The 144179-nt window shown below is 37.6% G+C and overlaps 2 protein-coding genes and 1 pseudogene across 9 annotated transcripts; all 3 read left to right on the top strand.

The window, feature by feature from the left end:
• Nucleotides 1–40689: 40689 nt before the first annotated feature.
• Nucleotides 40690–83401, top strand: Cd5l (CD5 molecule like). 3 transcript variants are annotated; one of them, XM_023563708.2, is made up of 7 exons: nucleotides 40690–40723; nucleotides 71599–71736; nucleotides 74474–74500; nucleotides 77637–77960; nucleotides 79134–79520; nucleotides 80154–80468; nucleotides 81906–83401. In XM_023563708.2, exons 1-7 carry the CDS (start codon nucleotides 40705–40707, stop codon nucleotides 81908–81910), a joined length of 1215 nt encoding a protein of 404 aa, XP_023419476.1. In that variant the 5' UTR covers nucleotides 40690–40704; the 3' UTR covers nucleotides 81911–83401. The 3 variants fall into 3 exon arrangements, with proteins under 3 accessions (XP_023419476.1, XP_063109530.1, XP_063109531.1); XM_063253461.1 differs by lacking the exon at nucleotides 40690–40723 and adding an exon at nucleotides 50498–50657; XM_063253460.1 differs by lacking the exon at nucleotides 74474–74500.
• Nucleotides 83402–91306: 7905 nt separating this feature from the next.
• Fcrl1 (Fc receptor like 1) lies at nucleotides 91307–106454 on the top strand. 6 transcript variants are annotated; one of them, XM_063253454.1, is made up of 12 exons: nucleotides 91307–91457; nucleotides 95712–95732; nucleotides 97632–97916; nucleotides 98288–98333; nucleotides 98415–98575; nucleotides 100034–100312; nucleotides 101042–101161; nucleotides 102187–102214; nucleotides 103214–103296; nucleotides 103496–103567; nucleotides 104535–104566; nucleotides 105422–106454. In XM_063253454.1, exons 1-12 carry the CDS (start codon nucleotides 91388–91390, stop codon nucleotides 105491–105493), a joined length of 1269 nt encoding a protein of 422 aa, XP_063109524.1. In that variant the 5' UTR covers nucleotides 91307–91387; the 3' UTR covers nucleotides 105494–106454. The 6 variants fall into 6 exon arrangements, with proteins under 6 accessions (XP_063109524.1, XP_063109529.1, XP_063109528.1 ...); XM_063253459.1 differs by lacking the exon at nucleotides 97632–97916 and having other exon boundaries at nucleotides 91308–91457; XM_023563738.2 differs by having other exon boundaries at nucleotides 91309–91457; nucleotides 98288–98575.
• A 21527-nt stretch (nucleotides 106455–127981) lies between these two features.
• Nucleotides 127982–136868, top strand: LOC111755851 (Fc receptor-like protein 2; annotated as a pseudogene).
• Nucleotides 136869–144179: the final 7311 nt, after the last annotated feature.

Genomic DNA, 144179 nt, shown 5'->3' with positions numbered 1-144179 from the left:
ATTCAAATCACTTGCTTGATCTTTTTCAAGGACAAGTCTTTACTATTTGATATGATTTAGCTCTAGAGTGTCTCCCCAAAGACTCTTGGATTCAGAGGTGAGGCTTTCAAAAAGCAATTCGATCATGAGGGCACTAATCTCATCAATGGATCAACCCATTGATGAGTTCACACCTGACTGGGATTCCCTAATAGGAGGCAAGACCCAGTTGGAAGAAGGAGATCACCAGGTTTGCCTTTGAAAGGTACATCTTTCATCTGTCTCTCCTTCTCTGTTTTCTAGATGCTCTGAGGTTAGCAGTTTTCCTTTACCATGCCATTTGTTTACGACGTGTCTACCTTAGAACCTGCTGATCATGGAGTGAAATCTCTGAAATTGTGAAACAAAAAATCTTTTCCTCAAGTAGTATATGTCAGGTATTTTGCCCCAGCAATGCAAAACTGACTAATGCATGACTAAAGATGTGTTATTTGTCATGCAGTTCCCAACACCATATTAATGCTGCTCTGTAGCAATCCATCCAGACTTTAGGAAGAGAAAGACAGGAATTTTTTAGAAATGATGGTATTAGGATGATACTAGATGGTATTATATATGGGCCAGAAAAAACACAAATTCTCTCAGCTCAAGTAATATTTGAATACATCCAAGAAGGAAGAAGCAGTATGAATGTCCTATGGTATTTGAAGGTAAGTGTAGCACTGAATTACAGTACAGTGGTCTGAAAGATGTTAACACATACAGGAGATAAAGGAGGAACAATTGTTACAAAAGTTCAATGGGAACTGGAGTCACAGAGAGGAAGCTGCCAGGTGGGACTGGGATTGTGGAGGACACAGCTATTGCCTAAGATTATTTGATAAACTGAGAGGCAGGAGAAGAAATCCCCTGATTCTCTTACTGCTGGCTGAACCCTGTGGGTTCTTCTCATGAATGGAACCCAGCTGTGAGCCAGAGAGGTGGCTGATACAGTGTGGTGGATTGATAACTAGTGTGTCAACTTGAAATACTAGCTGAATTGAATCAATATGGTACTGAGTGTGGATGGCCACCTGAGGATTGTTGCCAACATAAAAAACAGAACTAGAAAGGAAGAAAGTGTTGGTTCTCATAGGTGTTGTTGGTTCTCCTTGTTGTTGTTATTTCTCCTGTTGCCATCAGCTCTGCTGGAGGAGCCTGTCGAGTTTCTTTCCTGATATGAGCTTGGCTGTTCTCATCATTGGGACCTTGTTAACTCTGAGAGTGGTTGCAGTTCACTTTGGGGAAGCTCTGGTCTTTACTGCTTTCTGACTCCAGAGGGGAAGGTGGTGTGCTGTTCAATTTCCAGGAGAAGCTTGGTCACACTGGCTTCCAGATATGAACTTCGCTATTCTCATCATTGGAGGAGCTTGGGACCTTATTGTCACTGAGGATGACTATGGTACTTTTTGGGGAGTCCTGCCCCTTACTTTGAGCATGCTTCCACTGTGGAACCCTCAGCTTTCTGGCACAGATCCTTCATCCTGCTAGCACAGACTTTCTGCTTCCATTGCTGACCTTTGGGCCTTCCCACTGAAGATCCATAAAACAAACTTGCATCAGTCATTGTTATGGGCTCTAGGCCTCCAGTTGGATTCATAAGGGGCACTGTAATGAGCTCTAGGTCTTCAGCGGGACCCATGCAAGACTATGCAAGACCCATGCAAGACCATGGTATCCAGGCTCTCAGTTGGATTCTTTGATTCTTAATGTGTGGACAGATTTCCTGCACTTCTTGTGTTTGACTCTTTGGATGACTTATAAAATAATTGTATAAACTATGTATCCTGGGTTAAATTGTTTTCCATGCAAACCCTGACAATAACACATAGGCTTAAGCATCAGACTCTCAGGGCACAGAGAAGCAGAGAAGATCAGAGAGCATTTGGAGAGGGGGTGGGATGTGATGTTCAGGCAGAGAATAACTAACACAGTCATTAATTGGGGAAAGGGGGATGTTCCTGGCAAAAGTCTTTTTTCCCTCATGCGAGCATCTGCCTGTCCTCAATGAGGTCATCCATGTGTGTAGTGCTGAGGTGAAGTTAAGTTGCTCAGGCCAAGCCAAGCCCAATGACTTGATCCTTAGTCAACTGCATGAAGGGCAAATACTGACCTAAGAGTAAATTCCAAATTCACACTTTTAATTAACGATTTCTGACTTAAGTGCTCTTTAGCTTCTTTTTAGTTGTATGATACAACAAGTCATTCTCCCTGAGTCATTCTATCCTGGAATAAAGACATGAGTGTAAAAGTTGAAACAAATCAGAGCTTGTTACGCTACCATGTATTGCTCTCTGCCACTGTGTTCACGTGTGAGGTCTGGGGAAGGTGAGGCTGTGGGTGCAGAATCCAGGCCAGCCTTGCTGCAGGTATGGAGAGAGTGGAAAGAATTCACACTGACACACGTTGGTATTGTAATACTTTTGGTGTTTTATGCTCAAGAACAGTGGAAAGCAGAGATGGAAGTGGTGTAAGTCAAAGCAATGTTTGGCAAAACAAGATGATGTGTGTGGCAGCAGGACAAGTAAAGTGATGTCATTGGATACAGCATTCCAAACCCTCAAAGGTCTTAGTTGTATGACATGACCCTGTCCTGCAATGGATGGGCTGTAAATTTAGAGACTTAAAAAAACGCTTCTTCATTATTACACAGTCCTTTGAGATCTTGCTATAATATAGGTACACTTTATACTCACAAATACATATACAAAGGTAATGGATTTTTAAAGATAACTTTCAGAAGTGATCCAGGGATATCAGATTAAGAGCTCCTACTGTGGTGCTGTGTAACAGCAAAGGTCAGGAAGAATAGAGATGGTTAATTATATTTTCAAAGGACAGACTCCTGCAAAACACAACTTATTAATGGATGATTAAAGCTGCCTCTTCAATTTAGGAGGTTGAGGAAAAAGGTAGGCAAATCTGAACCCAGTGTTGGTAACATAGTAACTTAAAAAAAATTTTTTTTTACATCCATTCCTCAGTCGATGGGCATTTAAGTTATTTCCAAGATCTGGCTATTATAAACTGTGCTGCTATAAACATGGTGCACATATATCACTGCGGTATGATGTTTTTAATTCTTTTGGAAAGATAACCAGAAGGGGAATAGCTGGGTTGAATGGTATCTCCAGTCCTAGTGGAACTTAGTTATTTAATAAGACCCTGTTTAAAAAAAAGGGGAGAGGGGGTGGGGGATGTAGCTCAGTGAGAAAGGTATATCCTTTCATGGGTTTAACTCCCAGCTTGGTAAAACCAAACCAAACCAAATCAAATCAAACCAAACCAAACCAAATCAAAGCCCTGGATTTTATCTACTAACTACACTAGGATTTTAAGCCATGGGGGAAAATGTGGTCTGTTTTTGCCAATTCTTTAATCGAACAAGAAAAAAATAGAATTTCAGACTTCAGTGCTGCCAGCCATGGTTCTTGCTCTCCAGAGTATCCACCATACCATCTGGAGATGACAATCAGCTTGGGACAAAAGAGAGGATTTTGGAACATCTGTTCTGTTGAAAATGGGTTTTTATCTTTCTCTAGCTCCTTATGTAGATGCAGATGTTTTGTCTTCCAATGATCTTTGGGCTTTCCCCAGTTGGATGAAATGTCACTTACCCAGGAGGATAAGCAAATGTCAGGGGTAGAGATTCATATGGCCTTTTAGCAGCCCTGATTTGGGAAAGCAGAAAAAGTCATCCTCACAGTCTTCAGTAGAAGGAAATGGGCAGGCAATGGCCACGCTACAGTTATTTGACAGCTTTCTGTCTTACGCAACTAAGTACCCAGTGCTTTAAGAGAACAAAGAAAAAGGAACTCATGTAATATATTTGAATGAAGAAATCTGCAACTAGCTGTTTCTTTTCCTTCCTTCCTTCCTTTTCTTTTCCCTTCCCTCTCCACTTTCTTTTTGCATTGGGGATTAAACCCAGGTTTTGTACATGCAAAACTTTGCTCTGTCATCACTGTGTTTCCCCCTAGTCACAGTGGAGCATTTAATCACGCTGGTCCAGATTCATGTGAAATAAAAACAAGGTCAACTCAAGCAGGACAAAAATCATCCATCTCTCTGGATCAGTAGGATCATGAGCAAATGTTGGAATCATGGCTTTAGAAAGCTAGGTAATGTAGCATAGCAAACTGGCTTACTAAGATTTTCACTGTTCTCTGGATTTAAAATCCACCACAAGACCCAAATTTAGGTTTTCTGGGAATTAAATAATGAAGTTTACTTGGACTCAGGCTCCATTCTGGAGTTTTTGGAATCCTGTGAAGACATTTTCAAAGGAAAGAAAGAGTCGTACAACATTCAAAATGCTGACTGACCCAAGAGACAGGGTCAACGAAAAGCCTCAGATTTCTGAGTAAAGAAAATAGGGCTTTCCCCAAGATGGAGCTAAATTTTGCTTTGGGATTGGCAGAAACTTGAGCTGACACATTACTAGAATTTGCATTGCCCAATTAAATATGAAGAACAATTATGTTCTGAGAAAATGATCTGGATATTAGGAGGAGAGAGAAGGAGGGAGATAAATTGGGGACCTTAGTACTCCAAAAATGACATAGTGGAAGTTTCCTGGGTTTTCTTTTGCCTTGTACACCCTAGACTTGGAGCTGGGTTTAGTTGCACATGCCTGTAATCCTGACTATTCAAGTATGCTAAGGCAGGAGGATCCTTAAAAGTCCTGTCTGGTCAACTTTATGAAATTCTGTCTCATGAATAAATAAATAAATAAATAAATAAATAAATAAATAAATACTGGGGATGTAGCTCAGTGGTAGAGTATCCCTGTCACACCAGACACAGACACACACACACACACACACACACACACACACACACACACACACACACACGGATGCAGAGCTGGCCTCAAGAAAAGCAGGGGCTAGGGATTTAGCTCAGTGGCATAAGTGCCTGCCTTGCAAGCATGCAGTCGTGAGTTCGATCCCTGGTACCGATAAAAAGGAAAAAGACAAAAAAAAAAAAAAAAAAAATTAAACAAAACAAAACAAAAACAAAACAAAACAACAACAACAACAAAAAAAAAAAAAAAAAAAAAAGAAAAGGGGTGCTCTCCAACTAAGGACAAAGAAGAAAGCAGCCTAGCAAGACAGAGAGCATACTAAACAGAAATAACCACTCTACTCCAGCCGAACACTACAGGGAAAAAGACCTTCCAAAACAAACAAAACAACAGCGACAAAAACAAACTGGCCCCGTTCCCCCCAGCCAGGAAAGGGTGGGAAGCTGAGGTAATGTGATGCAATCTCACCCTTTGTAGTGCAGTCAGAGGAGAGTGAGAGGGAGCAGGAACTTTCATCACTGCTGGCCCTAACAGGACCCTTAGCCCCAGTAGTGTCGGTGGAGACGTTGGAGGAGTCTGACTGCTACCCTGCTCAGCAGTAATGAAGTGACCTTGCCTTTCCTCTTGTTTGTTTGCCTTCCATTTACTGTGTAGTGACTTAATTCAGCTGCCCTTTATAAAAGCACTCTCATCAAATTGGCATAAAAATATATGCAACATAAAAATTACCGTTTTAACCTTTCATTTTATTCCGATAAAGAAGTTTCCAAGGTTTATTTTTCTGGGAGGAGAGACAGACAAAGATGTTGCTACAACGTTTATTAAACGTTGTAATGAAGGAGCAATATAACAAAAAAGGAAAAAAATGAAAGGCATAGCATCAACTTTTAAACAATAAAATTATCATTATTAACCATCCAAAGTGTGTGTTGCTATAACATTATGTACATTCACATTGTTGTACAATTATCATCACAATTCATCTCTAGATGTTTTCATCTTCTGCAAAAGAAATTATATGTTGATTAAATAATAATTCTTTTTCTTTCATCTTCCAGCTTCTGGAAACCACCGTTCTCCTTTTTGTCTCTATTTACTTGACTGCTCTATTCATACAAGTGGAGTCTTGTGAGGTTTATTTTCTGGGACTGGCTTATTGCACTTCACATAATGTTTTCAAAATGTATCCATCTTGGAGAAGGTATCAAAATTTCCTTTGTTTTTAAGCTTGTAATATTGTTGTGTGTGTGTGTATATACATCATATTTTGCTCATTTTGCTTGATGGGCATTTGGGTTTTTACTTTTGCTACTGTGAATAATGCTGTTATAAATGTTATTTTGATACAAAATTTTGAAGTCTGTTTTCTGGGAGTACAGGCAGACAAAAATGCTATTATTAATGTCTCTGTTAAACATTATACTGGAGGGACAGCACAGTAAGAAGATAAGAAATAAAAGATTCTGTATGAATGCATGTTGCCTTTTCTTTTGTGTATATAACTAAAGTGAAATTTTGAATTATACATAATTCTAGGTTTAGTTTTTGGAGTTATTGCATGTAATATTTCCAGTTGCACCATGTTCTATTCCCACCAACAGTGTGCAAGGACTCTAGTCTAGTCCCTTCATCAGCCTTCTGGTCCTCCTCCCCTTCCTTTCCCTCCTGCTCCTCCTCATGTTAATAATAACCACCATAATGAATGCAAGCTACAGTCATTGTGGTTTTCATTTGTATTTTCCTAGTAATTAAGGATGTTGATATCTCTTCTTACACTGATTGGCCATATGTATATCTTTGAAGAAATGTCTGTTCACATCTTTTGCCCAATTTAAAAACTGGATTTTTTTAGTTGTTAGATTGTAGGAGTTCTTCACACATTCTGAATATTGATTCCATATTGGGTATACGCATTGTGAATGTTTTCTTTTATCATTTGTCTTTTGACTCAGTTGTGTCCTTTAGTCCACAGAAAAATTGAAAATTTGACAGCTTAATTTATCTACTTTTTTCTTGTTGCTCATGCTTTTGGTGTCTCATCTGAGAAATCATCCTCAACCCCAATTTTATGGTGCTTTTTCCATACATATATGTAACATATGTTATACATATGTTTATTAGTGCATGTTTGCATTAAACTGGTTATATTCCTGTAGAGAATTAGTACTTGTAGAGAATGCATCATTTATTCATTCCTTTCTCTCTCCCTCTTCCCCTTTGTTCCATCTCTTGATCCTCTTTCCATGAATAAAATCTACCTCCCTGCAGAGAACAAACACCATTCACTTCTTCCTTTCTGAGTTGGAGGCATTTTGTATCTTTTCTTCACCTAATTACTCTGGCTAGTATTTACAAAACTATGTAGGTCAGAAGTGGTGGAAATGGTTGCCCTTTTTTTTGTTTGTTTGTTTTTTTCCTTTTTTTTATCGGTACTGCGGATCAAACTCACGACTGTCTGCTTGCAAGGCAGGCGCTTATGCCGCTGAACTAAATCCCCAGCCTCTGGTTGCTCTTTTTTTAGTTCTGAATTTAGTGAAAAAGTGTCAGGTTTGAAACAATATGAAACTTTCCCTCTAAGTAATGAGTTTTTCATGAATGACTTTAATTATGTTGATTTTCTTCTTTTTGTAGTTGTTCAGGTTTTTTTTATTTTTATTCATGAGAGGATACTGAATTTTGAGAAATGCTTTCGTTGTGTCCATTGAGACTGTCATGTGGGTTTTACTTCATTTTGTTAATGTCTTATTAACACTGATAAATTGCATATATTGAATCATCATTGCATCTCAGGCTTAAACTCCATTTGGTAATGCTGTAAAACTCTTTCAGCATGTGGTTTAATTTCAGTTTGCTAGTATTATTTATTTTTAAATTTTAATTAAATTTATTGGTACAATTTGATATTCCTGATGATCACATCTATCATAGGGATTTGTACCTGTTCATGATATGTCTTGATTCCTCTTTATTCCCCTTTCCTTTCCCTTCCTTCAACCTCTCTTTCCTTCCTTATTTACAAAGCTTTGCTTACATTTTATCCTTTTGTTCTCCTTATTTGTCATTTCCTCCCACGCCTCCTCTCCCTTTCTTTTCAGTGTTTTTTTTTCCTATCTCACAATATCATTATATGTTTTAGTTCTTATTTACACTTTTGGTTTCTTATACCAGACAAACTGTATGATACTTACACATGTGTGTCTGATGTATTTCACTTGGGAATATGATCTCAAGGTCCATCCATTTAGCTATGAATGTCTCAGGCTTATCCTTCTTTTTTTTTTAAATTTTAAAGAAAGACTAAAAAAATGGAAAATGGTAGAAGTAATACATACTTTCAAGGAAAAATAAACAGTAAGAAATCACTAGTTGATGATTGCATATCGTCTCTTACAAATAGTTGTTGAAGTTACAAAAGTGAAACAAAGTGGGAATTCAAACAGCAAGACTGTAAACAGTTCTGTTCAACTATCCAACAAAAATTTAGTAATATGGTTATCAATCCCATACAGTTAAATATACATGCAGTTAACCATAACTTCATTTATGTTAAGATTAAACAAACCAAAGCAGGCTAAAATCACTCTGAACTAAGAATAATAGTATTGCTGGATTGTTGAGATTAAAGATGGTGGATAGACAACAGCTAGCTACAGAGGCTCCCTGAGATAGTCAACTTAGAATTCAACATAATACAGAGTGGGGAGCCCTGAACAGAGGAAGATGAATTCTCTCATCCCAAGAAGAAACTAAGGTAAGAAGAGCCAATCAAACATACAGTCCCAGTGCTATTACTGGAACAGCTAAAACTCCCACTGCAGCAGGTGACTTGCTGAGCCATCTGAGGTCCGACCACTTCAACTCACTGGAGGTGCAGTCACACCGAGGTTGGAGGTTGGCCAGCCGAACGGAGAGCTGAGTTGGCAGGGAGCCTGCATCAACCTGTGGTGAGTGACGGGAGTGGAGCCCATTCTGGGACTGGGCAGGACTGGCAAGTGCAAGGGGCAGCAGTGACTTCAGTCAGTTGTTCCCTTCTTGAACAGGATTGGTGGAGTGAACTAGGCCTGGGTCATGAGACATGGCTGAGACCCAATAGGTTATCTGAAATCAATTCCCTACAGTGGTGGCACACACTAACACAGTGAAGCCTCAAAAATTTGACTAACCAGGAGGGGAGGTGGAGCATAGTAATACAGTGCAGGCCTCAGGAGCTTGACTGATCCGGAGGGGAGGGGCCAGCATATACTGCCCCTATCTGCAACTCATTAGCACACTGCAATGGGAAGGGTCACCTAGCCAGTGTGCTTCAGAATTGTAACTAAAAGAAAGAAACTGGGGCCTCCTGGAAGAAACAAAAATGATGGGAAGAGGAAGCAACAAGAAAAAGTTCCCAGGTCTCAACCCTGAGAACATTGACCCAGGACAGGTAAATACAAAGGAGAAGAAGAACAGCAAACAAGCAATATGAGACACAGCACCAGTGGACATAAAGAGATATTTTTGGGACCTCATAGACAAGTTCAAAAGTGAAATATTTAGACAAATAAAGCAACATATAAGAAGATTAATAAAAGAGATGCTAAACACCCCTCAAGCAGACACAGACGGAAGAAGGGAGGAACCAAAATAAAGGAGAGAACCATTTGATGAAGAATATAAACAAAATATAGAATACATGAAGCAGATTCAAAGAGATTACCAGGAAATTAGAAACTCTATGGAAAGATGGCAAATCTGCTTGAAAGAAACTAAGGATAGATTATCCAAATTGGAGGACAGTTTTGCAATGTGGGATTATGAAAGGAAAAACTTTTTAAAAATAACAAGGAAACAAGCAGTAAATACAAAGGCTAGAAGATGACAAGAGAATAAAGAATGTGAATGAAGAAGCAGGGATACAAACAAAGGAACTACAAAGGCTATCCACAGAAATAATTAAGGAAAACTTCCCAAACATAGGAAAAGGAAATGATATGCAGATGTATGAGGCATACAGAACTCCAGCCACCTACAACCAAAACAGAGCTACACCCAGGCATATAATAATCAAGATCCCAGAAATTCAATATAAGAACAGAATATTAAAAGCTGTTAGAGACAAGAAACAGATCACCTATAGAGGAAGACCCATCAGAATCATGGCAGGCTTCTTGACACAAACCATCAAGTCAAGAAGAGCCTGGAGCAAAATATTTCAAGGCCTGAAAGAAAATAATCTCAAACCCAGATTGATATGCGCTGAAAAACCGTCTCTAGAAATTAATGGAGAAACAAGATGCTTCCAAGACAAAGAGGAACTTGGGAAATTCACAACCATGAATCCAACTCTACAGAGAAGACTTCAGGGCATTCTAGAGAGAGAGAAAAGTACTAGGATTCCAGGAAAAGTGGCAGAGAAGCTCAAAGAATGGAGCAGAAAACAGTATGAAGAAGATAAGCAGACAACAGATGGCAAAAAAAGAGCACAACAGAAATGAGGCAGAGAAGGTCGGTTAGAATTTCTAACATAGACGGCCTTGATACACTAAATTAAAAAAAAAAAGGAACCACATGTGGAGTAGATCAGGAGGCTGGGTCCACCAAGATACTATTTATAGGAAATATAATTAACATGAAAAAGAGTAGCTGGACTGTAAATCAAATATGAAAAAACAATGCTCTATGTGACAGAGAACCAGAGAGTAATACAGGCAACTAGAACAGTATTTGTGGATATGTTGGAAAGAACAGGCTTTAATAGGTAAAGGAATACAATTAGAGATCAAATCCAGGAGAGAGAAGGTTTGGAACCACTTAGGTAAATAGCAGGTTGTCCCCGCATCTCAATTTAAATCCAAGGGTATTGTTGAGACACAAAAATCCACAGTGCACCCTGGGGAAGTGAAGGGAGGGAGAGTCTTAAAAAAGATGGCAGAAGACATTGTTAATAGTGTATCAGGGTTTAAACCCCACACTAATCACACCACTCTGCTTAGAGAGATTTTATTCTTTTGTTTAACTGATTTTATTCTGTCTCAGTTTGCCTACTTGCACTACATTTGAGGGCACAAATAGCTATTCCAAAAATATCAGGATATAGCACAATAATCATCTTTAATTTCCTATTATCTTAATCTGGAACCCTGTATGACTTATACTGTTTTATCATGACTGATCTTAGTTAAATCTGGTTTGTTTGATTGCTGTTTGGTATCGACAGAGTTTATTCAAGACTGATATGATTGATAATATCAAGTCTGAGAGAGTACACTGAGGATGACAAGACTCTATGATACATATTCTGGTTTGATAACTGCCTGCTTTTGAAGTTTTATACTATATACAAACCTGTGTTTTTATTAATACTGTTATGTACTGATATATTCAATTATACTATGTCTGATCATATAGCTAATTCTATTGAAGATAACAAAAGGTAACACAGGAATTACGGTAGAACTCCTTGTACAATGGTCTTATATGTCTTTTTCGTTTCATGTGTTTATAGGAATATGTTATATTTTTGTCTTGCTTTATTTTGCTTCTCCCTCTAATTTAGAAGGGATAGAAATACATGTTAAGACTCATGCGTGTGTAGAGTCTCTAAACAGTTATGAGAACTGATCTTATGACACATGATGAAATGAACAGATACTTTGAAGAAAAAAAAGACCCTAAAGCACCCAGTGCTGATCCTAGTGTGTCATAATGTGACATCCAGTGATAGTATTATTCTTTGTTCAGAGTGATATTAGACTGCTTGGGTTTGTTCAATCTCAATGTAATTGAAGACATGGATAACTGCATGTATGTTTAAGTGCACAGGATTGATAACCATATTTCTAAATTTTTGTTGGATAGTTGAACAGAACTATTTGCAGTGTCACTGTCTGAATCCCTACTTTATATGCTCCACTTTAGTATCTTGAATAACTATTTGTAGGAGGACAATCTGTAATCATCAACTAGTGATTTCTTACTGTTTATTTTTTTCTTTGAAAGTATGTATTATGTCTACCTGTTTTCTGTTATGTTTAGTCTTTCTTTAAATAAAATTAAAAAATTAGTATTGCTGAATGTCACATCTTGACACTATGGGATCAGCACTGGGTAGTGTAGTGTCTCTTTTTCTTCAAAGTAGTTGTTCATTGCATCATGTGTTATAAGATCAGTCCTGTAAACTGTTTATAGGTTCTACTCATGTATGAGTCTTAACATATATTTCTATCCTTTCTATATTAGAGGGAGATTCAAAACAAAGCCAGACAAAATAAAACATATTCCTATAAACACATGAAATAAAAAAGACATATAAAACCACTGTACAAGGAATTCTATAATGGTTACTATGTTATCTCTTGTTATCTTCAATAGAATTGTCTATATCATCAGACATAGTATAACTGAATATAGCAGTACACAACAATATTAATAAAAACAAAACTTTGTAGATAGTATAAAACTTCAAAAACAGGTAATAATCAAACTAGAATGGGTATCATAGTGAATCTTGTCATCTTCAGTGTAGTTGCCTATACTCTCAGACTTGATATTATCAATCATATCAGTTTTGAATAAATTCTGTCGATACCAAACAGCAATCAAACAAACCAGATTTAAGTAAGATCAGTCATGATAAAATAGTATAAGTTATACAGGACTCCAGATTAAGTTAATAGGAAATTAAAGATGATTACTGTACATATCATGTTATTTTTGGGATATCTGTCTGTGCCCTCAGATCTGGTGCAAATAGACAAACTGGGACAGAATAAAATCAATCTAAGCAGAGTGGTGCGAGTAACGTGGGTTTTAAATCCTGACACACTATTAACAATATCCTCTGCCTTCTTTTTTAAGACAATTCCTCCCCTTTCACTGCTCCAGGGTGCACTCTGGATTTTTGGGTCTCATCAACTCCCTCCATTTTTAGATTGGAGGAGCAACCTGCTATTTACCTAAGTGGTTCCAAACCTTCTCCCTCCTGGACTTGATCTCAAGTTGTATTCTTTTACCTATTAAAGCCTGTCTTTCCAACCTATCTACAAATACTGGTCTAGTTGCCCCTATTACTCTCTGGTTGCTTGTCACCTAGAGCATTGTTTTCTCATATTTGATTTTTGGTCCCCAAACCCTTTTCAGGTTAATTATATTTCCTATAAAGTCCATCTTGGTGGACCCTACCTCCTGATCTATTCTGCCTATGTTTCTCTTTTCTTTTCTTTTCTTTTGTGTATCAAGGACATCTATATTTGAAATTATAACCAATCTTCTCTGCCTCATTTCTGTTGTGCTGTTTTTCTGCCATTAGTTGTCTGCTTTTCTTCTTCATTCCACGTTCTACTCTATTCATTGAGGCCTCTCTGCCCCTGGTTCTGGAATCCTGCTACCTTTCTCTCTTTCTAGAATGTCCTTCATTATTCTCTGTAGAGTTGTATTGGTGGTCATGAATTTCCCCAGTTCCTCTTTGTCTTGGAAGCATTTGTTTCTCCATTAATTTCTTGATACAGTTTTTCAGGATACATCAATCGGGGGTGGAGGTTACTTTCTTTCAGGGCTTGGAATATTTCTCTCCAAGCTCTTCTTGATTTGATGGTCTGTTTCAAGAAGTCTGCCATGATTTTGATGGGTTTTCCTTTATAGTTGATCTGTTTCTTTTCTCTGATGGCTTTTTTTTTGTTTTTATTGGTACTGGGGATCAAACTCATGACCACATGCTTGGAAGGCAGGCACTTATGCTGCTGAGCTGAATCCCCAGCTCCTACTCTCTGATGCCTTTAATATTCTATTCTTATATTGTATTTCTGAGATCCTGATTATTGTATGTCTGGGTGTAGATCTGTTTTGATTGTTTTTGGTTGAAGTTCTGTATGCCTCATACATCTGAATATCATTTCCTTTTCCTGTGCTTGGGAAGTTTTACTTAATTATTTCTGTGAATAGCCTTTGTATTTCCTTTGTTTGTAGCCCTGCTTCTTTATTCACATACTTTATTTTTAAGTTGTAGGTCCTCTTGTGGTCTTCTAGCCTTTGTATTGTTATTGCCTGCTTCCTTGTTACTTTGAAGAAATTTTTCCTTTCATGATCACACATTGCAAACCTGACTTCCAGTTTGGATAATCTATCTTCAGTTTCTTTCAAGCAGTTTTGCCAGCTTTCAATGGAATTTTTTATTTCCTGGTAATCTTTTTGAACCTGCTTCATGTATTCTATGTTTTCTTTATAGTCTCCTTCAAATGTTTCTCTCCTTTTTTGTGTTCCTCCATTCTTTCATATGTGTCTTCTTGAGAGGTGCTTAGCATTTCTTTTATTAATCTACTTATGTCTTGTTTTACTTGGTTAAATATTTCTCTTTTGAGCTCGTCTATGAGTTCCCAAAGATATCTCTTTATGTTCACTGATGCTGTGTCTGGTATTGCATGTTTGCTGTCCTCAATCTCTTTTGTATTTACTTCTTCTGGATCAATGTTCTCAGGGTTGAGAGCTGGGGACTTTTTCTTGTTGTTTTCTCTTGTCATATTTTTGGTTTCTTTCATATAGGTGGATAGAGGAGGTTCCAGTCCCTTTCCTTGTTGGTTATGGTTCTTCTGAAGTGCATTGGCTAGGTATTCCTGCCTACTCCAGTGTGTTATGGAGGTGGAAATAGGGGTGGCATATGCAGGCTCCTCCCTTCTGGGGAGGAGTCAACCTGTGGGGGCCTTCACTGTTAGGGAATGGGTTTGGGAAAGCTTATTGGGTCTCAGCCAGGGGTGTGACCTAGGCCAATAATATCCCACCTTTGGGAAGGGGACAAATGACTGAAGTCCCTGCTGTTCCTTGTTCTTGCCAGTCCTGCCCGATTCCAAGATGTCATCCCGTTGGTGCCCCTTTCCCGTGAAAGGGTCTTATTCCTGGCATTCACTGCAGGTCAATGCAGGTCCCTTACCAGCTTTGTTCTCTGTTGGGCTCTCTGACCTCCGACTTCAGTGCGACTGCACTTCAGTGCAACTGCGGTTCCAGCGAGTTGAAGCAGTGGGAATTTGGGCATGTGAGAGCATGCAATCTTAGCTGCCTCAATAGTAGCCCCCAGACTGCATGATTGACTGATTCTTTTTGCTTTAGTTTCTTCCTGGGTCGAGAGGATCCATCTCCCTCTATCTGGACCTCCCCATGGTATTTTATTTTGGCACCTGAGTTGTCTGTCTCCGGGAGCTTCTGTATTCTGCTCTTATCTATCTTCCATCTTAAATTTTTTTTCTCTTTTTTTCCTTTTTATCGGTACCAGGGATGGAACTCACGACTGCCTGCTTGCAAAGCAGGTGCTTATGCCCCTGAGCTAAAACCCCAGCCCCTATCTGCCATCTTTACTGGAACCCAGCTTATCCTTCTTTATGACTGAATCATTGAAAAAATCCACACCTTTTAAAAATCTTTTCTTGATATCTTCATAAAAGAATGAAAAGCACCAGACCACTGTGATATTGCGCATACATGTTTATAGCTGCACAGCTTATAGCAACACTGTTTATAGCAGCACAACATAGATAAATCTTGGAAACAACTCAAATGTCCATTGACCAATGAATAGCTAAAAAATTTGCTAATATTCTTTTGAAGATGTTTATATACATGCTCATAAGAGATGTTGTTTCTGGTTTTCTTTCATGTAGTGCTTTTTATTGCCTTTAGTCTTAGAGTCGTAAGTTTAGATTTCCATTTCTTTGTCTAGCAGTTTAAATACTTTACAGTGTCATAGGACAAGTCCAAAAAATGAATAAATAAATACAGACTTTGTCATAATTAAGGGTTTTTTACTTTTGTTTATGTATGTCCAATTGCTGCAATATCTTTGTTTAAAATACTTTCTTCCTATTTGATTATTTTTACTTCTTTATCAAATATTGATTGGACAGATTTGTGTGGTTCTATTTTTGGGTTCTTAATTCCATTCCAATAATGTATACATTTTCTATTCTTTGAATACCACATAGACTTCTTCACTATAGCTGTGTAGTAACACTTTTAAGGAGTGATTCCTTCTATCTTATTCTTTATTCAAAACTATTTTCAAGTACTCATGAACCTTTATATATAAGGTTTCTTCTTTCTTTCTTTCTTTCTTTCTTTCTTTCTTTCCTTATATCTTTATTTATTTTCTTGGAGACAGTTTTATTATGTAGCCCATGCTGGCCTTGAACTGGTGACAATCCTCTTGCCTCAGCTCCCAAGTACTGGGACTACAGGCATGTACCACCATGACTGACTCCCTGTAAATTTTTGAATAAGCTTGGACTACAAAAAAAATTGCTTACAAGAGCTGATCTTAGCCAAAGGACAAGAAGCAACATTCAATAGGATCACTAAAGATGACAGTAGTGTACTGCATATTTTGAAAAGCTAGAAGGAAAGATTTTTAAAGGTTTACCATAAAGAACTGAAAAAATTGTGAGGAAATAGTTATTTAACCTGATTTAAATATTACACAATTATATATGCATCAAAACATCACATATTGCCATTGATTTATATCACTGATTTTCATGGTTTTATGCAGTAGATAAAAAATAAATTAAGAAGAAAAAATCTTGCTAAGGCAAAATGATCACGAGTTTAAACTAACCCGAGCTACATAGCAAGCTTAAGGCCAGCCTGGACTGTATAAAGAGCTTGTCTCTAAACCAAACCAAATCCCAAACAAACAAAAATGTTTCACCTCGCTGAGATTTTGTTCGCAACCTTGTTAAGCTAATAGACCAATGTAAAAAGTGAAAATTTTATTATGTTGAACCTTCCAATCTAAAAACATAGTGTATCTCACCAAGTACGTATTATTACATTTTAAAAGTGTTTGATTATTTTTTAGCATAAAATTGTATATATACTTATATTAATATCTAAATATTTCATTTTTAAGCTATTATGAATAGTATTTTCATTTTTATTCTACTTGATTATTGTTAGCATATGAAAATGGAATTGATTTTGTGTGCAGATCCCGTGTCCTGTGTCCTTTGACCTTACTATGTTTACATAAGTCCTAAGAAGTTTTTTTGGTAGACTCAGACTACTTCCTATGTAGACAGTTATGCTATATGCGGTACAGGCTGTTTGTTCCCACCTGTATGCTTTCTTTTGTTCATGTCTAATTGTAATGGCTAGAAGTGTAAGTTTTACTAAGTAAGACTGGTGAGATCTTCATATCATGGTTTTAAGTACACATTCACATATCATGGGATTTATGCACTTAATGCTTTTTTCAAATTTTCCAGCCCAAACTTACAGATTTATTTTCTCATATAAATTTTAGAAGGAACTTGTTTAATACAAAAAAATCAAAATTGTTTTCTTCATTTTTTATAAACTTTACATTAAATTAGACTTCATTAAATTTATAAGCAGAAATAATAAAATACCTACCTAGTGATGTAGCCCAGTGATAAAGCACTTGTCTGGAGATAATAAAATATACAGTGGTACCTCAGTTCATGAACTTAATTTGTTCTATAATTTTGCAAAAGTTGGCCACACTTGTGCTTGTGTGGGGAAAATGGCTGTGGTCATGTCTGTTACCTGATGCAGAGTTTGCAAACAAAAACAAAATTTTACCAAACACTTCTGTTTGTGAACCAAAGTTATTTGCAAACAAAAGTATTTGTGAACTAAAGTATCAGTGTAAGTATGTGAAAATGTACATGCTAATACGTACATAAATAATTTACAGTATTGTGACTGAGAATACAGCTGGCATTGTTATATAAATTTTATGTTATCCTACTTATTAGAGTTTGAAAATTTTTGTATAATTTCTACAATTTTCACTAGCCATATTCTTAATCAGACATTCATTATTTCTTTTCTATTTGCAAGTGGAATTTTTATCCTATTATATTTTATTAGTGGTTGACATTGGTCATTTTAAGGCTCTTGGTCTATTTTCATAGTTTAAAAGTAGAACACTGTATATTCTACTCTAACAGTACATTCAGGCAACTGAACATGGATTGAGAAAAATTATGTTAGTTCTCTTCAAAACTTTTCACAATGGTTCACAAAATCTTATCTACATCATCTGGGATTACCTGATGCACTTATGCAGATTTACAACCCCTTCTTCCATCTCTTTCCCCTTAAAAAGCAATTAATGGTACGTGAAGTACTGTGTAATTTATTCATTTATGTTTTCTCCCCACTAGAATGTACATAGACACATAGACAAAGACTTGCTCTTTCACTGATTGTTACATAATTCACACTTCATAGTGCTTGGTACATGTAAATATTTGATACTGATGGAAAGAATAAATACTAATTTCATGTGAAGAAACTACCTTATTGTACCTTCATATCATAGATTTGTGAGGGATTCACACCTCAGCTTTGGTCTGGATCCATGTGCTTCTGATCCCACTGGGAAGGCTCTGTGCTTAGAAAGGAGAAGAGGTGATATTACATATGAACTGTATGTAGAGATTAGTATAATATATGTGGAGACCAAAGTACATCTGCAGATGTCAGAGAGATCTGCCGAAATCATTTCCTTTTCTGTGTTCCTAGGAAGCAAATGTTTGGGCACAGAACCAATGTACAATTTCTGTGTTTCTGAATAAACCCTCTGTGCTTCCCCAGAAGGAACAGAAATATTTTTGAGCTGTGTAAGAGCCCCCACAAAGGGGAAGCCCAGGAGTGCCACGGCCTTTTATTTCCTCTTTCTTTACTGGGGCAGGAAATAGTCCTCATGACCTTAAAGGAGGATTGATCAATTTCCTTTCAAATTATCACCCAGGGGCAGAAACCACCATTTGGGAGTGGAGTTAGTATGGAGGTAGATGAGATTTCCAAAGAGTGATATCATTCCCCAGAGAGATATTTCTTAGGCAAAATTATCCCTGCTTTCTTTTCAGTGAAAAAAGTGATACAATGCTGGTAATTAATACAGTGTCTGTGGGTATAAGTTCTTAATTTAAAACTTTAAGTTATCTGTTTGTCTTCCCTTATATCGTAAGTCAAAAAGTCCAAAATGTATCATGTGAAAATGATTGTAAAAGAATGTTCATTGCTGGGGTACTCATTATATTGAAAACAATAAACCTGTTATTGTTAAGGAATTGAGTAGATTATTACCTATCCACAAAATGTTCCACACTTATAAAATTGTAAAACACATTTAGAAAATCACTTACAAACCCAAACATCAAATATTAAAAGTTTTACTATTGGATATATCTTTTAGAGTCTGGAGTATGTGATTAAACTATGGAAAAATGAGGTTATAAACTGGCATGATCTCATTATATGTCAGTAAAGAAATTACTATTTTTATTTTTTATCAGTATGTGTCAGTATATCTTGGGGATTGGTTACATATACAAATATAGTATCTTAACGGAAGTCACTCCTTAAACTCCAATTTTACCTTGCATCAATTAATCTAAAGATTACAAATAAACTTTATTACAGTAAGATTTCTCTTTTATTAGAGAAAAATGCATTATACATGTTAAGAAATGCACTGCTTCTCTCTCCACCACCTTCATATGTTGATAATGGATGGCAAGATGAAGAATAACTAATGTTGTCCTGAATAACAAATGAGGTAAACAACATGGAAACATGATTTTTGAAAGCACTACATATCACACTTTTCATTGTTGGACTGAAGATTACTCTCTTAGGCTGGAAGTACCTTGTTTGGTGGCTGTATCTTGGAATCATCCTCATGACTCCAGCACTTCACGGGTACATATCATTTGAAAGGTTGGAGATCCCAAAACCACCTGTAAGATAAGCAGAGGAAAAGCTGAGGGTGTAACTCAGTGGTAGATTGTTTGCTTAAAATGTATTAAGGCCCTGGATTCAGTCTATGGCACCAAAAAAGAAAAAATATTGGACAGAGAAAAACATTCAGTCTTACCATTTGGTAAATGAAAAGCTCAGGCAGTTTCAAATACATACTCCAAATCTCAGAGCTAGCAGTTGCTGCATACTATTTGCCTTTTTAAGATTTATAAACTCAATTTTATTAGTATCAGGGGCTTAAATATATTGCTGATTAATTCTCATTATCCAAATACACAGAAAAATCATTTACAAATCCGAAGATCAAATATTAAAAGTTTTACTATTGGATGTGTCTTTTTAAGTCTGGAATACTTGATTAAACTATATGTAATAGTCTTAGTAGCAAGGTGATGGAAAAATGAAATTAGTTCATTCATTCATATAGTCATTCAAAAATGTAGGTATTGATTGCCTATATTATTCAGGATTCTGCAGCAGGTGCTGACTGTACTGGTTATATTTTTATCACTGGGACAAAATTCCTGCCACCTGCATCTTAAAGGAGGAGGAGTTTATTTTGTTTCATGGGTTCTGAGGTTTTGGTTCATGGCCACGTGGCTCTAATGCAGAAATATCATGGTGAGCCACAACCTGTGTGGCTCTCAGACTTCCAAGGGTGAGAACTGTGAAGGTTGGTGAGAAGGTGAAGAAATAAAGACAAGACACAGAAAGCTGGAATCAGGTGGTGTCCTCTGTCTGGATGGGAGGAAAGGAACTGCGCCAACATGGCAGCATATTTATACACTGAGGAAGTTGATGTCAATTTCAACCCCTTTGATTTGCAACTTTGCATGTCTTTCTTGAGCACCCCATGTTCTCAGAGCTGAAATTATTTGCTAATTTGGAGCTGGAACAGCTTGTTTATTTAGCTTGCCTCATGCTTTCTGTGTTCTCAGGGCTGGCTTTGATTTATCTCTGCATGTATGGTCAACCTCCAACTTCAGCTGTTCCACCCAATTCCTCCTTTTCTATTTTGTAGTTGCAGGAGATTGGTGGTTAATTGAGGATGGAGGATCTGTGTTTGGAGCAGTCTGTCGAAGGCTTTGTCATTCTCAAACCCATTCCATTCTGAGTGAACTTATTTAGGCTAAAGATTTCCCAGTCCAAGGATTTTCAGTACCTACTTTCAGCAATTTAACACTGTACAGTCCATTAGCCCATAACAGTAGTTAGTTACCAATGTAGCTGGAAGTGGTTAGAAGATATTATTGATTTGAGTTTCTTTTATAGCTAACATATTGCTATGGCATTGTTTTATACTTCTTGCAGTTACACTTTTCCTCAGGATGTTCAAGATGAAGTTAAAGTGAGATCTATATTAATTACAACCAATCTCTTGCTATCTATCAAGGTCAACTAAGTATTCTTGGAACAATGCATAGTACATCTTAGCACTTCTGTCAGTGTCAACCATCTGCATGAGTCACAGCCACTGCTTGACCAAGTTGCTCTCAGTGAAAACTTCCTAGTGACTCTTATTAGGCACACTACACATCACTGACCACTTTCCTCTGTGGTCCTACAATCTCCTTGATCAGAAGATTGCAAACTTGTTGAGTTATAGGATGTCACAGAAGAAGCTTTTAATGCCCTAGGTCTTCATTGTCCTCAAAGGGCTGGGGCCAAGATATTGGCTGTCCTAACTTGTCTATCTTTCTAACTTTTGGTCTCCAAATCTTAGTTATTGACTATCCAGAATAGCATGTTAATGACATTGCATTGTAATGAAGGTAGTGAGTTTAACATTACTGTCTTATCTAAACAGTATCTTAAACCATAAAATAGAACCTAATTTTTAACAACCATGGATATTCTAACATTTGAATCCCTATAAAATATTGTTGCATATTTTAAACAGAAAATTAAAAATCAAAATCCTTAAATAATATTTTAGCATGACAATCATGATGTTATTTTGTAACACACTTAAATATACATTTTGACATAATGTACCCTTCTAGTCAATCATCTTTATCTAAAACATAAGAAACTATGACTTAACTTGGTGTCCTTTAATGGGATGTACATCACATAAGTTTTGTTAAAGGCAAATGTTTGAATCTGAAATGTTTGAATCTGAAAGTCTATCACTATAAACAATCCTGTTCCACAGCATCTGTGCAGGAACAAATACATTTGATACACTACAAAAATATTAATAATCAATTGTGTAGCACTATGAAAATCTTTGTACCAGAGTATCTTTAAACTAAAAACTTTATTGTGTAGAAAACTTAATCTTTCAATGAACAATCAATGAAAACATATAATAATAGTATATTTTAATAACATTTCTTGGGTTGTCTCCTGTAAAGGTATGGAGATCACTAGGGCTTCCCATTAATGAACAAGAACTGGTTAATGTTATTCAAGGCAGCTGCCTTCTTACTCATCAGTTGGAGTACTACCCAATAATTTGTTTCCACCTGAAGGTATTTTTGTTTACTTATCTTAATAATTTTTGATGACTTACAAAAATCCAATCCCAACATTTAATACATTATTTTGGAACAACAAGAGACTCCAATGTCATAATAAAGAACAATTTTTGCAGCCAAATTTAGCATCATTTTGACCAGTTGTCAACCAGCATGTTTTTAAATCTATAACTCAAATTAATTATGAACAAATGACCCAAAATGCAAAAGGAAAGAGGAAAAGAGAAAAAATTGTTGAGTTTAAATAAAAAACAAGTGTTAAGTTATTGGAAAAATGAACAAACAAACAAATACACAGCTTAACGGATTGGACAAATATACAAACAACTTATAAAATCAGAATGCATTCAATTTTATTTTTGACCAAATTGAATTATAATAATTCTTTTATAATTTTACAAGTTTGTAATTATGAATAAACTAGTCAGGATTATTTGTAGGTCAATTAGCAGAGAACTCTTATAAGAAGAATTTGGAAAGAATAAAATCTTTTATCTATAATATATAATTTTGTATTTTATTTAAATTTTTTATTTTAAAGAGAACAAAACAAAACAGGACAAAGAAAATCAGAATAGGACAATGCAAGCAACACAGGACTTCACAACAAGACAACAGGATATCAGTAGTGGCTACTATAATGTCTCTTGTTTTCTTCAAAATAGTTGATATTCCTTCACACACAATAATATCAAACATAACAAAATAGTATATTGCTCGCTTTGGCAGCACATATTACTAAAATTGGAAAAAATAGTATAAAACCAATCAAAAGAATGAAAGCATTACAGGACTTCAAAACTAGATAACAGAAAATGAATAACGGCTATTATGGTATTCTCATTTGCTTGACAAAAATTGCCCATATCATTCCGCATAATAAAATTAAATAAAATGAACAGAATGGAACCAATCGAAACAAAAGAATAAAAGCATAGTAGGACTTAAAAACAAGATGATAGGAAATTCAGCAATGGTTACCATAATGTCTTGTTTCCTTCAAAATAGTTGTTCATGCCATCATACATAATAAAATCAAGCAAAACCAAACAGAATAAAATCAATTAAATGAATAAAAGTACTGTAAGACTTCAAACAAGATAATAAGAAACCAATCATGATTAGCATAATATATTACATTTATGTTCAGAATAGCTGCCCATATCATCAGACAAAGTAACATCTAACAAAACAAGTGAGAACAAAGCCAAACCTAAGAAAACTGTGAAAACAATACAAGAGTTCAAGACAAGACAATAAGAAATCAACAGTACTTACCACCTTTCATTCCCAGGTGTTTCCCCCCTACGACTTGTACAATAACTGTTTTGCTTTTGGGATCCCATTAACTCCTTTTGTTTTGTTTAGGGTTCATCCATATGAGTTCAAACTGTTGGGCCTGTGAACATGATCTCCTGTTGCATTTATTTAACTAAAGTGCCTCCAGATTATCCTATTTTATAGCTGGGTAGCTTTCCATTGTATGAAAATATCATATCTTTCTTAATCATTCTGCAGTTGATGGGCAAGTTGCCTTTAATGTTTTTGATCTCTTGTCTCATGGAACAATTGTTTTGTCTCCTTTGATTTTCAGTCAAGAATTTCCTTTCAGATTAAATGTGTTTCATGTATATAGTATATTGATGGATCGTATTTCTTGATCCACTCTCCCTGTGTTTTTCATTTTACTGCTGAATTGAGGTCATCTACATTAACGGTTACAACCAGAATACATTGGCTTGTCTCTGCCCTGCTATCCTCCTGCTGTTGACCCTCCACTTTTCCCCTTCAGTCAATTGCCTGTCTTGTTTGGTGATCCTCTTCTTCTGCTGTTCCTGAAACTATGATGATCTTTATTTCTCTCTAGAATATCCTTTAGCATTTTCTATAGGGTTGCTTTTGTGGCCATGATTTCCTTCAGTTGTTCTTTATCATGGAAATATCTTATTATTCCATCAATTTTGAAAGATAGTTTTCGCAATGTACATCCATCTGGGTTGGAAGTTGTTTTCTTTCAGGATTTGAAACACTTCACTCCAAAATCTTCTTGACTTTATGATTTGTGTTGACAAGTCTGCTGTGATTCTGATTGGTTTTCCTTTATAGGTAATCAGTTTCTTTTCTCTAACAGCTTTTAATATTCTATTCTTGTGCTGAATTTTTGGCATCTTGATTATTATACGGCTGGGTATAAATTTATTTTGATTATGGCTAGTTACCTTACTTACCTGAATGCCAGAACCTTTGCCCATGTTTGGGAAGTTTTCTGCTATTACTTCTGTAAATAGCCTTTTAATTTCATTTGCGTTGACCCCTGCTTCTTCACTGATACCTATCACTCTTAGATTATACTTCTTTGCATCATCTTGCAGACATTGAATTGTTATTGCCTGGTTCCTTGTTAATTTTAAGAGATCTTTCTTTTCATGATTGCTAGCTGCAATCCTATTTTCAAGGTCTGAAAATCTGTCTTCAGTCTCTTTCAAGTGATTTTTCCAGCGATCAATTGACTTTTTAGTTTCCTTGATCTCTCTTTGAATCTGTTTCATGCATTGTAATTCCTTACTATATATATCGTTCATTCAAGGTTTCCATCATTTTCCTATGCTCCTCTTTTTTTAAACCTGTGTGTTCTTTAGATATGCTGAGCAATTCTCTCATTATGTTTATGATTTCTTCTTTTACCTGAGGCAGTATTTCTGATTTGATTGCTGTTACAATCTTATGAGGTTGTTTCTTTACTTCAGTTGCTATCTTCTCAGATATTTCAGTGTTTGACTTCGATTTTCTTTCATGACTATGTCTTCTAGACATGTTCTATGTGGGCTGGAGGCCTTCTTCAAAATTGCTTCTTCATCTTGATGTTCTCCTGGTTTCCTCCCAACAAGCTGATTGTGGGACCCCAGACACTTCCCAATTTGGCTGCGCTTCTGTGGTGTAGGAGAATGGGACAGGCACCTAGGGTCCTCTGACTCTAGGTTTACATGCACTTAATAGAGTGTGGAGTGGGCTTCTCCAGACCTGTGCAGCTACCTGGGGCTTCTCCAATGATCAGATGTGTGTTGAGGTCAGGTTACTTCTCTCATCCTTTGTGTCTACACTGGGATTCCTATGATAGTGGCCAGCACACAGGGATGTGTTTGTCTGATTCTTGCAGTGGGTGATTGCTGCCCAAAGGAATGAAGGGCCTCCAATTTTGACCTACAGGCACACAGATATTACCTGGCTGTGTGTGCCTTCTCCTGCTAACTGTCTACAGGAAAGAGCCTTCTGGTGTTAGTGACTGGCAGAAGTTGATCTACTGGCTGTTTATGCTCATGGGCTGCCCACAGGCAAGGGCTTTCAGGTGGCAGTGCCTGGAAGGTGGAGGTGAATCTTCTGGCTCTCTCTATCTGCCTTCAGGAAGGAATCTTCTGGGGGTGGTGGCCAGCAGGAGGAGACAGATTTGTCTGGTTCTCACTGTCTGTGCTGGCTGCCCCAGTATTTTATTTTGTCTTAACAATACTGGTAATATTTGTGTTTCCCTTTTCAAGTACCTTTCAGCTTGGCTATCTCCAAGCACTCTCCCACCTACTCAGACCTTTGATTCCAATTTTTGGAATCCTGGCATTCTGGTTCAATTTGTTCAATTGGCCTTAGGTAAGGTATAATCCCATTCTTGCCCATAGGCTGTAGAGCAGTCTCTGAGGCATCACTGTCATAGGACTGAACTTTAGTATCTTCAAAATTAGAATCAACTCCTTCTCCAGGCTTGGTTCCCAATACAGCTTGGTAGCATGCTCTGGTACCCAGATAGACCATTTAGCATTCTCTGGAATACACCAGTATACCTTTGACTCCAAATTAACACTGGGTTGGGTCCAAAGAAGCCTTGTTAACTCTTTTTCTTTTACCTGATTGAATTGTCTTTCTGCTCCTGTAGTACCATCCCTAGTTAATAGCTTATAGTTTCAAGTGAAGTCTATTGTGAGGTATAAATTTTATAGGGAAGGATCCCCCTTTTTGTTTTTAGTTAGCTTTTGAGTATATAGTGAGTATGTTTAACAGTTAATTGACCTTGAAGTTTATAAGGGGTTTCCATGGTAAGAGAAATATGAAAAATTTTACAAAATATTTGGAAGGCTGCACTTGTATAGGCTTGGTTACTGTCAATTTTAAGTGTCCTCAGGCAGCCAAGGACACTAAAGGTACCCAAACCATGTACAATGACATGTTTAGCTGCTTCACCAGTGCAGGCAGAAGCAAAAATAAATCCTGAGGAAGTGTCCATTAAAACACGGGCTCAGTGTAAAAAGCCAAATTCAGGAATGTGAATGACATTGATTTGCTAGAGATGATTAGTGTGTAATACTCAGGAATTAACCCCCATAGAGGGTAAGGGGAAATGTATTATGAATGAGAAATGCTATGTAACAATTTGTTAAGCCTGTTTCTAGGTAAAAGGAAAATGTTTGTCTAAGACAGAATCATTTTGATGGAAGGTGGCATGGGGAACAGGAGCCTCTTGAATGGCATCTGAAAGAGTAGCAGCTCATGGCAGCAAAAGACATTAAACACATCAAGAGCAAAGGCAGCAGGGAAGTAAGCCTCCTTTTCTCCCCTACATTGTAAAGAGGCCACCCCACCCAGGGTGAGTGCAGCAGACACATCATCTCTGTGCCATCCTGCACAGGATGAGGCTGTTTACAAAGTGAGGACCCTGGCCCCCTACCAACTCACTTAACTGAGCTTCTAAACCTCTCAGATTGGTGCACTGCATCAACCATTCCAATTCAACCCTTGTCAACTTGGCAACAAGACACGTTTTTTAAAAAATCCATTTCCAAGGGGCTGGGGATTTAGCTCAGTGGCATAAGCACCTGCCTTGCAAGCAGGTGGTCATGAGTTCGATCACTGGTACTGGTAAAAAAAAAAAATCCATTTCCAGATACAAAGACATGCTTACTTTTATTATTTCACAACTTAAACATCACAACACAGGTTTAACAATTCTTAACAAATATTAAGTCTATCAATATTATGTTGCATTAGAACCATAACATTTTGGTCTTGCAGCTGAAACAAAAAACATTGTTTCTCTACCTCCCTTGTCTGGGCCAACCTCCAGGCTTGATGAAGCTCTTTGGTTCCCTCTCCTGCTTGGGGTCCTGTGAGACGTGGTGAAAGGATCAGAAAGCAGCAATTTCTCCCTGTTAAATAACCTTTTAAAGTCTGTAGAGGCCCAGATAGATTTGTGATAGTTTGGTTTCCTGAACATTGCTGTAAACTGCTTTTCTACTTCCTCCTAAGTATGTAAACTTACAGTTCCTTCTTCTGGAAACAAACAGACTCAAGAAATTTAGCAAGTTATGGTGTCAGTGTATTAAAAGTAAAAATTGATATAAGAAAGCAGAAAGATCTAAGTACATATAGAGTTATATTGATCATGAATTTGAAGCAAGTACCCCTAAAGTAAACAACAGTTTTGAAAAACAACAGAGTTTGAGAATTCACACTATCAAAAATCTAGACTTACCACAAGGCCATAGTGAGACACTGATATGCTGAAGCCAGCCTATTACCAGCTCAAGAAAGTCAAATGTCAAATTTTTATAAGTTTTACAAATTGGTTGGTGTCATATTGGTTATTTGAAATTGTCTACTGTGAAAATATTTTTAAACAAAAATCAGCAAACCACAAATCAGGACCATACTACCCCAATCACAAGGAGCCTGCTGCGCTGATCAGGGAAGCACCATCTCAGTGAATTTTGCCAAGCTGTAACACCCCTACTGCTTGCAGGGCTATGGCAATCCTTGCTGGAAGTTTCCTGGAATAGATCAGCATGGCATTTCAGTTTTGAATCTACACTGAGGGCCACAAAATCTTAAAAATGTTCATCAGGACCCTGATGAATGGAAGTCAACTCAAGGGATGCCTCACCCTTTGAAGGCAATTCCTTAAAAGTCCTCACGGCACCTATTTTAATCTGTTTATATATTTACAACTCAAAAGTAAGTTGATTATTTTTGGCAGCAAAGGCACCTTCTTTGGTGAACATGTGTCTTGTAATGGCTATGTTGCAAGTGGTATTATGAGTGGCCTAACCTGAATGCCATTCAAAAAATTTCCTTTCCACAATAACTAATCTCCTGGACTTAGGGATGTTTTAGCTATTCCTTTCCAATCATTTGGGGCCATAATCTATTGTTCTATAAATTCTAATATATCTAAGGTATAAAGGGCTGCAGGACTGTAGGTAGTGGTACCTTTGTTTTACTTCTTTTAAAGTCTTAAAATGGTACAATCTCATGAAGACACACAACTTGTCCCAGGTTACTGGGAATTTGAACTTCAGTAATAAGATAGGCATGGTGAAAATTCTATATGGACTCTTCCACCTGTCTGGCTTCCTTTAATGTCAATTGCAAAGGAGAGAGATAAAACAGCTTTACTACCTAAGAGGTGAAATTTCCAACCTGTGATGCAAAATTTCTCTAAGCTGAAAAGGCAGAAACTGACACTTGTGGCTCAGCTAAGTTTATTGGGGCGGTTGTAATTTCACCATCCTTTTCATACTAGGCACTTGATTTTAAAATAGTGCTCCAACCCAAATCCTTTGTGATCTTCCCAAAGCTTAGAACCATTAAAGCATTTCCTAATGCAAATCCACAAAAATAAACACTGGAATCAAGAATACAATAAGCATTTCTATATCAGTCTTTGGTTCTTGAGAATGTGTTTGTCCCATTTTACAGCTGATACGAGCTCACTATTGATGATTTTAATGGACTCAATACTGAGGATATCGATACACCCCCTCCTGTGCACACTAGAAGTGTCCTCACCTGCTGAATGACAAATTTCCTTATGCCTTGAGTCCCTGTTCAGATGTCATTTTATCATGATCCATATGGCTCTCAAGCTTCCCAGGGTGACAACCATGAAGGGTGGCAAGAAAGTGAAGATACATACACAAGACACAGAAATCTGGAGTCAAAGGGAGCCCTCTACCTAAATGGGAGGAAAGGAACTCTTTAATCACCACAGTGCTTTTATTTATATACTTGGGAGACTGATGTCAACTTCAACCCCTCTGCTTTGCAGTTTTGTGGGCTTGCCTGAACACCTCATGTTTTCTGAGCTTGAACTACTTGTTCACTTGGCTTGCCTCTGCCCCTGCATGTTCTCAGGGCTGGCCTTGCTTTAGTTCTGCATGTGTCATAAACGTCCAACTTCAGGTGCTCCTCACAATGATGAAATGACATGGTGTAGAAAAGCTGCTCATCTCATGGCACCAGGAAACAGAGGGACAATGAAAGCAATAGAGAAAAGATATACTCCTCAAAGGCAAAGCCCCTGATAACCTGCTTCCTCTCAGTAGGTGCCACCTCCAATCAGCACATTCAGCTATGAATGCCTCAGTGTATATTCTCCCTGTGATCTAGTCACCTTCTAAGAACCCCATCTCTGAATACATAATCTTTCTTGGGATATTTTCAATCCAAACCAAAGCACTAATTCTAGAGTGATGTACAACCAAATATATATTATCATCATTCCCATAGTGTTATGGTTTATTATTTATATTTATATTTTTTATTGTTTATTTGTATAATTTATATATGAATAATGGTCATGTTAATCATAGAGAATTTATACCTTACATGATATATTTTGATCCTCTTTTTCTCTCCCAATCACATCTCCTCCCTTCAGCTCAACCCCTCTTTCCCATCCTTATTTGTAAAACTTTGCAATTTATCCTTTTTTTTCTTTTACATTCTTTTGTTTCTGCCTCTCCTCTAAACCTAGTTATCTTATCCTTTGAACCATTTCTTCCTATTTAAGAATACTTATTATACATTTTGATCCTTCTTTACACTTAAGGTTTTGCACACCTTAGAAACAATGTGATGCTTACATATGTGTGACCAATTTATTTCATTGAAGAGTATGGTCTCAGGGTGCATCCATTTACCTAGAAATGTCTCAAGTTTATCCATCTTTATGACTGAGTAGGATTCCATCATAAAAAAAAAAAACCAAGCCCACAGCTTCATTATCTATTACTTGGTTCTGTCCAAGATTTAGCTTTTACAAATTGTATTGCTATAAACCTGAGTGTGCATATATTGTTATGGTTTGAAACTTATAATTCTTTTGGGAAGATAACAAGAAGGGGAATAGCTGGGCTAAGTGGAACTTCTAGTCCTAGGTTTTTGAGAAATGTCCACATTGATTTCCATAGCAGTCTAAACTCCTACCAACAGTGAAGAAGTGTTCCCTTTTCCATACAGCCCTGTCAGCATTTGTTATCAGTTGATTTTTTGATGACAACCATTCTTTTCAGGGTGAGATGGAAAATGGTGTTGTGTTACTTAGCATCTCTTGAATGATGAGTGATATTGAACATTTTTTCATATATTTGCCATTTTTATTTTTCCTCTGAGAAGTATATATTCATTTAAGATTCCCATTTTTGGATTGGGTCTTTGAATTTTCTTTTATATCAGTTAAGAGAAGTGTTTCTTTCCTATACCTGGTACTGGATGCACTCACACCCCCTACTTAACTTTTGATTCTAGTGACTAAAGTAGGGTGGTAATGAAGTGATAGAAGGGTGTGCATCAAATGATATCTATCAGAATCTTGGGACAAAGCAGATTTTTCAGACTGTACGTATTCTTGGAAATTTAGGGAGACTAATGTGCTCTCTCTTTTGCCCCAACCTACTACTGACATTTTCCCTCTCCTGATACATCTAACTAATTGAGATAGACACTTTTGGGTCTAGTGAGCTTTTGTGCCTGATAGTAGTATGTGCTATTCACCAAAAGTCTCTAGGGAGGAGCAAAATGAGGCTCATTGATAATCAATCTTGTTTTTTCTAATTTCTAAAATTATAACTTACTGATAGTCACCTTATTATATTATAGATTTCTAGATGGATATTGGGAACTCCTGGATCTTATATAAATAAATCTATAATTTTTTTGTGAGTCACTCCTGCTGCAAAGAACTTGGTTCTGAAATATTCCAGTGTTGAAACTTGTTTGCCTCTATTTAACAGGGAAAGTGCTCAAGAAGTGATCAAAATACACAGTGAATGTGAAAAATACATTGCAGTAAAAGACACATTGCCATTAATCACCTTAAAATACTTTTAATCACTTAGAAAACAATTATCCCACCATTTTTCTTCTTTCAAAGTAATTCTGACAGTTCTCATGAGTGTTTTTACAAAATGCATAAAAATTCAGTGAATGCAGTTGCTGAGTGCCTTACAAAGGGAAGGGAGACTTGTAAAACATGTTACTGTGGATTCTTACCCTCAGCCACAAGAGCTGACAGTATGTGTATAATTTCTGACTCTTTCCCAAATGAAAATGACCATGAAGATTGAAAGTTTTGACTCAATTCATTATGTGGAGACAAGTCATTTCAGAAAGTGACAAGAACAATGAGATAAGTGTGTGTGAAGGAAGAGGGAGGATCTGGAGAGGAAATGGTGGTAATGTATCTTTTATTAGAATGAATTTTAAAAATTAAATAACCACCATATTTTTTGATCACACCATGTGTTTTTCATTAGATTCTAGGATTTTATTTTGTATATGAAGCTTTTTAATGATTTGGGGTGTGAACCAAGTATAAAACATGTGATATCCTTTGCTATTTTTTGTCAGTATAGTTCTTCAAACATCTTTGTGCATTATAACATGTATTTTAGGCAGAGCTAAAGATGGTGGATCAGTAAGCAGCAAAATACAGAGCCTTCCTGAGAGAAACAACTCAGATTCCAGAATAAAACATCCTGGAGAGGACCAGACAGAGGGATATGGTTCCTCTCACACCAGGAAGAAACTAAAGGGAAAAGAACTGGTCAAACACTCAGTTCTGGGATGCCACTGGAACAGCTAAGATTAGCAGCCACAGCACCCTCACTGGAGCTGCCTGAACTCACTGGAGCTGTGGTCATGCTGAAGTCTGGGGTCAGTGAACCTAATGGAAAATGGAGCCGGCATGGCGACCTGCACTAACCTGCAGTGAGTGTTCAGAATAGGATCCCATGGGAAAGGGGCAGCCAACTGGACAACATGTTGGAATTGGGCAGGACGGGCATGAACAAGGAATGGCAGTGACTTCAGTTGGTTGCTCACTACCCAGAGCAGATTGGTGGAATCTGCTTGCCTGAGTCATGCCCCTGGCTGGGATCCAATAAGTTGTCCCAAACTGATTCCATATGCACAGTACACACTAACATGGTGAAGCCCCCTGCAGGTTGACTGGCTTAGAGGGGAGGGGCCAGCATATGACCCCTTCTCTTTGCACCTCAATGACCAACAGCAAGCTAGAGAGGGCCAAAATCCCTAGCTGGCGTACTTCAGAAAAACCATAACCAACAAGGAAAGGGCCTGAGACCTCCACTATACACCTGTCTGGAAGAAACTAGAAGAAAAAGAAATAAGAAAAAGCCCCCAACCCCCAACCCTGAGAATAGTGATCCAAGAGAGGTAAATACAGAAGAGATTGAGAGCAGCAAACATGCAATATCAGACACAGCATCAGTGAACATAAAGGGATATCTTCATGATATAGACAAGCTCAAAACTGAAATATTAATTCAAGTAAAGCAAGATATAAGAAGATTAATAAAAGAAATGCTAAGCACCCTCAAGAAGACACATATGGAAGAATGGAGGAACACAAAAAAGGGAGGGAAATGTTGGATGAAGAAAATAAAGAAAACCTGGAATACATGAAACAGATTCAAAGAGATTGCCAGGAAATTAAAAGCTTCATCAAAAGCCGGAAAAATTGCCTGACAGAAACTAGAGATAGATAAACAAAAGTTGAAGATAGGTTTGTAATGTCTGATCATAAAAAGAAAGATCTCTTAAAAAAATTAACAAGGAAACAGGCAGTAACAATACAAAGGCTAGAAGATGACAAGAGGATCTATAACTTAAGGATAAAAAATATGAGTGTGGTAGGTAAAGGAATACAACTTGAGATCAAGTCCAGGAGTGAGAAGATTTGGAACCACTTTGGTAAACACAAAAGAAATACAAAGGCTATTCACAGAAATAATTAAGGAAAACTTCCCAAGCATAGGAAAAGGAAATGATATTCAGATGTATGAGGCATACAGAATTCCAGCACGCTACAACCGAAACAGAGCTACATACACATATAAAAATCAAGATCCCAGAAATTCATCACAAGAATAGAACATTAAAAGCCATCAGAGAAAAGAAACAGATCACCTCTAAAGGAAAACCCATCAAAATCATGGCAGACTTCTCGACACAAGTCATCAAATCAAGAAAAGCTTGGAGGGTAGTATTCTAAGCCCTGAAAGAAAATAACCCCCAACCCAGATTGATGTTCTCTGAAAAACTGTCTCTCAAAATTAATAGAGAAACAAGATGTTTCCATGACAAAGAGGAACTGGAGGAATTCATGACCACAAATCCAACCCCACAAAAATACTGAAGCACATTCTAGAGAGAGAGAAAAAAATACCAGGATTCCAGCAACAGTGGTAGAGAGGTCTCAATGAATGGGGCAGACGGTGGAATGAAGGAGAAAAGAAGACAACCAATGGCAGAAAAATAGCATAGCAGAAGTGAGGCAGAGAAGGTTGGCTATAATCTCTAACATAAATGGCCTTGATACACTAAAAAAAAAAAAAAAGAAACACAGGCATACTAGAAAAGGAGGTAGGGTCCAACAAGATGCTCTATATAGGAAATATAATTAACCTGAAAGAGGGTTTATGGACTGAAAATAAAATATGAGAAAGCAATGCTAATGTGACAGGGAACGAGAAACAAATGGGGGCAACTCTTCCAGCAGCTGCAGATAGGTTGGAAAGACATGATACTTTTGTGCAGTAAAGAACTACACAGCTATAGCAAAGGAAAGCCTTGGGGCTTTTGTAGATAAAGGAATACAACTTGAGATCAAGTCCAGAAGTGAGAAGGTTTGGAACCACTTAGGTAAATAGCAGGTTGCCCCCCCACCATCTAAAAACTGAGGGAGTTGGTGGGACCCAAAATGTGTAGTGAACTCTGTGGGAGTGAAAGGGGAGTAATAGTCTAAAAAAAGAAGGCAGAGGATATTGTTGATAGTTTATCAGAACTTAAAACCCACATTACTCTCACTGCTTTATTTATATGGAGTATATTCTATTACAGTTTGTCTACATGTACTAGATTTGAAGGCACAGACAGCTAGTCTGAAAATAGCAGGATATAGTACAGTAATCATCCTTAATTTCCTATTAACTTAATCTAAAGCCCTCTATAACTCACATGGTCTCATCATGACTGGTCTTATTTGAATCTAGTTTGTTAGATTGCTGTTTTGTATTGACTGATTTTATTTGAATCTGTTATGATTGGTAGTATCAAGTCTGAGAGTACAGGCAACTACATTGAAGATTACAAGATTCACTAGGATACCCACTCTGGTTTGATATTACCTGCTTTTTATTAATATTGTTATGTACTATTATATTCAATTATACTATGTCTGATGATACAGACAATTCTATTGAAGATAACAAGAGACAGCACAGTAACCATTGTAGATCACATTGTACTGTGGTTTTATATGACTTTCTCATTTCATGTTTTACTAGGAATTTGTTTTGTTTTGTCTTGCTTTGTTTTGTTTTTCCCTCTAATACAGAAAGGATAGATATACATGTAGAGATTCGTACATGCATAGACCTTATAAACAGTTTATGAGAACTGATTATATAATGCATGATGAAATGAACAACTATATTGAAGAAAAAGAAACACTACAGTACCCAGTGCTGTTTCTGCAGCATCATGATGTGAAATCCAGCAATACTATTATTCTTTGTTCAGAGTGATTTTAGTCTGTTTTGTTTTGCTTAATTTCAACATACTGACAGTATGGACAGCTATTTTGAAGAGAATGAGAGACAACCATTGTTGACTTCCTTATTGTCTCTTCTTGAAAACCTAAAATGCATTCATCATCCTATTTGGATCAGTTTTATACTGTAAAACTGTAAACATGTTGTTTTGTATGAATTCACCGTATGTGAAGATATGGACAACTATTTGGCATAACAAGAGACAATATGATAGACAGTGAAGATCTCTAGTTGCTTGTTTGAAATTTATGTCTTTTACATTGTTTTCTTATGTTCTGTTTTGTTGTGTTTAATTTTACCCTCTAAAATAAAAAAAACACGTATTTTATTCTTGAGGGTATCTTTTTAAAATAGAATTGCTGAATCAAAAGGACTAGGAACTGATCTTCTCTGATACTTTGAATGTACTTTTCTGAAAAGCTACCATTTTTCAGTACCACTGGCAATATTTCCAGATGATATAGTACCATTGCATTTTATTCTTTATTTTTAGTTCTGCTAATTTAACTGCATGATGGCTAGGAATACACTGAGGTGTAGATATGTATGCCTTTACTCTTGTTCCTCTTTCTAAGTATGATTTTTGCTTGCTCTGCTCAGCTGCTGGACTTGATCAAAACAACAGGAAGAAAAACAGAAGATGCTGACAATGGAACGGTTATTTCTTTGCAAAAAGTACAGAAGCAACTGCAAAATATAAAGTACACATGTTATACAGTTAAGAGAGAGGTTAGAGGGTCAGAAGACAAATAGTGTAATAATAGAAATAGGGGAAGTAGAGTATTAGAATTTTTTTGGAAGTGTTGGAGGTCAAAGCTGCTATGCCAAGTGTATTTTTTAAAAGTTTAATTTTATTAATTTATTCATTTAAATATTTTTATTTTAAAGAGAATAAAACAAAACAAAACAGAACAAAGTGAATCAGAACTAAACAATGTAAGCAACACAGGAATTCAAAACAAGATAATAGGAAATCAACCGTGGTTACATAATGTCTCTTGTTTTCTTCAAAATAGTTGTCCATACCTTTACACACAATAAGCTCAAACAAAATGAAACAATAAAATGAATCTAAACAAAAGAATCAAAGCATTATGGAACTTCAAACAAGACCATAGGAAATCAACAATGGCTACCATAATGTTTTCCATTTTGTTCAAAGTAGCTGTCCATACATACTTTCACACATATTGAAATCAAATAATAAAAAACAGACTAAAACGAATTGGTATAACAGAATGAAAGCATTACAGGACTTCAAAACCAGATAATGGGGAATCATCAATGGTTACCACAATGTCTCATTTTCTTCAAACCAGTCATCCATAATATCATACATAATAAAATCAAATAAAAAACAACAGAATGAAACAAATCAAAACAAAAGAACAAAACCATAATAGGACTCCAAAAAAGATGATAGGAAATCAACCATGGCTACCATAATGTCTCATTTTCTTCAAAGTAGCTGTTTATACCCTCACACATAATAAAATCAAGTAAAACAAAACAGAATAAAACCAATTAATCACATGCATGAAAGCATTATTGGACTTAAAAACAAGATAATAGGAAACCAACAATGATTACCATAATACATTCTGTTATGTTCAAAATAGATGCTAATACCATCAGACAAACTAAAATCTAACAAAACAAGACAGAACAAAATGTATCCTAATAAAATTGTGAAAGTAATACAAGAGCTCAAGGTAAGACAATAAGAAATTAACAAAGGTCACCACTTTTCCTTCCTAGATGTTTCCTTCTCTATCACTTTCATAGTATCTATTGTGCATTTTGGATCTCACTAACTCCTTCTGTTTTTTATGCGAGGGTTCACCTGTATGATTTAAAATCATTTCATCAGCAGCATGATCTCCCAGTTGCATCCATTTAGCTACAAGTGCCTTGAGATTATCCTATTTTGTAGCTGAGTAGCTTTCCATTGCATAAAAATACCATATCTTTCTTATTCACTCTGTAGTTGTTGAGCAAGTTACCTTTGCTTTTTTTTCTGGTCTCTTGTCTCATGGAACAATTGTTTTCTCTCCTTTTATTTTCAGTCTATGAATTTCCTTTCCAGTTAAATGTGTTTCTTGTACACAGTTTATTGATGAATCTTGTTTCTTGATCCACTCTCCTTGTGTTTCTTTTTATTGCTGAATTGAGGTCATCTACATTAATGGTTACAACTGGCATACATTGGTTTGTTTCAGCCGTGCTGTCCTCCTGTTTTTGGCCCTCTATTTTCCCTTCATTCAATTTCCTGTCTTGTTTGGTGATCCTCCTCTGCTGCTGTTCCTGGAATCATGGTCATGTTTATCTCTCTCTAGAATACCCTTTAGCACTCTCCGTAGGGTTGATTTTGTGATCATGAATTCCTTCAGTTGTTCGTTATCATGGAAGTATCTTATTATTTCATCAATTTTGAAAGATAGTTTTGTAGGGTACATCAGTCTGGTTTGGAAGTTAATTGCTTTCAGGATTTGAAGCACTTCACTCCAAACTTTTCTTAACTTGATGGTTTCTGTTGGCAAGTCTGCTGTGATTCTGATTGGTTTTCCTTTATTGTTGGTTTGTTTTCTCTAACAGCTTTTAATGTTCTATTGTTGTGCTGAATTTCTGGGATCTTGATTGTTATATGTCTGGGCATAGATTTACTTTGATTATGGCTAGTTGGAGTTCTATATTCCTCACTTATCTGCATGCCAGATCCATTTCCCCATGTTTGGGAAGTTTTCTGCTATTACTTCTGTAAATAGACTTTTAATTTCATTTGTGTTGACCCCTGATTCTTCACTGATGCCTGTCATTCTTAGATTATGCTTTTTTGCATCTCTTGCAGACATGCACTATTATTGCCTGGTCCTTTGTTATTTTTAAGAGTTCTTTTCATGATTGCTAGCTGCAATCCTATTTTCAAGGTCTGAAAATCTATCTTCATTCTCTTTCAAGTGATTTTTCAGGCTATCCATTGACTTTTTAATTTCAATGATTTCTCTTTGAATCTGTTTCATGCATTGTAATTCCTTACTATATTGTTCATTCAAGGTTTCCATCATTTTCATATGCTCCTCTTTTTTAAATCTATGTCTTCTTTAGATATGCTGAACAATTGTTTTATTATGTTTATGATTTCTTCTTTTACTTAAGGCAATATTTTTACCTAAGGCAATCATTGCTTTTACAATCTTATGAAGTTGTTTCTTTACTTCAGTTGCTATCTTCTCAGAGATTTCAGTTTTGATTACAATTTTCTTCCATGACTGTATCTCCCAGACTTGCTCTGTGTGGGCTAGATGTCTTCTCTAAAATTGCTCCTTCATCTTGATGTTCTTCTGATTTCCTCTCAACAAGTTGGTTGTAGGACCCTATATGCTTCCCACTTTGACTGCTCCTGTGTGGTGTAGGGGAATGGGACAGGCACCTGGGCTTCTCTGACGCCAGGTTTACAGGGAAGTAGCAGGGCATGGGGCATGCTTCTGCAGATCTGTGCAGCTACACTGGAGCTTTCCCAATTTCCAGTGATGCCTTGTACTGGGGCACCACTCTCCGCCTGTATGTCTACCCAGGGACTCCCAAGCTGGTGGCCAGCACTCAAGGATGCATTTGTCTGATTTCTCCCAGTGGGCAATGGATGTCTGAAGGAAACAAAGTTTTCCAATGGTGGCCTGTGGGTGCATGGAGCTTAACTGGCTGCATCTGCCTGGTCCTGCTGGCTCTCTGCAGGAGGCAGAGATTGTGATAGAGGCAGCCCACAGACAGAGGTGGATCTGTCTGTGTCTCTCTTCATGCTGATTGCCCACGGGAAGCAAGCCTTCTGTGGTGGCAGCCAGCATGTGAAGATGGATCTCTGCGAACTATAATTTTGAGAGAGAAAGATACCAAGGAAATTTACCTCTGTGTTATGTGATAAAATCACTTCTTTTAAAATGTAATTAGGAAAGTGATCATCTTTATCACAAATACCACAGTCATTCACTTATGAATATATATAAAGTATGCCAAAATATAATAGATATTTACATTATAAAAATTTATTATACCAAACAACACATTGCTATCAATCTGCCTCAGAATGACTCTGCTCTCTTCACACACCCCTAATATTTCATTCTTGCTATCTGTAATAGTTCTGTAAATCTACTTTCATGTCATTAGTTGTGTTGTTGTGGCTACCTTGATTTCCTAAATTGATTCAAAATGCTTTCAAGGTTATTTTGATTTGGGAAAGTGTCAAAAGTTGCATGGTGCCAGATCTGGTGAATAAGGAGGATGAGGAGCTTGTAATGAGCCTGTTCTTCTGTTGGATGGCACTTAGCATTTACTATATTTTTGACCGTACCTGGTAAAGACACTCATGAACAAGGATTTCCAGAACTGCTTCCAAAAATGGCAAGAATGATGGGATAAATATATTCAAAGAAGGAGGGGGGTTATTTTAAGGAAAGTTAATGACAGTGTGTCCTGTCCTGTAATGAATTTTTGGATTTAAAACCTTGATAACATCTTGGAAATTCCTATCACATTGTCATGGTCCTCAACAGATGCTTTTAAAGTTGAAGGAGTATTATGGAGAAGACTGTGAAATTTTAGTATTACCCATTTAAGAGTAAAGGACATTCCATGCTAGAGTTATAGTGTTAGATGAGTTCACTGATATGAAGGTTATAGTGTTAGGTGTGTTGTAGTGTTAGGTGAGTTCATTGACATGAAGGTAAATATCTCTCTGTGTGGGCAAGCCATATTTTAAATTCAACTTCTCTGAATATTCAATTTGCTAAATAAATAGACAAAGTGTTTGGATAGGTGTCATATTGTGGTCTTCACCTCATTTCTTTAACATATATAGTAATTCCTTGGAATTTTGGGAGAAACAGCATTTTCCTGTGTTATAATGAGTTGAGTGCTTTGGGAGGAGCTCCAATTAGTGGAAACACCAGGGCAAGATTGTAGGGGAAGGGAGAGGAGCTGCAGTTTTTAACTAATTACTCGTGGCCTAAGTAATGGAGCTTCTACCAAAATCCAAAATGATGGAATTTAGAGAACTTCTGGCTACCTGAGTACATAAAGATTCCTGGAGGGTGGTTCACCTGGAGAAGGCATGGTGCTTCTGTGCCCCTCTTTCCATTCCTTGACTCTACATTTCCTCATCTATATTCTTCATAATGTCCTTCTTGTGAAACGAGTAAACTGTTCTCCCGAGTTCCATGAGTTGGATTAATCAAACCCAAGGAGGGAGTTACAGAAACCTTGATTTATAGTCATTGGTAATAAATTTGGTAAAACAATCTATTACTTGTGATTGGTATCTGAAGTGTGTGTGGGGCAGTATTGGGAACTAGCCCTTCAACTTGTGAAGTCTGATGGGAGCTAGACCTTCGGTTTGCAATATCAGAATGAGGTTGAATTACAGGGCACTCAGCTGGTGTCTCTTGGTAGAATTAATGGTTGCTTATTCATGTGAACCAGTGTTGGGAATCCCCACTCCTTTTAGGGTCTTAGAAGTCTGCTGTGTTGATTGTTATGCAAGAGCAGAGAAAAACAAGGCAGACTGCAGTTTCAACACAGTAGCCCTTTGTAGTACCTCAGCACCTAGGATACGGCTTTGGGGGGGGCTGAATGGTTGATAAACAAAGTTTGCATTTGTAACTAAGGGTCGTGCTGCCATAAGCCAGAGACGCTCATAATAAGTCCAGAACAGAAGGTAGAAGAAGACAGTGAGTTGTGAGATGACCCTAAAGCATACATGCTGGCCAACTTGGAAGGTAAGGAATATTGCAGAATATGTGATATTGTAATGTCTCAGTGATGCTTATAATGTCTCTCACTGGGGTGCAGACTTGCTAACAAATCCCGGTCCTCATTACAGTTCTGAAGGTAAGGATGACCTCACATTGATCTTTGTTATGGAAAAGAGCGACATCTGGTGGCACTCACTAAGAAAAGTCTCTGGCAAAATGTCATCCTGAGGGCAGCCATTAAAGTATTTTCTTCAGGACTCTTACTTTTGAAATCTAATGTTTCCAAAAAAAAAAAGAAAAGAGTTGACAGACAAATCTAGGCTGTCAATAAAAATGACAGTAAAGAGTGGCAGAAAGGAGCCATGTGAACTCAGTAAGAACAAGATAGCATCACTGATGAGGATGGAATTTGAAATTGAAGTCATCTGGGTGACCCAGTCTGATTTTGCAAACCTCTTTGAAGGAATTCCAATAATTTCATTGAGTAAAAATTATGAAGGGCAAAAACTAAGGTTTTAAGTATTCAGCATTTCCACTATCCTAGCCTTTTACAGAGAATGCTTTGTTTGAACTGCCTAGTTAGGCTGATTGGTATAATCTAAGTGGAGTATGAGTATGGGTTCTGCAGTGTTTTTTAGGGTGGCTTAGAAATATACAAAAGATTTTTCAGATGCCTGTGGTTTAAATATTTTCAATGTATTGAATAACAACAAAAGAAAAATAAGAAACAGTGCTAAAAATGTAAGGTTATATGAATGAAAATTTAGCAAGTACTTTCAGAGAATTTTTTGTAGTTAGTTAAATTTCCTAGAAAAGTACATTTATAAATTTGATTTCATCAACAAATTGTCTAATAGATATTCTCATGTACTGAATCACAGATCAAAGAAACTGAATTTATAAATAAACTGTTACGTTTTCCTCATGGTGTTCATAAACATTAAAATTCTCTGTACTTTTCTAAAATCATAGTTTTGTTGGAAACATTTCCCCTCAACTCTATAGTGATTTGGTTTATTTAATTGGTGAAGAAAATAGATGATGTACTGCAAATTCCTCTAAATCAGAGAGGAAGATCTTGGTGCTACCACTTGGAATGCTTGCTGCAGTGTACCCTGAGAAGTTTCCTCTCAAAGCTTTGGGACTCTGGTACTGTTATGATACATTTTTCTCCTGATGGTTAGTTGTTGTGTATGACATTGGGCATTTTTATAAATGCAGATCTAAGGTTTATACTCTTACAGAATTTGGCTATTCTATGGAGTTCTTTGTGACACTAAACCAGAAAGGTGGGAACTCATATGCATTATTAGGAAGAGAAAAATGATAAACACAATTGAGAGAAAAAAAAAGCAAATATACGACATGGCTTCAAGATTATCAGAATCCATGGAATATCAGAGAAAAGATACTGTCCTTAAGAGATGGCAAACATGGTAGGGTATTTTGGGCTGTTTAGGTTGTGATGGAACTTTCTTTGTATTTAGAAAATATTTAGAGAATAATGCACAAAATATATATTAAAGGAAAAATATTGAATTTTTTCTCTCAAAAATGTCCCACAAATTTAAAACACTGCTTTATTACATATTTTTAGAATCTCATGACCAAATTATTCAGTAATCCAGTATGCCAGTCTTAAATATTACAAAGATTTAAAGTATTAAAAATATACAATTATTTCTAAGTAAGGAGAGATATATTAATAACATGTGTTTCCTTTACTTCATTATACCAATTCTTATTTTTACCTTCACTGAACAAAATACCCTCTTAATTAAAGAAATAATTTTAGCATTTTGACTTGCTAAGTATTAGAAATTTACTTAATTGCTAGTTACAGAAATAATCAAGTGATGAGTAGTTGAAATAATGATGGCTTAGAAATTTGTTCTTCTTTCACCTAAAAGATCTCTATTTTTACAAAGACTAAATCTTTTCAAACCGGTTCACAAAATCCAGCTGGGACATGCAGGGTCTCAACTTTCAAGGTTCACGTTTTGTCTATGACATCATCTTTCTCCTATACTGCATTGGAAATCTATCTGTTCCAGTGTTCTGGTCTTTGTTTAGTTTTCCATTGTGTCATCCTCAGCACATGTCTTTCATCCTGAAAGTAGTCTCAAGGTTGCTGCTACTCCATTGTCATTAGAGCCAGAAAAAGGGAAGAAGAACTGAAAAGTTTCCAAGTTGAGTCAGCCTAATCCCTTTCCTTTGAGGGGCTTTCCCAGGAGTGCTACCCAACAATTCATATCTGCATACCATTGCTGAGAATGCAGTAATATAGATACATCTATTTGCAAAGAGGTGCAGGGAAATCTGGTCACATTGATGCCTCCAGCTGTCATGAAGTAAGAATGGAAGATTGACCAGGGGACATCCCGTGACCTCTGCCACATCCGGTCGAACACCTTGGTTTCCCATGCTGATGAATTAATGTTGCATATAGACCAAAGGTTTTGTCTGAGCCATCAGTTCTAGAACTATAGATTTCCAGGTTTTTGTTCCCCCTCAGACTGTGAAAAATAAGTCAAATCTTGTTTTACAGGTTCTGCGCCAATAGAGAGCTCAGATCTATGTCCTATAAATGGAATGCTTTTCAGCTTGCACTTTTTGGACTCAAAGTGCACCTTAACAAAATGTCAAGTCTGATTTGAGGCTATGACCATTCTCCGCCAGTTCTCCATTAGACTTCTCTAATACTGAATTGTGTTCAAGTAATTGCACTCTAAATACTCTTCATGTTTAGCTGGCAAGAGCACAGCTCTCGTGGATATTTATGTAGTGTATGGTTGTAACTTTTGGATCTGAAATCACAGCCTGTAGAGGTTGTCAGTGAAGACAGAATAATTGAATGTGCACAAAAACAAGGTATACAGGTCAGCTCTGGAAGGTAGAGAGGCAGGAGAAATAAGGAGATTGGGATAGGAAAGCTAGAGTTGGGCAAGATTTGGACTTGAGAAAAAAGAAACACAAAAGCGATCTGAGGTGAGCAGGAACTAAAATGCATGTCCATTGGTAAGAGAGACCTTTAAAGTGAATTTTAGGGTTTCTGTGTTACAGTAGCCATCACATTTTATCACTCTTTATCACTCTTTGCTATTTCCTCAAGAGTCTGTCTCTAAAGGCCTTCATTACTAATTAATGCTGTTGAGTTGTTTTCTAGCTGGTCATGGTGGGGCATGTCTGTAATTCTAGCGCTTGGTAGGCAGAGGCAGTAGGATTGTTGCAAGTTTGAGACCAGCCTGGGATACAAAGTGAGCTCAAGGCCAGCCTGAATGCATAGTGAGACAAAAAAGGAGTTGCTTTTCTGTATTTTCACAAGGTGCTGCCTTGTCAAAATGTTTTTGATGAAAAAGCAGAGACCCAGATATTGATGTTCAATTGCATTGGAACTGATAACACCAAACATCTGTTCTACTGAACAGAATGAAACTATAGTTGTGTGTGGTGGGCTCTATATAACCTCCAGATAATTTTGAGAAATAAAAATGCTGGTGTCTGCTGTGTGTCTAGAGGTCTGGATTTTGGAAGCGATAAAGGAAAATTGAAAAATTCTATGTCAAACAGCCAAAATAGAGTAGATGTAAACAGATAATACTAGAGATAAAAAGAAAATATTACAATAGATGCCACTGAAATCTAGTGAATCATTAAGGGATTGTTTTTAAACTTAATTTTATTGGTACATTTTAGATGTACATAATGATGACATTCATCATAGGGAGTTTGTACCTGTATGTGATGTATCTTTTTTTTTTGGCTTTTTTCTTTTCATTGGTACCAGGGATCGAACTCATGACTGCCTGCATGCAAGGCAGGCACTTATGACCCTGAGCTAAATCCCCAGCCCCTATGTGATGTATCTTAATACTTCTTTTTATCCCTGTTTCCTTCCTTCCTTTCTACTTCTTTGCCCGTCCTTAGTTACAAAAGTTTTGTCTCCATTTTTCCTTTTATTCTTTTTTCATTTTTCTTTCCTTCCTTCAGTTCCCTTTGCTAGTTCTCTTTCCCACTTGAACATTTCCTTCCTATTTCAAATATCTGTGATACACTTTGATCCTTATTTACGCTTGCAGTTTATCAAACCAGAGAAAACATGCCATGTTTGAACATATGTGTCTGATTTATTTCACTTAAGAGTGTGGGCTCAAGGTATATCCATTTACCTACACATGTCTCAAGTTTGTCCTTCTTTATGGCAGAGCAATACTTCTTTGTGTAACCGAAAACCCAAATCTTCTTTACCCATTCATCCACTGATGAGCATTTGGACTATTTTCAAGATTTAGCTATTACAGCCTGTGCCACTATAAACATGAGTGTGCATATATTGTCATGGTATAATGCTTTTAACTCTTTTGGAAAGATACCAAGAAGGGGAACAGCTAGATGTAATGGAACCCCTGATTTTAGTTTTTTGAGAAATCTCTACACTTCTTTATATAGTGGTTGTGCTAGTCTACACTTTCATCCACAGTGGAGAAGGGATTCTTTTCAGACTACAACCCTCCAGCATTTGTTATTGGTTGATTTCTTGGTAATAGTCATTCTTTCTGGAGTAAGAAGAAATTTCAGCATTGTTTTAATTCACATCTCTTGGATGACTAGTGATGTTGAACATTTTTCATATATTTACTTGGTGTTTATGATTCATCTGAAAAGTGTCTATGCATTTCAGATTTTGATTGGGTCTTTAAATTTGGGGGGGTCTGATTTTTTTGATTTCTTTATATATTCTGTATATTAGTTTTTGTCTTAGGTTGTCTCTTTAATCTGTTGATGTTGATGAAGTTTTTCTGTTTGCTGTACAAATGCCTTTAATAAGATGAAATCCCAGTGCTGATTCTTTGTGGTATTCCCCATGTGATCAGGGTTTGTTTATAAAATCTTTGCCTAAACTTATGTCTTAAGAATTCTACCTATTCTTTCTTTAAGCAGATTTAGTGTTATTGTTTTAATATTTAGATCTTTGATCCATTTTGGTTTTAGTTTAGTTCCTGATGAGAGAGATGGATCTAGTTTCAGTCTTCAGCATGTGGAAAGTCTGTTTCTTCATTACCATTTATTAAAGAGGCTACCTTTTTTCCAGTGAAAGAATTTGGTGCCTTTGTCAAGCATAAAGTGGCTGAATATATTTGGAGTTGTTTCTGCATCTTCTAGTCTGTTCTCTTAATCTTTGGAACTTTTTTGGCTAGCACCATGTTGTTTTTATCATGGTAGCTTTGTAATACAATTTCAAGCCCAAGATTGGGATGACCCTGCCTTATCTTTGTTACCTTTCTTTTACTATTCTATGTCTCTTCTGTTTCCAATGAACTTTAGGATTTTTTTTGACTCTATGAGGCATGCTATTGTATTTTGATTGAGACTGCATTAAATCACTATAACAATTTTGGAAGTATGAATATTTTCACTACATTAGTTCTTCCTACCCAAGAACTAGGACTATCTTTCCATTTTCTGATATCTTCTTTAAAGTCCTTCAGAGCACTATAAATTTCAATGTAAAGTTCTTCAATTTCTTGCTAGATTGGTTCGTAAGTATTTCATTTTTTAAATGCTACTGTGAAAGTTATTGTTTCCCTAATTTCTCTCTTAGTGAGTTTGTTTACTTGTGGTCAGGAATGCTATTGATTTTTGAATGCTGATTTTTAATCCAACTATGCTACTGAATTTGGTTATTAAATTTAGAACTTTTTTGATTGAATTTTTGAGACCTATGTAGAGAATCATGTCATCTGCAAATAATGGTAATTTAACGTCTTCCTTTACTATCCTTATTTGAATTTTTTCTCTTGTCTAATTGCTCTGTTTGCAGAACTATATTGAATAAGAGTAGTTATAGTAGACATCCTTGTCTTGTTCCTGATTTTAGAGTGAAAGCTTTCAGTTTTTGATCATTTAGTATGATGTTGGATTGTCATAGATAGCTTTTACAAATTGAGATAAAGATCATCTAATCCAATTTTCTATAGGGTTTTTTAAAATTATGAATAGGTTCTGGACTTTGTCAAATGTTTTTTCTGCATCAATTGTGATTATCATATTTTTCTGTGCTTGAGTCTGTTAATATATTGTATTACATATAGTGTATTACATTTATTGGTCTGTGTATGTTGAACCATCCCTGCATCACTTGGATGAATCATACTGGTCATAATATGCAATCTTCTTGATGTGTGCTGCATTTTGTTGGCCAGTAAGTTATTGAAGTGTTTTGTGTTTATGTTCATTGGGGAGGTTGGCTTATAGTTTTGTTTTGATTGGATTATTCTTCTCGGAGTTTGGTATCAGGGTAATCGCTTCTAGGGGGGAATTTGAGAGTATTGCTTTCTTTCCAATTTCATTAAAGGATTTGAGAAGTAAAGGCATTTTATCTTCTGTAAATTTCTTATAGAATTCAGCAGTAAATTCATCATGGTTTTCTTTATCGTAGATTTTAATTACATTTTCAATTTCATTGACTGATATTGGTTTATTTAGAATTTTTTATCTTCTTGATTCAACTTTGATATTTCATATATCTCTCAGAACTGTGGATTTCTTCTGTGTTTTACATCTTATTAAGAGTACTAGTTCTTGAAGTAGATATTGATGATTTTCTGGATTTCTGAAGGATCTGCTGTGATTTAATCCTTTTCATTCCTAATTGTATGCATTTGAGTCTTTTCTTTCCATTTGTGGACAAGGTTGGATAGGAGTTTTTCAATTTTATTTAATCTTTCAATGGACCAATTCTTTGATTGATTGATTCTTTGTAATGTTTTGTTAGTTTCAGTGCATTAATTTCTGCTCTGATTTTTATAATTTCCTCCATCATATGAGCTTTGGACTTGACTTGCTCTTTTTTTTCCCAAAAGTTTGAGGTTTAACATTAGGTTGTTTGTTTGAGCTTGTTCTGTTTTGGTGATGTGGGAATTTACTGGTATCAATTTCTCTTGTAGAACTGCTTTCAATGCATTGCAAATTTTTGGTATGTTATATTTTCAGTATCATTTAATTGCAGAAAATCTCTAAATTCTTCTTTAATTTAATCTTTGACCCACTGGTTGTTCAGGATGGTGTTAGTTTAATTTCCATATGTTTATGAAGTTTTTGTGGTTTCTTTTGCCATTGATTTCCAATTTCATTGCACTTTGGATTGATGATATGTAGGGGATAATTTCAATATGTTTGCACTTACTTAAGTACGCTCTATACACTAGTATGTGATATATTTTGGAGATTATTCCATGTACACTTGAGAAGAATGTGTATTGTGATGTGAGGTGGAACACGAGGTAGACATGGGCAAAGTCTACTTTTCAAAAATTTGGTTCAGTTCTGATATTTCTTTGTTGATTTTTTTAATCTAGTTGATGTTTTTTATCTAGTTGATGTTTACAGTAGGATACTGAGGTATTTTACTGTAATTGTGTTAGTGCTTATTTGATTTTTCATGTTTGTTAATATTTGTTTTATACAGTGGAGTGTGCTGGTATTTGGTGCATATGTATTTTGATTATTATCTCTTCCTCTGTTCCATTCACAAGGATGTAGCGATCTTCTTTGTCTCTCTTGATTAGTCTTGGTTTGAAATCCACTTTGTTTCTATCAACTCAGCCTTTCCTCCAAATCAGTCAGTTATGTGGGATGTGGGGGGTGCACAGTGTTCTTGATTCTCAGCCCATGTGCTGGTCAGCTCATGGCTAGGGTGAATTGGCTTGTCTCTATGCCTGGGTCTTGCATGCTTTGTAAACCTAATGGGAAGGGTGAGTTGACTTTTTGCTGTACTCCTTCCAGACCTAGCATGGCTTTTGCTGACTCACAGGAAGGGCAAACTGGCTTGTTTGTTTTCCTGGGTCCCACATGGTTTGTGCAGCTCATGGGAAGGGCAAATTGACTTCTTGTTGTACTTCTGCTGACTCACCAAGAGAGACAAATTTAGTAATACACGGGGAGAGGGGATGGAAGATAAATGACTCAGGATTGGCAGAGACAAAAACACTCCAAGCCAGTCACTATTTATTGGGTGTGTGCAATGATAGGAAGGGCTAGTGGAAGACTCAATGTCATTGATTTAGCCCAGTGGATAATCAAGTAATCTTGGGGTGATTCAAGAGAGTAGAGATGGTTGTATGCTAAGAAGGATCTTGCCCTGGAGTGCTTTTTTAATCTTAGTGGTTTTAGATTAGCCTTAGTGGATGGGAGAAGACAGCCCACTTCTAAAGAATTAATGGGAAATCTCAAAATGGAGATACTCAGTGCCCCAAGCTTCCATTTTTCCTTTAGGAAAGTGTGCAAAACAAGCTTTTGTGACTTTTTGGTCCTCAAACTATTCAATAAAATAGAATGATACATAGATCTTCCAAAATCATACATAGCAATATTCACCTACTACCAAAGCCAGCATTTGTTGAGGGGCAAGAGGGAACCTGAGCTGTGGCCTCCCTTAAGGGACAGCAAAGTTCCAAAAGTCTCTCCTGTTTTTTAGGCACCTGCCACAAGGGGTCCAAGAAAGGACAGGTGATGGCTGCCAAAGGAGTGGAGTCATATAGAAGAAAACCTTCACATCTTTGCTGTCCTGTGGACATCTGACTGGCTATCTGTGCCCTAACAGCACTAAAACTGGCTCGTATTAATTATATTCACCAGTAATGCAGAACTGATGGGATGATGAATGGACAGACAGTCAGACAGACAGACAAAGAAGTTGTTCATTAGAGAAAATGGCTCACAGGATTATCAAAGCCAAAGGGTCTTGCATGGGAACGACAGGCCCTCTGCAAGCTGAAGATCAGGGCATACTGGTCTCTGGCTTAGTCCAAGTCTAAAAGACTCAGAACCAGGGGAGCTGATGATATAATTCTCAGTTTGAATCCAAATGCTTAGGAAAACAGAGAACTATTGATGGAAATCCTGAACTCTGAAGGCTTGGAAGCTTGGAACTCTGATGTCCAAGAGCAGGAGGAGAAGAATGTCTCAGCTCTGGCTGGGGGATCCTTATTTTTTGTTCTATTCAGGCACCCTGGATGTTTCACGGCCACTCTGAAAGTGGCTCTTTTCAAACCCAGTCCACTGACTCACCCACCAATGTTCTCTGGAAATACTTTCTCAGACATATCTAGAAGTAATGCTTTACAAAGCTAGCTATCTTTTTATTCCTTAATTTAATTGAAATGACATCTGTGAAACTCCAATGGCTTGCTGTCCTAGTGTCACTTGTGTGCTACGTCCTGGAATTTCATTCAGTGCTTTTCTGGACCCACATGGGGCCATCCAGAAACAGAGGCATTAAGCACAAAGACCCAGAGTCTGGACTTCAGAAGTAACATGGACAGACCCAGTTCCATTTCCAGCTGTCACTTACTAACCGTGTGACCTTGATCGATGTCCTTTAGCTCTTTTGTGGCATTTTTGTCAAATAGGATTTATATTTCTTTTTGCTGGGATGATCAGTTTTCATTATTGCTCTTTATTACGTAGTAATGAATTTAATCTTGCTTAATCCACATTCATGTTCCCCTTTTTTAATGGGAAATCAGAAGTGACAGCAAAAAAAATTAGTTTTCATGATGATAAAGAGGCACCAAATGCGAAAGGGGCTCACTTTCTAATGTTAACTACTCTTACTTAGTCCTTCAGTGTCCCAAAGCTTATTCTTTGGACATCTCTGATCCTATAACTAGGCTCTGAAAATCCTGTGATTCACAAGCTCTTATTTTGATAATGCCAAAAAAATTGTTCAGGGCAAGGGCATGAGAAGAAAAGAAAGAGGAATTGTTGGGAGATCTGTATTGAGAAGTGTCCCTGAAGTTACTGGACATCATTGCACTGCGCTGCCCTAGTATAAAGGACATTATACTAAGAGTGAAAGGAGAGCTCCCTAAGGAGTCACATGAACTGCTCACTCCTAGTTGTTTCCTATTGGCCTCGAAAATATTATCCTGCAAAACTCCAATCCTTCCTCACCAAGGTTAGTGATTTTCCTTAATCTGTGTGATCAAGAGAGCCATCTCTGTTCTACTCAGCCCTGATTCCTCTTCTTGAGGGTCACATGATTTTCTGCATATCCACTTTGTTATATTCTGTGTTACCTGGGCAAGAACGTGTTTCATTTTTTCAGATCCCTTTCTTTTATTTCTCTTTCCTTTTTCCCTTTCCTTTCTTTCTTTCTTTCTTTCTTTCTTTCTTTCTTTCTTTCTTTCTTTCTTTCTTTCTTTCTTTCCTTCCTTCCTTCCTTCCTTCCTTCCTTCCTTCCTTCCTTCCTTCCTTCTTCTCTTTCTCTTTCTCTCTCTTTTTTAAAAATCAACTGAGACATACCACTTCTTCCTGAAAAGAAGTTGGAAAGAGAATAAACAAGTGATTATTGTCTAATCAAGCACTAGTGTTACAATTTTAAGTGACTGAAAATGTGTTTTGTATAGGATTTTGCTCCCAGATCCAGAAAGGATGCAACTGACAGTCTTAAAACATTATGACATTATGTCTCTTTAGTCTCTACCAATCTAGAACATTTCCACAGCTTTTTTATTTTTTCATGCATCATTGGAATTTTAATTTATTTTTAAATTATCATCATCATTGTCATGTTCTCTCTCTCTCTCTCTCTCTCTCTCTCTCTGTGTGTGTGTGTGTGTGTGTGTGTGTGTGTATATGTTAATAAGGTTTGAATTCAAACATTATATATGCTAGGCAAGCACTTTGCAAACTGCTCTCATTTTCACTTTAGACTGTTATTCCTCTGGCTCCTTTCTCATTTTGGCCTACCTGATGTTGCACAGAGATTCCCAGCAAGAAAAGTACATTAAGCTGAGGCTTATAATGACCACCTGCTCCTCACTGATGGTGTCCATTTTTATTTATCGAGTTGAAGCGCTATCCTGTTTGTCTTTCTGAAGTTTTCCCCTTGCACCTAACAAATAGTTTTTGGGGAGACATATCAAGACATGTTGCACACACAACTTTCACCCTGGCTTTACTCCATCAATGCCTAAACCACTCTTTCCCATGAAGGTAAGAGTGTCCGCATCCCACCTCCAGCACTTTCTGAATATTTGCCACTTGGCATTTCACTTCATTTGTAAGCAGGCATCCTCTTTTCTCTTTTGTATAAACTTTTGTGTCAATCTAACTTAATATCATATATTTTAACCCCCAAAAGACATCTTTCCACTTACATCCACTTTTGTGTGTTCAGGAGTGTTTTAAAGTTTATTTTTATAGACTTTGAACATTTTTTTTTGTTTTATTCCAAATTATCTGATGTCTTAATGCTCTTTAATTTTTTCCTATTCAGTGTTGTCTCCAAACATAGCTATAAAAATAGTTTCCAATATTTGGGATATAGTATTACTGACCTTTGTAGGTACATTTTATATCATATTATGTTCTTGAGTTATTTTTATTATTTATTCTTTAGTGTTTTCTGATATATTATAATGTTATATATCAGTTTATATTTCCTTATGTTCTTATATTTTTTTGTATAATATAATGTTCTGTATATTTGTATAATATAATGTTCTTATATTTTTTGTGCATTTGAAATATATAGGTAATGCCCTCCAACAATGTTAAGCAAGGGGCTTTCTTGCCTTGTTCCTGATATCATTTTGGTTACTTCTAATGTTTGCTCATTAAATAAGATCCTGGGTTTAGATTCAGGTAAATATATCTTTAACATGTTAAGGAAGAGCCTATGAATTCCTATTTTCCCAAGAGATTAAAAAAAAATAACAGTTCCCACAAAGATGCTTTCAACATCTGTGAAAGTAATCATATTTATCTCTTTAATCTTATTTAACATGGCAAATTACATTAACATATTTTGCACTATTAAGCCCTCCTCAAATCCTTGGTATAAGCCACGCCTGATCATAGTGTATTTAGATTACTTATTAATCTTGACTGATCAAACCATTCCTGTGTCCCACATGGTTTCTTTGACCAAGCTTTTTCTAAATTTAGACCTTACTGTGATAGTCATTACGTTAAAAACCTCCTGCTCTGGTTACTCCAGAGTCAGTTGTTAAATGCAGAGGTACAGAGATTTATGAGGAAGATACACACACACACACACACACACACACACACAGAGTGAGAGAGGAGAGAGAGAGAGAGAGAGAGAGAGAGAGAGAGAGAGAGAGAGAGAGCAAGAGCGCGAGCATTTTCTCCAGGTTTGAGAAATGTCATGTCACAGGGCATAGTCATATCCTATAACAACATCTTACCATCTGCAATGAAAGAATTCATTGCAAGTGATCAAATTCATGCTCTGAGGTGTGTATACAATAACATAAATGTGTATGCTGCTTTGAAATGAGAACTTTGCACAGTAGTTTCTAATGTTTTAATTCCAGTGTTTCCTAGCTCAGAAAATGAGTTAGTTAGTTGACCAAATGATTACTTTTCCTTCCAATCCTGTGAGAATCTCATTTTTTCAAGTTCTTCTGTTCATCTATGTGTTTACACCATTCATTTTCCACATAGTGCTGGAGTTGTCACTTTCTTTGTGTTAAGACATTTAGTGCTATTTTAGGGTGTGCCTCAGTCTTTAAAAAGGAGGACAGGCATGGAAGAAAACGATGAAATAATATGAGATGAAGACTATAAATATGTGATGGAGTCCCAGTGTTTCATATGCATTATGAAAAAAAGTAAAGACAGAGTTGAGGTAGAGGCTTTAAAATAAAACAGATTAAGGAAGTGCTCTGTCTTCCTTCATTTCTACTTCTCCCATACATTAAAATGTCTTTTAAACCAGGTATGATGACACATGCCTCTAATCCCAGCACTTAGAGGCTGAGGCAGGAGTATCACCATGAGTTCAAGGCCACCCTTGACTACATAGTGAGTTTAAGGCCAGTCTGAACTACACAGTGAGACTCTGTCTCAAAAAAAAATGCTTAGAATTTTATTCAAGCACCATTCATTTAGTCAATATGTAAGCCTTATTGTTTTGGGTGGGTATAACAGAATGCTTAAGACTAAAGCAAAAGAAGGTGTGAAATAAGATAGAAAAAATTAAAGTAGAAAATTAAATTAAAATTTTAATGCATTAAAAATTAAATTAAGAAACTGATTCTCTATTTTTTGGTCTCTTTTATTACCTTAAAACTCTGGTCAAATCTCTGTTCAGCTCTGCACATAGGCATGCCACTTAAAGAGAATCCATGATAAAAGATTTATTAGTCCTAAATTTACCTCATGTATCTCATTCCCTTTGAAGACTGAAGATACCAAGACAAGAGTGACTAAAGTAATTTTCAGAATTTGCAGAGACATTCAATTGCCAGCTTTTACAATATCCACTTCTGGACCCCTGGATGCCTAGCAGTCTCTATTCATTGTCCTAACCCTACAGTCCCCTCAGGTTCTAGGAAAAGCAGAGCTTTACAGATCATCTCATCATGAGATGACCTCTATCGGGGTCTGTGCTAGATCCCTGGTCTCCCAAATGAGTGTACAGCGTAGATTAAATAAAAAGAGACAAATTGTATGATTTTTAGGGCTCCAGGAGGGTCAAAACTCTTTTATTAAGCTTGAGGCTTCAAGGGTAAAGACAAAGGATTCTCTGGATCATTCCACTTATATTAGGATCAAGGACAAAGGGTGAAGAGACTGAGGAAAGCGCAGGCAATGAGCAGGACCTTGGGAGTCAATTCAGAGACATCTCCAAGTCATGAATCAAGTTAATTTAGTAGCACTGTCTTATGATGATGACATCATAGAAGTGAGACTGTAGGAGTAATCTTTGCAGCTGCAGTCTCTACCTTGTTAATTGGGGTTGGAATCAGAGTGTCCGCAGCTGGGGCCTTATCTTACCCTTTGAGATATCTCTGCCTCATAGGCCACTACAGGCCTCAGCCAGGTCCAGTGATTCATAGAGGTTCACTTACTATGAATCAGCTCCCGTCACCAAGCAAGGGGCCTAGGCCTAGGACAGATTCACAGATAAACATATAAAGCCAATTAGTAAAATTTAAATCCTGCTCAGAGCTGCTTCATAGTGGTCTCTAACAGACCTCCTCCAAGTGGAACCATTGCTCCACAGTGAGAACCAAGGCTGCTCCCTTCTAACAAAGAACAATTTCCTAGGTGCCAAATTGCCCCCTCGAACCATAAGGATTCCTCAGATCTACAAACCCAGAACTGAGTCAAATTTTCATGGACCCTGGCCCAGCCCCGCTGACACATAAAAGCTGGCCTTATTCTTATGTGAGCAGGCCAGTCAGAACTTGAGCAGAGTGAGCCTCTTCAGATATTCAAGCTAGAGTCTCTCCCCACTTGCCACCACTTTCTAACTTTGCCTAATGAATCTGCCTATGCCTCACACTGATGCCTCCTGAGGATCTTTTCCCATGGCAAGAGTGGAAAATTTACTTGGTGGGAGAAATTGAGGTATGCACCTCCTTTTTGGGGGTACTACTCTGGTGTCTTAGTCACTTTCTTACCATTGGAATAAAGTACCCAACAGCCACCTACTTGTTTTGGGTTATGTGTTTTTTAAGAGGTTTCAGCCTAGGTTGGCTCAAGATGGAAACAGCTTGGTAGAAGCTGCTCATGTTGTCATGGCCTGGAAGCAGAGAGAAAAGGCAGAGGAGAGGAGACAGGGAGAAAGATACATTCTTCCAGGTCACATCACCAATGCTTTGCCTCCAACCAGGCCCCACTTCCTAACAGCAAGTCAGAAATAAGTTCCCAAAGCCCCTCCTTTGAACCCCTGAGGCTTTTGGGGGACATTCTCCATCTAAAGCATAGTATGTGGTTGTCCTATTGACAAACTCATGGTTCAAGAGTGGGCAGCTACAGCTGGTGAGGGCTTCAAGCTGTGTCAAACAGAAAGATAGCATCGCGGAGCAGGGGACATGTGGGAGTGACAAGCAGGCACACAAGGAAGGGAGGAGGGAACAAAAAGATGGTATGCTTTATAACAACCTCTTCTAGAGAGAACTGATCCATTCCAGGGAAAACTAATCCAGTTTCATAGAAGAACACTAATTCCTCTTAGAGGTCTCATCAAAATCCCTACTCCCACTTGAACGCGGTACATTGGCAGCCAAATTTCGCCATGGCTTGACAGGGCCAGACTACATCTCAATCCTAGCAATGTATTTGCTGGTTATAAACTTAAGTCAGTCATTACGACAACAGGACATGCATGCATGAATCCCAACTCTTTTGTCGAAATAAACAGACTTTAGAGAAAGGCAGAATCCTGGTAATGCTACAATGACAGGAGAAAAAGTATTTATTGGTAGTCCCCTTAGAACTTTTTGGGCAAGTAAAAAATTCACCCTTCCTTAATATTCTTGAAAAACAATGTATTAATTAAATGCATATTAACCTGGCATATCAGTTACTTATTCTTATAGGACCAACCACTTTGAAACCTCTACTATTTATTTAATCTCACAACAGCCAGTGTTTATGTACTTATAATCTTATAGGTCAGTGATTTGGGCCAGGCTTAATTGGACAGGTGTAGTCTCAGCTGGGCTTATTTATGTGCCTGTGGTCGGCTGTGGGATAATTAGGCATCTCTGCTTCCAGTGGCTTGGCTAGTTATCATCCATATCTCTTGTGTCACCAAACAGCTCAGGCCTGTTCCCACTGCAACAGAGTTCCCTGGAGCAGCCCTGAATGTGCAAGCACTTTTCAAGACTGCTTGAAATATGTTTGGTGCCCTCCCATTAGGCAAAGCTAGTAATGAGACAGCTCAGATTCTAGGGGTAGAGAAAACTCCATATCACAAAGGAAGAAGCTATACAGATAATTTAGATAGGATATTTGTGGCCATTTTTGCAGTCTACCACAAGTGACCATTAAAATGGGTGAAAAGTGTGTGTACTATGCATTCTATTTAATTTGTTATCTATCTATGTACGTATGTATCTATCTATCTATCTACCTACCTATTATCTACTTACCTATTACCTATCTGTCCATTCACCCACCTACTGATATAGGGGAGTGAAACTCCCAACCTACTATATATCTAGTATGAGTTTGTGTTCTCTAAAATCAAAGAACGAATTTTAGAAACAATGGCGGTTAAGAGCAGATTATACTTATTGGGAGAAAGAAAGCTTTTGTCTGAGGGACAGAAGGAGTCCTGAGTGGGTTGCCAAAGACTATTTTCTAGGGACTTTTATAGAGTAAAAGTATGTGATAAGACAGATTCAAGGTGGGGAAAATGGGGAACTTGCAAGACAGATGGGCATAAGGTGGGACAGAACTATGGTTAACCAATAAGATTAGTAGTTTAGGTAAAATTGATTAAATCAGGGACAAGTGAAGAAGTGAGTCAAAATGGGCATTCTTTAAAGCACTGACTCTTCTTGTAGGGGCTTGTGATGGTGACACCTGGCTTCCTCAGGGTGATAGAGAACTATTTAGAATATCAGTCCTTAGGGTATGGGTGCATTTGTTTGATCTTTTGTCTTGAGGCCTGACCCACAGCAGGTGTCTGTCTCCTCCATAGTTGCAAGGTATCTGGGCTTCTGCACTGGCTCCTTTGAGCACCTAGCCCCGTCTCACTTCCTATGATATTTCTAACTGACTTAGCTGCCTATAACACTACCAATCATCTATGTAACTACCTGAGTTCAGGTGAGGGTTAGTTCTATTACATTATAAGGGAGAACATTAGGAACATTACATTATAAGAGAGAAAATATCCCGAGTACTTATTTGGCCATTTTTCTGTGGGTAGAAGTGATATAATTTCCTTCTTTGAAATGTAGTTAATAAAATCTACTTTTCTCATATAAAATGTTAACTATGATTTTACTGTGCATAGAATTGAGGTTTTAGCAGATTTAGGAAAATAAGTTTCTGACCTAATGTACAACAAAATAAGTCACCGACCATTTGTATCGAAATGCTAAGAGATTGGAAGACTGCTTTCCCTGCCCTCCCATAACATCTAGCATTTAAGAGGAGGCCAAGAATTTGTTTGTTTGCTTTTGCTACTGGGGATCAAACTCAGGACCTCATGCTTGCCAGGCAGGCTCTTACGCCACTGAGCTAAATCCCAGCCCTAAGCATTTGTTAAGATAGATTAGCAGTGAAGATTTATTTTTAAGAGAGGCTTTTGTGTGTTATATTTCTTCTACTCTTCACCCTTAAACCAAATAATAGAGGGTGTAGGAAAATTCGTATAAAGATGAACACATTCTTATCGGATATGTGAAGCCCTCAGTACTGGTATACGACTTACATTTTAAAATGTCTAAAAATGAGCAACTGACTGGAGCTCCCTGTAAAAAGAGTATGAAGAGACAGAGTAGCATCAGAAGTAACTGGTACATTCCAAGATTGATAGGAAAGGTGCATGTTTCCTGTATTTCACTGTGAACCAGATGGGTCATTTTGAAGGTTGTGTTGTCTACAAAGACATATAGAGGATGAAGTGACTTCAGCAGAGGTCTTATCACCTGCTCTTATCTGTATTATTTCTTTTATTCTATTTTGAATTTACCTGAACTTTTGCTAGATTAAAATCTAAGTTTAGATAATGAATTACAGATTTCTTTTCTGCTTATCAGCATTTAAAACTGTGAAATTTCTTTTTAGTTCTATATGTGACATTTTAAAATTCTAACTTATTTTGACTCTAATTCCTTAAGTCATAGCTTACTAAGATGCATCATCTTAATTTCTAAATGTAGGAGACAATTTGAGTGACTCCCCTTGAATGCAGAACAATTGCTGTCACTTTGGTTATATTGAGACTTATTTTCATATACTGATATGTACAGAGCTGATTGTGATATTTCCTTCTGTCTTCAATTGGCTCTAAACATTGCAAATAAATCTAGACAGGTACTGTTATGTAATCTCTAAAGCTAGCAGACAACCTTCTGTTTCCTTAAGGAGTGCTCTCTGTAAAAGACAGGAGCACAGCGGGATGGTAGAGTCAGTCAGCTCCAGGAATGTGAACTGGATATGAACCTTGAGATAAAGAGGCTATTTGTCTCCAGGGCACAAAGTTTACATGTTAGAAACTAAAGCAACAGCCTCTAAAAACAATTCAATTGCTATCTTAATTATATTATGCAGATTGATCCTTCTACACACCATTCTCCCTGCATTCTGCAAAGTTGTTTTTCTCCCTACGTGGCCAGCCAGCTCAAATAAGTCATGTAATTCCCATCATTCTCACTGTCACTCATCCTCAAGCCATTCCCTTCTTCACAAGATAATAAATTCTGAGAGGGGCCTTGGATCAGGCCCTTTGTCCCTAAATCCTCATGGGGATTGGCTTCCCATAACTTTGAGTATATCTTGGTGTCTTTACTCTCATTGTGGGTCACATTTGAGGTGGAGATTGGAATTAACTTGCCAGGATTCTAATAACATTTCAATGGGATTACAAGCATAAGTTTTTGGATTGTGAGGAAGACTGGAAAAGGGGTTGTAACACTTGGATTACCATATGTAATATTTGGGATTACAATATCTAAGTTTTGTGTGATTTTTGTTTATCTTTTATTCTTGATTTCTAATTTAATTCTTTTATGATTGGAGAATCATACTTATATATTTGAAATCCTTTGATACTCACAGGCCATACACTGATTGTGATTTGAATATATTCTATATGCTTGGAAAAATTTCCGCCTTTCTGACTTTGGTATTACCTAAATACCTATTCAGTCAAATTAATTGATTGTGTTGATCACATTATATCCTTACTGATTACTTTATCCTGCTTTGTACAAGAAGTCACTAATTCTATGGAGTGGGAGGAAGGAAGATGATCCAACAGAGGGAAGACCAATTATTTAGGTTTATTTAGGAATGAAATATATAGGCAGACTTCTGCCCAATCACTTCATTAGAAATACCAGTTAACTGGATCCCACCTGTGGGCACAGGTTAACTTCTTAGCCAAGAGATTCTTCAAATTCCACACACCATCCTGCCTGCTAGGGAAGTCTACCAGCAGTCATTCTCAGAGCACATAAGCAAAGTTTGAGACAACACCCTTCCTCTGCTCTATTGCATGCCTGTCTCACTAGAGTAGGTGCTTATTCAGATTAGACCCTTACCACACTTTTCAATTACCACATCTTCACTAAGTGTGGTTACTTAGTAGGTGCTCAATAAATGCCACATGAATTCATGAAACTCTGGCTATTTTACTGGTTTTAGCTATAACTTGTTTAAACTACTTTCCAAAGGAATTACTCTCAGCTTCTACAGGTATGGAGAGCAACTGGATGGTTTGGACAGGCTTGCAGACATAGGCAGATCGTAAGAAAACTGTAATGCTTTGAAGCAATCACATCCAGTTAGGAGTGCTGGAACTGCAAGACTCAAGAGATGTACAGGGAACACTCTGTAGGAACTAGGCCCTTCTTTCCCTCATTTGCAGTAGGGGTAGCCTCAGTTAGTATATACTACAGTACTGTTTGTACCCTGTGTATTTCTTTGGTGGGTTGGGGTGGGATGACATACACATTATATATAGATCTGCAGTGCATGTCAGGATAGTGCTATATAGATGATCTAGGAACAGGGACAAGGTAATGTCAGGCAGCAGCCTTGTCTGGGTAGGTCAGCAGTTGAGCTTCCCTGTTCAAAGAAAAACAAGCAAGCAAATAAACAAACAAACAAATTTATAGCATCCTATCAACTATGGAAGAATTAAAGTTGCTTTAAAATATATACGTATTTTTCTTCAATTGTGAAACATTTTAAATAATTTTTATTTTATTTAGTAACAGGTTACCTATTTACAGGTTTCCAAATTCAAAATATATAATATGGCATAAAGTTCTAAATTCAGCTATTTAGTTTCTATCCTGGGAAGCCTCCTCTCTTACAAATTGCTTAGATACTGTTTCACAATATTATGTATAAATATATTTATGTATAAACAGAGTGCTAAGTTCATATATGTTTACTTCTTTTGTTTTTAAGCAAATGGTACCATATCATATTGTATATTGTTTTCTGTAAATAATAGGTCTTAGTGATCATTCTGTGTCAATACATACAGACTTCATTCATTGTGAGAGCTGAATACTATTCCCCTGCATGGGTATAACATAATTTATCTAATCCTCTTTGTGATGAACATAAAGAGTGTTTCTAATTGTTACCAATTTCAAACAATGAAGTAGTGAATTAATTTGATTATTTGCTGTGCAGCCTGTGAGATCCACTAGGGAAGGAATGTTTATCTGTTACTCATTAGTGTATCCCTAGTGCCCATAAAAATGCCTGCTGCATAGTAAATGACCAGTAGATAACTGTAGAATTAACCTATTACTACACACACACACACACACACACACACACACACACACACACACGTATACATACACACACACACATAGAAGTATTTGACCAGTTATATCATAAAACACATGCATCACACCAAGAAATTTCTTTGTATTTCCTCTTATCTACTATACATTCACAACCCTGGTACATTTTCTTTTTTACTTTTTCTATTATAAATTAATTTTTCCTGACATTTGATATCATATAGATTGAATCACAAAGTACTTTCCTTTTTGTTTTGTTGCGTTTCACTCAGTATAATGCCTGTGAGTGCCATCTCTGTTTTTGCATGTGTCATTTATGGTTTTTAAATTGCTGAGTACTTCATCACTTCGTGAATGTATTACATCTTACTTATACTCTAATGAACATTTGGATAGTGTCTAGTTTGTGGCTACTATGAATAAGATAAGTTTAAATATTATTATACAAGTATTGCTGGATAAACATATTTTTATTTATCTGGGATATTTAGGACAGGGATTTCTAGGTCACAGAGTTGAAGCAGGTTTAGTTTTAGAAATCCTGAACGATCCTTGAAAGTGACCGCACCATTTTATACTATTCAGTAGAAATCTTTGAAAGTCTTCCAGTTGCCTTCTATCCGTATGAACACTTTTTTTAGTGCTAGAGTTCACACTCAGGGATTCATACGTACTACATATTTAAGTGCTCTACCACTACATCCCAGCTTTGAATATTGTCAGTTTTTTTTTAGTTAAAAGCATTCTATTGGATATGATATTTATTAAGTTGAGGCTTGAATTTACATTTCCCTTATGACTAATGTTGTTAAGTGTTGTCAGTTTTCTTATAGGCTGTCAAGTATCTTCTTTTGTGAAGTGCCTGTTGAAAAATTTTTTCCATTTTTAACTGGATTGCTTATCTCTTACTTCATTTTGTAGGAATTCTTTGTATAGTGTTGTCTAAAAGCAAATCTTTTTTCCTAGTAAGATATTCTTTTCTGGTTTACTATTTGCTAAGTTTTGCCTTTTTACAAGGAAAAGAATTTAATTTTAGTAAAGTCTAATTTTTCAAGTTGTTAATTATTAGGCTTTTTTTCCCCCTAAGAACTTTCTGTTTATGTTTAGGTCACTAAGATATTTTCTGATGTTTTCTTCTAGAAGTTTTATGGCACTCTGTTTCGTGTTTAGGTCTGTGATCCATCTCGATGATGATGATGATGATTATATTAATGGTAGAAAAAAACTTAGGTTTATATTGTCCATGCAGATGCACAGTTGATCTGGTACTATTTGTTAAGAAGACCTTCCTGTCTTTGTTGCATTGAGCAGACACTTCATTTTAAGAAATATCACCCGACTATATATGTGTAGCTCTATTTCTAAACTCTTTATTGTGTTCCATTAATCTATTTGTTCATCCTATGCTGCTACCACACTGTATTTATTACTGTAGTAGTCTTAAGATCAGAGAGTTGGTGAACTGCTATATTTTTCTTTTTTCAGAGTTGTGTCAGATATTCTAGACCTTGGCAATTTACATAAATTTTAGAATTAGCTATTTTAAATGGTTAGAAAATTATACTGGAGTCTCACTAAGGACTAAGTTGAATCTATGGATAATTTATAGGGAGGATGAACAGCTTTAACATTGTTGAGTATATGCACCATGAGTATGCTCTAACTCTCCATTTATTAAGATATTTAATTTCTCTGGGTGATGCTTTGTAACTTCCAGTTAAAGACTTTCTTATATATTTCATTATATTGTTTCTTAGACATTTGATCTATTTTTTTAAGTGGTATTAATATAAATAGTGTTGTTTGGAAATTTTATTTCTTTTATTTTTCCTAATATATTGAGATCCACCTGACTTTGTAGTTTGATCTTGAGTCTTCAAGCCTTGACAAAGTTTTAGTTTTAGAAGATTTTTGCACAGACTTTCTAGGAGCATAATTATGTTGTTTTCAGACAATAGTATTTTTTTTTTCAATTTTTATGTCTTTCATCATTTTTTGTTATATTGTACTGGCTAGTTTAGGTGATAAATGTAGAATGTAGACAGTGAGGGTAGAGTTCTTTTATTGCTTCCTGATCCTTGTATTTTGTTAACTGACATCATCATCCTTTATCCGCTTAGGTAATTTTTTTCATTTACAGTTTATGGAGAGTTTTCTGTTTTATTTCAAATCATGACTATAGATTGAATGGAGCTAGCAAGAGGATTCTACTCTGTGGGCTTTGTTTCCCTACAATTCATTGGAATAAAGAATATTTATGTTCCACGAACCACATATAGGCTGCCTTTGTGAAAGGCCTTTTACTGGTAGGGACAAGCGAACAGATCTTAGCAGAAGAAACTACATACGTTTTATCTGTTTAACATATCAGATACTTTTCAAGTGGGAAAAGATGGGGTCCAAAGAGATAGTCTTACTGTCCAACCTGGAACAGTAAAGTACCACTTCCATATAATAGTAGCTAATATTTGATTTAATGTCTTAGAGAAATCAGTATACATGTAATAATGTAACACACAAACAAGACTGTCAAAAGTGGAAATCTATACCAGTGCTCTCTAACCCAGTTCCTATCCCCTTCAGATTAGAATGTGGTTATTCATTATATCGGGCAACTAATTAAAAAGAGGCAGACACACTCACACTTAGAATTGTATGCTGTGTGTTAGTATAAGAGTGTCAGTACCACAATGTGGTGGAAAGAATCAGGATCCAGGGCTTCAAAAGCAGTTATGAAACTACCTCACTGTTTGATCTCTTCCTAATCATTACATGTTACTTGACCTCTCTTCTACTTGAAGAGAAAGGATCTAAATTAGATTAACAGTAGTCATTAATAAATTATTGAAAGCTAGAAGCCACCATCACGTCCACCACCACCAAAAAGGTGAAAAATGGTCATAAATGAAACATGGAGATGGTGCTTTGCCTCAAAAACAATCTCTCTTACTCTTCCCTTTTTTGCCCTTCTAAATACTAATAGTACTGTTATTTAAAGCTGAACACCAATCTTCATATGGAGAGATAAAGCTCAGAACAAACTGTTTGCTGACTTTCTTTTAGTTCCAGTATTCTGAATATATGTAAGACTCTTTTCCTTTAACCTGTTGGAAGGCTTGATGTCTCATTAAGGTCTGTCGATCACTTCTGGAACTTTGTTTATCTTGTAGAAGTACAATCATTTTCACTATGAGGAAATGGGTTAAACATCCCTGATCCAAAAATCTGGAATATTTTAAAACCTAAAGCTGAAGACTGACATAATTCCCCAAGTGGAAAATTGCACACCTGACCTCAGGTGGTCAGTTGCAGTCAAAATGCAGAGACACTTAAAGTATTATATAAAATTACTTTCAGGCAATTTGTATAAATTATCTATGAAACATAAATGTATTTTTATTTATATTTCCCCCGAAATATCTTACTATGCACGAAATCCTAGCAAACCCAAACTCTGACACTGCTCTGGTTCCAATCATTTTGACTAAGGCCCACTCACCTTGCATCATGAAGTTCAATGAGTTAATTCATGCAGAACTCTTAGAACAGTGTCTGATGTCTATTAATGACTCAGCAAATATTTGGTGTTTCTATTGCTTTTTGTTTTACTGTGATGGAATTTATTGATCAAGTTAGAGTTGTTCTAGATTTAGCACACAGTAGGAAAGGAGCCAAGGAGGAAATTTAGTGAATTAGGAAGGGCTTAGTTCTTTTTTTTTTTTTTTTTTTTTTTGTCTTTTTCGTTTTTATCGGTACCGGGGATCGAACTCACGACCGCCTGCTTGCAAGGCAGGTGCTTATGCCGCTGAGCTAAACCCCCAGGAAGGGCTTAGTTCTTGAAGACATAGAATTCTCTATGTGACAGTCAAAGTTGGATTCTGCCCTGGTTATATCTCCTACATTGCTGTGTTTCAGTCTAAATGAAACCGAGACCTCAAGTGGACTTTCGCATCTCTAGCCATTGTCTTCAGAGAGCCTCTAAGGTCAGACAGGCCTTGGTCATATGTGAAGTCCGTGTGGCCTGTTACTCACTCTAGGGCAGGCAGCAGAGAGCCCTAGTAATGTTCTCCATACAAATGGAGAAAAGAATGGGCCCAGTTGCTCTCAGCATCACAAAAGCATAAATGCTCTTTCCTTTGTATCTATAATTCAAATCATCTTACCCTAGTAGGATGAAAGTGTTTCTATTTTGGGAGGACATAGATTTTCCCCAAGATTTCCTTAGTAGTTACTTGCTTTGTTTAATTGAAGCCTTAGAATCCTAAGTGTGGTGGTTAATTGGTTAATTATTAATTTAAATGGGAACACCCAGTTGAATTGAGTCAGCATGGTTCTGGGTATGAAAGATCCACCTTAGGGAGGACTGTTGAAGAAATGGTATAAAAAGGAGAAAAAGAAGGAAGGATTTCAGCTGATCTTCCTTGAAGGAGCTTCATTGTGGCTGATTTTCTTTGGAGGTGTTTTGGCAGTTTTAAAATGAGATCATTAGAGCAGAACATAGTTCTGTAAGACTATCATCCATAGAGAAAGGGGTACTTGGAAGCAGATGACAGAAGAACACCATGAGAAGATACAAGAAATGGTTGAGATGGTGCATTTATAAATCAAGAAATTCCTGGAGGTTACAAGAGTCAAGAAAGGATCCTCCCATAGAGGTTTTAGAGAGAGAATGGGTCTGTTAACACCTTGATTTTGGGCTTCTAATCACCAGAATGGAGACAATAAATTTCTCTTATTTTAAGCCACTTGTCTCTGTGTATAACTGTATCTGAACTGGCCTAAATTTATCCATATCACTGTAGAGATTTTATCTTGTGTCTCTATTTGTAGATGGAACTTGTATTAGTAAATTCTATGCCACTATTTGCAACTTATTGTTATTCAGCTAACAAAGTTTTGTGTTATATACCAATAGTAATTAAAATGTTAAATCAAATATGTTTATGTTATTCATAATTCTTAATTTTTATTTTGAGATATGGTCTTACTATATATACTTCAGGCTGTCTTCAAGCTTGTGGCAATCTTTCTGCTTCAGCCTCCCAAGTGCTGGGATTATACCACCATGCCCAACAATATAAAACTTGTTCATGTTATGATTAATTGTTAATTAAAATCAATTGGCATAAATATTGATATTAAAATTACATTAATAATTATAAAATACAATAGGAACTATGAATAGAAGCTGTTATTAACTTCTTAGACTTATACCACACCATTCAAAATATACTGTTTTAACATGATACCTGGGTATTGAAAGAAAAGGATCAATAACCTCTTATCTTTATCTTCCTTCTTCCCCAAGCCAGGGACAGAGCCTGGTACACAAGAGATAATCAATACAGTAAATAGCTATGATTAAGTTAATGACACTTGACTAAAAATTCCATTACCAGCCTTGAGACTGAGAATATCCCCATTCTGCTTTTTTTCTTCCTGCTCTGTGCTTTAACCCTCTCTCATACCATTGTCATCTCTTTATTCCATTTCCCGCCAATATTCAGGAATGAGTGGCATGCTCTTGTTAATAAAACAGAGGTAAAGAGCTGAACGAAGGAAATACACTGCTTCTCAGGCCACGTGCAATAGGGATGGTGCAGACCCAGAGGAGAGGATCACAGACCCTGAAGTACAAGAATCAGGGCTGGGTAGGACAGATGACTTGTTTGGTCTCACATATTAGGAAAGTCATTGTCTCCTCGGCAAAAAAAATTGTGATTCCACATGTGTATTCCTAAGGCTAGGTAGGAAGCACCCAGGAGTAAACTGCGAGCATGACTTCTTAGGGACCTCTGGTTTTGCTGTTTGTGTAACATCCTCCACTCCAGGACAGCATGTGCAGTGATGTCCGGTAACCCCAAATCTAGATCAGATTCTCAGCCAGTTCTTTTCCTCTTTTCTCATGGCCCTGCAGTGAACCGTGTATTTCAACATTATCAGAAAAAGGACTTTTGATATGACAATTTATTCTTCATGAAATCTCCATGTACATTTAGGGCTGTCCTCTAACTCTGCTTGGGACATAGAAGAGGGGCTGGGGTAAAGCTAATACAGCTTAGATACTGAACAGCTCCCACCTGATGCTTCTGAGATGTTATCGGGTAAACTTGCTTTGCTGTCACTTTTGATTTCCCCTTGAAAAGAGGAACATGAACGTGGATTAGGCAAGATTAAGTTAAATATTTATGTAATAAAAGACGGAAATAAAAACTGATCATCCTAGCAAAAACAATTATAAATCTTGTCAACAAAATACTCAAGAAATAGACAAGGAAGGTATCTTGGTCAAGACCATGCAGTTAATAAGTGACTGAGTTGGAACTTGGTCTGTCTGTCCCCAGAGCCCAGGCTCTTGGCCTTTGTGTATCATGTCTCTGTTTAAGGATGGTTCTGGGAAAGTCCAGGAAAGGACCGGTGAGCCTTCAGGACAGAGCACCTTCAGGACTTATGGACAGTTAGCACTGTTTTTGACATAGCCAGTATGATGTAACCAGATCAGTCAGGATGACAGGGTTTCCTCGCTTTGGCTCCATTCTTTCACTGACAGCACCTGTCCTGCCTCTTGAGTCCTCATCCTGAGAACAGGGAACAGTATGGCTTTGGTGCACCTGTGAGTGAGGCCACAACCTAGATGTTCTGTCTACCCCTCAGCATCCACAGAGGTACCACACTGATAGTCACTGTTGGAACTGAAGCTCTTAGGACCTCTTTCCTGTAAGTGCTTTCCTTCAATAAACAGACCTGAGATTTGGTGATTACCTAAATGTTGGGTTGTCTATTAACAGCCCATGGATCTGAACATCTACAGGGGCAGATGGTTCATGGTCACAAGGGCTGTTAGAGACAACCCATTCTTTGTTTTTTTCTTATAGTGAGTTAAAAATGTTTCCTTGTAGTTTGCATATGTAGGTGGTGGCTTCTCCTTTCCCCCAGAACGCATTTATTCTAAATGCTTGAAGACTGTGTTCACAGGCCCTGAATTCTTATGTAACATGATTTTGAGGTTCTTCTCTTTCCTGATTGAGTCCTGAGAGGACAAAAAAGAAACAGGAGGGAATAAATGCTGTTATTCACAGACATTTACATCTGTACACATGAAAGAGCAATCAAACCCATCATCATCCTGTGTTCTGGATGGGGTACTCATAGAAAATCAGCCAAGAGGAGGTCTGGTCATTTTGGTAAACATCTCAGAATGGCATTCCCAGCCCAACCATAAAAGACAATGTCAGAAAGAGTAGAGTCAAGAGATGGTGTTTCTGTGAATCTAGAGACTCAGTGATATTGTTTGTCTGACAGTGATCTCTCATTCATGTATTCTGTGAGCCAACAATCATTTATTGAATACTAAGCACTAAGAATGGAAGGGCAAGAACTCAGATATCCTCAAATATTCTTATGGAGTCCACTGGTAGCTGTCATAGTCAATTAATTATCATAGTGGTTTCACCTTGATGTCAAGCCAGCAGGATGTAGAGGGCCTTTTGTGATAATATCCAGAGACTGTCTTCTAACTTCTGACATGTTTCTAATGTTAATGTCCTCCTAGGGCCTGAGATGTAGGTGAGTAAAGCAGTGCTAACCTAGTAAGTTTGAGGCCCTGAGTTGGATTCTTGATTTAAAAAAAAAAATAATGTCCCTCAGAGGAATATGTACTTCCACATAGCTTTGTATTTCTCCACCCTGTGCCTTCTATTTCATCTCCTTCTTCTAGATAAGTCTTTCACTGATAATCTCTGAATTGCCTAAACTGCTCTGTTTCTGAAGCTTCCCCTTTCCTCTCTTCTAGTCTTCTGGCTAAGCATCCTCTAAAATGCTGAGCACTCTCTTCCATTCTCTGAGTAACTTCCCATACATTAAACTTTCTAACACCAACCCTTACCCCAGCCCTTCCTCATTAAAAACTTTGTTCCCAGAACTTACTCCTCTTGCCCTTTCTCGCAGTCCATCTTCTGGTCTTCTCCAAGCTTTCTAACCACTTTAGTTGGTGCCTCTACTTGAAGCCCATGATAGCTGAGCCTCATATACTGGTTCTCTGAGGGTACTCTGAGAGGATCTCAAGATCACTAACTGGGCATGTTGAGGCAGCTTACAAAAGTGGATTTCCAACCTAATGGAATAAAGCTCATATTTTCACCTGACCTTACTGAGAATTCCTTCACCTCAGTGCCTGTTTCAGACCTTTGCTACATTTTAGAAGCACAATACCCCCCTCCCAACACACACACACTGTGACTACCAGGCACAGCCTAATACTTTCTGTTCAAGTCCTCCTTTGACTCTGCAGACAAGTGCAGTGATCTCCTAGTGGGCTTCCATGACTCACCAGTGGTCTGCCTCCCTTCCAATTGCCTCTTCAGCTGCAGTCAGAAAGCATCTGCTCTCAAATGCACAGCACCTTTTGGTTATTCTTGAGACTCAGGGAGCCACATCCTCTCTAGTTGGAAGAGTCCTTTTCTTTCCTTCATGTTCTTTATTCTTTTTTTATTTTAAAGAGAGAAAACAATAAAAACAATGAAACAAAATTTCAAAACAAGATAATAGGGGAGTAACAATGGTTAACACATTACATATTGTTATCTTTAAAGAAGTTGCTCAGAATACAAGACAAAGGCATGTACAATTGACCAAGCAATATTAGCACAAACATTTCTTATCAATGAACTATGAGAAATTAGTTATAATGTCTTAACTCTCATATATATATTTTTTTTTTCTTTTTCCTTCCTTCTTTTCTCCTATCACAGATTCTCCTTCCTTTTGAACAGTTTCTTTCCATTTCACAATATCTATTGTACATTTTGGATCTTATTTACTCTTTCAGCTCCCATGTTCTTTACTCTTAATAAAATATTTTGAAGTGGAAATTATTTTTGTGTTTTTTTTCTCTCTCCTTTTCTTCCACTTAATTTCCCATTTGAGATGAGGAATATATTCTCAAATCATATGGTCTGTGCTCTCCAGTGGGCTGTTTGCCTGTAGGACACATGAAGGCCTTCGGTCCCCAAGTGTAAACTCAGCTGTCACATCAGGAGGAAAATGCATAAGATCTTAGATTCCACTTGCAGTCTCATCTAGCTCAGTAGCAAAACTGCTCCTTTGAGCCTTTTCTAAATTCTGTGTCTGTCAGTGCAATGCTGCAGAATCTAGAGAGGAAGGATGTAAGTAATTATCATTTACAAACTCATTCATAACATGCTCACCATCACTCCACTAACCAATAAATCATGACCCCTGACCACCAAGCAGAATGTGAACCAGTCATTTCAAACTACCTATCGTTCCTTAAGTGGGGGTTGCTGCTTTTGTCTCTGCAGATAAATAGCAATGATTTCTTCCATTCTGATTCTCCACTCTGCTCACCTCTAACCCTTGCTCAAGGGGCCATAATCTCTCTGAAGTCATCCATGATTAGTCCCAAATAAAATAAAAGTAGCCATTTCCTCTATAATGTCTGTGGAGTCTCTTGTACTTTCCTTTCTGTAAAATGTCTTTTTGTTGTGAAGCAGTTTTTATATGCTAAGCATTATTAGATCATTTTCTTTCTGCATATGTGTGATTTTTAATTAAATATTTTGAGACAGGTGCTGGATAATTTTCCCAAACAGAGCTCAAACTTTTAGTCTTCCTGGCTCATTCTCTTCGAGTGTAGATCAAATTCTTTCATTTATCCACACGATTCTCCATCAGTCACATTGCTGGCCATTCACAGCTGCTAAAAACTTTTTTTTAGCATAATAATAAATAAATGAAAAATAGAGGATTAAAAACTAATGCTTATAATGGACCAAGTCCTGTGCTAAGTGACTGAATATTACAAAGAAGCTAAGATGTTCCCATATAGAAGAAAAATTACCCTGCTTGAAAGAACTGTGCTTGTGATAGCAAATGAAGTTGAATGCTTGGCTAAACTAGAATTGAAACTCACACACAATTTTACTTAATAATACAGCAGAGAAGTCTGAGAATAACTGAGGGTCTTGCTGCCCAATCACTGTCCATTGTACTGTGACTTGAAGGCACTTGAGTTCAGTAGTCAGGGAGTCCATCACCCCAGAGACCCATTGCCCCTCAGCTCTGATCATGGGCTCACATCAGCAAAAAACAAAGACAAAAAAAGAGTAGACCTATGATTGGACCCTTTGTTAAGCCCTGGGAAATATGGTTGGAAGGTATAAAGTGGTCTTACAGACACAGGTGAATACCTTGTCCCTGGAGTATGGCCTATAGAATGGGCCTTCTGGGCTACCTCTGTGGCTTTTATAGGCTCTAAGCACCACTTTTTAAGTAAAGTAATCCAACTTGGCCTACTTCCACAGACCCCCTTGGAGGCTAAGCATTATCTAGTTTTCTAACGAGAAACGGCCGCTTGCCTTTCCCTGTGTGAGCTGTTTCCCTTGTTTATGTAGTGAAGATGTGAAGCAGAGATGGATGGAGCTTGGCTCACAGCAGAAGCAAATCAGAACAGCCTATTTATTTTTATTTTTAATTTTAGTTTTGCTTTCATCTTCTTTCACTTCTTCTCTTCCTCTAGATTCTAAATATGCTGAATTCAGCAGATCTAACTCTGTAAGTTTTGTCTCCTGAGTCCATTGGTTACTGGGCATCTGATAGTGTTTCTGTTGCACACAGGTCTGGCCGTCTTCCTCCTCTTAGCCCACTGGAAGCCACAGCTGAATATTACTGCTCCTGGCCTACACTCGGCTTTAAATTTCAGCTTTTCACTTTCAGCTGTCCGGATCATGGCTCTGCCATTCATCTTGATCCTCGGTGAGTATCTCTGCTCCCATTGCTTTAGATTTCAGGGTTTCCTGGAAACTTTAGAAAAATCTTTTCCCTACCCATCTTCAAATATCTTTCAAGGATGGCTTTCTCCCTCATTTCCATTCTTGGAAATTCTTCTAAACCCTAAAAACTCTCTTAGTCAATCTAATTTATACTATGGTTTGATTTCCAGCTGTTTTCTATTTTTCTGTATTTGTACCAACAGAATTATGGTAGCTTATTGCATTCCCCTTTGAAATAACTATAACTACAGCACACACACACACACACACACACACACACACACACACACACATCACATGTAGTGGTGGATGCCTGTAATCCCAGAACTCTGAGGCTGAGACAGGAGTTTGAGTCCAGGCTGGGCATTTTAGTGACTTAGTGTGATATTGTCTCCAACAAACAAATAAAGAAAAACCAAATTAGAAAAGGGCTGGAGAGGTAGCTCAGTCTGAAGAGCCTGGATTTAATTCCCTCTACTTAACAGAAAGAAGACAAATGGATGCTGGTGGGAGTAGCAGGTAAAACAAGGCAGGAAAGCAGAGCTGTAAAAGTATCACCTTTCATTGGACATTTTGTCCTTCTTTCTCTGAAAAGTGATTCACATGTTTCTGTAATTTTCCCCAGTTTCTTCTTGCCTAGATTAGGCTAGAAATCATCCTAGATAATACAGAGATTTTGGAGCCAGAGAGTGCTGTGTTTCAGTCCTGTATCTTTGATTTCTTAGCTGTCTGAATTGGTAGGTTTTTATACTTCTCTGAAATCTTGTTCTTTAGTTTATGAAGTGAAAATAATGTTACATTCTTTAGAGGTTTCTTTGGAAACTTTTCATAAGATAATTAATATAGGACACCTAACGAATCTGTGAACTCTTATTCAGTCACACCCATTTTTATTGCCCTGACGATCTAGAGCAGTGGAGATGCACCTATGGCAAGCTGCAGTGAGCTATTTTTGTCACTGCAGGAGCTGAACAGTTCAACATCATGGGTGTAGGACATTGCCAGAGCCACATGGGTCTTCAGTTTAGCACTCGTACTGCAGTGTAAGGTGCTGGCTCTATCTTAAACACTCTCACATCTCCAACAGCATCTGACTAGTGCTGCCCCTCACAGAGGTTCAACTCAGCCTCTCACCTTCCTTCGAAGTTTAGCTGCTTGTGAAGTCTTTCTGGTCTGTGCCCCTGCACTTGTCCACCCCGTGAGCAGCTTCAAGTCCTGACTTGCCGTCCCTCTTTTGCACCTGCATAGTAGTCTTGGCACATTCACTTTGTGTCTCGTGTACACAGCTTTTCTGTGGAAGGCTATGCAGTTTTTCAAGTGTGGGTGAAATAACCTTAAGTTTTAGAGTTACTGACAAGGTCATGCTCAGTCTGAGGGTGGCCACACACTGAAGATTAAGGCCACGGGGTTAATGAAAAGTTATCTACCAACCAATAGATGGAAATACTCCAGGATTAACGGTTAAAATATTTGGATCTGCCTGACAAGTTCTGGGGTGGAGGTCTAAAGACACTTGCTGTTTCAGAAAAATCTTGTAAGATAGAGATATTGGGTGAGTTATATAGTTCAAAGTGCCGGAGCCTCTAGGTCTACAGGAGGTCACAGAGCTCAGGACTCTCTAGCATTAAAAGAGAGTCTAGTGGACAGAAGAGCCCAACCTGACAGAGATCCCACAGAAACAAATGAACAAACAAAATAAAAAACTCAATATTTCAGGGATGTGCTTAGTGCTTAAATCTGAGAATCTGGAACTAAATATAGTCCTGAGCTGATCCTCTAAGTCAGGTGTCAGCAAACCATATTCTATAAGCTGAGAATGGCTTTTACATTTTTTAATTGTGGAGAGAAAATGAAAAGGAAAATAATATTTAATGACACATGAAAATAAAATAAAATAAAATTTATGTGCATGATGGTTTATTGTAATGTGGCCATGTCTCTCGGTCCACAAATACATGACTGCTCATATTATGAGGGCAGACCTGAATATGAAGCCCATAATGCTTAAAATATTTACTTTCTGGCTTTCTGTAGTAAGACTTCACAGACCCTGATCTAAATGCAATGCCAATAAACACAAACTTGTTATCTAGTCTCTGCACTGTCTTGATGGTTTCCTTAGGTGCTCACAGGGGCATCTTACCAGCAGCCTCCAGTGCACTTTTCTATTGAGTTAAGAAGCTGACTCATCACCCTTCTAATTCAGGCAATTACAACCAATCAGTCTCGTTGACTAGAAAACCAAATCTACCTACACCTGGATTGAGACACAGCACATGTAAAGGGAAGGGGCCAGGTCAGTTAGCTGCAGCAGAATTGTTCTCCGAGGTTCCTGGAGCATGTGTTTTGGGAGAAGAAGGTTACAGCAGGTTCTGTAGGTACCACTCAAGCATTCTCAAAAAAGTTAGCACAAAAACTAAGATAAATTTCCATTGTTACACACTGAAATTTAAAGGTTATATATCTAGATAAAATATAATTCAAATCACTCAGAAATAATTTTTGGGTCATTGAATCTAAAATCAGGGTTTTAGTTGACATTACTGTGCATTCTAATAAATAGGTAATATTAAGGTCATTTACAGGTTATTTTATTTCATTTCAGTTACTAAATTTCTTGCCTTTAATGAAGAAGGTGGGATTCTAGAGAGTTGAATTCTTTGAATAAAGCCTTCGAGAATTATTCTATGACTTCACTCACTTCCTTTTCTCTTCCCTAGCCATTTGCCCTGGACCTGGCATCTCCGGTAAGATTTGGGGTTGGTGGAGTGGGAGGAGGGATGCCAAGAGAAAGGCTATCATGGCTCCAGGATTAAGAGAGGGGCAATTTTGAAGCTTCCTGGGCCATGGAGAAAGACTGTGGTTCAAAACAGGCCCAATAACCTCCTTTTCTGTTTCCTGTTGTGTACTATCAGTCTTATTGGGAAAAATTTCCACCTCCAAAAACCATGAAAAGGTTAATCATGATTTTACTTGCCAAGAGACCTCTTCCCACCTTCTCTCTGTGACCCAAGAAATTTAGCCAGCATCCAAATGACAGATTAGTTTTAGGGGCAGAAGGCATTTTACCCCCGTCTTAGTTACTTTCTCACCACTGAGACAAAATACCTGATAGCTTAAAGGAGGTGAGGTGTGTTTTGGCTCATGTTTCCAGGGCATAGTCAGCTGACTCCAAGGCAGACATGGCACAGTGGGCGAGCCTGTGCAGAGGACAGTTGCTCTTCTCATGGTTGCCAGAAAGTAGAGAGAGAAAGATAAAGAGATAGAGAGAAAGATAGAGACAGAATGAGAGAGAGAGAGAGAGAGAGAAAGAGAGAGAGAGAGAGAGAGAGAGAGAGAGAGAGAGAGAGAGAGAGAGAGAGACAGGAAGAAGAATATACTCTTCCAGGTCACATTTCCACTTAGCCCACCAGGCTCTGCCTCCTAAATGCAAGTCAGCTGTGCGCCCCAGGATCCAATCACTTTGGGCATACAAGAGAACTTGTGGTGACATTTCAGATCCTCTGAGGGCATAACTGAAGAATAAAATTCCTTTTGTCCTGCTGGTTAAAAATAGATCTGCCTGACAACCTTACTGGTACCTGTAAAGTGGAAATATATCTGCTTCTGTGCAGCTTATGGTTTGATCAACAGAGGGCAGAATGGATTTCAGCCTGTTTGTCTTTGTGTCAATTTCACCCCCAAGAAGAGGGTGGGGCTGCGCAGATAGAATGAGGAAGGAGAGAAAGAGGAAGACTTTGGGTGGTCCAAACCCAAGGAGAGACTTTGGGAATTAGTGTTTCTTCTACCTACACATCCAATGTCTCACTTGATGTCAGAGCGTTACCTACAAGCTGCTCTTGGTGTGGAAAATTCTTGATGAATACAATTTGATTCCTTAAAGATGCTGCTTCTAAGATCTTAACCCCATACTCAGATTAGTTTTTTTTTTGTTTTGTTTTCTTTTGTTTTGCCGGCAGGGCTATCAATTAATTCAATGCAGGCAGGCAACCACTTTCTTTATAGCCTCTCTACTCTGCAGGAGGTTGCTCCTTTGGGTCCTTTTCTTAAGCCCTTTGATAATAAAGTAAGCTAAAGACACTGCCAAGGACATGTTTGCCCCTTAGGACAACCTTCTCTTCACCCTTTGCCTTTCACAATTTTTCTCAGCTTTCTATTCCCTTAGGCTAAATTTCTTTTACAATAATTTTGTTTCTTTTTTTGCTTATTTCTTTCTTCTTGGGAACTGCCCTAGTTGTCTACTCCGTTCCCATCTTCTTCATTAAAGGCAAGAAGTTTAGTAACTGAAATGAAATAAAATAATCTGTAAATGACCTTAATATTAACTATTTATTAGAATGCACAGTAGTGTCAACTAAAACTCTGATTTTAGATTCAGTGACCCAAAAATTATTTCTTTGTGATTTTAACTACATTTTATCCAGATATATAACCTTTAAATTTCAGTGTGTAACAATGGCAATTTATCTTAGCTTTTGTGGTAAAATCTTCAGTTTCTATCTCTAGTCTCTATTCTTTGTATTGCCCTCACCCCGAAAAATGAAGAAAGGAAGCAAATAAGTTAACCAAACATAAACTTCTCAATGCATTTTAAAATCAGCCAGATTTCCCATTCAATCACTGTTCCTGGTTGATTTCAAGTTTGGGGAAATTTGTGCAGAGCTGAACAAGGGAATAGTGGGAAATCAGGAGTCACATTCCATTCATGCTGGCATCTGAGTCATTCCACGTGGTTCAGCGTGTTCACATCTCATGAGAACACAGACCACTAGCCTAACTGTGGCCTTTCCTTGGTGTGCCAGGCCTTTCTTAGCTAACTGTTCAACTGTAAAAAACAGTGGCAAATTCAGCTCTCTGCTGCACTGCTGTCAGGCTCCAGTACATTTGCTGAGATTGTCTCAAGCATTTTGAGGGCATAAATCATGAGTTTGCTCACGATTGTTCTTTGAGTTCACAACACAATGTCTGAGACATACTGCATGTTCAACAAATGTTTATTGTTTGATGGACTCTTCCTTAGTCTGCACAGCCATCTGCACCCCACTTCTATCTTTGCAGGCGAGAGAGAATTTGTTAGTTTTTCCGTACTCATAATTCAAATCAAAAAACAGAACCAAGTCTTTGATTCTCCAAAATGTGTCTGCAGGCTCTATGATACTTCTTTGTTACTTCCCAGAATCTTCTACTGAAATTATTTGGGTTCTGAGACTGTAAAGCTCTGACTGTTCCCTTGATTTGTGCTTTTTGTGTTTCTTCTGAGCCAGGTACTTGGACAAGAGATATTGCCATACGAAGCAGCAAGAGTGGGTAGGATTGGGTCAATGACAGTGGAGAGAGTGAAGTTGTTCAGTTAAATTATGTAATTATATTCAGGCGAAACTATGTAAATTATGCTTCAGTCTGGCTACTGCAGAGAGTCAATCATTAGATGTGATCTTTATACCTATGTTCTGTCCTGGTGCTTCTGTTATCAAACAGTATAACTGCAGGGCTATCATTTCCATGAAAGTCTTTTCCCTCATCTATGATGGGGTAGTCAGTAGCTGTGATTGTTTGTACTGGCCTTTCTAATTCTGACCACCAGAGTCTAAAAATTCTACTGCATCAATCAATCTCTTTCTCTTAATATGAAAAAGCCAGCACTAACATCTAGGTGTCCTGAAGTGGAGTGTCTTCAGTAGAGTGTAACGAAATATGTAGTAGAATCAGAGCTCAGAGATGGAGTTCTAGAGCTCCTTTCTCCTTCTTCAACCTTTCCTTTTTAGTTCTCTAGCTTGTCATGTCATGTTGTCATGGGGTATCCAAGACTGACTGAGTAAGTACATCTCTGATCATGCACTGAACTCCTCCCAGGTCTCCAGCTGATACTCTGTCTTTTTGCAGGAACTTCACCCAGAGTACGACTGGTGGGAGGTCCCCACCACTGTGAAGGGCGAGTGGAAGTGGAATGGGATGGCCAGTGGGGCACAGTGTGTGATGATGGCTGGGGCCTGGAGGATGTGGCTGTGGTGTGCCGGGAGCTGGGCTGTGGAACAGCCAAGAAATCTCCTAGTGGTACTATGTATGAGCCTTTGGCAGAAAAGAATCAGCCTGTCCTCAGCCAAAATGTCAATTGCAATGGGATGGAAGACACACTGGCTGAATGCGAGCAAGATAAAGATGTTTTTAATTGTGGACATGAAGAGGATGCTGGGGCATCATGTGAGAGTAAGTATGGTAGGGCTCAAGGACCATCTACGCTGCCCATAGCCTGCATAGCCGCTTCTCCTGTTCTTCATTCCCTGTCATGGGCTTTCACACCCTGGCTAGTCGGCTCTTCATCGCATCTCACACTTCCTCAATTGTGAGCCCTGGAGATAATAATACTTTCACTTGGAATTTTTATTCCTACTGATGTTTTTCTTTTAGTTTCAATCTATACAAGAATATATTTCTCTTATTTAAACACATGAAAACAAACAGATAGCACAACTAAACATCCATTTAATGATATATCCTATGTCCGAGGTGGAGTTCTAACTTTCCTCTAGAAAAGAAATGAACTCACAAGGTGTAATATGTGTTTTTTGGGTAGTTTTAGTTCTCATAGAATCTACAGTCTTGTCAAGTAGGCAAGAGAAGGTCACAAGAAAACAGCACAATCTCATGGAGTTAGTTAGATAGATGGTAGATAGACTGATACATACATATGCAGACCTGTATTCTTTTAGCTTTCTCTATATATTTGCTTTACAAATTTAATAACAATTTCTCCCTTTGTGTATTCTTTCCCTTTCATTAGACTGCAATGTTCCCTCCGACAGAATTTCTGAGGAAAAAAATTACTTTTGTCCTAATGCTAGTCTGATACTTTTTATTTTTATTTTTTTGCTACTGAGAATCGAACTCAGGATCTTGCACTTGCCAGGCAGGCACTGTGCTGCTAAGCTATATCCCTAGCCTTCTGCTCTCATTCTTATTTCTTAGAAAGGTTGAGGATTGGTTAATGTCAACATTGAATTAGAATATTTTTGATCTTTTATGTTTACATGAATAGATACAAAGATTCATGTGTATCTATTGTATAGATTATACTGCCTCGAATGAACTGTCACATGAAGAACTGAGGAACAATGGAATGAATGTGAAAATAATTAGACAAATTCAAATGCTACAGAAGTCCTAATGATTCAGCCTGACATTGAGAAACATTCACTTCACTGATTCATTCATCCATTCTCTTGACAAGTATCTGTCAGGCTGCGCTCAGTCTCTAGGGGCTCTCTAAGGTACATGATACTGAACACAAAGAACTGAGCCATGTATACCTTGGGGACCCCTTTTTCTGAGAAGACCATATTCTTGCAAAAAACCACACATCTTGGATTTGTTTCTCCACAGTGCCAGGAAGCTCTTCCACTTCAGAGCTAGAAAGCTCCTCCACAGTCCCAGAGATCCCTTTCTTCCTGGTCCCAAAGAGTGTGCGGCTAGTCGATGGCCCTGGACACTGTGCTGGGCGAGTGGAGGTGCAGCATGAAGGCCAGTGGAGCACTGCGTGCAAAAGAGGATGGAACCTCCAGGCGGCCAAGGTGTTGTGTCGGCAGCTGGGATGCGGGAGGGCCCTGATCGCCCGAAGACAATGCAACAAGACCATCCAGGATCAAGTGTCCATCTGGATGAGCAAGATCAAATGCTCAGGACAAGAAGCCACCATTCAGGACTGTGATTCTGGGCCTTTAAAGAGGAACAGCTGTAGCCATTATGATGACACATGGGTAGAATGCGAAGGTAACAGAAGATGATGCTTATTTATCTGGAGACTAGGCTCATTTATGGAAATAATTTTTAAATGGAATCTCATTCAAATAATATATGCAGCTACTCATGCACCAATGGACCAACCAGCCAAACTTATTTAAATATGTAGATTGTCGGCTGTCTTATATTTTAAATGGGTATAATGATAATAACTGACTTTGTATGAAGCCATCTAAGCAATATTATGTACTACATTAAAGTTAACTGCACTTTATTGAATTTTGTAAAGACAGGGTACATCACCCAGCCCCTCTGTTGAGTACTCTAGTTTTTAAAAGCTATTAGGGCATAATTTGTAAAAGGAGATAAAAAAAGAATTAAGATGTGTTATATGTACCAATTCCCTATGATGCATATAATCATTACATACTTCAAATATGCACTGATAAAAAAGATTGGTAAAATAGATGAGAAGGTAGAAAGATCCATCCAGGAAACAGACTGAGCCTTAGAGTTTGAAAACTGCTGAAGACCAATCACAGAAACACAAGTGGAAAGTTTCAGATGTGTTGTTGGGTTTTGCAGAAGGACCTTGCAAATGGTCTTATTTTTCCCCCTTTCCCTTTCTCTTTCCAACTTTCAACTTTCTTCTCCATGCTCCAGATGCCTGTGAGCTGAAGCTGGTAGGAGGAGACAGCATGTGCTCTGGGCGACTAGAAGTACTACATAAGGACAAATGGGGCACTGTCTGTGATGACAATTGGGGAGACTTGGAAGACCAAGTGGTATGCAAGCAACTGGGCTGTGGAAAGCCCCTTGTTTCACCCTCCAGGAAAAGATATGCTCCTGGGGCTGGCCGCATCTGGCTGGATGATGTTCGTTGCTCAGGGAAGGAGCAGTCCCTCGACCAGTGCAAGCACAGGGTTTGGGGGTATCATGACTGTGACCACAAGGAAGATGTAGGTGTGACCTGCTCAGGTAAGTCCTACTGATAGAGTTCACAAGAGCTAGCATGGGGGGTGATGGCAGAAGAGCAGGTGGTTGAGTGGATTCTGGGTATAAGGGTAGCTCTACCAGGCTCAGGGTCTCCCACAACCATTCCTTGCTTCATGTGTACTTCCAGATACAGGTCTGAGGGATTCTAATAGAGTTATTTTTTCTGGAGGAATTTATAGGGAGATAATAAACAACATACAACTAGTGACTGTAAGAATAAAAGAAGTTTTGATAATTATTGATCAATGTCTGTTTGTTAAATTTGAAGAGAACAAGATTCAGAGAAAACAAGCCACTTTCCAAAACTAGAAAGCTTGCCTTCAAATCGTATACCAGAACTGTAATGATCAGTCTCTATTTTTAATCCAAATTTAGCTTTCTTAGATGATCTTTAAGCCCTTAGTTTGTCATTCCCCAGATTTTATTCTCAGTGTGTGTGGATGCTATGGTAGGGAGATCCATGAGAGTCATCAAAAGAACAGGACATCAACCCTGAACCTCAGACCTCTCCAGGGGAATGGAGGAAGAAGCTCCCTCTCAACTTGGGCTAGGAAGTCCAAGGATGGCTCCTGGATGGCTGGCTCAGGGAAGCTGCTGGTCTGAAGCCCAGCTGCAGAATTAAGGCCAGTGCAGTTTTTTGCCAGGCTCTTTGATTGAACAACCAACTGGTAAGCAACTAACTGATAAATAACTGGTATAAAACCAGGTATTTAACCAAAAATGTGGGAGCAGTTAATGTTGAGGAAAGCATAAATTGAGGGATAAAAGACCAGGTTTTAAATCCTGCTGTTGCTTCTTTGTAGCCATATAATCCTACATCATTACATGATTACTTTGAACCTCAACATTTTCATCTGTAAAATAGGAAGACATTTGTCTCACTCACCTTCACAATTTCTGTGAAAGTTTGAGGGTAGTCTGTGAGTTCTGCATCTGTGGATTCAGCCACTCACTCAATGAAAATAAATGTTTGAAAAAAAATCACACTTGTATTAAATATATATAGACTTTTATCTTTTTTCTCTTAGAAATATAATGTAACAGTATTTGCATAGCATTTACCTAGAACTGAGGTGCACAGGAGGTTGTAGGTGCTATAAATAAATACAGTGTCCCTTTATGTAGGGGACTTGGACATCTGTGCATTTTTTGGTGTCCTCAGAAGTCCTGGGCACCAATTTTCTGTGGATACAGAGGAACGGCTGTAGTGTTTGTGACTTACACAGGAACTGGTTGAATAAGTTGCTGGCATGTGAGACAGGATTTTCACCTGGCTCACATCCATGTAGGATATGTATGTCTCCTAAGCTATTTCCTATTCTGGACAGCAATCTGCTCCCTTCTTCAAGTTAGCTTGAATGGAATAATTCCTTGCAAATCGACCCTAATCCTTAAATCATTTTTCTTTTCTTTTTACAGAATAATATCCTGGCCATCTTGATGTTTTACCTGGCCTCTGGGGGCCTTGTATGTCCCCTGGATGTTCATCTGAACCCTAATTATTCTAGCATCAAATTGGACCCCCACTTCTGCCACCACTTCCTCTGCCACTCAGGAATTTTAACTCTGCGCTTAGATCTTGATCTAGGGACAAGAACCTGTTCATTGTTGCCAGGACATAGCAGCTGTTGAATTCTCTTTTTGAAGAAAATGAGCCTTCCTTTGTCCTTGCTTACCCTGACTGCTTTGCACTGTTTGTGGCCTCTATTGTCTCTTCCCACCTGCCTGCTATCCGCAGGCCTGCCTCTTGGACCAGATATATAATCCACTGTTAAGGAAATACCAGTGTCTGTAAACCACATCAAAGGAAAGAAACCTCAAAAAGAACATTTTAAAGGACATATGAGTAGATGAGTTTTTGGAATCTGAGAAAATGGAATCTTTATGAACCCTTGTTGTCAATCTTTAGCTGATCACAGCAAATAATACCACCTCATTGTTTTGCTATTTCTTGGGGAAGGTAGACTACTCCTTCAGCCTCAGAGCAATGTTCTCTAGCTCCAGGATTTTCTGGGACACATAGTAAAAAATGTTTTTCCTCTGAGTATTCTAGTAAACTATCTTTCTTGTCCACTTCTGTGCCACCAGACAACATGGTTGGCATTTAACAAAAGTAATCTCACAAATGCATTTTACTTTATCCAAAGAAAAGTGTATTTGTTAATGAGAAAAGGTCAGGAGAGAGGTAGAAAGTGACTGGGAGGACTACAGTTGTATCTCATGGTACTCAGAAAGTATTATTTTCATTTTATCAACAGAGACTTTGGAGCCTATAAATTTTAGGCAAGATAGAATGAGACTTAAGAGAGAATTGAAATTTACTTGTAAATCTCAACAACTTTAGATTCTGAAATTAAGCTGATGCTAATACTAGGGTTAGCTTTACGCTAATAAATTGGATCTTGCAATTTCAACAGTTGCCTGTATGAGATGCTCTTTTTTCTCACTGGGAAACAAGTATGTCAGCTCATCAGTGAGGAGATTTTGGACAGGATTAGCTACAAGAAAACCTGCCAGCAAGTACAACCATATGTATAGTACAACTCTTCTCTGGGTAGGGAATTTCTTTTCATTTCCTGTTCCATTAATTCTGCCATTCTTGTTTTCCTTTTTACAAAATCACCTTATATTTTTTATTACCATGTATTAATTGTGCTTATTAGTGGGGCTCAGTGTGACATTTCAACACATGCATATGGTAGGCATGGACCAAATCCAACCTTTCTTTATTTACCCTGCCCTCTTCCATTCTTCCCTAGCTCTAGTTATCATTATTGTATATTTAGATGTATTTTTATTCAGTTTCCATATGTGTGAGAGAGAATGTGATACTTTTCTATGCTTGACTTGTTTCAGTTGACCTAATCTCTGCTTACATTTAGGATTTATGGCTAAATAAAATTTCAGTGTCTGTATATGCACCACATTTTTTTTATTCACTGATTTGTGAATGGATACCTAGGCTGACTTCATATCTTAGCTGTTGTAGCAGCTCATATGAATACTAGTAATTTTTTAAGCAATGAAGTCTTTTTACTAAGGCATGTACATTGTTTTTTAGATATAATGGCATTGCATACTTAATAGGTCACAGTGTAGTGTAAACATAACTTTTACATGCACTGGGAAACCAAGACAATTCATATGACTCTCTTTATTGTTCATATAGGGGGATGAAACTCCCAACCTACTACTCGTTCAGTACAAGAATTTGTGGTCTCTAAAATCAAAGAATGAATTTTAGGAACAACAAAGCTTAAGAGCAAAATATATTTATTGAGAGAAAAAAAGCTTATATCTGAGGGACAGAAGGCGTCCCAAGTGGGTTGCCAAAGACTCTGTCTTTTTAGGGATTTTTGTAGAGCAAAACCATGAGATAATATGGGTCCAAAACGGGAACTTGCAAGGAAGTCATAAGGTGGGACAGAACTGTGGTCAACAAATAAGATTAATTGCTCAGGTAAAATTGATTAAATTGGGCACAAATGGGGAAGTGAGTCATGCAGCGAGAGGGCATGCTTAAAGAGCAGTGACTCTTCCCATAGGGATTTAGGATGGTGGCTCCTGGCTTTCTCAGGGTGATAGAGACCTATTTAGAATACCAGCTCTTAGGATGTAGCTGTATTTGTTTAATCTTTTGTCTTGAGGTCGGCGCACACTGTGTCTGTCTCTGTCATAGTTGCAAGGTACCTCATCTTCTGCACTGGCTTCTTTGAGGACCTAGCCCTGTCTGACTGCCTATAATATTTCTATCTAACTCAGTTGCCTGTAATCTTGTGATTTGTGCTTTATTGCTGTTATCTGAAAGTGATCCCTCAGTATCACAGAAGTATGCCTGTACTCTCTCCTCTAGCAACCCTTGTGCTCACACAGGCTGTCTCTTCTCAAGCACACAAAGTTTACTGACTTCTGGTAAATCTTTCAGAGGAGTAGGTTTTGGGGAGGGAAACTGTCAGACGCTCTGTTGAGCTTACTGAATCTGATACATATTAAATTTCTACATAGACATGTTCATTAAAAGTTTAGTGGAGATTTCTGGCTCTGGAGATATAGTCTGAAAATCACTGCATATGTGTAATATCCAAAGCCATGAGACTATTGGTTCTGTCACAAGAAAATGATTGAGGTTGAATAAGAGAGGAGATCCAAGGACTGGACCCGACTGTGCCACATTTAGCTTGGATTTCCCTGGAACAAGGACTCAGGTGCAAATTGTTTACTGAGTGCTAAAACCAGGAAACACTTGTGAAGGAGTCAAAAAGTGAGTTGGAAAGGGAGAAAATCCAATGAAGTAAGAATTAATGAGCTGGTTACTGCTATGGGTGACTGGGTTACCTTTCCGCTGGGAATTTTCTCATACGTTGTGTATACAAACTATTTCAAAATGAATATGCCACTGGCTCTTCGGGGTCTCCAGCTTGCAGACAGCAGGTTCTGGACCTTTCCAACCTCCATAATTATGTGAGCAACTTCATAAGGATAAAATATATGTAGACACATAATAAGGTCAATAGGAAGGTACAACCATTCACTCTAGGTGGGATCACTCAGAGGCTAGAACCTTTAAGAATGAAAGTTTGAGTTATCCTACCAGATAAAAAAACACAACTAACTGAAAAGCTTGCTAAAACAAAGAGAATACAAGATGGATAATAAAAGAAAGTAGTTATGAATATCAGCTATGACCATGTAACCAGATATCAAAACATTGACCAAGTGCTATGAGCATTCTTCCTTATTTTGCCATGGATATATTTATATATTGTCACGGAGAGGTGATCAATAAAGAAAGATGTTTTATTCTCATACACACATATATATATATATAATATACATATTTTCATTCAAATATACATATACCTCTATCATATGTATATGAAATGAAAATATTTGACATATATACAGTTTTCCTCCCTGTCTTATTTCTTTATCCTGTAACATAAACTATATTCACTGAAGTCAATATTTAAGTATTGTTAATTTTATACTCTAATATTTAAGTTAATGAGATATAAAAGAGAAAATATCAGTCAGTAGCTTTTCATGCACTTCTGGATTACCAGAAAAAGTTTCCAGTTATTTGTAGGGTAGTTTTTATCATGTTAGTAGAATAAGGACCTTGTTATTGTCTTCAAATGGAAATTAAGTATGGCTTAAGAAGATGGGTTGCCAGGTTGATGAAAGACTTATGCTTAATTTTATGTGACAACTTGATGGATTAAGTATTATTTCTTGATGTCTCTGTAACTCTCTGGATGAGGTCAGCGTTTCAGTTTGGTTGGTTGGGTAAAGAAAACAGGGATCAAATCTCTTAAAAATTCACTGACTCATAAATTTTTAAATATTTCTCGAAAGAGGCTTTCCACCTCACTCATCAGATAATCAGGGATTATCTCTGATATTTTCCTTTCAGTTATTCTGACCTTGCTAGTGTTTGTCTTCTGTGTCTCACCAAGGAGTGGTGAGGACTATTCTCTATGTGAATAGAGAATGGACATAGCAGAGATCCAAAAATAAATGGACAAAACTATTTTGAAAATGAAATCAAAGCAATAATACATGTTAATGCCCAGCTGTGAATCCACTGTGTGATTGTTGTAGTTTTTGTGAGGAAAGAAACCAGGCCAAGGGCTCATGATTTACAATGTACTTTTTACCTCTCTCCTGGTTCCTTGAAGGTCACAGCTAAAGTTTTCCTGGGCTCATCTAGCCTAAACTGAGCTTGGGTCTAGGCTGTGGGTTCAATTCAAATTTCTCCCAACTATTTACTGATTCTGGGATCCTGATTGAAGGCAGCAGCCAAGCTAACTGATGCAACTGCAATTAAGTGTCCAGTTGGATGTGTCAAATCCCTTGGACATTTATATCTGTTTGGCCAGGATATAACACAGAGCCAATTGGAAAGCCAGTGAGTCAGGGACACACATTCCTGCCAAAGGATACTTGAGAGAGCTGTCTGACAATGAGAAAATACGTATAAATTTCTTGTAGGAGGAGGACCTAATGGCCAAAAGCAGTCATCCAATCTTTTACAACATCATAAACATTTTTTTTTCTCCATGGGCCACATTTTTTTCTTCTATGAAATATGAGAACAAAGATTTCTCCCTCAAGTATTCATTAACTTCTACATTAGGGGTTAGGAAAACTAGAACCAATAGAACGAATATGTAGAGTACACCCTGGATTCTGTATCCACGTATTAAAACAACTTCCAATCTAAAAATGCTCAGAAAAGAGAAAACACAGTTAGAAATTTTTTAAAAATAAAAGCATGGCAAGACTTTTGTGTCTTGCAATGTTCCCTAAACAATACAACTGCTATTTACATAGCATTGAGCATTAAAAGTAATCTAATGATAATTTAAAGTATAAGGGACGATACACAAAGGCTTTATGCAAATACTATGCTGTATATTATATAAGGGGTTTGAGCACCTGTGGATTTTGGTTTCCACAGGACCCTGAAACCATTCTTCCATAGATACTGAAGAACAGCTGTTCCTTTTTTATAAAGAGGTTTATTTCAAGGAATTGGCTTTTGATTATGGAAGCTATATAAAAAATCTGCATGATGGATTGGGAGCTGGAAATTATGGATGAGCTGATAGTGCAGTTCAAGTCCAAAGGAAGTCCGAAGCAGAATTCACTGTCACTTGAGAGACATCAATCTCTTATTGTAGTCAGCCTTTCAACTAATTGGATAAAGCCTATCCACATCATGGAGGTCAATCTACTTTATTTATCAGCCACCAACTACATGTTAATATGGTCTAAGACCCCCCACTCACAGAAATAACCAGGATAATGTTTCCTCACATATTTGGACACCATGGCTCAGCCAGGTTGGCAGAGAAATTCTCCATCATAGCTTTCGCTACAGCAGCCTCAGCTTGTTGGATAAGAGCCAGAGGTACTCTATTCTCTTGCTTCCCGCACCTGAGCCCTGATCTCTTCTGTGTTTTTATCACTGCATCATGGAGCACAGGCTATTGCTTGCCCCAAAAGGTTCCAACTGCATCATCTGGTGAGTCTGGTGAGAATCCTTGTCCTGACTGGAATGCTCAAGTTACAAACTCCTCTCACATTGCTGTGCTCCTCTGTGGAGCACTCTAATACTCACCTCTAGAATCAGAGTTTACAAAAATTTTGAACATTATGGTTTCTTCTTTATAATTTATTTCATTTTTGATAGAAACTTCAGGAGGAGCATGCATTGTCCACTTCTTTTCTAGTTGGACAGCCCCATTGTAAAGTACCATGCTTGGCTAATGCTTGCCTCTGGAGTATCCCTTACCACTTTAGTGGTTCTCTATCTTTTCATTAAGTTGAGTTATTTGGGGACATTGAGTTATTAGTGTTGTTTTGACACATTCCTGTTTAACTGCCTATTTTCTTGACATGGTCCACTCTTACTATAACAAATACTAGCTGTCGAAGGTATTTTTTAAGTCTTATATAAATGCCAAAGCCAGACAAGATACTATAAGAAATACAGAAAAATATTTTCTATAAAGAAATATTTTGATATTCTTATAATTATACTATGGTTTGGATATGGTTTCTTCTCTTCAAAACTAATGTTGAATTTGATCACCCTGTGTGAGGTATTAAACTGCAGGAAATTTGACTGTAGAGGCCCTTAGAAAGTGACCGAGATTAGATAAAATCATTGTAGCAGAATCCTTCTGATTGACTACTGGTGACTTTGTAAGGGGGGAGAGAGACCAATACATACACACACACTCTCCCTGTTTCTTGCCATGTGATCCCTTGTGTAGTGCCTTGGGAGTCCACCAACAAGCAAGTTATCCCCAGGTGCACTTCCTTGACCTTAGACTTTCAGGAATGTGGGTCAAAATTTTGCACAGTCTGTGGTACTGTGTTAATAGTAACAGAAAATAAACAAATCTAGAATATATAGATAACATAATGCATCATGTTCTAATTACAGAATGCAAGGTTTGGGTGATATTCAAATATCAATATAATTCACTCAATTATAATGGGCCTAGTGATGTATCTCAGAGGAATTATTACCTTGAATATACCACAGAACCGGGGTTTGAACTACACCACTGAAATGAATCAATCAACCAAAAATCAAATTCACACTACTACCAAAATAAAATAGGTGATCAATGTGATCTTCTCAACAGATGCTTCAAAAATATTTGACAAAATTTAAAATTCATTCATGATAAGTGAACTTTCTTAATTTGCTATTTGATGTATTTAAGCAGTTTAGAGCAAATGTCATACTTAGTGGTGAAAGATGAATTAATTCTGGCTATGACTGGCACAAGACAAAGATTTTTATTCTTATCTCTTCAGTTCAACATTGTACAGAAAGAAGTCTTAGCTAGTGCAGCAAGATTAAAAAAAATAAAAACAAACAAATAGAAAAGAACAATTAAAATCTGTCTTTATTAACAGATAACACATCCATTTATAACAATCTTAATGGAATTTCCCAAGAAGCAAGAGAGCCAGATTGCAGGATTAAAAAAAATCAATATAAAATATAAATTATTTATATATCAGCAACGATTAGACACTGAAATTCACAAAGTATTATCATTTAGAATTAAATTTGAAAGACCTAGTGATACAGTTAACAAAAGATGTAAAGCATCTGTATACTGAAAACTGCAAAATATTGCTGAGAGATCTTAAAGAACATGAAATATTTTATATGTGGATCCAAAACTGCATGAAAATATTCAGCTTCATTAAACTCATGACATCTCTACCCATGTTTCAGAATGGCTCAGCCTAAGTTGAAGTGGACTGGAATTCAGTCTGCTGGTGAGAATATAAAGTAGCAAAAACTCTTGTGGAAACAATTTGGCAGTTTCTTAAAAAGTTAAATATACCCTCACTAAAAATTCCACTCAGATATTTACCCCAAAACTGTATGTGAGTGTTTCCTCATTATTTATGTGAATGAGTCTCAAAAATATTATGCTGAGGAAAATACCTTAGAGACAAAAGAGTAAGTACTGTGTAATTCCATTTATAGGAAACCCTGGAAAAGACAGATCTAATCCATAGTGATAAAGCAGACCAGCAGTTACATAGTTCTGGGCGGCTTTGAATGACTGGGAAGAGGTACCAAAACACCACACTGAGATCACAGAAATGCTCTAGATTGTGATCATGTTTCTATTTACATGAAAGTATGCTTATAATGGATTCACTTTAATGTATGTTAATTATACATCAATAAGCTGAGTTTCAAAAAATAAGCTGAGTTTTTAAAGAGACTTTCAACACACGAAGAAAGAGGAATGGCATATTTTTATCTGAAGAAATCATGAAGGCACTGGAGCAGGACACACACAAGCACAGGAAAAGGATGTGAAACAGTTCATTTTATGCAAAACCACGGTACAATCTGCCGTAGAGGGTTCCCTGCTCAGAGGGAGAAGAATTTTCTGTGTTGGCCTTGAAATTTTGAACTTTCTATATATATCCCTGATTGGGCTTCCCCAAGCCAATAAGCAAAGATGTGGGCACACTTACCTGATTTTCATCACCTTCCCTGGGTCCGTTATCCTGGCTTCCAACTTGGCTCTTCTCCCTTCTCCCTTATTGCAACCACTAATTCTTCCTCTCTTTTCTAAATCTTCTCTTTGGACTTGCTTCCTGGACTTCAGTGTTATTGTGGGTAGCACCTTTCCATGGCACCTAACAGTGCTTTCTGTGTATTGTCTGGTTTGAAATACTCAAAGATTCAACTATTGTTGAAAATTAAGAGAGCTCATTCTCTTTTAATCCATAATCTGAATTACATACAGGTTTCAGTTGTCAAGAACGGGTGTGCTAACGAAAGCAATAGAACACATCTAAAAACATTAATGATTACAATAAAAATGAATGCAGAAAAACAGTTGTCGAGATAGAGGGAGGGAAATGGGAGAAGGAGATTAAAAAAGAATCAAGGTTTTTTTATATGCTTGTACCTTTTCTCTAAAATGATTCTTTATTTTTTTTTTTTAGTCAGAACCGGGGATTGAACTCATGACTGCCTGCTTGCAAGGCAGGTGCATAGGCTGCTGAGCTAAATCCCCAGCTTCCTGCTCTCTAAAATGAATGTAAACTCATGTACTGCAAACACGTATAGTACTAATAAATAAGATTTAAAAAATAAAGCAATAGGAGAGACTATCAATATCTTGATTTTGAGGGAGGGCACAGTATCATGAATGCCAGAGTTAATGCTAATGGCAAACTCTTCCTAAATGTCCAGAGATTAATTGTATATGTTTATTGCCTGTATTTCATTTTTGAACATCCTCCAGATTGCACTTTCCTGTGATTTTATTTTTCAAGACCATTTACTAATGCACTGAAAGTTAAAATATGGAAGATTTTGTCTGTCTGAACATCTTATTCCTGCACAAATCATCATATTCAACAACTGTTAGACCCTACACATAACCTGAGCGACCATCTCATCAATTCCTGCATCACAAGTCTGGATAGTGTGGCTACAGCAGACCCTGCATAGAAAGAAGGATGTGTTCATTAGACTTTCGAGGAGACAACCTCATCAGAGATGAAATAAACATTCAATTTTCAGCAGGACAATAGCCTGATTAGTCTCATCAAAGTCAGAAAATATCTTTGGAAACTCTCATCTTACATATCTGAACTCTTGAAGAGGGTCCTCATATTTGGGTATGTTCATATCTAAATTGTAAAATTGAATCACATTAAGAAAAGGGAGACCTTTAATTTTCTCATCCTCCACTGGAGAGAAAATAGAGGCTGACTTTTGTGAGGGTTCTTCTTGCTTCTATGTCTGTCAACATGTGCAGAAGGGAACTTCCGATCCTGACTTCCTCAAACCTCTTACGACCTGCTCCCGCTTGAGTCTGCGGTGAATTACATTGTTGATGAGAAGCGGCTTTCTTCACCATCCTCACCTCTCCCTCATGCTGCTGTGGTTCTTGCTGCTCATCTGTGGTGAGTTGGGCAACTGTGAGTGGGCAGTGGGTTGGCATCACCCTGGGCCCACTTCCTGAAGAGCTGGGAGGCACTTCTGGGACTGAGTTTCAGGCTGCCAGTCTCAGGGATGCTCAGACCTCTACTTCTAGTGAATCGGACAGAAGAAAGTGGTAGATACACTAACAGAAAGCCAGATTTTTAAAGAAAATGATCACTTCAACTTTTATCTCCTGGGAACTGCTCACCGACTCTTCCTTTCACCATAAATTCTGTATTTGATCTGTTTTGATTTCTTTTGTCTGTATTTGATTTGTTTTGGTGTTGTTAACAGCCCCTCCCCCCACATAACAAATTGATCTCCCATTTCCTTGTTCTTTTTTTTATTTTAAAGAGAAAAAAAGAATTTCAATGCAAGATAATAGAGCAACAATCACAAACACGTTGAATATGGTTATCTTCAAAGCAGTACTCAGAGTGCAAGATATAGGCAGACAATACTATCCAAACAATATTAGAACAAACCTTTCTTTTCAATGAACTAAGAGAAACAAGCAGTATATCTTAACTATCTTATATATAAATATATATTTCTTTTTCATTTCCTTCCTTGCTCTTTTCTCTCATCACAGTTTTTCTTTCCTTTTGAAGTTTCTTCCCAATTCACCATATCTGTTGTACATTTTGGATCTTATTACTCTTTCATCTTCTCACACTAGTGAGACAATATGATGTTTGCACACGTGGGTCTGATTTATTTCACTTGTCAGCGTGGTCTCCAGTTGTAAAAATTTACCTTACTGTCCAATATTATGTCCTTTTATCTTCCAGAGTTCTTACTCCTACTGTCACATCTTAGAGTTTATCACTTTTTTTTCAGCAACTGACTCCACTTCATTGTATCTGTAGTTCTCTTTCTGTAGCACTCCGTCTCTAACATGTCTTCAGCTCCCCAGTATTATCGTTCTGTGATCAAAATGTTATACTTCATGTACTTACTGCTTACAGTACTCAGCTTAGATTCTATAAATCATCGCAACCTCCTTTTTTTCCTCTTCCCCACTGCACTGTCCTGATCAACACATTTTTCTACACGTCTTCACCTGTGCTTGAGCTGCAGGATGAGATTTTAAACAAAAGGTACGTTCTTGTTGATCTGTCTCTGTTTAACAAGAGGTCCCAAATTTCAAGTGACCTTCAGCACTGCTGGGTGCTGCTTCCTATGCTTTTAAAGTCCTGCTTTCCCACTCATGGCGATTACTATTTCACATCTTTTCCTTTTTCTTCAAGCCTATCCCTGTTTACTCTCAATTTGTCGTGCTGCCTCATATTTTATTGAAATATAAAAGCAACTAGAAGAAAATACCTTCGTATTTCTCCTGCCATATCTACCAACTCACCTACCTCTGAATTCATCCTCTGTCTTTTCTCCCAGTGCCAGTCCTGTCTGTAGAAGACAGGACTCTCTATTTGTGAATTGCATCCAAGACACTCTTTTCTCAAAAATCTTCCACCATTAAAATGTTTTTCCATTCTAGATTATTCCTATAAAATACAAATATGTGTGTATTTTTTTTTTTTTATAGTACTGGGAATTGAACCCAGGGCCTTCACATTGGGCTAAAACCCCAGCCCTTCTTTAATTTTGAGACATGGGACTTGCTAGGCACTCAGGGTCCCTGTCTGGCTCAGACTTTTGACCCTCTTTCTGCCTCAGCCTCCTGTGGTATCTTCATCTTAAAATAACAGAACACGTCCTGATGGTCTCTCAGTTCACTGCACCATTGCTCTGTCTCCCTCTACCAAGTTTTCAGTGACTTACTGCCCTTGTTTCACTTCCTTCCATCCTTTGTTTTTGAAAACTTCATCTTAAATTACATTACAGTTCATTGTTTTGAAACACTGTTATTTTTGACAGAGCTTTCCAGTCATGTGACCATCAGCACAATCAAAACACAGAACATTTCCATCACTTCAAATATCCCCTCACATTCTCCATGTTTATGGACAACTCTTCTCCCATTCCTAACCCCTGGCAGCTACTAAATTATTCTGGGTCCCTGTCCTTCTTTATTCTTTCTCAAACTCACTTCAATCCATTTTTGTCTCTCCACTGTGGTAAATCTGCTTTTTGGATGTCAGTCATCACTACCATGTGGTGTCATTCAGAGATCGCTTTCTGTTTCATATTTATTTAACCTTGTCGGGGCACACAATGCAATTGGCCACTCCTGGAACCAAGATTTCCCATGGCTCCCAGCATACCAGGTCCTGCTAGTTTTCTTTCTAATTTAGTACTGTATCTGCTGTACTTTAGCATCTTTGCTAGAACCTTTACTGACTGTAGAATGTTGGCATTTCCCAAGGTTGACCCTTACACTGCTCTTCTTCCTCTGTACTCCCTTTCCCAAGTCACGTCATTTTGTCATCTGATGCGTGACTTTAAACCTAAACTCAAGCTTATTTCTCCAGCTTTGATCCCTTCTTAAAACATGTTTCATATATTCAGTGGTCATTTAGGTGTCTAACACATGTCTTAAACCCAGAGTTCTTGATCTTTCACCTCCAATCCTAATACCACAAAATTTAACCGACTTTTCCCAACAACTTCTAAATTTCACTGGACATCGGTAATATTTTTTTCTGGTTGCTGTGGTCAAAACATACGGATAATTCTCTGTCTTTTTGTCTCTGTCTCTTTCTCTGTCTCTCTTCTCTGCTCCTTCTCTCTTTTTCTTCTTTTTTACTTTCTGCCTAACCCATAAGCAATTTCCATCAATTCTGCTTTAAAAACTTATGGTAAAATCTGATCACTTCCCATCACCAGCATAGTTTAACCTGAACCATTCTTTCTACTCTCCTAAATTCCCACAAGTATTAACCCTGCTTCTTTTGCACTTCTATAGCTTGTTTTCTTCAGTGAAAGAGGGAACTTATAAATGTAAATGAAATCAGAACTGTCGGTGTCATCTTGACATCTACAATGGAACCCCCACATTGTTATCAAGTTCACAAAGATGCCCATGCCTGGCTCCTGTCTCCCTCTGCACACCAGTGTCTACCTCTCCCCCAACTTGCTAGCAGAAAGCTCATTCTCTTGAGATGAGCTCATTCCCTTTAGGCTCTTTGCACTTGCTGCTGTCTCTACCAGAGATGCTCTTTCTCAAGTATTCAAAAAACTTTCTATCTGATTTAATTCAAGTATAATTCCAAGTTTTGCTAAATTGAATTTATCTAAGTAGTCAAAGCTATTTAAACCCTACAACTTAATTTTCAATTTTAGCTAGACTCAATGGCACATACCTGTAATTCCAGCACTGAGGGAGGCTGAGGAAGGAGGATTACAAGTTTAAGTCTCTCCAGGACAATTTTGTAGGGTCCTGTCTCAGAATAAAAAAATAAATGTTTTTTTTTGGATGCTAAGTTATATTGGACATGATTCTCAGCACTTTATGGATATCAACCAATTTAATTCTCACAAAAGCTATGTAAGTAGGCACTCCATTTTACAGAAAAGGAAATTAAAACAAAATGGAAGAGTATTTTTTTCAGGTTCACACAGCTTGCAAATGGTAGAGCAAAGATCCAACTCTGCCACTCTGTTTTGAAGAGTGTACATTTTCTCCAGAATTTTCCCTTCTTGATCATTATGCTGTAATATGGTCAAGTCCTTGAGCTAGGAGAGAATTCCTTGGAGAAATGTGCATTCCTTCTCCAGACCTAAACCTCCTGTGACCTAACACTGGTAAACCACGGACCTCATGCCTTAAACATGAGACTGACTCTTTCCCACTTTTTGCCTGACTCTGTTACCATGAATGAGGCTAAAATTTAGAGCTGGATCATCAAAAATTTTGAGAAGAGCAAGTGGGAATGGAAATAAGGGTCTTGATGACAGAGATGCTGGGTTGGTAAGGACAAAATCACTGTCTCCTTGTCACAGATGAACAAAGTTATTGGAAGTTACTTTATGATCACGAAAATAACTGCTGTTTTTTTGCAGGGGAGTGGATGTTCTGTGGATGTTCTGAAATGTGAGAAAAGGAGTAGAGAAAGAAGGGAGGAAGGAAGGAAGAAAGAGGAATAAGATAACAAGGGAAGAAAGAAAGAGAAAGGAAGAAAGGAGAGGGGAAGCAAAGAAAGAAAGAAGCCGGAGGCACGGGGGCGGCATGGAGGAGAGACAGCATCTTTCTGGGAAAGGCTTCTGGGGATGAGTTACACTGTGTGACGGTGGGACCCCTGCCCTGCTCTGACCTCTGTTGATCTCTCTTCCAGCTCTTCCCTGTGAACCTGCCGGTGAGTTGCACTGTCCTTTCTTCCTGAGTCTGTGAGTATCTGTCACTCAGCTTGGCACAGGAAGCCTATGCCCGACTGGGACCCATCCAGGGACTATAGCTAAGGTGTACAGACATCAGTGGATCCCCTGGGCCCTGGCTGCTTTAGCTTATGTCTGCTTACTGCATCTTAATGTCCTTTTCTCCAGTAGTCTTATTTCTAGATTCAGTATATATAGAGAAATGCCATTTGCACAAGGAAGGCCAAGGATGCTGAAGAACCATGTTAGGAGAGCCTCTGTTTTTCCTCCCCTAAAGGCCACAAGTCCCTGAGCCTCCTGCCTGTTTTCACTCCATTCTGTTACCTCATCCTGTTTTCTTTTTCATGCTCTGATATTTATAAACTTACTTCACTATTCTGATTTTGATTCAAAATCTCACCTTTCCCAGAGGAGGAAATTAGGAAATTTTCTTACCACAAGGAATTTTCCCCAAAGCATGCTCAAATCTAATACATGTGACAGTTGGTTAAAAGGGACTCCGTTGCTTACCCAAGAGCCCAGATCAGGAATTGTTACAGCCTTAATGGTCGGAAATAGCCTACTGGATTCTTCGGCTGATGTTAGTCTAACTCAGTCTCTATTTATGTCGTGCCCGGCCCGTGCTTGTCTCGTTTACCAAGCCCACATGCCCAATCGTAGCCTAAGTAAAAACCAAAAGTCACATAAAGGAAACAAAATTTTCAAGTATTTTTCTTAAGGTTATCTCTGTTGCCTGAGAATTATCTGAAACAAACTCTGAACTGTAGGACTGAGCACCAGACTCTTGCAGTTAGCCTGTCTGGCTTCCTACCCCACCGACTCCCCTGCCTGGCCAGATGACTCTGTGCCTGAGTGCATTTTATAAAACCTATCTTTGTTCAGCTTCAAAGTTGTGCTGCCTATCAGTCTTTTAGGAACTGCAGTTTTCTAAAGACAGAAGTATGTAATATTTTATGCCCTGGGGACAAAGATAACAACTTAGTGACCATGGATAGAAGCTGTCCAACAGTAAGACTTGGAGATTTCAGATACTGCTCTGGACTTGCCCCTCAGTGATCTAGGGCACTTGGTACTTTATCTGATGAATGAAAGAAAGATTACTTTTAGGGAAAGTGTTAAAATTTCCCAATGCCAAAGGATCTAAGGTTTGGATAAACAAATGCCCACAGAGCCAGTGCTATCAGGGTTTGTAACATTTCACAGGCTTCTGCAACTATAAGAAGAGACCTAGGCCTCCAGGGTTACATACCTAAGGCTTAAGATGTGAACTAATTTTGCTTCTCACATAATGGCTCCCACAGATGTTTCACATCAAGACCCAGGCTCTGCAGGTGGTAGGTTCAGAGCATTTCCAGGCAAGCACATTCCGTTTCTTCCAATATAAACAGCAATAGAAGAGACAAGACAGTCAGCAGAAAAAGGGTCAAGTCCCTCTGTGTTATTCTCACACTGACTGACCGTCCAGGTCCCTGTTTTGTCTTCAACAGATAGAATGGGTCTGAGGAATCAGGGGAAAAAGCAACAGAAGCAAATAACCAATATGGTTTACAACAAGATTACAAGAAAAGCATTGATTTTTACCAAGTTTCAAGTTTCATCGTCTCTAATACAACTCTAGTGACCTCCTTTGATATCCTCGTGCTGCTTTTGAGAAAGGAGTTTTTAGCTCAGGGACAGAAAAGTCAAACTATTTAATAAGAGCAAGTCCCTGCTAAAATCAATGCTGCTGCCCAGAGACAGCAAGTGGCCAGATGAGCAGGCTCAGAGCAAAGGGAGGCCCATGAGCCACTTGTCAGGAGGGGATGGGTAGTCAGTGTATCTAGATGCCAGTAAACAAAATGCTTATTCATGAACCGGACTTTGTGTTCAATGTTCTCTAGCGCCACTTCCACGTCCTGTACTGAAAGCCAGCCCTTCCCAGCCCTTAGAGGGGAACCCGATGATCCTGACCTGTGTGATGCAGCTCCCTCCACAGAAACCAGATGTCCAGAACCAATTCTGCTTCTTCAGAGATAACCAGATGCTGGGGTTGGACTGCAGGACCTCCCCAGAGCTCCAGATCCCAGTTGTGTGGAGCAAAGATTCGGGGTCCTACTGGTGCCAGGCAAAGATAATGACCCCCAGCATCACAAAAACCAGCCTGAGGTTTCAGATACATGTGCAGAGTGAGTGTTGAAGGTGGTGCTTTTTCAGAGTTGGAGCTGGGGAGAGGAGAGTACAACATGACATCTGCTGACCATCTTCGATGATGGAAATAGTGATGGGGTTCCAGATTTAAGTTCAGCACTGCAGGAAAGGCTTTGGGAGTCATGAGAATGAGAGTTATGTTGTTTTAGGGAGGAATCATGCCGTATTCTCATGCTTCTGTGGTGGTGTTCCTGTTATTGATCCAACCAAACCTGATTCCAACTGAGCAGAACCTTACCCTCAACTTAAATTATATAAATCAACGACTTCCACTTTCAGGACATCGTGCTTAGTCCTTGTCCCTGAAAATCTCTCTTCTCTAAGATACCTCACATTTATATTCCTTCAGGTATCCCTGTCTCTGATGTGAGCTTGGAGACCCAGCCCCCAGGAAGGTGGGTGATGGAGGGAGAAAAGCTGGTCCTAATCTGTTCGGTTGCTAATGGCACTGGAGACATCACCTTCTTCTGGTACAGAGGTGCTCTAGGTTTAAACCTGGGAACAAAGACCCAGCGTTCACTGAGAGCAGAATTTGAGATCCCTTCAGTGCGGCAGACGGATGCTGAACAGTACTACTGTGTGGCGGACAATGGCCATGGCCCCAACCTCAGTGGGTTGATAAACATCACTGTCAAAAGTAAGTTCCAAAATCCTATAATACTTACATTGTCTTACTATGACTGATCTTAACTGAATCTGAAACGTAAGACTATGGGTTGGCCATGGCTGATTTTATTTGAAATTGGTATGCTTGTCAGTATCAACCCTAAAAGTAGAGGCAACTACTCTGAGGATGACAAGTTGTAAAGAATATCCATACTGGTATTAATTAGTAACAGCTTCCAAACCCTACAATGCTGCCAAAGTTAAGTTTTTATAAAAATAGGTGATACTATATTTAACTATAATAAGCCAGTGTGGTGGTCAAATCTATTGAAAATAACAAGAGGAAACATAGTAACTATGGAAGATCATCTGTATTGTGGTCTTAAATGTTTTATCCATTGCATGTTTTTCTAGGAAATTGTTATGTTGTCTTGCTATGACTTGGTATTCCCTATAACACAGAGAGGATAGATATATATGTAGAAATTCACACATGGGTTCTTTTTTTTCTTTTTAATTATTTGTGGGAACAGATTATATAATGTAAGATGTAATGAACAGATACTCTGAGGAAGAGACACTAAGAAACCCGAGGCTAATTTAGTAGCATTATGATAGAAATTCTAGCAATACTAATGTTTGCTGATTAGAATGACATTGGACTGGTTTCTTGAGTTCAATTTCAGCATATGTAGAGATGGGGACAGCTATCACAAAGAGTAAGAGAGGTGAGTTGGTAGTTACTATTGTCTTCCCTAATTTGGTACTTGAGGACCTAAAAAGTCTTCAATGATTTGATTAGTTCTATAATATACACTAAGTATATAAGGTGGATGAAGATGGAGACAACTATTTGTAAAAAACTAGAGACAGTTAGATAGACAATCAAGATCTCCAGTGGGCTTCCTATGAAATCTGTATTTCTTTAAATTGTTTTTTTAACTGCTATGTTCTGTTTTGATATGTTTAATCTTACCCTCTTTGAGAAGTAAAACAAATGTGTAGGACTGATAACCATGTTACTGAGCTCTTGTTCGATCATAGAGCAGAAGGGTTTGTAGTGTCACTTTATGAATGTCATTCTAAATGCTTTAATTCCATAACATGAACAGCTACTTCTAAGATGACAATGTGTAACTTATCAACCAGCAATTTCTTACCGTTTGTTTTTCTGTAAGTTTGTATCATTTCTACCCTTTTTTAAAATCTCCATGTATTAAAAAAAAAAAAAAAAAAAAAAAAAAGCAAGTTCCAGGGCTGGGGACCTAGCTCACTGGCAAAGTGCCTGCCTGGCAAGTGTGAGGCCATGAGTTCAGTTCCCAGTACCTCCCCTCCCCAACAAAAAAGGGTTCCTCCACCCACAGAATGGGCAGCCCATCTCATACTGTGAACTGGAGGAAGTTTAGTCTGACTGAGTCTCAGGAAGGAAGGGACTGTGGGGTTACTGCACCCTCAGAGACTCCTTTCTGATTGCTCACTGTTTTCCCAGGTCCAGTGTCCCACCCTGTCCTTACTCTTAGGGCCCCCAGGGCCCACACTATGGTTGGGGACACAGTGGAGCTTCACTGTGAGGCCCTGAGAGGCTCTGCCCCCATCCTGTACCAGCTTTATCATGAGGATGTCATCTTGAGGAACAGCTCAGCCCCCTCTGGAAGAGGAGTGTCTTTCAACCTCAACCTGACTACAGAACATTCTGGAAACTACTTCTGTGAGGCAGACAATGGCCTGGGGGCCCAACGCAGTAAGGCTGTAGCACTCAATGTCACAGGTATAGCTCAAGATGTGGGGCTGTCTTGGTCTCTTCCAGCTTCTTGCAAGAGGCTCTCTGACATAACAGTGTACTTGGTGGGGTGCTGCCAAAGATGGGCTTCTACACTTGGTGCTCTCATGGCAATGCACCTGAGAGGCGTGGAGGATTGGGGGGTTCAGTGCCTTGCTGAACCCCCCAATGTGATGAAGTTGCAGGTCCCTAACTATACAAGTAAATTCCTACATTAGAGTAAGTGTTCTGAGCTAAATGGAAAATTGCCTCCCCTCTTCCATTACTTTTTTTATGAGTCAAACTATGTTTCTAAATTCTCATTATGCATAATTTCAAATACAAGACATAGTGCTTGTTAGATTCCAAGTAGCATGAATTCAGAGTATAGCAAGATTTGTTATCAAGGTCTTCACCCAGCTATAATTTTCTCATTTTTGTATTATAAAATAGTTCTAGGATTAGAAGCGACTTTTCTGGCATTTTGTTAGGTTTGGTAGTGGGTAGTCCTGATGCTATTTTTGCTTGTCTTATTTTGGCACTTTGTATGGTTATTGAGTGTGAATCCACAAAAAGTGTTCTTGGCAAATAATTTTTTACCAGGTAAAAGCAAAAAAGCAAAAAGGTATTATAAATCCCTCCCAGAAAGAGTACACACTGGACACAGCCCAGCCCCAAACTGTCTGCTCTCTGGACCCCAATATCTTCCTCATAACTCGCACAAGTCTCTCCCCTCAGTGCCTGACTGGAACGGAAGTGATCATCTCACTTCAGGTGTCATGGAAGGGCTGTTTGCCAGCTTTGGTGCCATCATTTTTCTGGCCCTGCTGTTTGGCTACTGGCTCAAGAGAAGAACAGGTCAGTGTTTACAGAGATTGCTGTTTTGTTACTGTGACCTTTGATTTCACTGAAATAGACTGGCTTTGTGGTGTGCATACTACAAAGGATAAATACATGCTTTTCTCCACCTTATCTGTGGGTCTACTCTCTACTCCTTCCCCTAGTTTTTTACTATAGTGATGAAACGTTTTAGTAAAATTCTTTGTCTTTCATATGTCATCAGTTCAGGTTCAGCTGTCAGCTTGTTCTTCTGTGATTTTATTTTGGTGTAAAAATGTAACTGTTTAAAACAATCAGTCTCTAGAAAAGTGTTTAGGGGCTCCACCTTTTTCCTGGTTCTGCAGTCAGTCCATCAAGTCTTACTCACCTTGGGGCAGTGGCGGCTTTGCACTGGACTGTTTTGATCAGTGACAGCTCTAAAAGGTTCACCATCACTGCCTTAGGGTATTGTCATGTGCCTTTTCAGATTTTAATCACTGCTTTTCATTTTTCAGTGGAAATGTCATTTTCTTTAGAAGGTTTCACCTGATCACACAGCCTGCAGTTATTCTCTTATTAAATGATTCCAATTCCTGCTTTATCACAACTGATACTTCCATATTGATATGTGTATTTAATCTTGGTCTTCTGATCTCCACTGAACAAGTTGGAGATGGGGCAAGAAAGGACAACATGAGATTCTTATTTAAATTCCAAGACTTACCAGCACCTAAGGGTATTTCTCCCACGTATAACATGTCTATGGTATTACCTGCTCTGCAGAACTTTAGGCAAGTGTGGTTGCAAAACCCAAAAAAGTATTCAGTGACCTGGCTCAAGTCCTAGCCTTGTACTTACTGTATGTGGGGAGGTCTCTTTAACTGTGCAGGCCCCTCCTCATGGGTGAAATGGAGACTGTGTCACTTAGCTGGGATCTCCTCTGGGCCATGTTGATATCTACAATGGGCATCCTGGGGTGGGCGGCATCCCTGGGCAAGGGCAATATGGAAGTACTGAGAAGCACAGCTTCCTCACTAAAATGCACTCATGTGTTTGCCTTATAGGAAGACGCTCAGCTGAGGATCCACTCAGGTGAGGTTTCTGCTTCCTTCATTTGTGCCCATAAGGCGGAAAAATATATTTTTAAAAATTTGAGTTGGTCTCTGTCACGAACTTTTGTCCTGTTTTACCACACCTAACTTCTGAGTTCTGCCCTGGCAACTTTGAAAGTTTACTTGCTGTTTTTCTTCTGTTAGATTTCACATAATAAGTATTTTACTGTTTTTTCTATTAATTCCTCTTAACACATCTGCAGAATAAGAAAGTTTCCTTGCTTGGAAAGGCCATTCATTCATTCAAGCAGTCAGCCAATATCTGGGAATTTTAAATTGTTTTGTTGACTGCTGAGAGACTTTAATATATGGAAAGACATTGAGAATCTTAAATATATTAGAGAAGGTAAAATACATACCTATTTCTGTAATGCAAGACCGAATAACAAACATGCCAAAGAATTGCTGATGAAATTCTTTAGAAGTTTACAGGAAGAAAATATTTAAAAATATTTTCATCTAGGGATAGCATTGTTTAGTTGATATGTTTTTATTCTGTTATTGTTTATGCCAACAATCAACAGATATTTTTTCCAAGTCACTTTCAGTTATCGCATGCATGGCCTTATTTTCTCCTGTTGCTTCTTTGCACTTGTTCTGGCCAGTCACCTGGCCTTATTTTCTCCTGTTGCTTCTTTGCACTTGTTCTGGCCAGTCACCTGTTTTCCAGATCTTTATTTAGTATTCCCTGAGCCCTTATGATGTCAGTAGCACTATTTTGGGTATGGCCAGAGTTACAGTAAACCAGCTGCAAAGGACTTTGTGTAAGAAATGCTGTATGGTAACTGTGCCATGCACTGTATGGTCCATATAGGGGGTCATGGCTTGTACTATACAGCTGTGCCTCCAGTTCCCATGACTTAATATTCTGCTCAGAACCTCAACAGGGTTCTCTCCACTATTTTGTAATCTCAAATGGTGATTTCTGAGATATCCAGAGGCTACTCCAGATAGATAAGCTCTGTTTCTCTATTTGCAGGAAAAATGCCAGCCCTATAACCCAACAGTCTGACTATCTCAACTCACCTGATTCAATGCAGCTACAACCTTTTTATGAAAATGGTGAGTCTTCCCAACAACCTGGGCCCAAGTTGGTACAGGGAGCTGGCCAACAGGATGGCATCTTTTAGCCAGCCTTGATCCTGCTGTGCCTCAACTTCCTTTGCACTTGAATGACTCATCTGCTTCCACAGTTATGATAAGGATGGAGTAACTAGAATGACAAGACTGTGCCATGATATCTCCTTTTTTTCTCTTGTAGCAAATATTGTAGGTGGGGATAAGGTTTATTCACTGGTGTACCACAACCAGCAGGAGCTAGAACCAGTAATAGGTAAGACATGGAGTAATGTAAATTTGTCTCTAACTTTTGCCTTTCCTGGATACAAGAGTGTAATCTGACCACATCTGCCAGGGGAGAGGGCTGTCTGGGGAGTCAGGTGGGAGAACAAAGGCTGTCCAGGACAAGCCGCAAAAACTAGTAACTCAAGCCCCCAAACATCAAACCCTTAGGTTGCCATGCATACGCAGATCAGTAGGCAACAGGGTTTCATGTGGCATTAAATTGCTAAATGTATAAATAAACACCCCTACAGTGAGAGGGCGGGTCTTTCCTTCCCACCAGGACAGGGGGGGGGCTGACCTCAGCTTTTCTCTCTTTTCCTTATTTTCTCACTCTCGAAGCCCTTTCCTCCCCAAACATCAAGAGCTGCATCGGTCACAGCATGGGAGAATAATCAGTGGCTGTGTATGGCTATCTGACAGTGTTATTCAAAGCAGCTGCTTTTGCTTTTGAAGCTGACTATTTGAATTTCTGCCAGCCCAGAGACTGACTTTTTTGTTTTGGAAGTGCCTCATGGCCTCAAGTACAGCCCAGTGCTTATCCTGGCTTGACCTGTTTTGTGCCCCAGTTCCTAGCACATTCTGCAGATGGTGGCCTCTGCTTATCCTTCTAGAGTAGCTCTACTTACTCCTGTAGCACCCATCACAGATGCCTAGTTGCCCTAGTTGTCACCTTACACATGACAGGCTCAGAAAAGGTGAGATGCAAAAAGGTGCTGTCTATGCTGGGCCTGGAGGGCGCAGAGTGAGAGGAGTGGCTGCTTACGCATCCACCCCAGGCTACCATATTTTCCCCCTGAATATTAAAGATAATCATATTTGTGATAGAAGAGGAACACAGGTTGTAAGCTGGAAATCAATCCATGGGAAATACATGGGAAAGGAAGAAGCTTATATTAACAGGAGTTTAATGAAAGACCCTTGTAACTGGAATCTCACACTTCCTTTTCCCTCCTCAGTTCAACACACGGGGACACACATGGAGAATAAGGTAAGCAGGGCCCCCACTGTTCTTTTCTTCATGCACTCTCTTTGCATCCTCTAAGGAATAGTTCTCTAGCTGCTTAAATTATAGACATGTAGGAAAAGAAAAAATCTCAATGTCCCTTATGTACCAACACAATAGAGGTAAAAATATTTAATCATAGCAATAACAAATAACTGTACAAGGGAATTTGGGAGATTCACATGTACCTTTACATGAGTTGTGGATGCATAGATATTTGTATTTCAGTCCCAGAGCATACTTTGATTAAAAAGTTTGCTTATTTGAAAATCCTTACTACAAAATACCATTGAATCACGTATGTATCACTTAGTATCATAAGGTTAACATAATAATCCACAGCAAACTAAATGTTGAACAAAACTAAGTTAATGATTTATGTTATGTATCAACTTTGAAAAAGTCATGATATTGCTCATAATACAAAAATATATTCTGAAAAACTGCAGGCATTCCAACTCTGTACATGTACACAATGATAGGTGGTTTTCAGTCTTGTGTAGGATTGTAGGGGAACAAGATGTGTCTAGGTAGAACTAAAGACCTGGGAAAATTCCAGTGACTTGCTAAATTTAGTTTATGAATTCTTATCATCCTTAAAAAATGACAGCCCACAAGACTGCCCAACAATCACCTATTAAAATAAGGACAGCCTTATGTCAATTTACAGATATCAGGAGCACTTCAGTGGTCTCCAGTGAGTTGTAGACCCCTGGAAATGTGAGTGGAGAGCCACAGCCCTTTCTAAGAAGCTCTTTCTTGGTGTGACGTGCCATGATGAGATGTCCACAGCTAGTGGGTGTGCTCTCCTAACCTTCTGCCCATTACCTCTGCTTCCAGGTCTTCCCAGACATCTATTCCAGGCTGAGAAAGGCAGATGTCACAGATGTGGACTATGAAGATGCTATGTAAAATTACAGAAGATTCTACATTTTGGAAACCATCCGTGACTTTGAGCCTTAGACTCAACACAATCTTCAGAGATCCTAGGAGTCTGCTTTTCAGTACCTCTCACACAGATGCCTTTTTTTTTTTTTTTTTTTCATGAGATGATGCCTTCATCTTCTGTGAACTGGCACAAAATCCAAAGAGACCACCTTGGAGAATCAACTTAGATCGATTTAGACTAAAGAATGGGAAGGACTTTGCCATCAGAATCTGATTTCTGCTAGTTCTTTTGGGAACAGGTTGAATATATGCACTTACAGTAGGATAAAATAAACTGAAGTCTTGGAGTGGAGGGGCAGTGAAGCTCAGAGTGCACAAACGCAAGAGTATAGTGGTTTTGCAGTGTTACTCTGAAGAGAGACCTATGTGCATCACATGTGGAAGTGTTTGCTGTGCACACAGGACAGAACCCCTGCCCTGTCCCTGCCTGAATCATACTATTTTCCCCTAAGAAATTTGACTTAGTCTATTTTGTATTAAAACACAGTTATAAAGAAGAGTCACGGTGGTTACACTGGTTTAATGCCCAATTTTGTCTGCACAAGACAAACACATCCATATTTATAAAAATTTTTATGAGTTTCACCACATCCTAAATTCTGTATATAGTGTGGCCTCTTGAAGCTTTATGAATATAATAGTTCTTCTTTTTTTCTAGGACTTTTTGAAAATGTGGTAATATGACAAAGTCTGTATTCTAATTTTAAATTGACTACAAGCTCAGTCTTTTTAATTGAAACAATTTAATAATATATGAAGCAAAAAGTTTAAATTTTTCTATAAGCTAAGACAAGTGGTAATCATTGTTGCAACTTAGCATGTCTCACATTGGAAGTTTTGCATTTTGGTACAGTTATACATACATGCAAATACATATGTATTTTAAAACATACTTATTTAATAAAGTAAAATATTTTAAAATCTACATATGTATCTATTATACTATTTTAATAGTTTGCATAATATATTGTATAAATAAACCATAAACTTCATTGTGGCAAATATATATTACATATATAATATAAAATATGAAATCGATGCTTTTAACAGTTTTTAGATATATAGTTCATCGTATTATATTTTAATCTTTTTCACCCCTGATGGACATTAAATTAGTTTTCAGAAAATTTATATTAGAAAGAATATGCTCAAGGAAATGTTTTTGTACAAGCATTTTTAAGCACACTTGCGAGATTATCTGAAGGATACATCTGGAAGTCTAGGATTAATACATTCTAGTTATGCATATTAAAATTCTTGTCAAACCCTCTGAAATTTCTCCTAGCTAAGACTACACTTATCTATTTATCAACAATAAATTAGAGAATTTGCAGAAGAAAGATACAATTTTAAAAAATTATTGATACTGTTTAGCATCTGTCTATAAATTCATTATGGTTGTAATTTTTCTAAAATCTTCTGTGTAGTGTCTGCTAATTTCCTATGTATTTTTTTCTCACATAGCTGTTATAAGAGCTAAATACAGAGGCATAATTTACATACAGTGAAATCCACAGGCTGTATGTGCCCAGTCTGAGACATGTATGCATCTGAGAAGTGGAAACTCCTATCATATGGGATATTTTCATCAGTTCAGAAAGTTCCCCCGTATCACTCCCCAGGGCCTGCCTATCTCAAATTAACTACTGAAAAATATGTCTCATAGCAATTTCTCCATTGTGTATGATGCAAATATTTTCACCTAGTCTTTCACTTCATATTTTGTTGATCATGAATTTTAAAATATGGAGGATTGCCTGGGATATAGCTCAGTGGCACAGAGCCTGCCTGGCATGCACAAAGTCCTGAGTTTGATTCCCAGAACAAAAAAAAAAAAAAAAAAGAAGATTACTTTTCTTGTGTGGTTAAACAAAATTCTTTTCATCTTAACACAGAGTTTCCTTTCATTCTGTTATCTTCTGTGTTGGTTAGTTTTCTCTCATTGCTGAGACAAAATACTTGATACTCAAAATTAAGGAAGGACAGGTTTGTTTAGGGTACAGGTTTTGGAGGTTTCAGTCCATACTCAGGTGGTTCCAAAGCAGTGTGGCATGGCTAAGGGGCAGCTCTTTGTGGCAGCTGCAACTGACAAGAACAAACAAGGTAAAAGTGAAAATATGTTTCCTTTCCTCCCTTATATATTAGGCTGGCTACCTGCCCCTGGGCAGGTGCAGCACTCACACTGCAATCCCAGTGCTAGGCCACGAACCAACCTCAAACACTAGATTCAGCTGCCTCCATGACTACATGAGGCTTTTGGGGGATACCTACACACAAACCATAAAATCTTTTATCAGACTATATTGTCACATAAAAAATAGTCTTATTTTTATAATGCTTCATTTTTCTTATATATTCACTATAATATAAATATTTGGTGTGAGGTAAGTTTCAAATTTTTGCTGTCTTTTATATTTATTCTTTGGTAGGCATCAAGCTTTATTTTTTCAAACAGACATAAATTTTCCACCATTATTTATTAAATAGACTGTTTCTTCCTCTTTCATTATCATACTGTATCTTACCCAATTTAAATACAAATCTGGATTTTTAATCTTTAATACTACAGAGCTTCCTGCTGCACATCTTTTTGCATAAAGTACTTCAACCACCTTAGCTTCAGTGGTTCCTCAAACACATCACATTTAGTCCAGATTCTGGAGCTCTCTACTTGCTACCTTCTAGCCATGTTTTCTTTTTTCCTTCAATTGCATTTTATGCTTTGAGTTTGTTTCTGGTCCATGAATCTTTTTTTATCTTTTCAAAATAACAAACATACCTTTTTTATATCTGCCACATCTATGAATTGGGAGCTCTGGGCAGGGATGCGAAGGCTCAAAAGGGTGAACTTGGAGTACTGTGTGATCAACAACTTGAACTTCTTTGGATAACTATCTCTTCACTTTAATTCTTACATTAAACGTATCCATGGCTTCTTATGTTTTACTCCTTATTTATTTACTAGTTTTTTTCTTTATGACATTGAACTTTTTAGTGCTATTTTATGACTGTATGACTGTATGACTGTATTGGTATAAAAGTAAAGTAAGCTCAAAAGTAAAATTGAAAGTTGATACCTTCTTTTTGTTGCCAACAGTTTTATTATTTTATTACACAGTTGCCGTATTTTACTCTAGTGTCCTGTTTGAGAAATCTTTGAGTTTAATTGTTGATCTTATGTACTGCCTTTTCTCTCAGTGTGCTTTTAATACTTTCTTCTTGTATCATATAATTTTGCTATGACATTTATAAATCTGAAGTAATTTTGTTTTCTGAGATTCATAACTATTCCAAGGATTTCATTCAATTTTAAAAGATAAACTTCAAGGTTTTGAACTTCAAGTTTAAAAGATATTTTTATCTCTTGATTATAATTCTGATTTGCTTCTGTTTTAATTATCATCTTCAGAAATTACTTTTAGAAGTTTACTAGACTTTCTTATAGTTTCTTAACAATCTTTCAAAATTTTCAATTCTTTCCCATCCTTTTTGCATTCAATGAAATTTTTTAGCCTCTCTTTACAGTTTACTCACACTTTCTCCAGTTGTATCTATTTTATTATTTAACTTACTGCTTTTCTATTTCAATGATTACATTTTTCCTATGAGCTTTTTATTGGCAAAATAATTAAAAGCATTGCTCTTTAAAGGATGGTCTGAATTTACATTTTGGCACAGTTATTTACTAGCCTTGGGGTTTCAGTTAGAGTAATTAAATTTTGTGTTTGAGTTTTAATTGGGAGAGCAATTGGACTGAAATATAGTGTTGTTTTGAAAATGAAATAAAATTTGTATAAAATGCTTGAAATAGTGCCTGAAACACATTGAATAGTTGAAAATAATTATTATCTCCTTTCAAATTTCTTTTTTGTTGTTGTTTATAGTATTTTACCATCTTAAGTTTAACACTTATAATTTTTGACTTTAAAAATACTTTTTAGATAATTTTATTACCTGAAATTTTAGGTTTTTAATCTAATATATATAATTTATTCTCAGTTGTGCTCATGGTGGTTTTTTTAGATTTTGTGACTTCATGTGCCCTGGTCTGTTCCTCCCACCAGGTTTATTAAGATAACAGAGATATAATTAATAGGAAGGGAGATAGCGGTATAAGATTCAACAGTATAACACGAGTCTCTCCAGGACCTGAACTTATGACATCTAATGAAGAGAAGAGAAAGAAAAGGTCTAAGAATTAAGAAAGAGCCTACAGGAAAACTAGAAATCAAAAAGAAACTGTAAAAACTAAAAATAATACTGGAAAAAAATGGAAGTAGTTTGGCATGCTAAACCTAGCTCCTGGGGAGGGGTGGCTGCTGGCTCTGCAAACATACAGAAAACTTGGAAAAGATTATCAGCAGGAAGGACAGTGGAGTCGGACAGCAGTGGTAGCTCAGGAAAAGGCCTTGGTTACTGCAAACTGTAAAAACACTGTGGGATTTGGGGAAGGATAGTAATTCCTTCTTTATGACGGGCTAGTGTTAGAGCAAAACATCATTGTAGCACTCACAGTGTTTGAGAATGATTAATCAGGAGCCATTTTGGGAAGAGATTAATTGTTTAATAGTGCGCTGCTTTAGGAATTCGAAGCTACACAATTGTAGTTCAGGGATTCTGGGGTCATTCTGCCACAGTGATTGGGTGGGAGGCAATCACAAGAGATAGTCATGGGGATGGCGCAGGCTAGATACAGATCCCCTGCGAGGTTTAAGCAGTGTTGAATTGAGGCTTGAAGAGACATGGTGACTGTACCCTCTGTAGCAAGAAGGCAGGCAAGTCACAAATGGTTTGTAGAAGGGGCTAGAACTGAAAGTGCTAGCATTAACTCCAGGGCACGGCTTGATTCCTCCTGCTCTGCTGTCTAACCAGCACAGAGTTCAGTGTCTGTTTACTTTCTCCATCTACCAGTGTAATCAGAGATATTCCTCAGTTTGGCCTGTTGGTACAGCCTGTGGTGGATGGACACAGGGACCTCTGGAATGGGTTTGACAGAAGCCCATGAATCTACAGGCCATAAGATGAGCTAGAGAAAGCAGTGACTTGACTAAGAAAGCCTAGGACCAAATGTATTCCATCAAAGTCTACAAAAACCTCAGGAACAATCCAATAGCATGGATTCTTCAATGGAATCAAAAGGGAAGGAGTACGACCAAACTCCTTCCTGGAAGTTAGCATTACCTTGATTTCAAAATGAGGCAAGCACTCAACTAAAAATGAAAACTATAAGCCAATTTCTTCAGTGAACATAAACACAAAAATTCTCAATAAGATACGGGCAAACAGAATACCACAAATCATTAAAAAAATCTTACATCATATCCAAGTAGGCTTTATCTCAAGGATGCAAAGATAGTTAAATATACACAAATCGACACATGTAGGCTGTTACACAAACAGAAGCAAGTAAAAAGTTACATAATCATTTCAATAGATGGAGAAAAATCTTTGACAAAATCTAACCCCTCCACTTATGATAAAACTCTGAAGAAAATAAATGTATAGAAGGAACAGATCTCAACTTGATAAAGGCTTTTTTGCCAAACAAGTAGCCAACATTGTAATAAATACAACATTCGCTTTAAAATTAGGAGCAGGACAAAAATATCCACTATCACCACTACTTAATAGTACTTAAAACTTTAGCCAAATCAATCAGGCAACAGAAAAAAAAAAGGATATGTATAAGAAGAAAGAAGCCTGATTATTCTTATTCACAGATGATATATTCCTTTATATGGAAGACTCAGAACATTCCACCAAAAAACTAGTATTAATAACCAAGTCAAAGGAAAAAAAAAAAGAATAACAAAGTCAGCAACATAGAAGTATTCAAAATCAATACTCAACAATGAACGGTGTTTCTGTATAATAATAATGAACCTACAGAACAAGAAATCAGGAAACAATATCATTCACAATGGCTTCAAGAAAAATAAAATAATTAGGGATAAACCTAACCAAGTGAAAGACCTCCTAGCAAAAATCTGATAGAGTATATCAGATGATACCAGAAAATGGAGATATGATCTGTTCCTGCATAGGCAAAACCAATATTGTCAAAGTAATCACAATACTAAAATTTGTATGTAGATTAAATGCCATCCTAATTAAAATACCAAGAGCTTTCTTCACAGAACTGAAGAAAACTATTCTAAAATTCATGTGGAACCAGATGAGACTCAGAGTATCAAAAACAATCTTGGGCAACAAGAGCAAAGCAGGAGGCATCACAACACTATCCTTCAAATTATATTGCAAGTTATAGTGATAAAATAATGTAGTACAAAGACAGATATGAAGATCAGTGAAACAAGAAGACACAGAAATAACCCCAGGTAATTTGGGCCTCTGATCTTTGACAAAAAGTCAAATATGTACACTGGAAGAAAGACAGCCTTTAGCAAATGATGCTGGAATAACTGGTTACATACATGTTGAGACCCATATCTCTCACCATGTACAAAACTTAAACGGAAATATTAAATATTAAAACAGAAACTGTCTTCCAGAAAATAAAATATATAAAACCTTTGGCAAGGAATTTCTGAACAGAACTCTAGTGGCACAAGAAATAACCCAAGAATCAACAAATGGCATTAAATCAAATTACAAAATCTTCTGCACAACAAAGGAAAGAAGCAACACAGTGACGAAACAACCTATAGAATGGAAAAGATTGTCTGTTATTCCTCAGATAGAGGAGTAATATCTGGAATGTGTACATATTCGGAATCTTAGATCTCCAAAATAAAAGACCCAATCAAAAATGTGCAGTTGAAGTGAATAGATATCAGTATACCAGTGGTACACTCATACCATGTTTTTAGTAGGTTAATTCATAATAGCTAATTCTTAGTATGGCCTATGTATGTTCATCAACAGGCAGATGGATAAATACACTGTAAATACACATAGTAGAATATTACTGTGCCATAAAGAAGATAAATTTGAGTCATTTGAAGAAAAATGGAGCTTTCTTGAGACCTAATGTTAGGTGAAATAAATCAAGTTCAGATGGTTAAATATTCTATGTTTATCTTGTATGAGAGTTCTGAAGTATAAAAAAGGAGCAAAATAAAAATAGGTAATAGAAAATAAAAATAGAAAAAATAGGTAATAGGAAAGTATTTTGCAAATAGAAAGTGGACCAAAAGATGGAGGAGGAGGAGGAAGATGAAGGGGTTAGGAAGTAAACATAATTAAGACATGTTACATATGTTACAGTCACCATGGTGCATGTGTTAAATAAATGGTGCATGGTGTATGACTGCACCAGGGTGCATGTAATCATTGTGTGCTGCAAACATATACTAAGTAAAGAAATTTTAAAAAACCAAGATAAAGGGGTTGGGGATTTAGCTCAGTGGCATAACACCTGCCTTGCAAGCAGGCAGTTGTGAGTTCGATCCCTGGTACCGATAAAAATGAAAAAGACCAATAAATAAATAAATAAATAAATAAACCACGATAAAACTAACAAATGAGAAGTATGTATTTTATGGTGTACAATGTGACATTTGATTCATACATACATCATCATATGGTTAACTCGAGCTCATTATCATATATCAACTCACATACTAAAACTTTTTGTGGAGAAATGTTTAAGATTTACCATTTTGCAGTATTCAAGTATGCAATGCATTGTTATGAACTATAGTCAACACAATATACACTAAGCTTCCGTAATTTATTTACCCTTTTGAACTGAAACTTCATGCCTTGTAACCAACATCTTACCACCCTACCTCCTGTCCTGCCCCAGGCAACACCATTCTACTCTCTACTTTCGGTCTGAATTTTTTGATTTTACATATAAGTGAGATCATTTGTATTTATATGTGTGTCTTTATTTAAGTAAATGTCCTCTAGGTTTATCCATATCATCACAAATGACAGGATCTCTCTTTTTTAGACTGAATAATATTACATTGTATATACATGTATTACACTTTTTATCCATTCTCTCCATTAATGGCTGTTGTGAATAATGAACATGGGGATTTTTTTTGGTATGAGGAATTGAACTCAGGACCTCACGTTTGTCAGGCAGCTGCTGTGCCACTGAGCTGTATCCTGACATGGGAATATTTGACATATCAATTTCATTTCCTTTGGAAATAGATTTAGTAGTGGAATGACTGGACCATATTGGTAGTTTTGTATTTAAGTTTTTGAGAAACCTCCTTGGTGTTTTTCATAATAGCTATATTAATGCACATTTTCATCAGTATTACACCAAGCTTCCCTTTTCTTCACATCCTCACTAACATTTGTTATGCTTCACCAACTACAGAAGCTCTGTTTTAACAGGCATGAATGATATCTCATTGGGATTTTAATTTGTGTTTCCTTCATGATTAGTGATTTGAATATACACTATATCTGTTTAGTATACCTGTTGGTCACTTGTATATTTTTTTTTTGAGAAATGTATGTTCAAATTCTTTGCCCATTTTTTTTTATCAGATTGCTTATTTTATTGCTATTGAGTTAAATTCCTTATATATGTTGGTATCAGATACACCATTTGCAAATATTGTTTTCTAATTCTCTATGTTGCCTCTCTGCTCTCTTAACTGCTACCCTAACTACACAGAAGCTTTTTAGTTTGATGCAACCTCATTTATTTATTTTTGGCTTTGTTTCCTAAGATTTTGGAGTCACATAAAAAATCACTTCCAATTACAATATTAAGAAGCTTTTCCTTGTATTTTATCCACTAATTTTATAATCACAGGTCTTAAAATTTGAATATTCAGTCTAGTTTGAGTTGATTTTCCTGTATTGTTTAGGGTAAAGGTACAATTTTATCATTTTAATGTAGATATACTGCTTCTCCAAAGGCAGTTTTTGAATATACTGCCTTTTCCCTGTTGCATTTTTGGAGACTTTATTAATGATCGATTGACTGAAAATTAGTGAAATTATTTCTGGATTCTCTATTCTATTGTTTAGTTTATATGTTTGTGTTTATGTTATTGCAGTTCTAGTTTGATTACCATAGGTGGTAATATATTTTGAAATCAGGTAGTGTGCTGGTTTGAGCTTGGTTCTGTTTGTTTAGGAACAAATTTTACCAAATCAAGTTCAACAACATTGAATTCTAGAAGAATTGCTTTACTAAAATTGCTTTGACTGCTCAGAATATTTTGTGGCTTCATATGGTTTTTAGAATTGTATTTCTATTTCTGTGAAAATTACCATTGGAATTTTGGGAGGTGTTGTACTGAATTTGTAAACTGTTTTGGGTGGTATGAACATTTTAATGCTATTAAATCTTCTAATCCATTAACATAGTGTATCTTTTCATGTATTTGTATTTACCTTAGTTTCTTTCATCAGTGTTTTCAGCTTTCAATGTATGGGAGACTCTTACCTCCTATTCCTAAGTAAATTTAGTCCTAAGTATTTTATTTTTCATGGTATGGGATTGTTTCAGTAGAGACTACACCCGCTGAGGTTGCACCTTCATGTTCTGTTCCAGTTTACCGTGGTATGCATCCCAAGCCCTCTAAGACAAGCAGAGTCATTAATAATCAAACATTTCATACTGGACCCGATGCACAGACTGGTTCTATTGATGACTGAAATGCTCTCTTTGAGAAGGACAGGCACATTCTAGTTGGTTACAAGTTTCCTTCATCTACCTTAGTACATAAATGTCTTCCTGATCTTCCTGTCTTGCTGCCACCCAAGACACCCTTTTGTCCTCAAGTCTTCAATTAGTTTCAATTTATGCAATATTGGATTCACCCGCCTCTTCTTCAGTCTCTTTTCATATTGCACCATTGTTTGGCTAAGCTTATACAGCAGATTTTTCTCAAAGGTTTTATAAATTCCCTTTTTCAGACAGTTCTTCATAGCTGATTTGTATCCCTCAACTTCACTGCATTTGTTTATTATGTAGTAAGTCCAACAGGCTGTTGTTGGTGGAGCTTTTACGGTCTTAAAAACATTTACTACTGAGAACAATTTTACTTCTTCCTTTCCCATTTGAATTTCTTCTTTTCTTTTCTCTTCTTTTCTCTTCTTTTCTTTTCTTTTCTTTTCTTTTCTTTTCTTTTCTTTTTCTTTCTTTCTTTCTTTCTTTCTTTCTTTCTTTTCTCCTCCTCCTCCTCCTCCTCCTCCTCTTCCTCCTCCTCCTCCTCCTCCTCCTCCTCCTCCTCCTTCTTCTTCTTTCTTCTCCTTCTTACTCCTCTTCTTCTTCTTTTAACTGCTCTGGCTAAGACTCCCACTATTACCTGTCTGGACACCTGAGACACAGTAAAAAAGAGTGTGGTGAAGATTATAGGAGAGGTGACCAGGATAAACACCTTAAACAAAGGTAAATTTGGTTACACAGATTTAAGTGAATATTTTCTCTGTTAAGAATTTCTAGTGATTTAGACTCTTATTTTCCTTGTAAAGACAGGAGGCATCCTTATAAGTGGAGATTTCTTTTATAGAAACAAATTTATCTTACAAATGGAACTTCTACTTTGCCTTTAGGGGGTCTCAAGTGGCTACTATTTCTCAGAATAACCAGATCAAAGTAATCTTATCCCGAAGAGGCATATTTTCAGGTAGTGTATTCCAGTCTTCCATGGCTGCAACATCAGTTTTGGAGAAGACAACTGCATCTAAACTATAATGTTGTTTTTATGGAGGGGAGAGATGGCTGATGCCTGTTAGTCTGCCTTCTTACTAATGTATATACTCCCTCCATCTTATCTTTTTCAATAACTGTTTTACATTTGTTTCTTTTAAGTCCTGGGTATGTCAGTGAGCCAGGACCAATTCTTATGGTAATTTATTATCTGGGTTTTCCCAGAATAGTCCCTTGAATTTGACACACTCCTGGGGTTTTCCTGTTTCCTGAGGAAACTATTTTCTCAGAACTCATTCAAAGAAAAGTTGCCTTGTTACCTGTCTATGCTGATTAGTGGATTTTTCTCTACACTGACCACTCATTTAATAAAAGAGAAGTCTTTGGAAGGTCTAGATTTTATGCAGGTCTCTTCAAGTTTCTGCATTTCGCAGGCCCAAAGATCTACACAGACCTTAAACATTAAGCTCATAAAAATTATCTGGTGCAAAACTTCTTCCTTCAAAGCTCCCAAGGGAGCAGTAATGTCAATTTACATGTTAAGCCCTCTGCTTTTACTTCCTTTTAAAAAATCTGTGTAGGAGATTTTTTTCTGATACACTTTGCTCTATGTTGTAAAATTACATGCTATGTATTTATTACTTACAAGCATTTAATGTGGGAAATTTTGGTCTACTGTAATTTTCCAGGATGACATTTTCTATGTCTTATTTTTCCCAGTGCAGGTGTACTTTCATTTTGATTTTTAAATTTTACTATTTCTAATGAGATTTTAAAGTAGAGATTTAAATATTTACACTTAGCTTGCCATCTTTGATTATTCAGAATTTATAATGGAAAATATACCTGTTTCATTTAACATCATAGTAAATTCTAAAAATATTCCTTCTTGGAAGCAGAGGATTTTGACAATACTGATGACACTTAACTTTCTTGCATTCACAGAGTTCTATGATTGCTATTATTGCCTTATTTTGTCCACTAATTCCATAATTATATTTCTAAATATTTTCTTCAGAGTTTTATAATACTGATATCACACATGAAGAAATTTTTACTTAATTAGAAAACAGTGGAAGTCATGCATTAAAGGCAGCTGTACAGTTAAAGGAAGCTGTACAGTAAAACTGATCCTGTTCTGGCTTTCTCTTTATCTCAGTTCTCAACTTTGTGACAGTGGGTCAACTTATAACATTGCCAGGCCAATACTAGTAAGTGGTTTCTCTCAGTACAGATGGGAATTTCCTGCAAGACTCAGGTAATGACAATTCTGAGTTAGAGTGAGATGGGTAAAGAGAAAAGAAAGAAGAAAGATGGCTAAAGGTGAGAAAAAAAATCTGAGAAAACAGCCAATCTGTAAGAGCCTGGCAGAATTTGTAAAATGAGATTGTATACATTATTATTTGCAGATGATATGCTCTTCTACCTAGGAGACTCCCAAAACTTCACCAAAATTAAACCTCCTAGAATAACCAAATTTAGTGACCCAGCAGGATATAAAATCAAGTCTCAAAATTAATAATGATCCTGTAAACCAATAATAGGCTCATAGAGAAAAATGTTAGGGAAGCAGTTCTTTCCACAAGACCTCTACAATGCAAACTATAGCATTCTGAAAAGGAGATCAAAGAGGACGTCAGAAAATGCAAAGATATGCCCTGTTCCTAGAGACAGAATCAGTATAGTCAAAATGGTCATGCTTCCAAAACTGGCATATATTTTAATGCAATCCCAATAAAAATGCCAAGCATTCTTCATAGAACTAGAGAAAGCACTCCTAAAATTTGTATAGAACCAGAAGGGACCTCAAATAGCAAAACCAATTCTGGGCAAGAAGGGCAAGGCAGGGGGCATCATAATCCTAGATTTCAAGTTACACTACCAAGATACAGTGAAAAAAAAAAAGACCAGCACGATGTTGATAAACAAACAAACAACAAAAGAAACAGCGGATCAATAGAACAGAATGGAGGATACGAAAACAACTCCAGGTACTCAGCTACTTTATCTTTGACATAGGGGCCAAATACATTCACAGCAGGAAAGACAGCCTCTTTAACAAATGGTACTGGGGAAACTGGTTATCTTCATGCCCAGATTGAACCTAGCCCCATATCTCTCACCATGCGCTAAACTGAAATCAAAAGTCTGCCTGTTAATTTGATAATAATTTATAAACTAAATAAATAAATCTCATGGTAAATATTTTTTTAAAAAAGAGGGTTGGGAGGAAGGGGAAAAATTAAGGTGTATTAGATATATGCACCAAGTCCCCATAATGAATGCAATCATTATGTACTGCTAAAAGTAAAAAAAATAATATAAAAGAACCATTGGATTATCCAAAAATGAGATTGGACTTCGTGTGACTAAAAAAAGTTGGATGGTTTCTAAGGATAAACTAAGGGATGAAGAACAATTTAAAAGAAAAACTTCAATCAAAAATTGCACAGCAGGCTCTCTTAAATAAAACCACAGAAAATTTGTAACTCAGTAAAGCCAAGGTACAGGAACTAGGAACTTCCCTGAATTCTGGCTGCCTTTTCATTCCCTACCTCCAATCAATCAGAAGCCCTGTAATTTTCTTTTAAATTTTCTGCATTTTCTGCATTTATTCCCTCCTCTCCATCTCCACTGTGTGAATTAAGGTTTTTATCTTTTCCAGCTTGGCTTCCACCAGTGGCCATAAAACTGCTATTTTTTTCTCTAGTTTCCCACTTGCAGTCCACCATATACCCTATGCTTAAAATCCAGAATGATCTCATTCTGGTAGTGAATAAAACTGTTCATTAATATTGGAATAATTGAAAGTTTGATTATTGTATCTTCTATCCAAGTTCCAAAGAAATTGGGAAGTAAAGTCATATTGAAGACAAAAAACTTTTTTTTTATCAGACCAAGTTGAACTGGATCATAGAGCTTGGAACTGAGCCAAATGGAGATTTTTCTGTGCTATTCACAATAGACTTTAGAATTTGTGTCTTATGAGAGTTGAATTCAATCAGCAGAGCAATTTGCTCCTGGAACAGGTCACTGAGCTAATTGCAGATGGGAAAATGAATAGGCAGATATGTTCTGTTTAAAGACAAGCAGGGAAGAGGGAGAAGGAGCCATGAACTGGTACCTTCACCCCAACTCACGAGTTAAAAAAGACTTTCCTCCTGGATGGAGGAGCAAATGGTAGGGATGACGGAACATTCATTGATTAAGGGATTTATGAATTTTATTCAGCACTATTCTTTTCTAGAAATTGGAGAGGAACCTCCTCTACTCTGTGAAAATAGGTGGGGTCCTCCTAGATTGCTACCATGGCTTGCAAGGTTCTCCCTCATCTCGCCCCTGTGCACCTTGGGGTTTGTCTCTTGTGATGCTCATCCTGGTACATATGCATGTGCCACTCTAGTGTGTCTGTGGCACTTGAGCAACCCAAACTGATGCTACCCACTTATCTTGTTCTTGCTGCTTTCCAGTCCTGGAAGCTCTTCCTCTTCCCAAATCTTATTTATTTGATTAAAACTTATTCATCATTTCACATTTATTTTTTTAAAAGCCTCTACAACTCGACCCCTTAATTTCTACTGTGTCCATTCGTATACTGTACAAATCCCCACCACAGCACATGCCACATGCATGCCTTTACTTTTAGATGTTAGTCTTCTACTGCTAAACTCTAAGTCCTATAAAAGAATGACCACATCTTTTGTCTTTTCTATCTGGTTCTGTAGCATAGAAGGGAACTGGAAAGTGGAGAGCATTGACAAGAACTGTATCTAATAACTCAGTATATGCACAAATGAATGAGGAAATGAGTTAATCCTCCCTCTGTTTGAGAATTATGCCTTTGTGAAACAGGAAGGAGTTGTGAGCAGAGCATATTAGAAGAGATAAATAAAAAATCTTGGAGCAAATCAAGATTGCAAACCAGAAGTATGATCTTGCTCTTGGCTCTCTCTTTCCTTCTGCCACAACACAAGTGATGCTCATCTACTAACCAGGAAGACATACACAGGAAACTATTGTGGGTGATTTCGCAGGGGCTGAAGCAGTCAGTGTGACTACAGGTCTACACTTCCTCTTTGTTATTTGCCTTCTTTCTTTTGGAAATCTTAGATGTATAATTAACACAGAAAGTAGAGAACTGAGTTTGACTCCTCGGCCCCCACTCTACCTGCAATCTCCAGAAGGATAGCCTATTTACTAGCAGATAACCTGTGACAGATACTGGTACAATATCCTCTAAGAGTCTCACTGGGCTCTTTGTGCCTCTGACTCCCCTCAGGCTCCAGAAATGGGCTGCCTATCCACCACAGGAATTGCTCTGGATTCATGAACAGGGGTATCTCCAGCTATCAAAGGAACTGGTACTTTACATGAAAAGGCAAAATTTAAGTTCTATAAAACTATAGTCATTAAAGAAGTCGCCATCTGTAACTGCAGCTTAGTTTTGCAACTCTAAGTTTGCCTGGAGCAAATATGTGGATGTAAATTCTTTAGAATGGAATCTCTGGGGCATCCCCTTTTTATATTTGCCAGGAAGATAATGGATATAGCTTCCAGGCTTTTTTTGATCAGCCTGAATTCCCTATCCTGTTATTTGGTCTATGAAGATCCTCAGTGGAATTCCTTAAATTAATGAACTGCACTATAGGAGCTCATCCAGGGAGAAGTCTGCCTAAATAACTTATGAAAATTGTCTCCATGGACAAAATCTGAATTTCCACTAGCCATCTACTGCAGGAGTTCTCCCTATAACAGGATCACCTTTATAGCACCTCCAAAATTATACATTTATAACTATAGCCATAACATTTTTAGGTCAAACCCATTCAAGAAAATCAGATCACATTTTTCAAAGTAATTACAGTAACTCTTACAATTACTGTGACTGTTCCTACTGCAACCCATCTTGAGGACCATGAATATGACTACTTCTGTGGTTATGTGTATAGCAATTGGCTCGATAAGTGATTCATATACATTATGACATTTAACTCTGTTGTAGTGGTTTTGGAACTGCCAGTTTAACTAAAGAGATCTAGAGATTTCAGAAATTAACCAGCTCGATTTTTCCACTTTAACTGCCCTAGTAGTCAGCCTCATTCAGTAGGTGATGGGATTTGCATTGTTCTGAATTGTATTTCCTGAAGACTCCATTAGTTGCTTTCTCCATCCTCAGGTGTCTCAACCTGGCATTGTACATTTTGCTTCATTCAAGATACTGAACACTGTGTGCAGAGCAGTCTGTTTCTTTGCATCTGAGTGACAAAGTATTCTTCTGTGTGCTACCACTTGTGAAATCTCCAAGTTAGACACCTGTCTGGTGGATCAATGGACTTTTTGCACATGTAACTAATGCTGCTCTCTTTTACTCTCTTTGACTTCATCTTGTTGGTGGCTACACAAGGTATACTGTAGATTCTTACTTTATCAAATCTACATCCACACGACTTCATTCTTGCCATTATAATCTTAACCATTAAGTTGTGTTTTTTTTTCTCCAGTAACAAACTGCTAAATCTTCTAATTTCTGGCTGTGGCCCATAGTTTGCATTGAAGTTTAGGTATGCTTCCAAGCTATGGCTGTGTATGTGTCCGTGTCTACCACTTGTCAAACACACAGTGGCACCTATATACAGCATGAAATCAATCTTAGAGGGCTTTTCATCATCCTTGTGTCTTTATGCTTATGATTTCAACAGCGTGTTTCTAACTCTATTTCTCTTCCCCACTTACAGCACTTATTTTAACACCAATCACGAACTGTACTTGATTTGATAATGCCTTATGGACTACTAATTGTCAAGTGAAGAGATTCCTTTCATGGCATATTAGAGTCAGTGAGAAGACATAGGGAGTTAAAATATCTCTGATGTCTATAAAAAACATATATCCACACCAATTCTTCCCTATTTTCTGCTTATTTCTCTGTACACTTCCTTCCTTTATTCCTTTCTGTTCACTGGAATTATATGCCCTCCAGAGCAGTAAGATTGAGAGGAACTGCAGACTGCCTTAGAAGCACATCCTACAGGCCAGAGGTGACGAGATCTGTGACAGTTCTGGTCAAAGGGAGGGAACAACTTGTTTGTTTTCCAGCACATATCAACCATCTGCCTATGGAGAAGGTTAGAGTGATGTTGTTTGGTACACTTTGAGTTGAGCGAGGCCTAAAATCCAGGTTTTATTTTCTAGGAATCTTTCAAAAGTATATATAATATATGAAATATAGAAAGTACTAGAAATAATTAATAAGTAAAATGAAGAAACAAAAATCATCTTTTTTTTTTTTTTTTTTTTTTGTCTTTTTCCTTTTTGTCGGTACCGGGGATCGAACTCATGACTGCCTGCTTGCAAGGCAGGCGTTTATGCCGCCGAGCTAAATCCCTAGCCCCAAAAATCATCTTTAATGCTCTTGGCTCTCTCTTTCCTTCTGCCACAACACAAGTGATGCAGTTTTCAGTTATAAATACACTCAGAATTTGATGATTATTGTCTCACACACTGTTTTTGGAGACATGGTCTCTCACTGTGTAGTTCTGTTTGGCCTTGAACTCACTGGGTAGCACAGGCTGGCCTCAGCTCCTGGCAATCCTCCTGACTCTGCTTCCGAGGTCTGGGGTTACAGGAGTGTACCCCCACACCTGGCTATTTCCTCACACACCTTTTATTGGGATATGGAGGTGGTATGTAGCACATCAATTGCATTCAGTGACCACTGTCCCTTAACTATGTACCCTGAGCATCTTATCTTGCTATTGAACATTATTTCACAGAATCAGTTTAATGACTGGCTGCTATTCCACGTAATTTTGACACAATTTATTGTTATCTGTCTTTCTTGGATATTTTTAATATATTTATTTTTATACTACATAAGCAAGTTTATCATAAATATCACAAATAAACATCAGTATTTCTTGAAATGCAACCATACCAATACTTTCCAAAGTGAAACTACAAGTTTATTGAGAAGTAAAATGTTAAGCATTCACCTAAGGAGATGAACCTGAGTCCATGAATAATATCAGTCGGTCCTTACCTATGATTCAGTGATTTAAATTTTCTTGCTGCATGAGGTCCAAGAAATCAACTTGTATTTGCTTACATGGACCCATAGGAGATTGCATGTAGTAGACCCACATCTTATCTGTTGGGATATATTCTAAGAATCTTAGTGATAGTACATCTGACAACCTAGATGGCTATTAACTGACTATGGGTAGGGAGTACACACAAGATCAATTCGATGGACAAAGGGTGATTCATGTTCCAGGTAAGATTTCATTTTCTCAGAGTGATACACAATTTAAAACTTAGCAAATTTTTATTTCCAGTATTTCCTGTTTAATATTTTCTAGTCTGTAGCTGGCTGCAGATAACAGAACTTGTAGATAGTGTATCCTGGACTGTTGCATAATTTAGTTTCTAAGACATAACTATATAGGGGGCAGACTGTGTTACAAAGAGCACTGTGGACTGCAGACAGGAGGGGGACAATGCTCTGAATGACATGCAACAAACGCTTTGAAGCTTCGTAAAAACCTATTCTACACAGTCAGAAATTGAATGAAGAAAATATCACTTTAAAAAATTGAGTCTTTGAAGCAATTGACCTGTTGTGGTAAAAAACATATGGAAGTAATACACTAATATTTCACTATTTAAGGGTTAGATTGTGTAGCTATACTGCCTGAGTTTGAATTCTAGATCTGTTGTTACTAGAAATTGATCATGTTAATCTTGTTCAACTTACCCTTGCTATGGTCTGAATCTTTGTCTCCCCTCCCCAGCCCCATCAATATGTGTATGCTTAATCCCCAATGCAATAGTGTTAAGAGTAGAGCCTTAGGAGAGATTAGATCATGAGGGCCTACCTCTCAGAAATGGGTTCAGTGCCCTCATAAAAAAAGCTTGAAGGACCTTGTTTGCCTCTTTCTACCTGTGAGACGTTACCCTCTATGAAAACAGGTCTTCACCAGGTACCCAATCTGTTGGTACCCAGATCTTCAATTTTCCAGCCTTGTGAACCATATGAGCAATATTCTGTTTATAAATCACTTCACATGCCAAGGATATAGCTCAATGGTATAGCACTTGCCTGGCAAGCACAGGGTCCTGAGTTTGATTTCCAGGGCAAAAAAAAAAAAAAATGAAACACAGCAAACAAAATAATGCAAAAAACAAATCATTCCACAGTATAGCAGCCCAAATGGAGTAAGACACCTGCCTTTATTGGTGCTTCAGTTCCCACCATTGTATAAAGGCAACTGTGCTGACCTCAGAATTGTGCTATGGTCATTAAGTAACTGTAAGCATAATTTATTCAGAGCCATGTGACTCATTAAGAGCCACATATAGATGTTAGTTATCATCATTCCTATGGAGATTGAACTTTCTAGGCTACTAAGAGGATCATCTCTTATTCTTTCAATATCTACAGGACAAAATACAATGGTCAATCATTGCATGGCTCTTCTATTTCCTTTTTGGCTAATTATACAAAACCTATTTTGAGAAGTACTTTTCATCCTGTGCTTACAGATGCCAGATGGTGGCTAAGAGAACACTGCTTCTCATATACCTGATTCAAATCCTCATGCTTCTGGGGTCATTTTTGGCCTTCTTTAGTGAGTTTCTTAATTTGACTCAGAACAGACATGGCAGCAGGATGTAGTTTCCTGAAAGGTTTAAGGCTTTATGAGAGCTCAGAGAACCTCAGGAATGCTCTGGCTTCTGCTTCCAGCTTCAGCTTTGGAGGGAAATGTAGCGTGGGAACAAGAAGCACAAAACTAATGCATCCTAATTCTTCATGTTCAAAGTGGACTCTTCACCATTTATTGACTAAGAATTCATATTTTGATGTCATGGATCACATTGAATAATACAGTATTTTCATAAGTAAAATGCTCATAATTTCAGTGCTGAATATTCCTTTCTCCTCTGGGAAAATCAGTTATTCCAATCATTGGGAATAAGATTTGTATTTAGGGACACATAGAGACCTTTGGTTAATAGTGCTCTGTTTGACCATGGGGCCTATGCAGGTGAGATGTGTACTGCAGGGAAATAAAATTCCTTTCTCTAATTCAATGGCCATTAAATGAATATTGGTTATTGGAATAAAAGGGCTGTAACACAACATATGGCCTGAGGAAATAGCTTAATTTACAGTGGCTCCAACTCTCTTAATTTGCCCTGTGTATGTTTCCTGAGAATGCTTTGTGGCTTGTGACTGAAATGCCACGTGCAGAATGCTTTCCACTTGAAAATGTTTGGGTGAGAAGGAGAGTCATGAAGTTGAGGGAAAAACAATGAAATAAAAGAGAGAATCACCACATATACAACATGGTTGGATCTTGCTTCTAGTAATCTTATTGGTCAAGAGTTAGGTTTGCACTTGCATTGTGACCATTCAGAAATGAGGGTTAATTGTATTTTTGAGGGAGATTGCATTGGTACCATTGGTCATTTGGTAGCTATCTAAGATGTTAAATCTACTGTCGTGGTACCACTGCACTGTATATTTGAAGGAGATTTTTGGTTATAAAGTAGTAGGAGGGTAGACAAGGAGAGAAGGAAGTTTCTGAGTAACTTACCAGTGTCTAAAGAATAAGGACGAATGCTCTGTGATAAACTCTGGTTTTTGCTCCTCTCACAGCTCCAATCAGCATACAAGCAGGGGGGCGCCCCTTGTTTTGTTCTTGACTCCAGCATATCCGTCACTCACCACCATTGGGCCCAGCAGGATGGTGGAGATGTTCAAAAGCCATTATTCCAGGAGACCAACACTTGTGTGATCAAGCAGTTTCTGCCCTGACATTGCTTGCTCACTGAGGTGATCAGGTGCTACCCAGCCTCTGTAAAAACCCAGCTGCAGACAGGAAAGTGATGTGTAAAAGAGCAACTATAGATGGATGTAAGACAAATTTGGAGAGAACTACTTTCCTGCCATAGAACAATAAACCCTTGATAATGACTGACTCAGTGCTAAAGGTCCTCGCAGGTTTGAAAATAGTGATCCACTGAGAAGCACTCAAGGCTAAACTCATCTGCCCTGTTAGAATCAGCATGCCACTATTATTTGTCTGGCTCTGGATCAAGAGTCAATAAGCTTTTCTGCAAAAGTTAGAGAGTACACTGTTCTACACCATGTGCTATGTCTATCCTTGGTATTGACTGACAGCTTTGTTTTGCCATATTTGACTGTATTCTCCTCCCCCCCCCCCAAAGAAAGTAATGGGCACTAAGGAGTAATAAAATCCAAGATGTGTAAATTTTGTTGTGAAAAAGAGAGGGAAAAAAAAAAAAGAAAAAGAGCTCTAACGGATATAACAGCAAGTGTGTTTGGGGGTGTTAAATAGCTGACTTTATCAATGTTTTTGGAACATTGAACACAGCTGTTTGCAGTCTCCCTGTTTGAATGTCCAACTTGTGTTCTTTGATACTGTGATTTTAGGAACTATTTTCAAGAAGATAGTGTGTAATCTACTAGCAGGTGATTTCTTACTGTTATGTTTTTTTGTTTTGTTTTGTTTTGTTTTGTTTTGTTTTTGTAGTTCTGTATTGCGTGTACCCTTACGCCGCTTTGGTTTGTTTTGTGTTTTTCTCTTTTTCCTCTTAAATAAAAAAAAAAAGTTAGAGAGTACATAAGTTAGACTTTTCAGGTCTCTAGCGTAACTACTTGACTTTGTTCTAGCAGGGAAGTTAATATGGGGAAGTGTGAATGAAAGGAATTGTCTGTGTTATAATGATAGTTTATTTCCCAAAGCAGGACACCAATTGGCTCACAGGCCATAATTTGCCAACCCCTGTGCTATGTTCATTATTTAATTCTGAATTTTTTAAATACTGAAGTTTGCTTAAAATGAAACTCATTTTTTGGCTCCTATTGTTGTTTTGTGGTACTGCAGCTGGAACCTAAGGTCTTCGCACTGAGCAATGTCACCTGTCCTACTTTTTCTTTCTTCTTTTGACACAAGGTCTCACCAGACAGAATGATAGTATGAAATGAATGCGACACCATCTGGCTTCATCTTACACTTTTTGATTTAAAGGTGTATTCAGAAAAAGAAGCAGTTAAGGGAAAATGTTTATTCTATGTCAGAGTCTTCTTATGAGGCAAGACTAAAGCTAAAGAAATATAAGGGAATTTAGTTAAGTATGGTGTAATAAGAAGAGCAGGAGTTGTATAGCCTGCAGATCAGATACAAACCAAGGCTTTGATATACCCCTGCTTTGTGGGCTGAGTAGTTCCCTAGTCTTCTGTTTTGTGAAGTCTCTCAATTTCACTTGAGAATTACAAGGCCCATGCAAGGTGTGAAAATAACACTTAGTATAGCAGCCAAACATGCCTTTCTTCACTACCGCCCTCGAGGGAGGGCTCTGCCGCATTTCCTGCTTCTGTCTCCACCCATACTCTGCCTTCACCACCTGGAACTTGCCCTGGCATGCAAACCTCTGAGAAATAGCATTTGTCTTTTGTTCTTCCTGCTTCTCTGTAAAAATATTATTCATTGAAATTCTTGCAAAAAAATTTCTTAAAACTTTATATATCTTGCTCTTGTTTAAGTCTTTGTGGCCCCATTCATTTACATTACCAAAGGTCTTCTTTGTTCCCATCCTAAACTTTTTCTCATCTCCTGCCACTGTTCCCCTATACAGTCTGTTCTGCAAGAATTCTAATGTGTGTCCTAGTGACTACTCATCCTGACTGCATCCATGTCCTCTCCTGTCTTAGTTCCTGGAAGAATAGAATTCCCTGACAGTGAAGAAATCAGTAGCAAGAGCTTTATCATTCTGTCTCCCAAACCACTGGCTTTTTTCACTCTGTGAAGAATACAGGTACACAAATGAGAACGGTCATGGCTGTACCACAGTGGCAGCCGATGTATAGCCAGTCACATTTCCGTCAGGACTGCAAAAGGCCAGGGAATGGACATGATTGGTCCCAGCAAGCCTGGAAGCAAGTGGTTCCTTGATAGAAGCTATGGATCAACTCAAGTCTACACCCTAGGTTGCTGCTTTTAAGATCCGTGCACCTACGTTTACAGCAGCACAATTTGCAATAGCTAAATCTTGGAAACAACCCAAATGCCCATCAACTGCAGAACAGGTAAAAGGGATGTGGTATTTTTATACAATGGAATATTACTCAGCTTAAAAAGGATAATCTTGAGGTTTTTATAGGTAAATGGAGGCAACTTGAGACCATACTCATAAGTGAAATAGATCAAACTCACATTTATAAATATCATATTGTTTTCCTGGTATAAAAAATAATAAAAATAAAAAACTGAAAGAGCAATAAGATCCAAAATGTACAATAGATATTGTAATATTGAAAGGATAAGAAAGTGCTCAACAAGAAAGAAAAACTGGGATAGGGGAAAGGAGAAAAGGAAGAAAAGATTATATGTATGTAAGTAAACATATAAATGTATGTATGCATATGTATGCAAGATGGATAACTATACTACTAATCTCAGTGCATCAAAAAGAACAGTTGTGCTGTCATTGTTTGATCATGTTTTTATGCTTAGATCTTGTAATCTGCACAACTATTTCTAAGATAACAATATACAATATATTAACTAGCGTTAATTTCCTATTTTTGGAAATTCTGTATCATTTCTATCCTTTTTTCTGTTTTGCTTTAAAATAAAAAAAATGGAAAAAAAAGATCTGTTTTCAGAATCTTCTGTTCAGATGAGCAAATCTAGTTACAGAGAATGAAGTGCCAAGATCATCCAGGTAATAAGTAATAAATTTGGTTTAAAAACAATGTGAACTGACTAACTACTACGTTACATGTTCTGAAATTAAAATTGATCAGTAGCCTGGAGACTGCAACCCCTCTCCTGGGCCTCCAAACCTTATGCTCTTCTCTCCCATGGATTCCTCTAAGGGCTGTGATCAACCCACTCTGTTAGTACTACTTGCTGGTCTGCTGTTAGGGATTTAGCACCATGCAGGCCCCGCTAGGCCATGTGTCTTCAGTGTGCTGCTTGTTAACTCATTTGGAGTAATTTGTGATAATTAACCAACTGACCTAAAGGCTTGTTAGCAGCAACCGTGAGCCAGTGATATGTGCATTTTCAATAGTGTCTCTAGTCATGATTCAGAATGGTTTTCACCTCATTAGTCTGCTTTTGTTCACTATGCACAAATATCTGAGACTATCACAACTTAATGAGTTCATGGTTAGCTGGCACGTGGGCCTTTGGTGAGACAGAAACACCATGTGGGTGTTCACTTCATGGCATTTGGGAAACAAGGAGCGAAGGAAAAGGCCAAGTAGAAAAGGTCAAGGATATTTTCTCCAAGGTCATGGCCACCTCCTGAATTTCCATTACCTCTGATTAATGCCATCCAATTATTATTTTGTCAATGGATTATCCACTGGAAAAGTTACAGCCCTTGTGATCCAATCACCTTCTAGAAGCTTCACCTCTGAGCACATGGGACTTTGGGCGAAATATTTCCTATCTAAACCAAAAGATGTTCCTGTGTTCAACAACATTCTTTCCAAGAATTTTCTAGTTTCTGAATAGAGACTATGCTGGTGTTTTAAAAGAAATGATGGGTAGAGGAGGAGAACAGGAAGTCAACAGGAAGCTAAGACCTCCTGAAGTTGGTGCCATGCATGGTCTGACTGGGAGACAGTCAGATGACAGCCCCTTCTGGCGTGGGCAGGGAGACAAGAAGAACCAATGTCCCTTCCCTCACCCAAATGACCATCTGCTCTGGAGGAACACAGGCTGTGATGATAGCTAATGAAGTAAAATACAACTTAATACTTGTAGTATTTAGTCTTTCATTGACTTTGCAGGTCAAAAGCCAATAGTCTTATTATCTATTCACAGGATAACAATATGCAATATAGCATATAAGGGGATCTCCTTCTGAAGGTGGTGGTCATTGTTAATTCTTTATTATCTTGTTTCAAAACCCTGTATCATTCTCACTATTTTGTTTGGTTGGTTGTTATTCTGTTTTACCTTGTTGATTTTGTTGTATCTGATGGCATGGGCAGTTATTTTGAAGATAACAAGATAATATTATGGTAGCCATTTTGGACTTACTATTACCTTGTTTTGAAGTCCTGTATTGCATTCATTGTTTTGTTTTTATTGGTTCTATTCTGCTTCTGTTTTGTTTGACTTTACTTTGAAAGTATAGGCAGCTATTTTGAAGACAACAAGAAGCATTATGGTAATCACTGTTGATTTTCTATTATCTTGTTTTGAAATCCTGTGTCACTTATACTGTCTTATTTTGATTGGCTTTATTCTGCTTTATTTTGCTTGGGCTTATTCTCTTTAAAATAATTTTTTATTTTTCATTTTAAAGAGGATAAAATGGAATAAAACCAATCAAAACAATCCAGGGTAAAAGATATAGTACTGCAAAACATTACAAAATCAACAATAGCTACAATAATGTCTTCTGATGTCTTCAAAATACGGTATATAACTTCAGATATAGTGAAAATCAAACAACAGGATAGAATAGAAGCAAAAAAAACAAAATAATGAATGCAAAAAAGGTCTTGAAAACAAGCATATAATAAATCCAAAGTTGCTATCATAATATATCTCGCTATCTTTGAAACAGGTACTCCTGCCATCGGATTTGATATAATCAAACAAAGCAAAAGAGAATAAAACCCAACCCAACAAAACAATGGAAACAATGTAGGGTTTCCAAAACAAGACACAGCTACAGCCCTCAGAAGGAGATCCCCCACAGATGCCACACTGCCTACCACTATCCTCTGAACCTATGATCAGAACACTAGCCCTAGACCTGCAATGTTAGCAAAACACCAAAGTACCACAGACATCAAATTGCATTTCACCTCATAGCTATAATCATAGCCTGTGTTTTTCTGAATAAGCCAGTCACTTACAGTGAAGGGCAGCAGGGGTGTGCGTGTTGGTACTTCTTGTTTGCCCACTCCACCATGGGAAGGGGCTGGGTCCTGTCTGTTCTAGTCTAGTTGTGGCCCATGAATGGAGTTGGTTCCAAGACTGGGCTTGCATGCTGGTGTGGCTTTGTTCTCTCAATCACACGTCCGTGAATGGTGTTGACTCACTGGGAGAGTCTGGGGTCTCTCTGTTCCCAGTCTGGCAGCCTCTAAGCAAAGTTATAAAAAAATAAAAAGAAAGAAGTGATGGTGTTTGAAATGGTGGACATCCCAACTTCCCTTATTCAATCATCGCGTAACATATATTAAATTATCATAGAGTAACTCATAAATATATATACAATTAACCCCACATTTTCTATTTCTCTTTCTTTTTAAAAAAATATTGTCTCCCTGTATCTAAAAGAAAATTCTGGCTCTACTGGAAAAGCCACTGGCAAACCATATATGTTTGCAAAAATTATAATTCTTAATCTTAAAAACATCCTGTGGTATTTGGTTTTGATTCTGCAATATCATTGTGTCACCTTCACATTTCTTGCATGACTGCCTTCTGCTCCCTCCCACTCCATACCCAGACATTGACAGTCATAGTTAAAAGAAATTCTTATTTGAGATACAGTTTAGTTCTTCACCTCAAGGACAAAATTCTCAACTATGATTATAAAACATAATGGAAATTATACAAACCAGAGCATAGTCTGCTCCTATGAATAAGTGACAACATAGAAATTATAAAAACTGTGAAATTTTAAAAACTCTCTGCAACTGAAGGAGAGAGCCCTGGGGAGTGCATTTGACTTTATTCTTGCTTTCTCAACTTTAGAAACTGAACCTTGGATTAAGAATAATTCCTTTTCATCACACATTGAGTGGATGCAGAAATGTTTCTAAAATCATTCAAATTGAAAGTGCTGAGAATTAAGGATTTTGGAACTAATTCCAGTAACTGACTGATTCCCCAGGAATCCAAGCCACTTGGTAGTCCAGTCCTGTCTGGAAAAACAAGAAGAAGGGACAAGATTTGAATTTGTACAGAGGGTAGAATTTCTGGGACTGAATGAAGATGTGGGTGAGGGAAAATGACTACTGAAGACAAGGATCCCCTTCTGATGTCACTGACAGAGATAGTTCTGCAAGTTTTCCTTGACATTTCCTAAAATGGGCTGAATGCTTTTGTCCTCCCCCACCTGCAATTATTTATGTCTTAAAACTCTAATCAGAATGTGATATTTTTCAAAGATAAGAACTTTGGAAGATAATTAGATCATGACATTGGAACCTTTACGAATGGGATGAGTGCCCTTCCCAGATGAGGCCAGAGTGCAATCCCTAGCTACTGTGTTACCTCAATTCACGAACTTGATTTTTTCCACAATTCTGTCCCAAACTGAACTGGATGAGAACGCAAACAAATTCAGTGGTTGTGTTCCATGTTGACCTCATGGGGAAATTTAATTCAGTTCTCATTCAATTAGGTTTGTGACCAGAATCATGGAAAAAATGAAGTTCATGAACTGAGGTACTGTTTTATCTATGTTTCTACCTTGTGAAATATGAGAAGTCTGCAGTCTACAGCCTGTAATATGCTAAGCCCTCTACCTCAGACACTCAAACTCCACATTCATGAGAAATAAATTTACATGGTTTCTAAGCCAATTAGTTCATGGTATTTTGCTGTAGCACCTTCAGCTAAGATTCTGCTTAGGAAAGATGGGCTACAACCCTGAGTAATTAAGGCATGGGTTGGTAACTCCATCCTGCCTTCTGGTGTGGAGTGTATGTTGATACCTGATCACCCAGGAGCAAGAGCAGACATGTAAGTTTTGTGTGGAAATAGTACACGAAGTTTTCCTCTCTCATTTGAAGGTGGACTGACCCTTCTGGCACCCTCTTCTGCCTCTGAAAGAGAACATAGTTCTTATAAATCATAAACAAAGGAAGTACAGAATGAGATGGTGACTTACTACAGGGATGAAAGAGATCTACTTAGTTCAGAGGAAGTCTCGAGCTTCCTTACACAAAGTAGTTTTCAGTGACAGTGGTATTACTGTAACATTACTTTTAGAGGAATCTGTTGAAACAAACAAACAAACAAACAAACAAACAAATGAACATCTCAAGGAAAAAGATCAAGGTTCAAGGTAAAATATTTCCTTGCTCTTATGGAAGAGAGGTTGAGTCAGAAACTGTGGTCATAGAGCAGGGGTGAGTTTGTGGTGGGAGCTGCCTAAACACCAAATATAGAATAGAGTGCTTGCGGTTTGACTATGTAAGGGAGGTGTGATGGGTGACAGGTGTGTGGACCTCAGTCTCCTGGTACCTGGTGCTACTTCTCACCCAGTGGTTTTTAGCAGGAATCCACAATCTCACACTTCTGGTATATATGTAATCCTTCCTTCCAGAGCTGTTTGCACATCCTGGTCTGATTGACAGCCCCTTTCAGTCCACCGAGAGGCCCAATGACCTGTTCTGTGAGACATGGCTCCCTCCATAAAGGGTGTTTGTGCAACCCCAGTTCCACTTGTTCAGAGAGGAGCAGACTCTGAGTACAGGTCTGAGCAATTCCTCAGAGCTCCAAATTTCTGCTTTGTGGACTGAAGACACAGGATCTTAACACAGGGAAACAGACACACTGAGTCACAGGGTCAGGAAATGAGTCTTCCCTTTTAGATTCATGTACAGGGTAATTATCGGATCAACTGAGTCTGGAATTAAAAACACAAGAGTGCTATAGATTCACCTGGGACTTCTAGTGTTTTTGCTTCTTTGTGCAATTTCTGTCCTATAGAGATAGGAAACTGAGCTAGGGACACTCCAAATCGCTCTTCTTATCACTCTGTAAGACTCAGAAATGACTGAGTTCTATGTAGTCTCTCTCTCTCTTTTTATCAGTCAAGTGATAGTCATCGATAAAGTCATCATTCTATGATCACTGACTGTTAGGCTCAGCATTCAGCTGAGGCAAAGGCCCTCTTCTCTGTGTGATAGGGTCACAACACAGATTGACATAGGCAAGGTAGTATAGAGTGACCAATCATGGGGACAAATCAAGTGTCGGAGAAAGCAGAAATTAGGGTAGACTGGAGTGGTCAGAGGAGAGGTGATTATTTGATTGAGCTTTGAAACTAAGAATAACAGAAGAATTGTTATTGGGATTGTTATTAGAAAAAATGTTTTTTCTGAGGTTTGATTGATGCTACTTATATCTTTCTTTTTATTCTGTATGAAAAATATCTGAGCAGTAATTCATCAAAAAAATTAAAAATTTTCTGTCTGATAACCAAACAATCCATTGCAAATTCTTTAATTCCTAGAACCTATGAAATTAGGATCAAGGTTAGGACATACAAGTATCTGTATCCACCTTCATCAAGGGTAATTATTGTGGACTCCCAACCTCTGGAAGAATGTTCACCATGGATTACGTACACAATCCCCATGTTCCCATCCCTTGCATTGGAGAGCAGCATCAGTCTACCACCTGTTCCCTGGTCATGTGCTCACATATGGTCATATCAGTTTAGGGGTCCCCATCTCTAAGGTGAGCTCAGAAACCCAGTCCCCAGGGGACAAGTGATTGAAAGTCAGAAGCTGGTCCTGTTCTGCTTAGTAGCTGAGGGCACAGGAAACACTACATTTATCTGGTACAAAGAGACCACATGGACCAGTCTGGGCAGGAAAACTCAGAGTTCTCTGTGTGCAGAGCTGGAGATCTCAGCTCAAATGGAAATGGAAGGTGATGCTGGTGAGTATTATTGTAAAGCTGACAGTGGCCATGACCCCAGTAGAGTAAGGTGGTGACTGTCCTCGTGAAAAGTGAGTCATGATTTCCCTCATCTCACTTCATCTCAGTGGTGACTCTAAAACCAAGATCATGGCACTACACAGGCGACAAGAAATCCCCAAGGGGGGAGGATCAAGCCATAGAGAACCAAAAGCGACCTGAATGGGTCATCCTTGCAGGTTACATGGCTGACATGTATCTTTGTGGAAGCAAATGTAAGAGAGGTAGATTGGTATGTAGAAGCCATATGATTGCATAACTAGACAGTATCACGTTAGTTCTCCCAACTTCTAACTACAGTTGATCCTTAAACAACATGGATTTGACTTGAAAAAGTTCACGTAACACAGCTTTGTGTTTTGCTTTGGGAGGTTTGCAACAATTAGAAAAAACTGACAGATAACAATATAACCTAAAATACTAGAAGAATTAAGCTAATTATGCTGTGAATGCATAAAAATATACAAATAATTGTTTTATTATTAGTTTTTAAAATTGCAGAACCTCTTTCAGATTTTTTTCCATTATTTAGATCAACTTTCATTTCTTTCAGCAATATTTTGTAGTTATGATTGTCCAAGTATTGCAGTTCTTCATTAAAACCCAGTATTTTATATTTTGATGTCATTATAAATGGAAATGTTTTTAAATGCCATTTAAAAATATAGACTGACTTTGTCTTTTGAGCAATTTTTAGATTCACAACAAAATTAAGCAGAATGTACAGAGATTTCCATAGCTCACACATGCACAGATCTTAAATTATACACAAATATTATAAAGAGTTAAAATTCATCAAAACCCATGCAAACACAGACTGTACATGGCACCATTCGCTGTGGAAAAAAATGTGGACAAACAGAGAGAGGTAATATTAAAACTGCATAAACTAAACTGTAGCATTTACTGTACTGGTATAATAATTTCACAGCCACCTCCTGCTGCTATTGCTGTGAGCTCGAGAGCTACAGGCATGTGCTTAAAATGCCCGGTGACACTTGTCAACACTTTAAGAACAATGAATTTCTCTAGCAAATTGTGTATTGGAGTAGAAAGTGACCTCTTATGATTCTGGTATATTTTCACTGTGCATAATACATTTAATATACAAAATATGCATCTATGAAATGTTTATTTTATCGGTAAGGTCAGGTTATTTTATGTTTTGGGAGAGTCAAAAGTTACATACACAGCTGGGCACGGTAGTGGAAATCTAGGTTGATAAAACAGGAGGATCACAAGTGTGAGGCAAGCTTGGGTAACTCAGTGACTTAGTGAGACCACACCTCAAAATAAAAAATAAAAAGAGCTGGGGATGTAGCTCTGTGGGAAGGCTCCAGGTTCACTCTCCAGTACCAGCACCACCACCACCACCAAAAAAAGAAAAGTTACACATAGATTTTCAGTTTCACAATGAATTAGATTAACCCTGTCAGATCTGCAAGTGTACAATACTGCTGTTTCAGTCTGGTGTAAGTTAAGCAGAGGTCACCGGGCTCCAGGCCATTGATTAGTGACCTCTCAACGGACTGTTAGGAGCCAGCTGCACAGCAGTAGGTGAGCGTGGTCCAGCCAGCAAAGTTTCATCTATGTTTACCCCCGTCCCCACTACTCACCTCACTGTCTAAGTTCCCACTGCTGTTGGATCTGTAGGAACACTGGAGTCTCAAGGGAATGATGAACCCTACAGCTCACTTGATCCCCACTTTGTTCAGGAGTTGCAGGACTTTGCTGAAAAAATGACTTCTGATTGTTCTAGTTAGGGTGCGAGCATGGAAAGAACAGTGACACTAAGGGACAGGCTCTTTGATGAGACCCTAGTATGGGAGTTTGAGGTTCTGCTGCATATCATATATTCTTTCTGACAGCCTCTCTCCTCCTGCGCCTCGTATCTGTCATTCCAGTGTCCCATCCTGTGCTCAGGGACCTGGGAGCCCAGGCTGTGGTAGGAAGCATGGTGGAGCTTCTCTGTGAGACCTTGAGAGTCTCCCATACATCCTGTTCCAGCTTTATCACCAAGATGTCTTCCTGGTGAATCACTTGGCCCTCTCTGTGGAGTAGGAGTGTACTTCAACTTCTTTACGATGGCAGAACATTCTGGAAATACTCATTGAAGACTGACAATGACCTGGGGGCCCAGTGCAGTGAAACAGTGTTATTTCTGGTCTTAGGTGAGTTGGTGAACTTTGGATACGAGGCGTTATGATCAAGGACTGTGTCTCCCCAGTCTCTATGGGTGTTAAGCTGGACTCACACTTTGTGATCCTCCTGCCTTGTCCTCCTAGATTTCTAGGATCACAGATATCCAGAAGAAGCTGTCCTGGGTGCTGTCTGATACATGTCGGGAGAGGCACAGTGGTCCCTCAGTGTTTAACTGTTTTTCTTCTTCCCTTCTAATCTGAAACATACAGACTATATTTAATGATCTCATAGGCATTTATACTTAAATTCCTACCTAGTATTGATAGGATATCCAAGGTTTAACCTTCTAAGCCTGAATCACCAACTGGTTTCTTCACTCAGGAACTAAAGTTTATGGAAGAAATGTTGTTTCTTGGTTTCATTGGTTTTGTTCTGCTTTTTTATCCATGGCCCCACAGCTATAGGTGGTATGTCTACTTGTATTGTTTTCTCTTTCTTGTTATGATGTTTTCCATTACTTATGTAGATTTGCTTTACAGAACAAATAGAAAAGAAAACCTTCCAAACCCCATAATTTCTTCCTATGCTCCACAATTCTGCAAGGTTCCATGCAGGGGGCCATGCTACCACACTATTGATTTTACAATAGTAGTGATCACCACTGTCTTCTGTATGTTGCCACTTGAGATAAAACTATGAACACATTTCTCTTTGCTTGACTTTTTGAAGTCTAAATATTGACAATTATTCAATAATTTCTAGTAAGTATATGTAATTTATACACAATGGAATAAGGTATAGTAAGAAGCTAGATTTAGAGGAACCCAAACAAACAATTTTGTGTACTATTTCTTCTTTAAATGATTCACTTATTAGCAATTCTAGTCCCAGTGAGAGCAGCGACTCCTCTTTGAATTCTGGGTTTCACTATATGGGTTACACTGTACCACCTTCACCTATGCTTTGTGGTTGATGCTGGCTCTGGACAGAGATCCCAGCTGAGATTGTCATAAACACATGCCTGTGACCTGTTAGTGTGGCCTGGATTTCCTAGAAGTGGGCGGGCTCAAGGTGGTCAGACTGTGCCCATGTTGTTCCGGGTGCCAGTGTAGGTGTGATAAGTGACTCTGCAAGACTTTTTATTAAGTAGTGTTGAAATTATAATGCAGTGTTATTTCCACCAGCATTTTATTATGTCCTAGTGGCCCATAAACTTCGCCCAACATAGAAGAGTAGTGAGCAGAGTCCACCTCTAAGTGGCAAAAATGTCAAAGAAGCTAAAGCCGTGTTTTCAAGATTTCCACAAACCACCATCACTACCACCACGAGTTCTAATCCATCTTAGACCCACAGGGCTGGGGAAATCACATGTCTCATCTATCCCTTCTAAAATCAGCGAATGTCCCATGGTGCAACTGATTCCAAGAGCCAGGTGTGTGTCCCTGAACCTTTCTCCTCCCCACACCTCATCTCAGTATTTTTTCACTGTCTTGTTACCTCTTCAATGTTGTTTAAAAACATTTTGTCAAAACATTTGTTGTCCTTAGCAGGAAAGTTGGCTTAAATTTCTTTACCAGTCAGGTAGTAATTTTTTTTTTAGTAAAGGAATTGAACTAAGGGTCTTAATGCTGTGCCACTGAGCTACATCCCCAGCCCTCAGTAACATATTTTTTAAAAAATTTATTTAAAAGGAAAAAGAGAAAAAAACAAAACAAAACAAAGCGGTGTTAGGGTACAAGTAATACAGAACTACAAAAAAAAAAAAAAAACAGTAAGAAATCACCAGTTAATAGATTATACATTATCATCTTAGAGATAGTTGCTCAAGTCACCGTATCAAAGCATACAAAGTGAACATTCAGAGAGACTGCAAACAGTTGTGTTCAATGATCCAACCAAAAACATTAATATGGTCAGCTATTTAAAACCCCTAAACACACTTGCAGTTGTATCCTTTAGAGCACTATTTTCCCTCTCTTTTTTACAACAAAATTTACACATTTTGGGTTTTATTACTCCTTAGTTCTTTTTACTTTTTTTTGGAAGAGAATAAAGTCAAATATGGCAAAACAAAGCTGTCAGTCAAAACCAAGGATAGACATAGTACATGATGTAAAAACAGAGTACAAGGTTATCAACAATGGTTACCATAATGCCTCTTGTTTCCTTAAAAAGAATTGTCTATCTCATTAAGTATTATAAAGTTGAACAAAACAGTAGAGAACAAGACCAATAAAACTTAAACATTGTAAACATTATAGGACTTCCAAAGGAGATAATAGTCAAACCAGAATGGGCATCTTAGTGAATCTTATTGCCTTCAAAGTAGTTGCCTATACCCTCAAACTTGATACTATCATACAGAACGGAACAGAGTCTAATAAGTCAAAACAAGATAGTGAGAGTATTAAAGGACTTCAAAACAAGTTAATAGGAAATCAAAACAAGTTACTATTATATATCCTGCTAATTTTTAAAATTTTTCCCCTTAATTAAAAAAAATATAAAAAATAACTAAATAATTTTTTTAATGAATAAGGGAGAGATTGAGATAAAAGAGGACATAACAACATAACAATACAGGTCAAAGCATGACTGTTTCAGCAACCTAGTGCTTCACCACCAAATAACCTGACTTAATAGTAGTTACCATAGTGTCTGTCTTTTTCTTTTAACTATTTGAATATAACTTCATACACTATAGCTTCAAATATTTCCATATCAAGAAGCCCAGAATAAAGCCTTTCCAATTAATAAGTGTAAACTTTATAAGGCTTCTAGGCCACATAATGGGGAATCATGATTACTACATACTTTTATATATTTGAATCATTACTTACAGTAGGGAAACTATTCGGTATTTACACATGCGAGATTGATTTATTTCACTTATGAGTATGGTCTCAAGCTGCGCCCATTTATTGATAATATCTCAATGTGATCCTTCTTTATAGCTGAATAATACTCCATTGTATAGAAATACCACAACTTTTTTATCCATTCCTCAGTTGATGGACACTTGGGTTGTTTCCAAGATCTGGCGATTACAAATTGTGCTGCTATAAACATAGGTGCACATATATCACTGTGGTATGATGCTTTCAGTTCTTCTGGGACTATGCCTAGAAGTGGAATAGCTGGAATAAATGAGACTTCCAATATCAGCTGTTTGAGAAATCTCCAGACTGACCTCCACAAAGGTTGTACCAGTCTACACTCTCACCAACAGTGTAGGAGAGTTCCTTTTTCCCTACAGCCTCTCCAGCATTTGTTGTTGTTGGTTTTCTTGATCCTGGCCATACTTTCAGGAGTGAGATGGTATCTCAGTGTGGTTTTAATTTGCATTTCTCTAATGACCAATGATGATGAACATTTTTTCATGTATTTATTTGCCGTTTGTATTTCTTCATCTGAGAAGTGCATATTCATCTCATTGATGCCCATTTTTGGATTGGATCTTTGAATTTTGGTGGTCTGAGTTTTTTTAATTCTTTGTATGTTTTAGACAAGAGTCCCTTGTCTGAGAGAGAGTTCACTAAAATCTTTTCCCAGTTTGTGGGTTTTCTTTTCACTATGCTGGAGATTTCTTTTGAGATGCAGAAACTTTTTAATAAGAAGTGGTCCCAGTTATTGATTCTGGGAAGTATTTCCTGTGCGGTTTAAGTCCTGTTCATGAATTCTCTACCTACCCCTATGTCTTCAAGGTTTCTACCCAATTTGTCTTCCAATAGATTTAGTGTTTCTGTTTTAATATTCAGATCTTTGACCCATTTAGATTTTAATTTAGTACATAGTGATAGGCATGGGTCTAGCTTTAGTTTTCGGCAAATGGAGAGCCAGTTTTTTCCAGCACCATTTATTAAAGAGACTGTTGTTCTTCCAGTGAACCTGCTTGGCTCCTTTATCAAAGATAAGGTGGTTGAGTGTGTTTGTAGTTTTGGTTGTATCTTCTAATCTATTCCATTGATCTTTGGCTCTGTTTTGATTCCAGTACCATGTTGATTTTACTACTGTTGCTTTGTAGTATAACTTCAAGTCAGGGATTGTGATACCTCCTGCCTTGCCTTTGCTGCTTTAGAATTGCTTTTGCTATTCTAGGTCTCTTCGAGTTCCAGATGAATTTTAGGAGTGATTTCTCTAGATTTATAAGGTATGTTGATGGTATTTTTTATTAGGATTGCATTGAATCTGTATAACAGTTTGGGAGAATGGCCGTTTTCACAATGTTTGTTCTTCCTATCCATGAGCAAGGGATGTCTTTCCATTTTCCGAGATCATCTTGAATTTCTTTTTTCAGTGTATTATAATTTTCCCTGTGTAGGTCTTTCACTTCTTTCATAAGAGTAATTCCTAAATATTTCATTTTTTTGCTTGTTAATGTGAAGAGTGTGGTTTCTCTTATTTCCCTCTCTGTGATTTTGTTGTTAGTGTATAGGAATGCTATTGATTTCTGAGTATTGATTTTGTATCCAGCTACATTACTGAGTTTATTTATTATATCTAAGAGTCTTTCAATGGAGTTTAGGGGTCTTTTATGTAGAGTATCATGTCATCTGCAAACAATGATAATTTAACTTCTTGTTTTCCTATCTTTACTCCTTTCATTTCTCTCTCTTGTCTAATTGCTCTGGCTAGTACTTTCAGTACTATATTAAATAGGAGTGTTGATAAAGGACATCCTTGTCTTGTGCCTGATTTTAAAGTAAAGGCTTTCAATTTTTGGCCATTTAGTATGATGCTGGATGTTGGTTTGTCATAAATGGCCTTTATTATATTGAGGTAAAGATCATCTATTCCAATTTTCTGTAAAGTTCTTATCATGAATAAATGTTGGACCTTATCAAAGGCTTTTTCTGCATGTATAGAAATGATCACGTGATTCTTACTTTTGGCTTTATTGATATGGTGGATTACATTTATTGATTTACGTATTTTGAACCATCCTTGCATTCCTGGGATGAATCCCACTTGGTCATGGTGTATAATCCTCTTGATGATTTGCTGCATCCTAATTTGCCAATATTTTATTGAGGATTTTTGCATCTGTGTTCATTAGGGAGATCGGTCTATAGTTCTCTTTTTTATTTGGGTCTTTCTCAGGTTTTGGAGTAGAGTAATATTTTGGAGTAGAGTAATATTTGCTTCCAGGAATGACTTAGGAAGGATTGCTTCCCTTTCAATTTCATTGAATAGTTTGAGGAGTGTCGGCATTAGGTCTTCTTTGTATTTCTTGTAGAATTCTGCAGCGAATCCATCTGGGCCTGGGCTCTTCTTTGTAGGTAAGGACTTAATTACATTTCCAATTTCATTAACAGAGATTGGGTTATTCAGCAGTTTTACATCCTCTTGATCTAGCTTTGGTACTTCATATGTTTCTAAGAATCTGTCTATTTCTTCTGTATTATCAAACCTTTGAGAGTAGAGGTTTTCAAAATAGTGTTGATGATGTTCTGTATTTCTGTAGAGTCTGTAGTGATTTCACCTTTTTCATTTCTTATTGCATGAATTTGAGCTTTTTCTTCCCTTTTTAAAATAAGTTTGGCTAGGGGCTTATCGATTTTATTTATTCTTTCAAAGAACCAACTCTTTGATTCATTGATTCTTTGGATTGTTTTCTTAGTCTTTATTGCATTGATTTCTGCTCTGATTTTTATAATTTCCTCTCTTCTTTTGGCTTTGGACTTGACTTGCTCTTCTTTTTCTAGCTGTTTGAGGTGTAGCGTCAAGTTATTTATTTGTATTCATTCTGTTTTCCTGATGTGGGAACTCAGTGCAATAAATTTTCCTCTGAGGACGGCTTTCATTGTATGCCACAGATTCCGGTAAGTTGTATCTGCCTTTTCATTTTCTTGAGGTATTGTTTAATTTCTTCTTTAATTTCTTCTGTGACCCACTGATTACTCAAGAGTGTGTTATTCAGTTTCCATGTGTTTGCGGTATTTTTGCAGTATCTTTTATCATTAATTACTAATTTCAGAGCGCTATGATCTGATAACATGCAAGGAATGATTTCAACTCTTTTGCATTTGTTTAAATATGTTCTGTGAGCTAATATATGGTCTATTTTAGAGAATGATCCATGTACTGCTGAGAAGAATGTGTATTCTGATGTTGTTGGGTGGAACATTCTGTATCACATCCATTTGTTCGCAGGTGTGATTCAGTTCTGTTATTTCTTTGCTCATTTTCTGTCTGGTTGATCTGTCCCTTGGTGTCAATGGCATATTAAGGTCTCCTGTGACAATTGTGTTACTGATAATTTGAGTTTTCATTTCTGTTAATAGTTGTTTTATATAACTGGGTGCTCTGGAGTTTGGTGCATATATATTTAAGGTAGTTATCTCTTCCTCTTGGCGTTTTCCCCTAACGAGTATGTAGTGACCTTCTTTGTCCTTTGTGGTCATTGTTGGTTTAAAGCTCACGTTGTCTGCAAACAGAATGGCTACTTCTGCTTTTTTTTTTTTTTTGACTCCTGCTGCATGAAGTATTGTTTTCCATCCTTTGACTTTCAGTCTGTGAGTATCCTTCTGGGTTAGATGGGTTTCCTGTAAACAGCATATTGTTAGTAACACATTTTTTTTTAAGATCAAGAATTTAGAAAATTCCTCTATGTGATTTCTCACACTCTGGGGATTCCATCAGTTAAAAAAAAAAGCTCACTGACCAATTATTGGACCTGTTATATATAGCCAGCTTCCATATATTATTTATAGTTGTAAAAAGTAATTTTTAGGTGTGTGCTAACTTCCGTGTTCTAGTCTTGAGTAAGTTAAGCAGGGGTCCCCAAGACCCGGTGCATAGAGCAGTATCGCTCAGCATTCTATTAGGAGCCCGCTGTACAGCAGTACGCGAGCGTGGTCCAGCATGCAAGGTTTCATCTGTATGTACACTTGGCACTGTCACTCACCTCACCACCCGAGTTCTGTCTGCTGCCAGATCTGCAGTAGCATTATTCCCAAAGCTGTCATCAACCCTATTGTGAACTGCACACGTCAGGGGCCCCCGGTTGCATGCTCCTTGGAATCCTCTCAAACCTCCTCTCTTATGGAAAGACTTACAGGAAATCAAACCTTTGTGCTAATTTATACCACTGAAACGCATGTGTAACACAGGCACAGCCACTAGAGGGCAGCACATCGGGCGTATCTTCACCTCTGACTGCATAAACCTCGCCTTTTACACCTTCTGGCTTTAACTCTTTTTC

The sequence above is a fragment of the Cavia porcellus genome, unplaced genomic scaffold (genome assembly GCF_034190915.1).
Source record: "Cavia porcellus strain 051 isolate PalLab524CR breed Dunkin Hartley unplaced genomic scaffold, mCavPor4.1 scaffold_7, whole genome shotgun sequence".
In the NCBI taxonomy this organism is placed as follows: domain Eukaryota; kingdom Metazoa; phylum Chordata; class Mammalia; order Rodentia; family Caviidae; genus Cavia; species Cavia porcellus.
Note: the sequence above shows the minus strand (reverse complement) of the source record. Positions and strands in the feature narration are given on the sequence as shown.

Bases quoted from the DNA above. Each gene is read 5' to 3' on its own strand.
- Cd5l (XM_023563708.2), top strand. The intron at 74,501-77,636 runs GTAAGATTTGGG...GTCTTTTTGCAG, and splicing joins CCCTGGACCTGGCATCTCCG to GAACTTCACCCAGAGTACGA. The intron at 77,961-79,133 runs GTAAGTATGGTA...GTTTCTCCACAG, and splicing joins TGCTGGGGCATCATGTGAGA to TGCCAGGAAGCTCTTCCACT.
- Fcrl1 (XM_023563738.2), top strand. From the start codon at position 91,388: ATGAGAAGCGGCTTTCTTCACCATCCTCACCTCTCCCTCATGCTGCTG. The intron at 91,458-95,711 runs GTGAGTTGGGCA...TCTCTCTTCCAG, and splicing joins GTTCTTGCTGCTCATCTGTG to CTCTTCCCTGTGAACCTGCC. The intron at 101,162-102,186 runs GTCAGTGTTTAC...TTTGCCTTATAG, and splicing joins CTGGCTCAAGAGAAGAACAG to GAAGACGCTCAGCTGAGGAT.